Below are 123,741 nucleotides of genomic sequence, written 5' to 3'. Positions count from 1 at the left end.
TAAAGAAGAATCTAGTTAGCGGCTCTCTACTATGTAGAGATGGTTTTAGACTTGTGTTTGAATCCAATAAATGTGTCGTATCTAAATATGGAACTTTTATTGGAAAAGGTTATGACAGCGAAGGTCTGTTCCGTTTTTCTTTGGATGACATGTGTAATAATAATAATAATAATAATAATAATAATAATAATAATAATAATAATAATGTTGTGAACCATATTAGCGAGAATGATGAGTCCAATGTGTGGCATTCGCGACTTTGTCATGTGAATTTCAGTTGTATGACGCGCTTGGCTAACATGAGTTTAATTCCAAAATTCACTTTGGTCAAAGGTTCCAAGTGCCATACTTGTGTTCAATCGAAACAACCTCGCAAGCCTCACAAGGCATCTGAGGCGAGAAATTTGGCACCACTAGAACTAGTTCATTCCGATCTGTGCGAAATGAACGGCGTGTTGACTAAAGGGGGAAAGAAATATTTCATGACACTGATAGATGATTGCACTAGATATTGCTATGTGTACCTATTGAAAACAAAGGATGAGGCATTGCATTACTTTAAGATCTATAAAGCTGAGGTAGAAAACCAACTTGAAAGGAAAATCAAACGGTTGAGGTCTGATAGGGGTAGAGAGTATTTTTCCAATGAGTTTACGTCCTTTTGCGAAGAGTTTGGAATTATTCATGAGAGAACGCCTCCCTATTCACCCCAATCAAAGGGGTAGCCGAAAAAAAGAACCGCACTCTAACTGAGATGGTGAATGCCATGTTAGACACTGCGGGACTTTCCAAGGAATGGTGGGGTGAGGCAATTTTTACTGCTTGTCATGTCCTAAATAAAATTCCAGTGAAGCATAAGGAAGTAACACTATTCAAAGAATGGGAAAGGAAGAAATTAAATCTCTCATACCTACGCACATGGGGCTGCTTGGCCAAGGTAAATGTACCTATAGCCAAAAAGCGTAAAATTGGACCAAAGACCGTAGACTGTGTGTTCCTTGGTTATGCTATCCACAGTATGGGCTATAGGTTCTTAATAGTAAACTCTGGAGTACCCGACATGCGTGTTGGTACAATTACTGAGTCCAGAGATGCCACATTTTTTTAGAATGAATTTCCCATGAAAAATACACCTAGCACATCTAGTCAAGAACCTGTTTTACCCCATGAGCACCTTGCACCGATAAAACACAATGATCAAACGCCTGAGGAAAATCCTGAGGAGGTTAACATTGTAGCAACTCGAAAGAGTAAGAGACAAAGGACTGCAAAGTCTTTTGGAGATGACTACATTGTATACCTCGTGGATGACACTCCAAGAACCATAGAAGAGGCATATTCATCTCCTGACGCTGACTATTGGAAGGAAGCGGTACGCAGTGAGATGGACTCAATTATGTCTAATGGTACTTGGGAAGTCGTTGAGCGTCCATATGGGTGCAAACCTGTAGGATGCAAATGGGTTTTCAAGAAAAAACTTAGGCCTGATGGTACAATTGAAAAGTATAAGGCAAGGCTTGTGGCCAAGGGTTATACCCAAAAAGAAGGCGAGGATTTTTTTCGACACCTACTCACCAGTTGCCCGCTTGACCACGATTCGAGTACTACTTGCTCTAGCAGTCTCTCATGGTCTTCTCGTCCATCAGATGGATGTTAAGACAGCTTTCCTAAACAAAGAGCTAGAAGAGGAGATCTACATGGATCAACCAGACGGATATGTACTAGAAGGTCAGGAGGGAATGGTGTGTAAACTGTTGAAATCCTTATATGGCCTTAAGCAAGCACCTAAGCAATGGCATGAGAAGTTTGACACAACACTTACATCTGCTGGCTTTGTTGTGAACGAAGCTGACAAATGTGTGTACTATCGCTATGGTGGGGGAGATGGAGTGATCTTGTGTTTATATGTCGATGACATTGATTTTTGGAACCAGCCTCAATGTGATTGAGGAGGTTAAGGACTTTTTGTCCAAAAGCTTTGAAATAAAGGATTTGGAAGTGGCTGATGTTATTCTTAACATTAAGCTACTGAGAGGAGATGAGGGTGGGATTACACTCGTGCAATCTCACTATGTGGACAAGGTTTTGAGTCGCTTTGGTTATAGTGACTGCAAGCCAGCTCCAACTCCTTATGACTCCAATGTGCTATTAAGGAAAAATGGAAGAATAGCAAGGGATCAATTGAGATACTCCCAAATCATTGGTTCATTGATGTACTTGGCTAGTGCAACGAGGCCTGACATCTCATTTGCTGTGAGCAAGCTGAGCCGGTTTGTTTCAAATCCGGGAGATGATCATTGTCAAGCTCTGGAAAGGGTCATGCGCTATCTAAAGGGTACAATAAGCTATGGAATTCACTATACTGGTTACCCAAAAATATTGGAAGGGTATAGTGACTCAAACTGGATATCTGATGCTGATGAGATAAAGGCCACAAGTGGATATGTGTTCACACTTGGAGGTGGCGCTGTTTCCTGGAAGTCTTGCAAGCAGACCATCTTAACGAGGTCAACAATGGAAGCAGAACTGACAGCACTAGATACTGCCACAGTAAAGGCCGAGTGGCTTCGTGAACTCCTAATGGATTTGCCGGTGGTTGAAAAACCAGTGCCAGCTATACTAATGAACTGTGATAATCAAACAGTGATTATTAAGGTGAACAGTTCGAAGGACAACATGAAGTCATCTAGGCATGTAAAGAGAAGACTGAAATCTGTCAGAAAGCAGAAAAACTCCGGAGTGATAGCACTGGACTATGTCCAGACAGCTAAAAATCTGGCAGATCAGTTTACCAAGGGGCTACCACGTAATGTGATAGACAGTGCATCGAGGGAAATGGGCTTGAGACCCACTTAGAGTTGCACAATAGTGGAAACCTGTCCATTGTGATCGGAGATCCCGTGAATTTGGATGGCGAAATAAACTATTGTGTAACCGAGAGAAGAGACCCTTAAATGGGCTCATTTTCATGATGTACTTCTCTTCTATTCTGTATGGTAGCATGGCTTTATGCCTCAATGTGTTCCGAGTGGCTTTCATTAAGCAGAGATGTTGACCTGCAGAACATCTTAGAAGGAACACACCTATATGAGTTCGACTGCTAGTCACAGTCTATGAGATTTGGATGATCTCTAGATACTCATGAAAGGCCTGGAGTATGACTTATAAGCTCCAACCCGAGGGAATACTAACGGTTGCCTAGTATCAGTTATGGAATTGAGTGAAACCTAACTGCACAAGACTGACAATTCAAGGCATAGTCCATTGTTCAGTTGTGGTCAGGTGTAGCTCCTTTTCTAGGTGAAAGTTCAACTTAACAGTCTTCACCGAAACACTGGTATATAAAAGCTGCTATGGAATAGAGAGCATTCTCATGAGCCTTGAAATTTGGTGGGGATTGTTAGATTTAATTGGGTAATTGATCCATTTAAATCAATTAAATCAAATAAATTCCAAGGCTCATTATGCTAGTAATTCATGTGTATTCATTCTTTTATGGGATATCAATGGGATGAAGAGTTTTGAGAATTAATCCATTTGATTAGGGAATTGATAACTTATATCAATTAGTCCTAATTGATGGATGGTTGATGGTTGTGTAGTGGAGGATGGTTCATGGCTAGTTGATGATAATTAGTTGCTCTATTCCTCTTCCTATTCCATTGGTAACTTACATCAATTACTCCTAATTGATTATTGGTTGATGGTTGTGTAGTGGAGGATGGTTCATGGCTAGTTGATGACAATTAGTTGCTCTATTCCTCTTCCTATTCCATTGGTAACTTACATCAATTACTCCTAATTGATTATTGGTTGATGGTTGTGTAGTGGAGGATGATTCATGGCTAGTTGATGACAATTAGTTGCTCTATTCCTCTTCCTATTCCATGACTCTTACTTTTCATCTTCCATTCCTCTTATAAAATGAGAATGGATTTGATCTCCCGCGAGAACAGTGAGACACACTTTCATCCATTTTCCAACGCTGTTGCTGCTACGGTAATCCCATCCCGACGAGTGTGTGCACACGCTTTGGGAGAGTAGGCCTCCGAAACCACGCGCTGCTGCGACGTTTGCACGGACGGGCGGGCGATCAGGTTTTTGGGGAGTGCAAGGCGCGACTACTCACTGTTCGTCAACATCTACTTCACCTTCACCAATATGTCGAACACTGGAGACAACGGCAACACTGGATACAAGGAGAAGGAGGCTCCCGTCAACACCAACGGAGGCAATACTGCCTCAAACTCCAGCGGAGGACAATTCTTGGGGTATAACATTCTTACAATATTTCAATTAGAAGTTTTACTGTTAATGTTCATCCCAATGTCAACATTATGTTATTATGTGATTGTTGATGCTTATTCTACATTAAGCATGCTCATGTTGATTACATTCACCACTATCACTGGATCAAATCCCATTGTAAATATCATATTTATTATCTTGTTATTTTGAATTAAAATATGTCGAATTATGACCAAATTTCCAACAGCTCGCCCATCAGGCCCGGCCTGCTTCCCATCCGAAAGAAGGCAGCCAGCCTAGTGGTAGGGCCATCCAAAAACCCTACCTTTCGAACCCACCCGTTCATTATATTTAAGGATGTTGTTGCCCTTGAAGCCGGTATCACACATGAAATGTGCCTGGCAACATCAGCCGGATTCACAGCTCGTCCAAGATCTCTTCGATTACAATGCCTCCGACCGGCCGTTCGTCACGCGCACCATTTTTCCATGGCAATACCCCAATTAAGCGACCTCTATCGGGGTCTTGTTGACGCCATCAAAGATCCTAGCGTCGTCAACACACAAGCAATTCTTTGGAATCCTTTTGGTATAGCAGCGCGTGTCTGACCCGGTTGATTTCAGTACTCTCTTTTTGTAAAAGAAAAGTTGATATAAACATATATAGAAAATGAAGGCGATGATTAAGCTTTGAAACCCTGAAATGAAAACGTATAGAGTTTGCTTGCCTTGATTCATTTGATCATTTCTTCAAGGGAAAAGAGACATTTGCGCCTTTGTTTCCTCGTACCGCTACTGTAAGTCTCTACACGCTGTTGACTAGAGAGTACGTACGTATCTTCATGTTGCCATTGATGGGCGCAGAGAGGCTTTGTTACTGCCAATTTGTTTGGTTCTTGTACGGCCAATTAATGTTGTTTCAAGCCAGCTTACGAAGCCATATATACTGGCATACTGCTGTTGTACATGTGGGAAATTTCACATGGACTAATTTCTCACCATAGGGGCTGTTTAGTTCCCCAAACTTTTCCCAAAAACATTACATCGAATCTTTGGACACATGTATAGAGCATTAAATATAGATAAAAAGAAAAACTAATTGGACAGTTTGCATATAAATCGCGAGACGGATCTTTTGAGCCTAATTAATTCATGATTAGCCATAAGTACTGCTACAGTAACCCACATATGCTAATTACTGTTTAATTAGGCTTAAAAGATTCATCTCGCGGTTTCTAGGCAAGTTATGAAATTAGTTTTTTCATTCGTGTCCAAAAATCCCTTCCGACATCCGAACAAACGTCCGATGTAACACCTAAAAATTTTTATTTCATCAACTAAACAGGCCCATATAGAGTTTCACCAACTAAACAGGACCATACAGAGGGAATTAAAGGAGACGACATGACCCACTCGCTGAAAAGCAAAAGCAGCAAGCTGCATGCCGAGACACTGCGTGATACACGATGCATACGCACCCAAGTATAATTAACAAATTTATATTTCCTTTATATCATCATTATACTATATATTATCTGAGACCTCCGTGTAGAATGGAACGTATATATGATTGTCATTGACTGACGACACAATCCATTCATCTTACTACATACTAGTAGTTAATTTCGTTAGTTAGGCACGGCCGCACGATAGGGACTACTTCAGTCGTCTAGAGTACATCTGTATATATAGTTAGTTACACCGGAGATTAATTACAAACCAGAGATTAATTACAAACCAGCAAATCCATATCAGGATCAGCATTGATAGAACGTTCGATACATAATCTGTTGCGATAAAACATACTCCCTCCGTTTCAAAATATTTGACACCGTTGACTTTTTAACACATGTTTAACCGTTCGTCTTATTAAAAAAAACTTGTGAGATACGTAAAACTATATATGTACATGAAACTATATTTAACAATGAATCAAATGATATTAAAAGAATAAATAATTACTTAAATTTTTTGAATAAGACGAATGGTCAAACGCGTACTAAAAAGTCAACGGTGTCAACCATTTTAAAATGGAGGGAGTATATACAGAGATGGTCAGGGTGGTAGTGGGCAGCAGGAGAGTGCATGTTCAGTTGCTGATTCTGCAGCTGCTGGCCGCGATGGTGGCTGCGGCGGAAGAACCCGCGGTGCCAACCGCGAAGAAAATCAAGAGCTGCACCACCAGCTGCGGTAACATCAGCATCGAGTACCCGTTCGGGGTGGAGCCCGGCTGCTACCACACAGTCGGCTTCAACCTCACCTGCGACCACTCATACCACCCGCCCAGGCTGTTCCTCGGTGATGGCACGGTGCAGGTGCTCGACATCTCCATCCCCAATGGAACCGTGCGCATCAACAGCGGCCGAATCAATCTGGAGTACGATGGCCGTGGAAGCGCAAACGGGACATGGGGCGGTGGCCTCCCAGATGGCGGGCCGTTCTTCCTGTCGGAGTCGGGGAGTAGCCTAGTGTTGATGGGCCACGATAGCCAGGTCGACGTCTGGGGGCTGGGAGGGGACAACCCGATCGCCTCCTGCAGTGTCATCTGCCCAAGGATCCCATCAGCAATTTTCGGGATAAGTGCGTGCTCGGGCATTTGTTGTTGTCAAACAAACATCATTTTAGGCTACTCATCCTATCTCATCCAGATTCACGGTGATGCAAACTTTTTAAATATCTACATGGTGGACCAGGGATTCAACTATACCAATTTCATTAATTCCAATGTCGATCTCATTATTTTTGATTCCGACAGAGATCCGCAAGCGCTCCCAGCCTTGCTGGAATGGGTAATCAGTAATTCGACAAGTTATTGTCCTAGAAATTCATCTGCCCCCGAGTGTCGCAGTGCCCATAGCTCTTGCCAAGACACTGATGCTTGGGCAAACAACGGGTATCGGTGCAAGTACTCTTATGGTTATCAAGGCAATCCATACATCATTGATGGATGCAAAGGTATACGTTATGAACACGGGTCCTTAAACTTTGCATTCACATGGATCATTGTTTATATAAAGAATCATATTAAAAATCATGTGCAATCAACCATCAAATGATTTTATTTTTCATATATACTCTTACACAAATGAACTATAAGATTTATAATTACCAACGTACAAAAGAAATTCCTAATAGTGACCGATGATGCTAGAAGTGGCCCCATATATGTGGATATTGTCCCTTTTTGAAAAGGGTAGATTTGTGCATTTCCTTATATGTTTTCTTCCAAGTATGGTTTTGTGGTCGTTTTGCAAAGATAACTTTAGTTCTAATCACAATTAATTTTCCAACCTAGACTTTTCCTTCTTCATTATCTAAAACGATCAGACTTTTCCCTCTCCTGACCAATACAATTTTGCATATCTAGACATCGATGAGTGTCATTCTCCCGATATATATCCATGTTTTGGCGATTGCACTAACACGCAAGGAGGATATAACTGTCGGTGCCGAGATGGCTTAAAGGGCAACGCTACTCAACCAAACGGATGCGAAGGTATGTAGATAAATACGAGTGTTTCAACATAACGACATATGTATAACAAAACAAGTTACTTCCTTAGATTGATACATAATTGAGTACAATAATTGGTAACCCCCATATATTCGCACAAGCAATTTACATTACATACTTTTGCACCATTTTTTAGTTAAAAGTTATATAAATTTGTTTTAAGCACTCAAGAACAAAAACAATTTAATTTATTAATAGTCTAAAAAACTGAAATTAATAGCTTCAAAATTTTATATATAATCCACACTACCAGAGAAACGCACAACTAGCTAATATATCTCTTGATTTCTCAACATTGTTTTAGATCTCCTTTCTAGGTGTGTACTTTCAGTAAGTTGTATTGTTTATGTAGACATTGATGAGTGTGCAGACCGGCGCATTCATGCTATGGAATCTGCATAAATACGCATGGGTCATTTCATTGTCGATGTCAAAATGGATATGGGGATCCCTTTAAAAAGGGGGGATGCATCACATCCAAGAATTCTTTGACAGGTGACAATTCACTAAAGAGCATACTCCCTCCGTCCCATAAGAAACCAATGTACTGGATGTGACACATTTATCCAAATTCATTGTACTAGAATGTGTCACATCCAGTCCTAGATTCGGTTTTTTTTTTAGACGGATGAAGTATATCTTACCAAATTTATGTATCCTTATCTTTGCATGATAATACAAACTCGGTTTATATAGCGAGTCTATGGTAGTTTGATAATCATTCCAAAATTTATAGCTTAGATCTTTCTTAGTCCAACATATCTCAAAAATTTATTCACTAGATTTGCCTCTTCATGGATCTTCCTTTTCAGGGCTAAGCATAGCTCTAATAGTTTCTGGTGGATCAATTGTTCTTATTCTGGTACTTGCTACTCCCCTAGTAGCACGTGTGGTCAAGCAACGCAGGGAGAAAAAACTGAAAGAAAAGTTCTTTAAGCAAAATCATGGATTGCTACTGCAGCAGTTAATATCAAGAAACACAGATTTTGGTGAGCGAATGATAATTACCTTAGAGGAGCTCCAAAAGGCCACAAACAATTTTGATAGATCTTGCCAAGTCGGAGATGGAGGGCATGGAGTCGTGTTCAAGGGGATTCTAGACCTGAATGTTGTGGCCATAAAAAAATCAAAGATTATAGTTCAAAGAGAAATAGGTGAATTCATAAATGAGGTCGCAATACTTTCTCAAATTAACCATAGAAATGTGGTGAAGCTCCTAGGATGTTGCCTTGAGACAGAAGTTCCATTGTTGGTTATGAATTCATTTCACATGGGGCCCTTTATCATCATCTTCATGTCGATGGTCCAATCTCACTGTCATGGGATGATCGATTAAGGATTTCACTTGAGGTTGCTAGAGCTTTGTCCTATCTACACTCAGCTTCTTCAATGCCAATTTATCATAGAGATATTAAGTCCTCCAATATACTTCTTGATGATAGTTTAACAGCGAAGGTATCAGATTTTGGGGCTTCAAAGTACACCCCGATAGATCGATCTGAAATAACTACAACTGTTCAAGGAACAATTGGCTACTTAGATCCCATGTACTATTATATTGGTCGACTAACTGACAAGAGCGATGTTTTTAGTTTTGGAGTTCTTCTTGTGGAGTTGCTTACTCGAAAGAAACCTGTTGTTGACACGTTCGATGGTGATGGCCTTGTTTCACATTTTATTTTGCTGCTCTCAGAAGGAAACCTTATTAACATAATAGATCCTCAAGTCAAGGAGGAGGAAGATGGAGAAGTCCATGAAGTAGCTGCACTGTGTACTAAATTGAAAGGAGGAGAACGGCCTTCAATGAGAGAAGTAGAGATGGCACTGGAAAACATATTATCAAAAAAGGGCCCCTTCCATAAGGGAAATAGGGAATCAAGTAGACCCAGTAAAAATCAAATTTCAGCACTATACATGTCAATTGAAGGAGTTGCCACAGAAGCAAGTAGTCAATCCATGGAAGAGGAAATGCTATCGTTTCCTCGATAATTATGATCTAGCAGTCTAGCGTTAGCTAGGACACTAGCAAGCTTGCCAAGGACCCAATAATTTATGTATGGACGTATATTGCTAATGTTCTGTGCTAAGTAATTCCTAAGATATTTTGCTTTGAGACAATAATGCATAATAAAATTGCAAGTCATAACTCAAGTACTTGCAATCCGGTTTGGGTTGATTGAGTTTGCTTTACATAAGCGACTAGTTAGCTTCTTCCTGTTTCATTATCTAATGAGTGTGATTGATTTACTCAATCATGGTGTTGAGGGATATTAGGAACTGCAGCTGAGCATCACAGTGTCGCTGTTCTACTGCAATAATGAAACTGCATTGTTCTCTCTAGTCATGGACCTCATGGTTGCGTATATTCACGCATGGTGACTCTAAAATATAGTCGTCTTAAGTCGGGAACTCTAAAAATGTAGGTTTCCACAACCGCAATCTGCATATATATGAAAGAAACGCAGCTTGACGGTATATTAACCACCTGCCCATCTTCCTCAGAACATAGAGCAAATTGAGAGGGGAGATCAACACAAGAAACAACCTTAATTGCTTCAAGAATCATCTAACCCAAACTCAATACAAAAATGTAGTACCTAAAAACAAAATGGAGGAAGAGTTGGCAGGAACCTTTCTGTCGGAGAGGGTTCTCTAAGAATGGCTGTCATTTGCACCATCCCCTTCTTCTATCCCTCTCGCATACTGAAATTTGCAAGAGAACTTTTAAAATCTCAAAGAAAACTTCAGTTGGGTTAAATATTAACACCTTCAGACCAAACAAGGATGGAACATATGGGAAGCATGGTAATCAGATTACACATTGAAAACCTGTGTGATCTGACCAGTTTTTACTCCCTCTTTGATCGACTTGACTTCAGCCGATTACAACAATTCCAAGACTAAAGGGTACAATGGACCCCCTCCCCCCCCCCCCACCCCGCTCTGTCACACACACAAAAAAAAAAAAAACTTGGTGCATGCAGCAACCAGTATGCTTCCGCAAGTCACACCAGCAAACACTGAGGTTTCTAAGTATCGGCCTATGCGCATGTCATTGTTGGAGCAAAGTCACACAACAAGCGGTGAGTTGAACGGCACAAGATATTTTGTTTCAGTAACAGCACCAGACAAGTTATTTATCTCAATTAGTACGAGTGACCTTCATGCCTTGGGAAAAAACAATGCAGGCATTCTAGAAGCCTCATTACGTGCATGCTGCGCAGCAATCCTTGAGGTAGTACTATGAGTTAAGTGTACTCGTCAGGGTTTGTATGACTTCTAATAAGTGGAACACCATCTTCTCTCCACACAATTCGGTCATCACATAGGGCAGCAACTGCCTCAACATAAACCTGATGTTCCTGAAAAATAAGGTTAATAAATGAGCAAAAGAACGTGTATCATCAATTTCAGTTGCAGCTAAGTGAATATGTCATAGCCATGTATCATCAAAGAAATCTTAGCGGAGCATAAGATATGTTACCTCATGAAGGACTCTTGCAGCCAATTGCTCTGGAGTATCATTGGCTAGCACAGGTACAACCCTTTGGGCTAGAGTCCTTCCTGTGTCATAGTGCTCATCCACAAAGTGCACAGTTGGACCCGAATACCTGTGTATAGTTGACACTTAACAGTTAGAGTACAAACAAAGATCATTCTCCAATTAAGTTAATAATCAAGATTTAATTTTCTTCTACAATGTGAGGTATCAGCTCAAATTGATTGCCAAGATATTGCTTTCCATGGAAATAGCATTGAGTAGATATGCAAACTGCACAGCAGTTGCTTGTGATGGGTGATAGAGAGATTGTGAAGTACCTGGCCCCTGATGCGATGACTGCTTTATGCACCTTCAAACCATAATAACCTTTGCCTCCAAATGCTGGGAGTAGTGAAGGGTGAATATTCAAAATGGATTTTGGATATTCCTGAACTAGCTCAACAGGTATAAGTTTCAGGTAACCAGCAAGTAGAATGAAGTCTACCCTGAGTTCCCTGTTTCACATAAGAAATTAAGGATAGATTGAGAATCTTGAGACCTATTGCAAGTGACCAAAACAAATATCCGCAGTAGGCAAGCCAGTCTTGTAGAAGAGGATATAAGTGAAGTGGGAACTACAAACACCGTAAAACATGCAGTGGCTATTCGTGAAAAAATCAACAGTGGTACATTACAGTATATCAGCTAGGCAATAACAAAATGGAAGCTAATCTGACTGACTGTGTGGGCACACTGTACAACTGATGAAGAACACACTCCAACAGGTTCCGGACTAAACGTCAACCCAGAGCATAAAACTGATATCAAAGTTCATCTGGCAAAACAAGGTAGTGGCACACATTCAATAAGTAAACACTAAAATCATTTAAATAGTTACCAATTCATCTTCGTTTAAAATCATTTAAACGCTACTCGCACACATAAGACAGATAAATGGATTAGAAAACTTTTATCAGCACACAGCAATGTATCATGTATGCATTTTGCAAACAAGACTAAAGGCAAGTGTGAAAAATCTCATATCGACCATTTTTTTCTACAAATCCACTTATCTAAAACCTAACAGATGAACTACTAAAGCTAGAACATCGAATGTCAAAGCCTGAAGGTGAGATCAAAGCAACCAACCCAACCTCAGAGCATTCAACAACTCATCAATAGAAACCCCCTCTGGAGCAGACTTCGACTTCGGGAACACAACCACCGGTATCCCATTACCCCTCGCATGCTCCGCTCCTCCACAGCCTGCAAGCCACATCAAAAATCCCCAATAAATCCCAACAATTCCACCCACATCGCCACCCAAAGAGCTCAAGGAAGCAAAGCATCGTCGTCATCGTCACCTGGTTTATCGGTAACCAACGCAACCACATCACCATTCACCTCCCCACCCAGAGCGGCGTCGTGGATCGCCCGGAAGTTGGATCCCCCACCGGAAACGAACACCGCGAGCCTCCTTCTCTCCACCCCGACGCCCCCAACCTCACGCCCCTTCGCCACCACCCCCACCGCCACCGCCGCGTAGGCTCGAGCATCCGGATGGGGCGACCGCTCGCAGCGGACAGCGCGAGGTCGCGGCTGGGAGACGAAGCCCACCCGAGCACTTCGCCGCTCGTGCTGCTGCTTAGGCATCGGATTGGGCGAGCAGCGCAGGCCGGAGCCGGTGGAAGCGACGGCCGCCTCCATCGCGAGATTCCCCCGCGCCTCGCCTACGCAGTTTGTCCTGCGTAACCCGATGAACCCTAGCGCCGCCGATGGCCGCCGGCGACGATCGGAAGGGAGAGAGTGTGTGTTACTGCCGCTACGCGTCGAAAGCGAGCGGCCGATGGGATATTGCGATGGGACGCATGTGGGCCTTCTGCTGTTGTTAGACACCAAGCCCACCGAATTTACAGCCCGGAATTTGTTGGGATCGAGGTTGGAAAGGCCCAATACAGAACAAAAAGGGCAAAGATTTAAGATTTGATTTTTTAAAAAAAAATCAGTTCCCAAACATTAGACCTTTGGTGATTAAATTTGGTTTTATATACTTCAGTTCCAAAATTAACATCTTTGTGATGATAATGGAATACACCGTCTAGTCGAGACTTTATTCGTGGATACGGTTGGCTGGCATTTGTGAGCATCTGGAATCAATTTCTATCAGAGTCCACACAAAAGGGAAGATGTGTCCATTTTGCCAGGTAATTTATCTATAGTTTGTATATTTGATGAGAAATCATGAAGTGTGTTGACAGACAGTATAGACCATTTTGGTGTTTCCATATACAAACAATCATCGTGTAGGAAGACCATACTACATCATTTGCCTAAGAGCAGCATATGAGCATCCCCACAACAGTAATGAAAATGATTTACAGGTATACAGAAGCAATAGGAGATTGCTTGGTGAAACAATTCAGGCCATGGAAACTTCAAGAGAGGCCTTTGCAAGCCACAGCAAGCCAGGATCGTTCCTTTTCAATACCAAGTAAGTCTCTGCACGACCAATCTCATCCGAGACGACATCCTCACAGAAACCAATCAGTTCAAGGACCTCCATTGCAGCTGTTTTCAGGGAGGCGAAAAAAATGAGGAAGTTAGTTACAGTTGATTTTTGAAGACCTGAAGAAAAAAAAAGAGGGGAGTCTATAAAGCAAATAGATACCTTTGTAGTTCGCCACACTCCTTTGGAACTGTGGATTGGACTGCATATTTGAAAAATGAGGATTAGTAAGTAAGAATTTTTTTAGTGGACCAATTGAACCTAATAAAAGAGCATAAGAACAGCCAAGCATACCTTACGCAGTCTCCTGTACTTGATATCATGTGGGTGCTCTATCACATTCTTGATGATCTTAAAGAGTGTTTGAAGAGCAGAAGTTGCCTCTGTAGGTGTTGCTTGTGAGCGAAGCATTTCAATGGCCTTCTGAAGGCGTGCACAGAGGGCTGCCACTGGTTCTTCGATCCTCTGGAGCTCACTGATGTTTGAATTAGCAGCATGATCATCAGGATCAGGCTCAGATTTTGACATTGTCGAGTTTCTGCTCTGTTCAGTCTCCACTTCCATCTTGTTTACACATTCTTCTACAACAGCTTCGCATGTAGTTTCATCAGACCTGTCAGTTCCCAGCTTCTTATTCAGAATAGCATTTGAGGAATCATCAGGATCAGGTTCAGAATTCTGAACTGCGAAGTTACTTCCCAATTCAGTCTCTACTTCCATCTTGTTTACAGGTTCGGGAATAAATTTGCTAGTACCATTATCGTCAGGATCAGGTTCTCCATTCTGCTTCCCATCAATCGTCAACTCCTGGCTAAGAATATCAACATTTGAGGAATCATCAGGGTCAGGTTCTAGGCAACCAGCAGTGCTTTGCTGGTGAATATCATCAGGGTCAGGCTCTGAGTGACTGATGGTATCTTGTTCTGTAAATGATCTAGAAACTGAGGACCAAGATGCCCCAGTCCCTACATCCACGTTCATGTCATCATTATCATCTGGGTCTGGCTCCACCTTAGTGTTGTCCTGAGAAAAATCTTGACCAACATCATCTGGATCAGGCTCAAATTTTGTGTTAGGCACAAGAATTTCATTTCCAGGTATAGTAACGCTGTCTTTAGAACTCTCTAAATCCGCTGATGCATTCAAAAAACGCTTATAAGCAGCAGACCCAGACAACACACGAGCACTTGCCAGTGAACTGGATCCTCCTCCAAGTTTGTGGCCAACAACAACACTGTCTGGCTCCAGAACAAATTCGTCTTCATAGGAATCGAAGATTTTGCGACCACTCAGCACATGACCTCTTGACTTGGTCCAGTCCAAGGAAGCTGCTTCATCATTCAACTGAAATTGACATTGTATTAAAGAACAGATTAACTCAAAAACATAAAGAGACAGTAGCCAATCATGAAAGGATTGTCTAGGAAAAAAAATCACCTGCTTATTAAGAGCAAAAAAATTTGCATCATGCTCGGAGTGCACCATGTGTGCCTGAAATCACCAAGTGCAAGTTTAATATACAATAGGCATGATTACAGAGGACAAACGGAAGATCTGCATAAGAAATCTCCATTTCATGAAAGCAGAAAACCAAGGAGGCATACAAGTTCATGGAGTAGAGTTCTCTTGATACTTTCATATTTCCTAAATCCTTTCAAGTCATCAGTTCGTAGGCGAAGGGATATTTCCTCTCCCATGTTCTGTATTAACAATGAGGAAGACATGATGATATAACCTCAGAAATTGTTGTGTGACAAGTATCCATATGTGCAGTAGTAAAAAGCTTATACAGTTATACTAACCTTATTGAAGCCTAGAATGCATTTTGGACTGACGCCTACATACCCTACTGGTGCCATTTCAGTCATGATTCCCACTCGCCATCTATGCTGAAAAGGCCAACAGGATAACTGTAAAATAACGAATGTACACAAACATAAAAAACAGAAACACCACTTGAAAATATTGCTACCTTGTTCATGATCGCAATTATGCCTGGGTCACATGCTAGCATGTGCATTCTTTTCAGAGCTTCTGAAGGTGGGGGATTCAACTGGCATCAAACAAAAGGCACGTAAGCAAAACTCGATAGTTCAAGATGTTGTGATTGGCCTATTTGTTATCATACAAATCAGGTATATCTGTTTTTCTACTAGCATGCATGTATTTTTTTTACGAAAGAATGAGGTATATATGAAAATAATGTCTAGTGTTCAAATCTAATGTACTATATATAATCTATAGCAAGTTACAGGAATCATATACTGATTTCATTACAATTGTCATAGTGAACCCATTCATTTCATACATATACTGATTTCATTATAATTATTATAGTGAAGTCATGTCATGAAATGAGAAGGTGTTAACTATGATAAATAAAATGAGCACACCACATTGTTTAACGTTGTCTTTTCACAAAGTTTTGGACAGAAACCAGTGCAAACTGCACAATGGTCCAATTCCTTCAAACTATTTAATCCACAATTTATAGTGTGCATACTGTTCAAATGGAACACTTCGTGCGCTGCTTGCATCCTAATTCAAGCAGGAAATTGCAAGAGTTCAGACTTCAGAGGAAAATGTGCGCGCTAAGGTTTATGATAATCCGTGAGGAGACAAATGATATGTGGAGTATGGAAGGGGCGGATTGACATGCCTACATGAACTGTTTCTTATAGATTTCAGAAAGCACGTAGGGAGTAGAGGCTAACTAACCTCAATCCCAGGTAAGTGAAGTGTCCGAAAATCACAGAAGATGTATTGGCCCTGTGGAAGTTTGAGTGGAACTTGGGGCCTGCCTGATGTTCGTTGCCTCAGCCGTTGTTCTTCCTCCTCAAATCCAATTATCCGTAGATCTGTTCTTTTGCCATTGTCCGATACTTCCTCGATTTCATCATTAAAAACACCCATCATTCTAATAGGCTTCCCCTGTAGCAAACAATGATTGAATATAAATTATTCCATTCTCCATTATAATATCCATAACGTAGCAACATATTGCTGAGCAAGTACAACTCTTGTGCATCTTACATCACTAATAGCAGCTTCTTTCAATGTCAAAACTGAATGAGGGTCGGAAAACGGTGTGATCAGCTTGGAGCCTTTGTTTGTAGACTGCGGAACAATAAGCTTCAATGTCTCTGGGTTAACACTAGTCAAATCCTGCAAAAGTTGCCCGAATTCCTTCACCGTACAGCTCGGGTCTGCATCGACATCGAGCTGTCTGCCTCTCCAAGTGACCGAAATCCGAGCTATTCTCTTCTCTTCCATCTTATTCCTGATAAGAAAAAAAAACACGTTATGCCATCAAACTAATTTCATAGTATGATGATGTTATAACAGAAGATCATAGTGGCACCTACCAAGAAGTTATCAACAAGACAGGGAAGAAAAAAAATTACTACCCTATCTTGCTATATCAATATGAAAGTATAAGGCCACTGCATCTAATGAGCAGGGGGCGGCTAAACCCTCAATTTTATTTTGGGACACAAGTTGCTACTCCAGTAGTACTACACCACGCGCCAAAAAAAAATCCAGAATAAAACTGGATGCTTAATATGAGTCAAATATGAATCAATCAGAGCCCCGTATGGCTCAGCCAAGCAGGAGGGGATGGGAATACCTTTCGATTCGATTCCCAACCGAGATTGGGGCAGGTGGAATTGAAGGAGGTCAGCGGCGTCGCACCACTCGCCCCCCTCCCTCAAAAAAATCCTTCTCGTCGGCCGCCGCTCCGCGATCACACCGGTCGCACCGCAGATCGGGAGGCAGAGAAGCGCACGGCGATGGCGGCTGCGCACTCGCGCACGCGCGGCGGTGGAGGAGGAAGGAAGACGAGCGAGGCGGCTGCGCCCCACTCGAGGGGAGAGGGGAGGAGGGATTTTTTTTTTTTTTTTTTGGCGGAGGCAAGCGAATGTTCCAGAAGGCGGCAGCGGCCGTACGGCACTCGGAGGGAAGGGACGACGATTCTATGCACGGAGGAAGGTTTATAAACGCCGTCCGTCTCCTGGTGATTGCGTAATAGCTGACGGCTGGACGTTTTAGACTTGGGAAATATAGCTGACGCCGTCCATCTTACCCTTCTTTTACCGCAATTTGTTTTCTCTAATAAATTCTAATACTACGATGAGTCGATGATAAGGGTGCCCATCGGCATATCTGCAAAGAAAAAGTCATTTGTGAATAAAACTTTTATATGCGTGTTTTTAACGAATTAAAAGTAAATGCTAAAAATAAACTTTGATAAAAAAAAACTTTAAAATCAATTTCAAATTTAAAATTGAAAATTTAAATTTTGACTAATAAGTACTCCCTCCATCTCATAATATAAGGGATTTTGAGTTTTTGCTTTCAATGTTTAACCACTCGTTTTATTAAAAAAATTTAAAATTATTATTTATTTTATTTGTGACTTACTTTATTATCTACAGTACTTTAAGCATAACTTTTTGTTTTTTATATTTGTAAAATAAATTTAAATAAGACGAATGGTCAAGCATTGTAAGTAAAAACTCAAAATATATAAGCTTAAAATGAAGCCGCACATTTGGTTTCTGTGTAGTATTCCAAAAGTTTCATATGTGTACAGCATCTTTGCTCATATACTAGTATTTGATGGTTGAGAGTGTTATTGTTTCTTTTATTGGATAATGCAGCCTAGTTGTGGCCTACGAATATAAATATATGATTTGATGTTCAGTGTTAAATTTATCGCATGAAAAATTACCTTTGTAGCAAAATGTCACATATGCTCACCAAATAACGATTTCCACAATTGTAGGTTGTGACTGCTGTGATTATTAACTTGCAATACCAGGTGAATTTTGATGGAGTAATATGGGTAACATATACTCCCTTCGTCCTATAATATAAGAGATTTTAAGTTTTTGCTTACACTGTTTGACCACTCGTCTTATTCAAAAAATTTGTGCAAATATAAAAAATGAAAAGTTGCGCTTAAAGTACTTTGGATAATAAAGTAAGTCAAAAAAAATAAATAATAATTCCAAATTTTTTTAAATAAGACGAGTGGTCAAACAGTGCAAGTAAAAACTCAAAATCTTATATTATGGGACGGAGGGAGTAGTATAGAACAGCATAGCGAGGAAGGCACTTCTACTGCAAACAGATTCAAGTTGAAACTGGGAGACATCCAGAGAAGATATATTATTACCGAGGACTTTAATTTGTACCCCAAGTATCATCTTTGTTCTGGATATGTTTAGTTGATACCCTCAAAATTTTGGACACCAAACGGTCCTATCCACATCATTAAACCATACTTAATTCCATGCTTTGTAATCCCTTGTTTTCTTGATTAATCTTGCAGCACTCCCTCCTTCACCACACATTGGACAGAAACTACCATTTTTCACATCCCAAAGTGGTGACACTGATGATCATCAGGATTCTAGTAAGTTTGGGCTGACTGAATCTGAATGCAAAGCAGATGAAGGACCAAACAAATCTAACGACTTGCGAGACTTGCAGAGCCATGGACTGGAGAGATGAAGTGACCAGCTTCATTTCGAAGGAATTACACACCACAGTTCCCATATTACTAGGTCAACGCCCGAGCTGACCGATGACACTAACAAAGTACAACAGAAAATTTCACCATTTTACTCCCTCCATTTTAGAATAAGGCCCTGTTTAAATCCTACACAAAAATTTTACACCATATCACATCAAACATTTGAACACCTACATAAAGTATTAAACATAGTCTTAGAAAAATAACTAATTGCATAGATTGTAACTAATTTACGAGACGAATCTTTTAAGCCTAATTGCTCCATTATTTGATAATGTGGTGCTACAGTAAACATTTGTTAATGACATATTAATTATGCTTAATAAATTCATCTCGTGGTTTGCTAACGGATTCTGTAATTAGTTTTTTATTAGTGTCCAAATACCACATGCGACACCCTATATAACATCCGATATGACACGCTAAAGTTTTACACCTCTGGATCTAAACACCCTCATAAATTAACCTTTTCACACGAATCTACACATGCTATGTTTAATTTTATGTATAAAAATTAGCTTATTTTAGAACAGGCAGAGTATGTGCTGTATATACCTCATAGATCCATGTGTACATGATAGGCGTATATACTTCCATTTTGTTGTACGAAGTTCCTCTCGGAAGTCGGAACAAGCTTGACATCTTGTGCCCTCTTTTCTGGCCCTTCAGCCTATGGTCCCCGGGATTGATTCCGTCGCCTTGCCAATTGCCAAGCAGTGAAGCAAAGCACAATTCCTTGCCCCTTTTTTTGTTTCCTTTTGCGTTTGTGCAATTCTGCAAGTCCATACATTGAAATATAAGTTTTTGTTCATGAATTTGAATTGATATATTACCACGTCTGCATTCTGATCTCGTTTGGTTGTCTGTGTCCCCGTGTGTTGCAATTGGCTAAATTATTTTGTTGATATGCCAAAACATGTCCTACCAAAATACTTTTAGTAGTTGAATAGTGCACATGTGGTTTTGGTTTGCAACCAAATCATTGGCATTGCCAATTTCCAATTTGATAGTTTCTAGATTGTACTAAATGTTTGGTTCCAAATTAGTTTTGCTGACCAACGAACCTAGGCCGTGTTCTTTGCAATACTATTCCAACTTCAATAACTCATTTGTCACACGCACATTTCTCAAACTATCAAACGTAATTTGTTTCTATGAAGTTTTATAAAAATATTGTTTTAAAAATCATATTAATATGTATATATATATATATATATAAGTTTTTTAATTGATACTTAATTAATCGTGTCAATAGGTTGTTTTGTTTTGCGTGTTACGAGGAAAGGCTTCCAACCTTAACCAAATAACATAACCCTAAAGATAAAGACCACAAGTCTTCATTCGCTTCCAGAACCTTCTTGCATCTAATCTGCGATGTGCAGTTGAACCTTCCAAAATTCATCCTGTAATTAAGTTGAACCTTCTTGCATCTAATTTGCGATTTTTTCTATTTTGCAAAGATGCTATTCGAATGACAGTTTTAGTGATATTTTTGTAATTTTTCAGTGGCAGTTTTACAATAACGATTTAAAGCAGTGGTAAATTTATAATTGCCCCTTACAAGAATTATAGTATTCACTATTCCCATACAGTACTAGACCATAGAGATGATGGTTTTCTTAATTTAAACCGACTCCAAGCCTCTCCACTCCTCCAGAACCTTCCAAAATATAAAAACCATAACCAACCGACTGACATGTGGGCCCGACGACTCGTCAAGTCGTCCATCTCCCAACTCCCCCGCTGGTTCGAGCCCCTGGTAGAACGTTCGAGAACCCCCATCTCCCCCTTATATATCGCCCCCTTCTTCCCCATCTTTCTCCAATCGAATCGCACACGCCACGCGAGCTCCCTCTCCTAAAGCCCTAACCCTAGCCTCCAAGTCGTCGTCCTCCGGAAGCTTCCGGCCTCCGCCGCCGCCGCAGCGCCATGGCCTCGGAGACGGAGACGTTCGCCTTCCAGGCGGAGATCAACCAGCTGCTGTCGCTCATCATCAACACGTTCTACTCCAACAAGGAGATCTTCCTCCGCGAGCTCATCTCCAACTCCTCCGATGTAAGTGCCCTCGGTTTACTGGTTCAGATCTGCACGCGCGCGCGTTAGAAGGGCTTTTTTTTGGTCCGATTGGTAGATCGGTTTGTTCACCCAATCTGGTTCGAGCTGACTCGTGTGTGTTGTTATGTGTGTGGGTGTGTGAGGGAGTTTGCACTGCAGCACTGGTTACTGGTTACTGAGACATCATCCCAACATAAATCTGCGATGTGGTGTTTCACTCCCCATTTTTTAAGATTATGTTTCGATTCCGACGTTAATTACGTTTCTCAGTGTATCAATCTGTGGATCATGCTCGCAGTACTTAATTTTGTTAGTGTAATAATCTGTGGATCATGCGGTCCTTAATTTTGTTAAGAGTCCTGAATTTTGCTGCTGATTAGAATGTTATAAACATAACTGCAGGCATAGGCAGCATTATCTGTCGTTGTTCTGCTAATTAATCTCGTAGCATTATTTACGATTGCTCTGATAAAGTCGCATCTGAAAAGTCTCACATGCTTTGAGTGTTGATGTTTAAATGTTGTAAAACATATCCCCTATAAACATAGAGGGTTGTTATTTTGCTAGTTATCATTTATTTGTCATTTATTTTGCTAGTTATGTCACATTCTAAATTGATAGGAGGGTTTGACCATATATAAGACAAAAACACCCGACTAGTGCTTTATTTTGCTGATTCATTGTTAAAATTGCCTCTATGAAACAAAAACACCCAACCAGTGCTTTACTTTGCTGATTCATTGTTAAAATTGACCCTATGGAACAAAAACACCCAACCAGTGCTTTACTCTGCTGATTCATTGTTAAAATTGCCCCTATGAACTGAGGATTGGTCTGGTTCTCTATCCTGCCAAAAATGTGGTAAATCCTGAAATCTTTGGAGTTGCTAAATTTGGGCAGGGTAGAGATGTCCCATTTGGTGTCAAGATTGAGCTGTGAGAATAGATGGGGATAGCTGAACTTTTGGTGTGGAAACATTATTAAATTATTGTCGGATAGTGAATTGGAATTGCTAGCTGCTTTCATACAAAACCGGCCACTTATCTTATGCTTTTGTGTTCTGCAGGCGTTGGACAAGATCAGGTTCGAGAGCTTGACGGACAAGAGCAAGCTGGATGCTCAGCCAGAGCTGTTCATCCATATTGTTCCTGACAAGGCCTCCAACACACTGTCGATCATTGACAGTGGTATTGGTATGACCAAGTCAGATCTTGTGAACAACCTGGGTACCATTGCCAGGTCAGGGACTAAGGAGTTTATGGAGGCACTGGCTGCTGGTGCTGATGTGTCCATGATTGGTCAGTTCGGTGTTGGATTCTACTCTGCCTACCTTGTTGCCGAGAGAGTAGTTGTGACCACCAAGCACAACGATGACGAGCAGTATGTGTGGGAGTCTCAGGCTGGTGGGTCCTTCACTGTCACACGTGACACATCTGGGGAGCAGCTTGGGAGGGGTACTAAGATCACCCTCTACCTCAAGGATGATCAGGTACTAACAGAATTTCATTGAATTCTTGTTCAATTTGTGCTGCTTGTATTGCTGAATGCCCTTATAGTTCATGAATGTGGCTTGCTATTGATAAATGCATCAACTAGTAATTCTGTCCTCGTAGGATTATTACGAATATTGTTGGTACTTGATTTTATAGCCACTTTTAGAAAGAACATGTTGATGTGCCTCAAGTTTTCACCATAGGCATGCTTGAGCCAGGTGCTTAATCGGTCTGTTTAAGACATAAAAAATGTCTCTATGTAGGGGCATTTGGTGAATTGATTGAACAGAATGAACATATTTCACACACTGTTGACATTGTGATAATCTAGATAGATGCCTTAACATTTCGAACTCCTGCTGTGAAAATTATGTTAGTATGTTTCTGCCTTGGATGTTATGAGTAATCATGTTACACATGTACTTAGGATCTATAAGCTTATTGTTGAGCTCATAAACTGATTGTGTATGCATTTTTTTTCTTTGGGTCTGGTTTTGTGTCAGTTTGATTGCGTGTGGTTGTCTAATACTTCCTCCGTTTCACAATGTAAGTCATTCTAGCATTTCCCATATTCATAGTGATATTAATGAGTTTAGACATATCTCTCTATCTAGATTCATTAACATTAATATGAATATAGGAAATGTTAAAATGACTTACATTGTGAAACGGAGGGAGTACTATGAATTAATTAGTAACAAGTATTACTGTTCTACTGTTGTGAATTTTTAGAATCACCTGAACTCCTAAGTTGAACTGTGAAATGTGCTATAAGGTGTCCTGGCTCTAATGTGTTCATTTGTTATTGACAACTTGCTCATGCTTCCTGCAGTTGGAATACCTTGAAGAGCGCCGCCTCAAGGACCTGATCAAGAAGCACTCTGAGTTTATCAGCTACCCTATCTCTCTATGGACTGAGAAGACCACTGAGAAGGAAATTTCTGATGATGAAGATGAGGAAGAGAAGAAGGATGCTGAGGAGGGCAAGGTTGAGGATGTTGATGAAGAGAAGGAAGAAAAGGAGAAGAAAAAGAAGAAGATCAAGGAGGTTTCTCATGAGTGGTCCCTGGTCAACAAACAGAAGCCTATCTGGATGAGGAAGCCTGAGGAGATCACTAAGGAGGAGTATGCTGCTTTCTACAAGTCCCTGACAAACGACTGGGAGGAGCATCTTGCTGTCAAGCACTTCTCTGTGGAGGGTCAGCTGGAATTCAAAGCTGTTCTCTTTGTTCCCAAGAGGGCACCATTCGACCTCTTTGATACGAGGAAGAAGCTCAACAACATCAAGCTCTACGTCCGCCGAGTCTTCATCATGGACAACTGTGAGGAGCTGATCCCTGAGTGGCTGAGCTTTGTCAAGGGCATTGTTGACTCCGAGGATCTTCCCCTCAACATCTCCCGTGAGATGCTGCAGCAGAACAAGATTCTCAAGGTCATCAGGAAGAACCTTGTCAAGAAGTGCGTTGAGCTCTTCTTCGAGATTGCTGAGAACAAGGAAGACTACAACAAGTTCTATGAAGCCTTCTCCAAGAACCTCAAGCTCGGTATCCACGAGGACTCCACCAACAGAAACAAGATTGCCGAGCTCCTGAGGTACCACTCCACCAAGAGCGGCGATGAGCTGACCAGCCTCAAGGATTACGTGACGAGGATGAAGGAAGGCCAGAACGACATATACTACATCACCGGCGAGAGCAAGAAGGCCGTGGAGAACTCCCCCTTCTTGGAGAAGCTGAAGAAGAAGGGTTACGAGGTCCTCTACATGGTTGATGCCATCGACGAGTATGCTGTTGGCCAGCTCAAGGAGTTTGAGGGCAAGAAGCTCGTCTCTGCCACCAAGGAGGGACTCAAGCTTGATGAGAGCGAGGACGAGAAGAAGCGGAAGGAGGAGCTCAAGGAGAAATTCGAGGGTCTCTGCAAGGTCATCAAGGAGGTGCTCGGAGACAAGGTCGAGAAGGTGGTGGTCTCGGACCGTGTGGTGGACTCCCCGTGCTGCCTCGTCACCGGCGAGTATGGCTGGACGGCCAACATGGAGAGGATCATGAAGGCCCAGGCGCTGAGGGACTCGAGCATGGCCGGGTACATGTCGAGCAAGAAGACGATGGAGATCAACCCGGAGAACGCCATCATGGAGGAGCTCCGCAAGCGCGCCGACGCCGACAAGAACGACAAGTCCGTCAAGGACCTCGTCTTGCTCCTCTTCGAGACGGCCCTCCTCACCTCCGGCTTCAGCCTCGACGACCCCAACACCTTCGGCAGCAGGATCCACCGCATGCTCAAGCTCGGCCTGAGCATCGACGAGGACGAGACGGCGGAGGCCGACACCGACATGCCGCCGCTCGAGGACGACGCCGGCGAGAGCAAGATGGAGGAGGTCGACTAAGCGGGTTTCCTTTTTTTTCCCCTCGTCAAATCCTTCGCAGCGAAAGTACACCATGGAGCATTGGAGCTAGCTTATCTGTTTTACCTTTTGAACATCGCGTTGTTGGGTCGGTTCGGTTTATTTTGTGCGATTTGCTTTACCTTTACCTAGCCTGCAATGCATGGGGCTAGATTGTGCTATGGGTTCTCGAACTGCGTACGTTAATTATATTGCTAAATATGAGTATTATATTAGTGTCCTCATGAGTTGTCTATTTTTTCCTCTGCAAGTTAGATGTATCAATTAATTTTGCGAATATTCTTCTGCCTCAATTCCACCTTCGAGCACCAGCTTTGCAATTTACAGTTACAGAAACATATGATTGCGTAGTGTGAATGGGAGATCTTGTCACGCTGATCAAATTGATCAACAGCAACGGGAGGAGTTCCTTGCAGCGAATGCCCTTGGCAATTTATACTGTGCTTTGTTGGTGGTTTGCTCGCTCTGGTGTTTGTTGGCGATTGCCCGTTGGCGTCCAATCCTTGCAGCTGATTTCTTTGGTATCCTTGGAGCACCTGATGAAAATTTCTTCAGCTCACGATAACAATTAAATATATCTGTTTTCTGTTAGCAATAACAATCAACTTTTTCTTCAGAGCAAACAATCGACTGTTTCTTCAGAGCAGCTCACTCCGGATTACCTGACAAAAACACAATTAGGACTAGTAGGTACCTGACAAAAACCAAAAAACAACATAACACTCGGTCCTCGTTCATATTCACATCAGCTAAATTTTATACTTCCTCTTCATCATATTATAAATCACATAGTAGAAAAAACATAGTAGCATCTATAACACAAAATAAACATATCATTACAATTATTCAATGTTAGATTTAATGAAACTATTTTTCCATAAAATTGGTTAAATTTAAAAAGCTTGACTAGAAAAAAAATCAAAACAAATTACAATATGAAACAGAGAGTAACAAACACTGCTAACAGACGAGTCTCGAAGACCATGAAGTGGGATTATGTCTACGCTTATGCACGTATAGCATATTGTCATTGGATCTTCTATAAGGGTCAAGGAAACACGACCGCTGAAAAAATTCTGATGATTTAAATAAGTTTTGCCTATGTTTTGATGCTCAAGGAAATTGATGGTCAAGGAAACAAGACCAACTGAATAAATTCTGATGAATTTTAAGTTTTGGCCTGTAAAGACAGATGCTGTGACATAATCCATCTTTGGCGTTATGGCAATTTCAATCAGCTCTGAAGCATAACGAGCATAGTATTTTGCTATCTGGGGCTTATGAGTTGTGATGTTCTAACCACATTTCCGATAACTTGTAAGCATTAAGCAATATACCCACCAGTGCCACCACTTCCATTGCTCAAAAGCGTAAAGTCAATATCAGGCTTCTGCAAGAATCTTAAACCTATCGTGTCCATTTCCTGATGCCAGACCTCTGCACAACTTGCCTCGCCTCCAGAACATCGAACCATTTACCAGCAGCAGCATAAATGTCAGAAATCAAAACATGGCAGCCAGACTGCTGGGCGTTGAGATTGAGGCTATGGATCTCACTCTGAACTCTTTCAGCCACATCAAATCTCTTGTGCATTCGACAGGCACCCAGTAGAGCGCCGAAAACCATGACATCGGGTGCCATCGGCATGCTCCGGATCAACTCCTCTGCCTCTTCAAGAAGCCCTGCTCGGCCTAACATGTCAACCATGCAACCATAGTGCTTCACCTCCGGCTGCACTCCGCAGGTAGACGCCATGCTCTGGAAGCACCGTCGACCTTCATCCACCAGCCCACCGTGGGAACAAGCTGTGAGCACACCGACAAACGTTATGTCGTTCGGCTTTTCACCCGTTCTCTTCATCTGTTCGAATGCGTCTACGGAATCCCGAGCATTGCCGTTCATTGCCAACCTGGTGATGAGCGCGTTCCAGGCCGAGACGTTCTTTCGGTCCAGGGAGTTGAAAATTTTGACAGCAATGTCAGTTCTCCCGCACTTGGCATACATGTCAATAAGAGCAGCACCAAGATTGTACTCGTTGTTGAGCACCATTTTGTGCTTGTCGATGAAGGCATGGACCCATCTTCCTTCTTCCAGTGCTGTTAAATTTGCGCATGCTGAAAGCACACTCACCATGGTCACCTCATTCGGCTGTACATTGCTCTCAGTCTGCATTGCGCGAAACAGCTCAAGGGTATCCTGATAGCGTCCAGCCTGAGCATACCCTGAAATCATGCATGTCCAGGAAACCACATCCTTCTCTGGCATGACATCGAACAACTCCCTCGCGCCATCCATGTCGCTGTTCACTGAATAACCCCGGAGCATTGCATTCCATGACACCAGATTCCTGACTGGCATCTCATCGAACATCTTCCTCGCTAACGGCAGCAGCCCGTGGCGCGCGAATCCTGTCACCATGGAGTTCCATGTCACGACATTCCTCCCAATAGCTGGCATCCGATCGAACATCTCCCTTGCCACATCCAGCTCCCCGGCCGCGGCATAGCCCCCCACCATGGTGCTCCAGGACACCCCATTCCTCCGTGGCATTTCGTCGAACACCCTCTTGGCACTCTCCATCTCCCCGCACTTCACGTAGCCACCGATCACCGTGTTCCACGACACCACGTCCGCGACCCCGGCGCACGACCCGAACACCTCCCGCATCGACGCCGCGTCCCGGAGCGCGCCGTACATCGCGAGGAGCGCGTTGACGACGAAGACATCCGCCAAGAACCCGCGCCGGACGGCCTGCGCGTGCACCTGCGCGCCCGTGCGCGGGAAGGCCGGGAGCTTACCCGCCGAACCGAGGAGGGGCGGCAAGGTGAACCTGTCAGGGACGAGCCCGCACCGGAGGAGGGAGGAGAAGGCGGCGAAGGAGAGGCGCGGGGACGCGGAGGAGGCGGAGGCGCGGATGAGGATGTTGTGGAGGAAGGTGGCGGAGGAGGAGGGGAAGAGCGGGAAATGGACGGCGCACAGGGCGGCGGCGAGGTGGGGGTGGGAAGGGAGGAGCGGGACGATGCGGCGGAGGTGGGCGGGGCTCCGGCGGAGGTCGCCGGAGACGACGAGGCGGCCGAGGAGGAGCGGGAGGAGGTGAGGCGGCGGCGCCATTTTTATCTTCTTTTTTTTTTTCTCGCCGCGTGGAGGGGAGAAGGCTTTATTTGAATATTTGAAAGCTTGTGATTAACGTGAGCCGTTGGATGCGCATCGGATGGCTGAGATCAGATAAAGCTGGAGAAAAAGAAACATTTATCACTAGCTACTGGTTTTTCTATACTACTGTATGAGTGGAAAATTGTACACATTTTATGTGCAGAACTTTCATTAGTACAGAGTTAGGCTTATCCTAAGTCAAACCTATTTAAATTTGATCATGTTTATATGAAAATATGGTAACATCTACAATATCAAATTAGTTTCATTAAATCATCAATATATATATATATATATATATATATATATATATATATATATATATATATATATATATATATAAATTTGATCATGTTTATATGAAAATATGGTAACATCTACAATATCAAATTAGTTTCATTAAATCATCATTATATATATATATATATAGTAAATTTGTTTGGTGCTCCATGGTGCCCGGGCACCATTGTTGAAATTGAGTATATACCTAATTCAAATGGGTATATATATAGGGTTTTTTTAAATGATGCTATATTTTTCTATAAACATGATCAATCTTGAAAATATTTGACTTGGTACAAAGCTAAAATGGCTTTTTAGTATGATGAAACGGAGGAAGTACATTGCAAGTCAACAGCACTATTTTAAAAGAAAAACATTAACACAATGTATATATCTAAGTAAACTGCGGCTCATCTGGAAGACGAGGTATTCAGGGAGGGATGTGCATGATAGAAAGCAGAGAATCTGAATGCTTTGCACTAGAGATTCATGTCATTTTGTCTACTATCAAATTTAACAATGAATGCACTCCACCTGACTTCGAACCAGAACCCAAAACAAAAGAGAACATTTTATTTACTATGTTAGCTAGATGTTCATAAGCCATGCTCCAATTTCTATGTTCAGCTATCCTTGTTCTCAGCTGCCAATCTTCAAAGCTTGATTGCCTTTGATTTTTACATTTGCCACGCTAGCCAGTGCGCTCAGAGGCTCTGAATCCACCATAGTTGATTTCTTGACAGGATCAACAAGGTCAAGCCTCTTCTGCAGCTTCCTCCTTTTGTATGTGAAAGGGTACCTATGACCTTCTTCAACTTCTGTAACTGACTGGCTGGCAGGAGTCTTCAGCTTCAATCCTTCTGGGTAACGCATTGTTTCAGACTGCTCCAATAGGTGTTTGTAAGGGCCAGCGGTGTCTGTACCAAGGGTCAACACCTCAGAAATACTTTCAGCAGTTTTCAGACCATGCGTCATGTATCCATTTGTTTGATGACAATCAGTATTCCTTGTAAATGGATCAGGAGAACTTTCAGGAATTACGGCATTTTGTTGACCAAAGTTCTTCAAAAGGTTCTTCTCGTGGGGTGCTTCATTGCAATATTCCGGACTATGTTTGGTTGTTGACTGATGGAAGGAATTCGGCATTCGAGAATAGTAACCCCTTTTAAGCTCCTCTGGAACCATAATTTGCACTCCAAACGGACTTTCAACTGAGTGAGGGTAAGTATCAAGTGTGCCTTCTCTTTGGTAGGGACGCACATGTAGATTTCTCAAAGTACTCTTGCTTGTGTTTATGTGGTAGTAATAAGCTGAATTCATCGCAAAACCATGAACATCCAGTGCAGAAGCGCAAGGTAAGCTGGAGACCTGTATTCCCAGTTGGTCTGCTAGCATCGGTTCTGGTGTACGATGAATTCCTTCATTGTGATCAATGAGGGAAGCACAATCGGTCTTTATTTTCAGCACACCTTTGGGCAATCTAATACATGTAGTAAGCTCACCAGGAACATGAAAGACAGGACTCTTCAATGAGCTCATTTCCATTGATTTGTCTCTGTAGACTATTCCCTTGCGCTTGGCTGAACAATGAGTGGTTACTGTCCCATCCATACGTTTGGTTCGCTTCAAAGGTGGAAGGGTTGCATCTTTAACCTCATTGGCAATTGATAGACTTCTATTGAAAGGAGAACCGCTTATGTCAACACCTGTGAGGGGATCTTCATGTCTTCTGTCATTCCAACTGTTAACCTTACCCTGAAGACCAGTACTCGCCCCACATCGTCCTCCTACCTTGTCCATGGATGCAAACTTGAAAATCATGCCATCATGATGGGACTTCAGAAAATGATAATATCTTCGTCTTTCAAAGATCATCAGTAATTCTCTAGCCTGGGAAACTTCTGGAGAATAAAACCCACCATTCAATCTGTGGAAGAAGCTCTTCACTGGACTCCCAAAGAACAGGTCACTGCCACTAAACAGCTCCTTCATTGTTACAAAGAAATCATGTTGGTCCATGTCTGGGAGATAGGCTGCTAGACGGAATCTATCATCTTCTGTTAGACATAAGTTCCATGTCTCCAAAGAAAGAATATCATTCAATTCAGGCAAATCATAAAGCCCATAAGGGACACTACAGATCTGATCTCCAGACTTTGCAAGCTCACAATTGACCTCTTCATGTTCATAGTCATCGGATTCATGAATAGGAAATCTCTGAAGCAGCATTTTCTCCTCTTGTGTAATGTCCTCGTCTCCACAGCTGTAAGCCCGCTCTTCTGTAGGCGCACAACTTGCTACCTTCACAATGCCCATTGATCGAAGGAAGAGGTGCAATGCTCCGATCGGTATCAGAGATAATCATAGAGACGAAAGTCAACAGTGTGTCCAGCACAATACCATACTATCCGACGGAAGATCCCTGTGAAGAAAAAGGAAAAGAAAAACAAGGAATATCAGCATCACAATTCATCTATAATTCAATTTGAAGACCATATTTCATGACCTCATGCACCAAGTAGGCTGGAAGGAAATACATTGCAGAGCCAAGCCTAAATAATTCCTGGAAATAGAATGCTATACTGGCCTTTATTTGTTTAAAACATTGGGTGTCATCTCAATTTCCATTTAGCAGCACAGAGATATACTGGTTGTTGGTAAGCACTAGTATGTTACAACTTATAACTGGGAGGGCAGCATTGTCTAGTCCAGTAACCAAACTGATTACACATAAATCAGAAATGCTTCCGCTTGCGAATAGCACCACCATATAGACATCATGTCTGACAGTCTGAGACAAGCTAAAAATGCTAGGCATTCTCAAAGCAAGGGTTTTTCAACAGTAAAACACACCGCAAATTTATCAACAAATTCTCACGATCACGGATCACCACAAAAACTCGCCCATTTCTTACCCAGGAGCGGCTACTCCGCGAGAATCACACACCTATTCGCCCCAATTTCACGCCAAACCAAACCCCCAAAACAAAAACAAAAAAACTCAAAATCCCCATACAAACCACACCACCCCACCGAATCGGGGGGCATCGCGATTCACCGAAAGTCAGCGCCGCCGCTCCACGCGCCGGAGCCAAGCACGAGGTAAACCACGGGTACCACCACCACCAACATACATGTACCCCAACCAATCCGCAACCCCTCGGCGCTGACCCCAACCCTAGTACCCAGTACCCACCCAACCACCGATCGATCCGTCGATCGAATCGTCCCACGGCGCGGAATTCGGTAAGGCAACAGAGGAAGGAAAGGGGATCACTCACCGGCTGCGGCGGCGGCGGCGGATCGGCGGCGAGGAGAGGGAGGAGGAGGGGAAAGGCGAGGAGGAATTTGTCGCGGGGGGGAGGGGGGGGGGGGGGAACACGCACCGACGCGTGCGTGCGTGGTGGCTACTGCTACTGTGGCGCCGCGCTGTTTGCTTGGCAGTGGCAGTGGCAGTGGCAGCGAGAGGGGTGTGCTTGCTTCCATTTTGGCAGCGACTGCGAGTGCGAGAGGTCTTCCCTTGCTTGCCATCTCCAGCAGCGGAGAACACGCGGGCGACACGACCTGAAAAAAAAAAAAGCGCCTCTTTTGTTTCAGTCCTCTCCTCACCATCTCTTTTTTTTTTTTGCTCAGTGCTCTCACAAGTCAAAGTTACGGCCTCAGTCCTCTCCTCACCATCTCTCTCTCTCTCTCTCTCTTTTTTTGCTCAGTGCTCTCACAAGTCAAGGTTACGGCCGCTTTTTTTTTTCTAGCTAGTTGTGGGCAGTTCTCAGGACTGTTAAATTTCTTTTTGGCCCGTGGATCCCGTGCTAAGATTTGTGCTGAGATATTTTGCTATTGGATCTAAACCATTTTTTCACAAACTAGTGGCACTAGCCAGTTTCACCATTGCATGTTTATGGTAGATTTATTTAAGTTTTTAGGAAAAAAGGGTTCTTACCCAGTTTACCCAAAAAACTGTCCAAAAATTGATTAAACCAATGACTTTCGGTCAACGCCAAGCTAAAATAATTGATCTGTTTTCACAAACCGTTCGCCGGCGATTTCATAAAAAAACGAGCGGTTTTCGCAAAAAAACAATTGATATTGTGAGCCCTGGCCCGGTCAATGATAGTTCTTTTTTTTTACCTCATAATATTCGTTTTGAAAAATACGATGGCCTATATTAAATCTAGGACTTTGGCTCAGATAGATGGGTTCCACCATAAAGAAACAAATCGGTCGAACTTTAAATTTTGAGAGTTTGAACTAGTGGTACCAATATAGTTAGCACATGATTACAAACTTTGCATGTAAAATTCGGTTTTACCATGTGCAGCTGTGGCGTGAAACTCATTTTTGTAAGAAATGCATATCTTTGTTTCTCTTGGCCATTCCACGTGATCCCATGTGTTTTCGATTGTTTTTCTACATCAAGGGTAACCTTTGTTCAGTAACATGTAATATATTGGATCTTGGAGAGCAAAATCAATTTACTCTAAGAGCTAATTGAAGCAATCCAAGATAACTTCGTAGCAAATCAAAGTTATTTAAGAAAGAAGTGGAGACAATTTTATAGCAAATAGAAGTTATTTCAAGAGCAAATCTTAGAACTGATTGTTATTTCTCGATGAAAAACTAAACATGGAAAGATATATGCACTAGTAATTCAAATAAGAGCATGTACATTAACCGACAGTAGTACAATCACCTCTCCTTTAGTGATAAGTTAGAGAACGGAGATTAAGAAAATAAGTAGAAATGATTAGTCACTAGTTATACACGTGCTCAATAGAAAAAAGAATGCAAGGTAACAATGCAGCTAACAGGTATGCTTTAAAGATAGTTGCTTACTCTTCTCAAGGCCGTACATCCATATGTATAAAGCGTAAATCTAAAAGACGTGAATATTAGAGAAGGACCTAATATCAAATAATTAGAAGGGGTGAGGCTTCGAACCTAGGTTGTCTAGTTCATCACCTTGTGGAGCTAGCCGGAAGACCCTGGACGTTTTTCGTGTAAAGCGTAAATCTGTTCAAGGTCTTCAAAATTTAGGGCTCCCAAATCTATAAGTACTAGTACTAATTAGTTATCCAATCTAATAAACACTATTGCAAGTATGAAAAAGCCCAACAAGCTATTCTAGCATCCATGATAAAGTCCAAACAACAAGCTAAATTCTCTCATTACCTCGTTTGATCAAACCAACATGCACCGCACACTGCACTTACTCGCCTTCTTGGCTCCTCTGATTCCCATCACCACTACAAATTTACCCCTTTTTTCAAACAATTAACGCTACATAAGGCTAGGCAATGGGCACGAACAGACGTCACAAATGAACATGCTCCCAACCGCCGCCACACTTGCTGGTTTTTGTTTGGGGCATTTGCAAATTTGCCACTGGTTTTTTCAATTTTGCAAGGATGCCACTCGAATGGCAGTTCCAGTGGCATTTTTTCAATTATCTAGTGACAGTTTTGCAATAACGATTCAAAACAGTGGTAAATTTGCAATTGCCCCTTTTTGTTTCTGACTTCTATGTGCCTACGACTATATGCCGCCAGCCATGACAGTGTGCACCGTGCATGATTATGACTACCCGCCATCGGCCACCATGGCTTTCAAATTTTAGGACCCAATATGTATATTCGCACCGGGGGCCTCTGATTTCTAGTTATGGCCCTGACTCTTCTATTGACCTTGCCCTGACCCAATTCTTCATTGTTGGAGAGTGGTTTTACATACTTGCCTTTCTATCCTATTAATGACCACATGTGTTTCCCTATTCACTCATTTATCTCGCTTCTTTTGTTGCTTGTCCAGCTCTCAAGGCATGATCAATGCCACACAGTTGCCAAGTCAGTTGGAGACACCTTTTTTAGCATGGTGCTTGACATTGGCATAGGCCTTTAGGAGACTAGCAAGAGAATGGTGGTGGATAGCAAATGGTGCAAATGCATATTGGGCATCGATTGGGTTGGATAAAAAGGTAAAAGCAAACATTATCGCAAGGTGGTTCTTTACTAAAATTCCACTATAAAATTAGCCACCATTAGACCAGGATTCACATGATTTAGATAGTCAAATATGCAAGAAAGCATTATATATGTACTGAGCTGAATGCCTGAATGGGCTAATGCCCAATGGTTAGTAGATACGAAAGTCACATATTGATATTGATTTGATACGAAACCTACTTTTACACTAATGTTATGATTTTACTAAAGCTTGCTAATACTGACACAAAATAGTGGGAAAAAATATGTTTTAAATACCATACCAACGTCTAAATTAAATTGATTGGGCCTTTTTATAACCAGAGAGAGTTTCACTTTATTTCCACAAGTTGTTATTTGGCTGATATCTAAACATTGAAATTTAAAACTGTATAAACAACCGAACACTCCAAGATTGAGCTGCAAAGTGCAAACATCGGTACACATATAGGATTGAGAAGCCGAGCTAATGCGGAAGTAGCTATGCCTTGAGAAGTAGGGAGTTCAGCCAAATGGCTATGCAAATATGTAGTGGGCTGAATGGGCTAGCGTGCATGACTGGTTTGTAGTTGGTTGCAATCATGGAGAATGAATGGGATCGTTGCCTCCCAAAAAAAACGTTTTAAAAAAACTTCGAGTATTATTTTTTAAAATATTTACATTTGATGCACAAAGGTCATACATATTGATTTGACTCCAAACCAAGCTCAATTCAAAACAAATATTGAGCTGACTATTACTAAAGATTATTTATTTAGTTATGGAGATAAATTAAATATTTTGGTAAATAAACAATAATTAATTTAAATACAAGTGGTCTAAATAATATAACAGAAGACTTTTTTTTTATTTTTTCCCAAAACATGGAGCAAATAATCCGTTTTAGCAATCTACTCGATAATTTGTATTTTGGTTGAAACTTAATAGTAATGCGGTGTGATATGGATCAGTGACGAAAACATCTTCGCAACATTAAAAGGGCACAATTTTTTTGTGACCAGAGAGATCAGTATCCTTTATTTCGACATGTTATTCTTTGAAACAGTTTGAAGCTTGTGGTTGAGACAGTGAAAATTCAGAGCCGTATAATAAACGGCCAAACACTCCATGATTGAGCTGTAAACGTCTCTGAACCTGAACATATACAAACACATCTGATCAGTAAAGCAAATTAAATCTGGTTTGCTGCTCAAGGCTCTGCTCGATGTGAATGGGGAGTGGTTGAGTTAATTCTTGTCGCCATCAGCTAAAATTCAGCAAGCCAGCGATCTTGGCGGTGGTGACGACTGGCCGGCAAGTTCGTCGTCTTATTAACTACAGACAGGTGAGTTCGGTACGTCTGGTGGCCTGTGATGAACACCCCTTGGAGACGCCTAACCAGCAACAAAAGAAAAAAAAAGTAGTTAGGCTATAAGCCATAATATTTATTAGCGATCGAAAAATAATTTTGCAGGTATAGATTTTAAAGAGTAAATTTCAGACTGCAACTTTAGTGACAAAACTATCAATTTGCTGCAACATTATCGTGAAAAATTATCACAAAACTGCAACTTTTACGTTATATGCTGCTACAGTACATATATGTGACAACTGTAGCAGCATATAACGTAAAAGTTGCAGTTTTGTGATAATTTCCCGTGCTATTGTTGCAGCAAACTGAAACATGTCGCTAAAGTTGCAGCAAACTGATACATTTGTCACTAAAGTTGTAGTTTTCTGAAATTTACTCAATTTTAAATTTTATATATGTTCTTAGCGAATTCAAAACGTAAAAACAGTCATGTTTATTAGTGATTACAAAATAATTTATAAGTAAGACTTTTATTTATCCCATTTTAGCGGCTTACTGTAGGAAAAAAGAATGTAGTTATTGTAGGAATAAAGAACTATGATGAGAAAATAATAAAATTAACTCTAAAATTAAGTTTTGAAATTTAAGTTTTGGTTGCGGTTGATAAGCTGAAGATGAAATGACGGAGGTGTGAAGTCTCCGTTTTCACTGCAATTCTGGCTTTGAAATGCAGCAATATGTGGTCATGACTCATGATAAGCTTGTTCTTGGCTGGATCCTCAAGTGTCCACATCTTCTCTATTGTGCAGGGAACAGGGAAGTAGCCAAGGTTGGGTGGTTGATCTGTGCCTGATTTAAGTAAAGTACGCATGTGCTGAATCTCTGGGATTAGGAGAAGAGTTTCAGGATGGACAAAAAATTCAGATTCAGAAGATAAAAGAAACCGTCATTAAGTAGTTGGATTAATTACTCAGTACAGTATTTAATAACCGACCGGTTACAGACGGCAAGCACCAGAACCCTGAACACAAGGGAAGAAAAGCTGCAAAACTGTATACCCCAGGCAGCAATGACCTGCCATGGATGCAACCATGCAATGCTGATGATATATATGCCATTACTGCTCAAGGTGTGGTGAGCCTAATTGTTAGGCCATCTGCATGATGGATGATAGTGGGTTTATGGCAATTATTCGAGGGCATTATGAATAAATTGAATGTTACAAAGTTGAAAAGGTGTACTAAAAAGTACTCCCTCCATCTATTTTGATAGTCATATTTTCAAATTTGAAAAATTTATTTTTGATAGGCATATTTCAATTCACACATTTAATGCATGACTATCTATTCTTCCACATATGGTTGGCTACATGAGTATTGAGAAATATAAATATTAATGAATCGTTTGTTTACGAGAAATGACTAGTAGCATGTTTAAATAGATGATAAATAGAATTATTTATCCTTAGTCTGTGTGTCAAGATAAAATATGACTATTAAAAGTAGATGGAGAAAGTATTATATAACAAAAAGATGATGAAAAAAATGTTTATCGAAAAATCGTACCATTTAAGAGCTCGGGAAACGTGCACGGGATAATTCATAATCCATCGGCCATACCGAACTTGCTCTTAATTGTACCCCCAATACCATCAATCCCTGATTGTAGGGGACCCTCCTGAACAGATTTTAATTTGGCCAACATTCATGTGCAAAGATGAGATGGGGAAGAGGCCGGTGAGAAATGGACGCCGGCAAGGACAATCTGGGACAGCATTGCATCCAATCCATTCATCTACCTCACCATGATTATGCTCCTTGGAGATCATGTTCTTGCCTCCAGCATACATAGCTCCTGCTCTTTCTTTCTTTCTTTTTTTTTCTCTTTTATTTTCATGCAACTTGGCTGCCACATGTGTGTGGCCACAATGTCTCATCTACTAGCTCAGGTAGATCTGCAGGGAGAGAGAGAGAGACATGGAAAGTTCCATGCTGGAAACCTTGTCATAAGTCCGCACACTGTACAACAGTGGTCACAAAATATGGTTTGTTTGGAACGCAGGAATTTCATGGTAATTTTACAGAGGTATATGTATTTTTATAAGTTTAACCTGAAATTACCGTTGTTCCAATTTCCAAATGGCACCGAAAATGTTTGATGGAGATAATTGAGTGTAACTTTGTGAATTGGGTCTCAACTAGAAGCTAGGATGGTCCAAGTCCAATTACTTGAAATGTCTCCAGTAGAAACTGTGATTTTTTTCATGTGAACTGTGAAGCTTTGCGGGATCAGAAAAATGTTTATTAAGGATGAGAGGATCTTCTTGGCCAACAAGATTTCAACTTTGTTGTTACTATCGTCGTTACTGTCATGTAACGTACTAATACTTTGAGTGGTTTAGTCAACTCAAATCACCACCACTTGTTCTAAGTTTGACAGTCTCAAGTCTGAAAGTTTGTATGAACGTTGGACGTGCCCACAGATTCATCACTTGCTTTTCTGACTAAAATAGCACAGTTTTTCCCTTTCAAAAAAAAAGCACAGTTTACTATTGACTTGGTTTCAGTTTCAGACTTCCAGGAGCCAAATAAATAAATAGATACATAAAAGTAAGAAAGAAAGAAAGAAAAAAACAAAGAAGAATAAAGAAAATACAGATGGACACATATGACTGTTGCTATCAATAGAAGTGTAGCCATCTTGTCATCATTATTGTCCATGTAATCAAGATTAGACGACAGTAGGGTGGTGTTTATCAGCTTAATTAATCCTTAAGAGGAGCAGTGTGAGTAATCTTGTCTGTACCTGAGCTAATGAGGACAAAGAGCAGCATATAAGTTAAATCACCTTTTGACAAAAAGGCTATGCCAGAGGAGGACATTGTATATGTATAATGGGAAAAAAAATTCACAATCCAGAATCCAAGAAAAGATATACCAAAAGGTCTCTCCCTTGCTGAAAGAAGTTTGAAAAGTGGATGAAGACTGAAGGGATGATAGTTCTAGTGGTTGTTCAATATAAAACTTGAAATTTTTGTTTTTAGAAAAATGAAACTTGGTCAATATAGAGAAATAATTTCTTGATGACACTTCAATTTTTTTTTACAAAAATGACCCCAAACTGTGCTGGATATACACCGTTGCTCCGTATCCAGTAAAGGGACTTCAGCCTACCAAAAAAAAAACATATATATTCATGTGGCCTGTTGGGTTAGTATTGTCAACCGGATCTGATTAACTAAACAATATTTATTCCAGTTTTAAGATTCTTTGGCACTTGCAGATACAAAAGAGAGACAATTTTGTACTGTTGTACCACATGCATCTTGTGCCCTCATCTCACTCTTTGTTCATGCTCTGTCAATATAGGTATTTAGAGCCATAGTGCCTCTCAATTCAACTTTATAAATTAAAGCACAAAACAACTAATTAGAAACAAAAAATGCTACTCATTTATCCAAATCCCTTAGAATATGGAAATATATGACTCTTGGATTAATCATCATTTATCTCATTCCGTTGTTAAAACCAAATCACATAATCTTTTTTAGAAAATACTGGTGGTAGCTGTGAATCTGCCACCCCACCGCCCACCTACTCCTAATCCCATTGTATTATTTACAAATTAATCCTTAAAATTCTTAATATAAAAGACAATCAAATTCAAAATGAATGAATAGCTGCATACAAAATCATATGTATTATTTATTTATTTATTTTACACGGTATTATAATACTTTTTATTCATTAATTATAAAGCTCAGTAGTACATAGAAGAATATACACTCTTATTTTTTTTAACCTTGAGTAATTTCCCCTATCATAGGATTCCATTATCCAAAAGAAGAAACACCATGATAGCAATCAGTTAGACTAACACCCCAACCAAACCCCACTTTGGCACTTTATAAAATACTAAAACAAATACTTTTTTTCTTCATTTTCAACCCCAAATCTCCAAGTTAACAAGACCATACAAATCATATGATACTCCACTCAACAAGTGAGAAGAGACCTCAAGGAGTAGTAGGAGTAGCCTACAAGTCTACAAGACGAGGAAACATCAAAAAACACATCAAAAACCCTATACAATCCGCACTTTTGCGAAGCGGTTGCCCAACTCTGTGCTCCGCCGTGTTGCCGCCGCCGCCATGGGCTCCTGCCTCTCCTCCGACCTGCCTCCCCGCGCCGGCGCCGGCGCGGGAGCGTCACCCGGGTGGCCGCAGCGGTGGCGGAGGAGGAGGCAGCGGGGGGTGGAGCGGGGCGGGGCTGTTTCCGGCGGCGGCGGCGGCGTCTTCTCCATCGGCGTCGGCGGCAAGAAGCTGCACCACGGCGGCGGAGGAGGAGGGGAGATGACGGAGGAGGAGCTCGCGAAGGTCGAGGGGAGGGTGTGCGTCAACGGCGCGAGCGCGGCGGCGTGCCTGCACACGCAGCAGGGGCGGAAGGGCACCAACCAGGACGCCATGGTCGTGTGGGAGGTGAGCCAGGCAGCCATGGTGGATGGCTTCTGAGTCCTCCTGATCATTGGTACTAGTAGCGTTTTCCTTCGCGTGTTGGTTCTGAAAATCTCGCCCGCCTTTTTCCTCGCCGTGTTGCTCGGTTCAGAACTTGGTGCTTGCGTTTACTCGATCTTTCCGAAGTCTTCTTTGAACTTTTTTTTTCTTCACGGTATTGGCTTTGGATCAATAGCGGATTTGAATTCGGAGTGTGTGTATATTCGATTCACAGGGAGGAGCGTTTTAGTGGAGTGCTTGATTCGAAATGTGGGATTTGACTTTATAACAGAATAAGCAAAACCTCTTCTATTTTTCTAGTTTGTTCTTCGAAACAGTTCGAGCATTTCTTGATTTGGTCTCACTGGGAGCGTCTTCTTGCTTTGTTGGATGACTTAATTCGAAATGGGAAGGATTCAGCTTTAGATTGTTTTGAGATTTAATCTGAAAACGAGGAGTTTACTGGTTCTTTTTGTATGTGAAAATTGTGGGGGGGGAAAGCTCACTTTTTCTGTATTATTGTAATGTTTCCTGAATCCTGATAATTTTAAAAGAAAATCTGATAAATGGGACGTGTTAGTTGGAATATTGGAGACTTGGAGTCGTCTGCTCGTGCTTGCGTTGATTCAAAACTTTCTGTATAGTCCAAGCGAGATCCTTTCCTGTGACCCTTGGCAAAAGCTTCTACCTTTCTTTGTATTCTTCTGTTAGTTTAAAGAAGAGTATGATTTTGGCTGTTTCTTCAACTAGATGCTCTTGACAGGTCAAGCGATTAGTCTGGTCTAGTAATAGCTGGCTTGGTATATTTAGCTTATATCCTAATCAACTAATCGACTCCCTTCATTTTCATGATATGTAAGCAAGTAGTTATGTTGACTCCATCACACAATTGGTGGAGTTTACCTAAAGGGAGTGGTGAAGTACAATCATGGATAATTTTCACTTTTGTTTTGGACCTACAACTAGGCAGCTAGCTAAACTTATCTAGCTACATAGGAATATCTTGTGAGCTTGTTTTAGGAAGTCAAACAAGTAAAAGCAGCCACTTTATGATATGCATGGTGATCATGCTCTTCAGAGGACAGTAAAGAGAATTTATGCCTAAAGATTCTCAGTATAATGCTATTGATTGCTAATATTCAACGAAAATAGGTAAGTACTTCTTTATTGGAGTGAGGAGGTACTTCCTTGACAAATAGTTTCCATCTGTTGGAATTGAGTTTTTATTTTCTTCCTTTTGGCTTGGGATTTATATTTTTTATATTTTTTCTTGTTTTGCCTCGCCTTCTGTTTTGAAATGTGAGTTATAACAGAAATCATATTTCTAGTCAACTTTCAACATGAATATGAAATACCCTTATAGGGACTGTTCGATGTCTTGCTAATAGAACCTCTTAGCATAGGAGTATCCTCATTTACTAAGGGTCAGTTGCAACAATTGCTAATCGCATGGAACAATGCCTTGTGAGGGTTCCATCATGGGTGATTGGATGCTAATTTGATACCTTTTCCTTGCCTAGTTGCTGACTTTATCCATCTCATTTGTGCTATTTGAGGTCTGATTATCTGATTCTATCCTATGTGCATTTCTCACATTGTTCACCCAACTACCTGTGTCTACCGTTCTTTGTGTAGGGAATACTCCATTGTGAAAATATGAGCATACTGAATAGAATCCCACAAATACAGTTTGTTAGAACCCATCTATACCCTTCAGTTTATTTTCCTGAAAAGTAATGTGCATTGTCGATTTGCTTTTAAACAAATTAATTATAGACATTACCAGCTTATCACATCACTGGTACTAGGAGCGCAAACAATTATCTGACCTAGCCCTTCCATTCTTGCAGAACTTTAATACAAGTGATAGTGTCTTCTGTGGTGTGTTTGATGGTCATGGTCCATATGGTCATTTTGTTGCCAAGAAGGTCAGAGATTCTCTTCCTGTCAAAATACGCACACTATGGAAAACCAGTGCCAACGAGGACACTAGTTCCCACCAAAATGGAAGCATTTCTGGAAGTGTTAATTCAGAAGAGTCACCTGTTGTTGATGATGAATGGGGTGAATATGCTGATGACAGCGAGAAGCTTCCTGAGATGTTTCTTCCACTTAAGCAGTCTTATTTTAAGGCTTTCAAATTGATGGACAAGGAACTCAAAATGCACCCTACAGTTGATTGCTTTTGCAGTGGATCAACAGCAGTCACGTTAGTAAAACAGGTGAGGGATGCTTCTAAACTTGTTCTAGTATTCGTAGATAACTGACCAGCATTTGGAACAAAAAAAATAGTGGTAGATATTGAAATCAAAATGACAGAAGAACTGGACATGGCTTATTTTCCAGGGATTGGATCTTGTGGTTGGGAACCTTGGGGACTCGAGAGCAATAATGGGGACACGAGATGCTGCCAATAATCTAACTGCTGTACAACTCACAGTTGATTTGAAGCCTAACCTTCCAAGTATGTTCATTTCTCACTTATCATTTCAGTGGGTACCCTTGTGTTTTCAAAACTGAACTTTCTCTTTAACTGCGCATTTAGGATTTTCTTCTTTTCCTCCTAGATATGGCTTCAGTCAAACTTATTAACGCACTAAGTATAGTTACTTGTCTGGATTGGTCACTCTTTTTGGTTAATCGCTAATCTTCATATTTCTTATTTAGGGGAAGCTGCGAGGATCCAGCAGTGTAGGGGAAGAGTTTTTGCTCTTCAGGATGAACCAGAAGTTGCCAGAGTATGGTTGCCAAATAATGACTCTCCTGGATTGGCAATGGCAAGAGCTTTTGGAGACTTCTGCCTTAAAGATTATGGTTTAATATCTGTTCCACAGATATCCTATCGTCGTCTTACTGAAAAGGATGAGTTCATAATACTGGCCACTGATGGGGTATTTTTCTTATCATCTTATTACTTTCTTACTACTACTTAATATGGTGTTGAAAGTTACTAATTCCTTTTGTGAATAGAAATGCATCATGTTCTCCAATCCCTACTTAATCCATGGGGATTGGGGAATAGTTTGATTTAACATACAAAGATGTTACAGCCTTCACTCCTTCAGCTGCTTCAACTTGTAATATTGGTAAACTCAATGCATGTAGGTTTGGGACGTCCTCTCAAACAAGGAGGCTGTTGACATAGTAGCCGCAGCTCCATCTCGTGCAACGGCTGCCAGGGCTCTTGTCGACTGTGCTGTCAGATCATGGAGATTGAAGTTCCCAACATCCAAGAGCGATGACTGCGCTGTTGTGTGCCTATTCTTAGACCATGCAAAGTCACCTGACTTGATTCAAGAGAACGAGAGCGAGGAAGAAACTACAGAGGATGTTGCAATCCCAGACACCGTTGCTAAGGTTGACCAAGACATTGCACAAGGAGATGCACATATCTCCAGTGAAGAGCAAATCACCGAGCCAGCATTGCAGCACTCCTACACATTAAGGGATGTTGATGAGATTGTACCGGTAGAGGAGCCTCCAGTCTCAAAGGAACCTGAAAGATGTGGATCTGCCCGCAGCCTTGCTGATTGTATATCCACAAACGAGGAGGAGGAATGGTCAGCACTCGAAGGTGTGACGCGGGTCAATTCCCTCTTGAACCTTCCCAGAATACTTTCAGGCGAGAAGAGATCAACCAGCTGGAGGAAGCGGCGATGAACGATTCCCCCGCTTAAGTCAGGCTGAGAGCGCATTTCAGTCGAAACCGGCAATTTCAGCCAGGAGTGTGCAAATCTCTTCGGTCCCTGGGATTTTATTAGAGCCGATTTTTAGGTTTCTTCACCCAGATTGTTTCATACCCTGTACACTCCAGATCGATCTGTTCTTCCTTTTGTTCTCTTGTCAGGAGGTGTTTCATGCTTGGGCTTCTTTACTTGTTTTTTTGTGTATAAGAAAGTTTTTGTTCTGTGAGAAGCCTTCTGTAAAATCATGTAATACCTCCTCCCTTCTCCTCTCTTGGTGGATGGATGTTCAGTTCACCTGCTGTTTCTATGCTGGAACAAGAACTCAATTCTATATGTATTAGCTCATGAATTTTCAGCTGCAAGTATAAAAGCTTCCTAATTTTGCACCTTGTCTGCCAACTTGGTTGATCATCCTTACAACCGAACACCTTTTCTTCAGAATCTTTGTAGATGGCCAAGATGTCAAATAATCGAAGCCCAATTTAAGAAGTGTTAAATTATCAAATCTCTCTCTTTTGAATCACCCTTGAATTATGCTTCTGTCAAACTATGTAAATTTCATATCAGTTCTTCTATTCAAACCGTCTTTATGTCTTCTCATCATCCTTTCGATTGTTAATTGCAATCGGATGTATTGTAAACCTTGTAGCTGGTTACCTATTATCTCTATCTCTACTATTATAAAAATTGAAGATATTTTTGCTAAAATTTTAGTGCGTCGTCTGTGTTTGAGTCGTTTTTTAAGTTCATGGATCATATTTTGTATGGAATCGGACACAGACATTTTGTTAAAACGGACAAGGGCTTTTTAAAACTGTGAGACTCTACCAACGATGGAAACCATGCAAGGCACCGGTGTGAAACCCAATCGTAATCAAACTCATGGATGGACATAGCATCCACATCAGTGATCGATTTAGAACAAGTGAAGTTCGTAATAGTGATTATAAGGATATTAAAATAAAAATCAATGTAAAACTGAGCACATGGTTAACTAAAATTTGCAATCTCTATTTCTATCTTTATCTTCTTTACTATTATAAAAATAAATTGAAAATGTTTTCATCGATACTACGTCGTCCGTATTTTGAGTCGGTTTTTAAGTTTATTTTTTTAAATACATAAAGAGTCGTATAAGAAATCATTTTAATATGCTAACTTGATATGTGAGTCGGACTCCTAATTGCTTGAGAATTCTTGCCACGTTATAAGAAAGTAAGATACATGATATGGCCATCATCCCAATAAGGATTTCAAATTAAATATCAATACTATCAAAATAAAAAAACACATACTTTTTAGACAAAACAATCTAACAATAATACGATTAAAATAACCTTTCACCCGTTGCAACGTACGGGTATTTTTTAAGTTAAAAAAAAGGAAAATTTAATTGTCTTGTATATGAAACCTGCGCGGATCGCAAATACGACCAGCGAAATCGGTCAAAAAAAAAAAAACCAAACATCCCCCTGTTTCCCTTCAAATGCGCTTTCATCCCTGGAAAACGTATTAAAATCCAACATAATACGCTTTCCTTCTATGAAAGCGCATATACTTCATCTACTGCCACTGACGTGGTGGGCCCCACCCTACATCTCGTCCCACAAATCAACCAACCCCTGGTCGTCGTCTCCTCGAGGGCTCGAGGCGGCGGCTATCTCCCTCCTTTCTTCTCTTCTCTCTCGTTTCGAAGCCGACGCGTCGCGGAGGAGGAGGAGGAAGAGGGCAAAGCCGCCGCGGGGATTTCTAGGGTTAGGGTTTCGAGGTTGAGAGGGAAGGAGGGAGAGAAGAGCGGGTATCAGCCATGGGGATGAAATTTCTGAACAAGAAGGGGTGGCACACGGGGAGCCTTCGGAACATCGAGCGCGTGTGGGTGGCCGAGGAGAAGGAGAAGGAGGAGCAGCGGAAGATCCAGGAGCTGAAGAAGCAGCAGGACGAGGAGCGGGAGAAGGCCGCCTTCCGCAAGCTCCAGGAGGACGCCGGCCTCAAGCCGTAAGCATCTTTGTTTGCTGCTTCGATTTCGATTTTTTGTTTCCCCCTTTTGCTTCGATCGCGTTTGGGGGGAGGAGGCTAGGGTTTCAGGAGAAATTGACGCTGGCGGGAGCGCAGGGTGGGGGGGGGGGGGAGTTCAGGAGAAATCGGTGTTGGCGGTGGCCGGATCGGTGGGCTTTTGGGCGGCGTTCTAGGGTTTCGTAGTTGTAGCCTTCTAGGCCGCTTATGTTTTGTTTTGGGACGCAGGTATCCGCGGTTTTAGTTAGATTCTGCTAATTGGTTGAGGTAATTTGGTGTAAGATTACTGCTTGCGATGAGAGTTTCATGAAGCTTTAGCTAGGAGTTAGTGTTTGGATCTGTTCGTCCAACTATTTTGGAATTTTTCTGTGCCTGATTGGTGGGGAGATAATAATGTGCATGGTGTTATTTTTTTTCTGCAGGAGGCAAGAGAGATTGGACTTCCTCTACGAGTCAGGGTTGGCTGTTGGCAAGGGGAGCTCCGAGGGATTCCAAGCGCTGCAACCATCTGCCCCAGCAGCTGCTGCCGCCGCCTCTTCTTCTGCCCAAGCGAGTGCCGGCTCTTCCAAGGTATCGCGACCGTTTCTTCTCGGCCATGTGATTGTACTTATGTTAGTTTGCAGTTCTAAAATATTTTTTTTGGTTGTGCATCTAATTCCACTGATATTATCAAAGAAATTCGTATAGTAGGAAGATACTTGGTTGATGTGACAGGGCAAAGGTTTTTCTTAGTAGGAAGATACTTGGTTGATTCTTAGTAGGATGCGATGCTTGGTTGATTCTTAGTAGGATGCGATGCTCAAATGTTTAGCTGATTGTTACAATTCTTCCATTATAGCAAATGGGCTGAGGTTGCTAGATTATGTGCTGCTGTTGTAAACTTGTAATATGATTTCTCATCTTTGAACTTGCAGAAAAACGATAAAATATTTGCCTTCTTACTTGTATGCAAAAGCAAAGTGCCTCCTACTGTCTAGTTGTGGATCATTGAATAAGTTGGAAACTGTTGTTTGTGGTATGGATATAAGAAGTTAATTAATCTTTCCTTGCTTCCATGGCATTTTACATTTTTATGTTGTCTTTTGAATTGTTTTGTGTTTTAGACTTTTAGTCAAGGGAGTATAAAAGTGTAAAATATCAGTTATTTCATGCGCACTATATCACCCATTGGTTGTAATAAAATATCTATTCATCACTAGCTATTAGAAGATAATTGCTTATTTTCTTTTGTTTGGAATAATTTCAGGCAGCTGCTCCAGGTGCATTATTTGAGGATAAGCCCCAATCTGCAAATGATGCATGGAGAAAACTCCACACTGATCCTCTTCTACTAATAAGGCAGCGGGAGCAGGATGCCATTGCAAGAATAAAAAATAATCCAATCAAGATGGCTGAGATAAAGAAATCAGTAAGCTATATCCTTCTTTTGATATGGAATTATACCTTCTGAGCATCTTAACTACTGTCAAACTCTTGTAATGTCAAACATATTGGAAGGTTTATAATCAATCTTCCCCTGAACATATTCCCTGACATAACTTCGTCTTGTGTAGGTGGAAGCTGAGAAAAAGCAAAAGGAAGAAAAGAAAGAGAAGAGAAAGCACAAGAAGCGCCATCATCACAAATCAAAGAGTAAGAGGCATCACTCAAGTGAGAACTCAGATTCAGAGGAAAGTGATGGCAGGGATGAGAGAAGAAAGAGTGTTCAGGCCTCAGAGCATAAGAGAGAAGAGAAAAGGTCAAGACATGATAAGAAGGATCACGGACAAGATTCAGAAGACGATGAACGAAGGAAAAGACGGCATGCAACGTCAGAAGATGATGAGCCAAGGAAGTCACAGAAGGAGAAGAAAGGACAGAGGGAAGATTCAGAAGATGACAAGCCAAAGAAGTCAAGGAAAGACCGCAGAAGACATGATTCAGAAGATGAAGAACCAAGGAGAAAACACCAGAGGTCAGAAGATGATGAACCAAAAAGAAGACAATCTGAGGTTTCCGGAGATGATGAACCAAGGAGAAGAAGGCAGGAGATGCCAAAGCATGACGAATATTCACGACGGGGTCGTTCGGATGCTGATGATAGGAGAGGGAGACACTATACTCCGTCAGATGATAGGAGAGGGAGACACTATACTCCGTCAGACCACAACAGTGCTTATCCAAAGCACGACAGTTCAGATTCAAGGCATAGGCGACCGGAATATGGACGCGGCAATTCCACTTCTGAACTAGGTTCAGAAGGCCAACGAAGGCAGGAAAGCCAGCAGGGCAGGAACGGCCCTACATTCAACCGTCGACGGGGTGTCCAGCACATGTCAGAGGAAGAAAGGGAAGCTCGACTTCGTCAAATGCAGGCTGACGCAGAGGTCCACGAAGAACAAAGATGGAGCAGGCTCAAGAAAGCTGCAGACGACGATGCCAAGGAGGCGGCATCTGTGAACGCAAACCAATTCAGAGGGAAGAACTTCTTGGAAGAAGAAAAGAAGAGCATATTTGGAACCGAGAAGGGCGGAAGCGCCACGATCGAAGAGAGCATCCGGCGCCGTGCGTATTATTCGCAGCGTAATGCCCATGAGAGCAATGCATTCAGGCGGTGAAATCCCTGAAGCAGAGCAGCAGCTCAGGCGGCCTGACCTCGTTGATGTCAGTGTTCTGCATTTGCTTTAGCTTCTTTTGCCTTTCTGGTGTATTGTTCCTTGTTTAGTATGGAAGAATTTTTGAATGTTGTACAACGCATTGTCCAGATGTTTTGAATCCATATGTTTTAGTAACAATTTTTGCCAAAATGAAAATCCTACATGTGTATTATAGAGGGTTTGCTAACACAAAGGTATGATTTATAAGGGCTTTGTACGCTACTTGGGCCTATTTATTAGGGGTAGGACTAGGCCTGTGGGCTGTTTAGCTAACTAATGGGCCGGACTTGCTGTGCCTTCTTGTCAGCCCCACTTCCTCCTCCGCCTTTTCTTCTTCTAGTCATTGTACCGTGCCTTTGTCACTAGGTCCGGAGACATCAGATCCATATGTCAGTGACAAAAGCACTGATCCAGCGGCTGTGGGAGATTGGGAGGGCCAGCGGTGTGGCTATAGGGGGGGGGGGGGGGGGGGAAAGATGGGGATGTATATCACGCGGCGATCGCCGAGTTCGTGGCAGCGGTGGCGCTGCTGTTTCTGTAGGAGACGGTGGCCACGGTGATCGGATCGGGCACAAGAGCCAGGACGCTAGCATCGATGGCGAGGAATGCGACGGCATCAGCCTCCTCGCGTCGCCTGGGCCTTCACCTCGGTAGCATCATCCGAGACCACCACCCGACATCAGCAGCAACACTCGCTTCACTCCCTGCGTCTCCAGCCGCATCCGCATGATATTGTAACCGAAACAAGAGAGTATCTCCTTTTTTCCAATAAGAGTTAGATAAATATTAAGATTTATGTGGTACGCTTTTCAAATTATTAAACGGTACGTTTCGTCCGAAAACTTTTTATATAAAAGTTGCTCTAAAATATCATATTAATATATTTTTTAAATTTATAATAATTAAAACTCAATCAATCATACGTTAATATCACCTCATTTTTTTAATCTTCATCTTCATGAAAAAAAAAAACACCACGTAAGAGACCACACAACACCACCAACCAGGCCGCCTCTTCCCGCCCGGGAACGGCGCCGCGGACCGGGAGACGAGGAGGGGCATCGGCGGCGTCGCCGGCCCATGCTTCGACGTCGTGATGGATTACGTCGACGGACGGGCCGAGCCTTGCGCGTGTCGTGTGGGAGGAGCTGGCGCGGGGAGGCCGTTCCCGGAGGCCAAGACTGATGTGGCAACTCCTCGATGGCGATGCACGTGGCGGGGGTCATCATCTTTGATCCGGTCTGCAACTTCTATATCTACCCATTAACTATTTAATGACATTGTAATACAACGCTGAAATTCCATCACCGTTTTCATTCCCGTAATAATCCACATCAAGAAAAAACAATCCGCAATACGTATAATTTTTTTTTAAAAAAAACTGAGAGTAATACCCGCAGACATGCTGAAACAGTGAAACCTGCTACCACTTTATTTTCTGTAGAAAATTACAAGAACGTGTTGCCTCCTTTTGACATATTCGTTCGATATTCTTTTATTCTTTCCCTCTCTGTGTACAGAATTACATGTGACAACTGCCTTCTGCTTTGCGTTTCCCACACCTACGGAAGAATGGGTGCCCATCTTGAATTTTATATACATGTCGCGCCTTGTTAAAATGAACAATTCGTATACACGAACCGAAAACCACAACACAACGGCCACTGCCATTTTGCACTTTCATCATTCCAAAATGTGCAGCCCCCATTTCGCTAGTTCTCTACTTCCTTGTACCCTTTATCATGGGGGCGGGCCTGAGGAGCAAGTGCAATGCCTAGAATGTTTGGACTCACAGGGGAAACTCTTTCTGAAGAACGTCAAGGTTGCGTGAATCACATGCAGCGATCATGTCAGCTCGTGAAGCGTTACTGGTTTTTAAAAGAGAAAAATGTTAGTCAATTAAATCAGCGTTGAATTTAGGTAGACAAAGAAATGATTTAACGTGCTTGGAAAGTTCTAGATGTACTCAAATTGGAATATCAACTGGTTGCAATGTTTCTTGAGTACTTGCAAGTTATGAGTACTTAAAAGTGAGCGACAATTGATGTTCTTTTGAAATAAATGTATCTCTAGTATCCTCCAAGGAACTTCAAATATCTCATAGATAATTAACAAGACATACCTAAGAGAAATCCGCAAGTACTGCCAGGCATTGTCAGCTTTTGGATTCATAGCAACCGCCCGTACATAGTATCGAATAGAGTCTTCATACAATCCCTGCATAACACGGAAAGCTGGGGTATTACATCTCTGTTGCCACTTTGAATAAAAGATATTTGAGCTAGGCCGTGGCATCATTGGATATATAATATATATTTGTACTCATCCTTTATTATGCTCTGTAAATCAACAGTTAACATTAATATTACCGAGGCTTTGAATGGATGGTAGTATTTAGGTGGATATCCAATGCACAAAAACTTGAAGATCTTTTCAGAATCGAGTGGAAACCATGATAGCCAACATCTTATTATGAAAAGCAAACAAGTGGAAGCATACAAGCTCACTCATAAAAATGATGGTTTGCAAGTTAGTTGAGTAAATGAATAATGCTGACAGACAATGATAAACAACATTGAGATATGGTTTTGTACTTGCATGCAAGGAAATTGTTGAAACTGCAATTATTTTGTTAAAAATACAATTACCGAACTAATGGTGTTATCAAGTGGTAGCATCATGTTAGAGAAGAATTACCTGGTTGGCATAGCTAATCCCCATATTAGCCCATGCACGCACATAATTGGGCTTTAAGTCCAGAGCCTGAAACCAGCAGCAATTGATTATATTAGTTCCAGATTTACATACCATAAAGTGCTAGGATACTTGTATTACACAATTTTCTCTAAATTGGAGATTCATCAACAAGTTCTACACTTGCAGGACTGCAGTAGACCAAGCCGTAAAAGGATAGTTGTACCAGCAAAATAAGTGAAGGTTCCTCCCTAATGGTATTACAACACTAATGCTAGGTGAAGATGTGTCTGTACTCAGCAGGATTGGACACCAAACCAATGGTATTACAACACTAATGCTACCTAAGCAAACAGTTTGATTAGAATTGATTGGTTTTACTGTAATGCTAGAAGTACAGGGATGCGGCACATAGCTTGAACTGAATGCACTCTTACTATGAATTATACTGAAATTGGGTACCCATAGAGGAATGGACAGACCGCCAGAGGGTAAAGGTCATATTTTTTTTCCAAATAAAAATCCAAAAGGTCCAGATACACATCATATATGGATTATTGCCAGCCACGAATTATATCCTGTTAGATTTGCAGTTCACACACAAGTGAATGCAACTGCCATAAACATCGTCCGAAAGGAATAACCAGAGCCCAATGAAAGAGTGGATGAAGTAGCTATTCTACACAGCATGATCGAGACAAAGCACTGTACTTCTTCAACCAGACTAGTTCCCATGAGTTACAATGGGATTGGAAGGAATACAGACTTTTCAGTTTTTTCTATCTGGTTTTTCTGGTGGATAATGTAAGTGGGGTTTTTTAAGGCAGGGTGTTTCTTTTTTATGTGGGATGTACAATGGTGGGATAGGAGGACGGCTCTGCTTTTACAGTAGTAGAGATATGTAAATACGCTATAGCACTTATAGCGAAACATTCACCAAAGCTGAAAAATAAAATATCTTACAATAACTAATTACCTGTTGATAGGCCAATATTGCATCAGCACTCTGGATGCTGTTTGCTTGGGTCGCACCTAGCTTATTCCAGAGAGAATAGTCTTGTGGTTTCAGCTGCAGCGCTGTCTTGAAAGCAGCTATAGCTTTATCATATTCTCTTGATAGGTTGTACAAGACTCCTAGAACTATATGGACATCAGCATCCTCAGGTGACATTTGGGCAGCCTCATTAAACAATCTAATAACCTGATCAGAGGTAAACTGCTTAGTGACAAAACGAAATGACTTTTTTAGAAATATCAGAAAACATATCATACATGACAAACAGTATGGGGTGACAGGAAAAAAAAACTTGAAGAAAAATAAAAGGACCGCAGACCAACAGAACTCTAGAGCATACATCTAGAACATCTGTGCAGGATACCATTTGGAAGGTGAAGATGCCATTATTATTTATTTACATTATGGAACAGATGGGATGCACTTACATCAGGACCATAAGGTGAATCAGTTGGCTGTGGAGGGGCGATACCCCCATATTTGGGGTGATTCTGAAGCCACCTATGAAGATATCTTAATGCTTCTCCCTGCTCCAACTCTGCATCAATTATATAGAACCCTCAAATGTATACAAAAAGCATCAAGGCATAGAACCTGTTAGAACTAAATTTTAGAATATTAAGTTAATGCTAGAAGGAAATAGACCTTTGCCCCCTCAAAGATAAATTAGCTTTATCTAGTTGTTTAAAACTTAAAAGCTTGTATCAATGAGGAAACCTCGTTACTTCTAACCATAATTTATGCCGCTTCATTTCTTTCAGGAGCATCTTAGTAGATTATGCCGGACACTGAATTACCATGCACTCACCATTCGTGTGACTGACACCAAGTGCAAGAAGAACTTCCAGGTTTGTTGGATCAGCTTCTTGTGCACGCATCATTGCTGCGATTGCCTGAAAGCAAAGTAATAGCATCTCCTTGTGTTAAACATAAGCATGGAACTCATAGATCATAATGCCATATCACATGGTGCTTAAAATTTAGCTAAAAATAAACCATAATTTCATGACAGACAATAGTATGGGTTCGTCCGTTCAAATTCCATATATATCAGTTTATGAAGTTCTTGCAAGGGTATGCAAAAACTTGATAGAGCATAATTCACGTAATTTCTATTGAGATCCAGCACACTGCATGCTCCTACCGAAAAAAGATTCATAAAAAAAATATTCTAATAAAACATGTGATGAAAACAAGTGATGCACACAAGCATGCAGTGCACCTGTGCTGAAAAACTAATAATGAAAAGTTGAAAATAATCAGCACATGGTAATTTACATCTACATATATCCTCAGTGGGAGAGACACAATCACCTGTTGGTCATCATCATTTTCAGCATGTGTTACTCCAAGTAGTCTCCAACCTTCAGCATTATCAGGATTCTTCAAAACTTCAGCCTCTAAAGCAAGAACAGCTTCACTTAGGAGGCCTTTGCGGAACAGTTCCTGGCCTTCCTGCATTGGATTAGGGTGACCAACGTATGGGTTCATGTCTGAAAAAACATAAACTCCTCGAGATGCACCAGAATTCTGTTTGGAAGCTGATAATTGGTTCTGGAACCTAAAAGGCACAAACAGAGCATGTGTAAGTGTAACTGATGAAGAAAAAAAAAAGGCTTCTGTCAAATAGAACATGGTACATGATTGATAAAAAGGGAACTTTATGGTTGCCTATAATTAACCCAAAAAGACAAGATATTGGATCAAAGAAGATTTGATATTCTTATGGTATTCTGTCTGGTCTAATGATTGGTGTGGAAACATATCAGAAGCAACACATTTCAACCTTGAAGAGATAGCCATGACAAAACAAGGAAAAGAGATTTGTACTTACTCATCTACCCATGGATCAGCAGAGCTTTCACCAAATGTTCCTCCACTGAACTCTTCTGCCCATTCATCGTCAACACGCATTTTGGAGAACTCATCAATCCAGTTCTCGTTGAGGCCACCCTGATTATACTCAGTAGAGAACTCACTAGCCCACTTATCTGCTCCTTGTGACATCTGGAGAATAAAAGTAAGTGATGCCACATCATCAGTGCACAAGCAGCAGTATCAGTGTAATATTTATACAGTCAAACATGGTGTAGCACCGGAAGAATTGTATTAATGGCAATATTATCCAATCAGAAACTCCAGTAACTGGACTGCAAGTATGAACAGAATGAACATATTCCAACAATTTTATTGTATATTTATATTACTCATTTATCAGAACATAAACTTACAAAGCAAGGTTCCATGTTATAAACACCACAATTTACCAGTACTTCTATAGTTTTATCAGTTTTTGTTTATGTTGACCAAAGAAAACCACATCCCCATCAAGCATGTATTTACACACATCCAGCTCTCTGCATTACCTCTTCATGAACAAACTGATCCGCCCAAGAGTTTGCATTAGCATTGTACTGGGTTTGAAATTCATCAGCCCAGCCACTGGATTGGGATGCTGAACCTTGTTTTACTTGATTATCTTCTATAATAAGTTCACCACGGCTCATCTTTGAAACAAACTGGAAGAACTTAGAGTTCTTCCAGAAAAAAGTAAAACAAAAGAATAAGTTCACCACGGCGAATCTTTGAAACAAACTGGAAGAATTTAGAGTTCTTCCAAAAAAGAAACAAAAGGTATCATCAGGTGCTTGAGAGTTGAGACAGGCTGATCCAAATGACCCTATAGCATAACAAAGTTGCTAGCAGTATAGCCAGCTGAGATGAGGTTCAGAATCAACTAAAGTTGGTATTAAACCACAGATGTGCAGAACTGCAGAATGGCACAACATATCAATGTGGTGTCCTAGGACGCATTAGCAAATAATATAGCAACAATGCCCACTACACCATCTCATCTCAGCACGTCTAGTAGAGTCTCCCCTTTCACTCTTATTTTATGCTGACAGAAATAGCATTGAGAAAAGGAAAAAACTTTGTCAAACAGAAACCTCTTCCATTGAGTGTTCTATATTGAGTGGTATTCTACAGACCTGCATGCACACAAGTTTTTAAACTAATGAGTCTTCACAACCTATCGGGGTTAACAAATGACGAGTTGTTTGTAAAAAGTAAAATGCCAGAAGCTTCCTAAAGTACACTGGATGACATAGAAAAAGTTATTTCAAGTGAGATGTGCATAAAATAAGATATCAATGGACCCAATTCATTAGCAAAGTGGTATATCAATATATTCACACTATTAAACCTGTTATGTGCAATTCCACAATCGTGGGGCACATAAATTGGTTGGAATTCGTAGTAATAAAATAAGTAGCGTGGAAACTCTAGATTATATGTCAATTTATGGTGATTTAGGTAACAAGATCAGTAAACTTAATCCTAATGGATTCATATCGATATTGAGCCCAACAAGACACATTTAGGTTTATCCTAGTAAAGTTTACATTGGTCACCCCAACCAAGTTGCAACTACATACAACTGTAGATAAGATCATAAGCAGAAAATATCAAAGGGAAGTTATACCCTTCACTGTTGAAAATAATTAGGATGAGTTGTTGCTCAAGCAGATTTTTTTCTCACCAGCTAAAATATTTAAAATTTACCCATTCAAAATGAAAGTATACAGACCTAATAGAGTTAAATAAACAAATCAAATCATCATACATACCTGAAATTTTGGGTCATTATTACTAGCTAATGTCTGTGCAAGCATACGAGATTGTTCCATGGCTGCCAGGTTTGCCATATTCATTCCTCCTGTCATGGCCATCTGAGATTGATGCTGCAACAAGACAAAAATAGATAACTTAAATCACAAATCCTAGAAGGCTTATCACAAAATTATATAGCTTTGTTTTACACCCATTGTAAATATGCTGCACATGCTAGGGAAAGGATGATATCTAAACATGATAACGGACATAGCTTATCACAAAATTATATAACTTTGTTTTACACCCATTGTAAATATAAAATAAAATTAGACAATTAGTTAATATCCATGAAGTTAACCAAATGGTACATGTGAAAATATCAAATAGCCCATGCATAAGGCTCTGACCTGTTCAAACTCAGAGGCCCAACCATTGGAACCATATTGCTGCTCAAAAGAATGAGCCCACTCTTCAGGGTTATTATTTTGCTTGCCAAACTCAGTTATCCATTTGTCTGCAGCATTGTGCATTGGACCAGATCTCATGGCGCTTTGGGACTGATTCCAATACTCCTCCATCTCTGGGTATGGTCCGTGCATGGGTCCTTTCATTCGATAATTACTGTCGATATCAAGTGAATGCAGCAATGTGTTTACCTGGTACAGGTGAGAAGTGTCAAATTAGGTCACAGCAGAGAAGATAAAAACGAAGCCACTGCAACAATCTAATGAAATGAAACACAAATGCAAGTGCTTTAGCATATTCACTGAGGTAACAAAAATTATAAGTTAACCTGTGCTTGGATATATTCTTCAGGCTGGTCAGCCAAAATGTGGCGTGCCATAATGCAACTACGATCACGTATACATTGCTTGTCACTTTCAGACAAACCAAGCGCTGGTACTGGAACAGGTTGAAATGGCACACCAGCTTGACCACTTGCTAGGAAAGAACGTAGGACACCAGATAAGACCCTTTGTGGTGGACCTGAACCAATTTTGGGAGTCAGTATAATGTGCTTCAGTATGTTATCAAGTGATGAATATATAAACAACAATAAAATAAATTGGAAAGAACAAAAACTACAAATCTACCATCCATGACTGGTGGTCCAAAGGTTGGCCCTGTGCTGTTAAAAATTTGCTCAAATTCTTTAAGCTGTGCATCTGGCACAGCAAATTCTGGGAGTCCTGGAGGCCGAAAAGATTCAACCCAATCATGAGAAGGACCCCCACGGATGAAATCAGCGCCCTAGAGGTGTTCAATTATAGTTAGAAATGCTCAAAAGGGCACCAAAAGCAGCAAACCGAATGACCATTACCCGTGCAAGTGGCAGTTGATCTTGCTTGAACTCATTCTCTGAACCAGGGATGGTCGATAAGGGAGCAGCTGTCCCTAATTCAGATGTTGTTGGAACATTAACTGCAGACCCTGGAAGTTCCTTTATTGACTGCACAAAGAAAAGGGCACATACAAAGTTAGCTTGATTATTAATGCAATCTGGATGTTAATCACCCCAACTTTCTACTTTATTACATTAGAACAGCGTAATCCCAAATTTCCGCTTCATTGTATTATAGACCCATAAGCATTATTGTCTGGAGGATTTAACTTTTAACTTTTTAAGGTACACCACTTATATTTGGAACATCCATTTGCAATTATATAGTGGCTAGAATTGAAAATGACCTATTACTACCTAGGAGGTAAATTAGTCACCTATGGTTATTACTACCTTGGAGTAGGTAAGTTTCTCCTCAACATACATCTAAGAAAAGGAATCAGTATGAAATTTCTTGTGGTGTTTTAAGATGTATTTTTCTGTCGATGATGACAATCTTTTAGTTCAAATGAAAGAATAAAACAAATCTGTCTTTCACACTTTAGCATGAAATCTCTTGTGATGTTTTAAGATGCATTTTTCTGCTAATGATGACAATTTTTTAGTTCGAATGAAAGAATAAAACAAATGTATCTTTCCTACTTCCTTGGAAGTTGAATTGGAATCATCCAGAAACAGTCTAATTTCTTGTGATGTTTTAACCATAAAAAGCGTTGAAAATATTGTACAATATTCATGGACAATCTCCATTGCATATATTTGCAATCCGGCTGATAATGGAATAAATACATATATCAGTTGTGTCTAGGGTGTCAATGTGTAATGCAAATGTTGGCTTAAGGGAAGTGATTAATCACATTTAGAGCGTTGCAAGTGCATCCCTTTTGTTCCATGAAGGGCTAACTGTTTCCAGTTGGTTAGTAGTATTTATGCCAAAATTGACCTTCAGAGATGAATGGCCATGATTACCATATGGTTCTTACAGCTACAGGAATCATAGGTGCACCATAAAAGAGCTCTTATTAAGACTTGTAAAAGAGGTAAAGATAAACTAGGGGTTGACGCGGGCCAACCATGCACAATCCTTGTCCCACACTAGTTTAACTAAATGGACTAAGTTTCACTATTTAGAGACACCTCATGATCTACTTACATGGATCATGGAAAGCACTGAATTGTACCAACACTTTAGGAACAGGCATGTACTTTTCAGCTACTTCACCAGAATTGCTCAGGCAACTTCAGTTCCAATCTAGGCCAAAACCCCACAGAATCATAGGTAGGCGACATGACGAAACACAGATAAATAAACTAGCCAAAAATCAGGGAAATCTATACTACCACTCGCTGTCGTGAATTATGATAGGCCATCTGTCACCCACCAATTCACTTACTGCACAATTTTATCAGATGAAGCAGCATGATCACCAACCTAAACATCACAGGATCGAACTAAGTAGTAACTAAATACATCCAGACCAAACCAACAGTACACAAACATACATCGAATTACTTCCGTTTTAACTTTTAAGACCAGTCAAACGAAATTGCGTCGTTTCCACCAAACAATCACATCGCGGAGGAGAGGAAAGGGGAGCGACCTAAACGGCGCCGGAATTGATCCATCCCCAACCATCAACCAGCCACAGCCAAGCCTCCGAACCGCGAGCAAAAGGCCAGTAGTAGTAGAGAGCAAGTGACTAGGGCTAGGGCTAAGCTTTACCTGCGCCTTGGACGACTGGCCGAAGATGGCGTTGGCGAGGTTCCCGAAGGGGTTGGACGACGACGCCCCGTCCGGCGCGCAGTTGCCCTGCCCGGTGATGAGGTGCCGCATCGCCATCTCCGCCGCCGCCGCCGGCGAGAGGCGTTCCGGTCGAGGTCGAGGTCGAGGAGAGAGAGAGGAGTCGTGCAGCGTCGCGGTGGCTTTGTGGGAGGGGAGTAGTAGCGGTAAGCAGTTGGACCCCGATAAGACCAGGACACGTGAAAGATCGTGCTACTCCATATACGTATGGCTGGTTTGGTTGGTTGAGAATACCTTTTCTTTTTCCTTCAAATAATTTTAATTTTAATTTAATTTTATCTTTGTTTGTTTTTTTCTCGCGGTGAAAACTTTTGTTTTTTAAATTTAGTTTCTATACGATGCGAGAAGGGTGGAGACAATCGATTAGTTTTAAATTCGTTTCGTTAAGTTCCACGAAATTGTGACCGAATTTTCTGAGAGTCTCCTACCACTGAATAGGAGACTTTGTACTGTGTCTCACAGAAATAAATTTTGTCCGGTTAAGTTCCACGAACTTCCCGTAGAATATCAGAGATTCGATATTGGGTGATCTTTTTATATTGTAGATTGTAAATTTGTCCTCATGAATTTTGACATTTTGTTTATTCTATTTGATCACTCATCTTATTCAAAACATTTTTACAAATATAAAAAACGAAAAAATATGCTTAAAATACATTGAATAATAAAGTAAGTCAAAAATAAAATAAATAAATAATAATAATTATTTTTTAAAATAAGACGAATAGTTAAATAGTAAGATATGGGTACGAAATTTCCGAGGGAGTGAGCGGAATACACTGTACCAGCACAAGGATTTCCTCTAAGCCCATGGGGGCCCAAGTAAGCCCAATTGGCCCAACACGAGACGCATACGTACAACAAAGCCCGAGAAGGAAACCTAAGCACAACCCAAAACCCTCCCCTCTCTCTCTCGCCTCACCACCGCCGTCGTCGTCGCCGCCGCCGCAACCCTCGCCGCCGGCGCTAGGCTCGCGACTCCGACGATGTCGGCGCCATCCGACCCCGCCGTGGCCACCCACCCGCAGGCGGGCGCCGCCGCGGCGGCGTCCTCCAGCAGCGGCCTCACCTTCAAGCTCCACCCCCTCGTCATCGTGAACGTCTCCGACCACCACACCCGCGTGAAGGCCCAGGCGGCGTGCTCCGGCGACGGGGCCTCGTCTGCGGCGGCGGGGGGGCAGCCGCCGAGGGTGTTCGGGTGCGTGATCGGGGTGCAGCGCGGGCGGACGGTGGAGATCTTCAACAGCTTCGAGCTCGTCCTCGACCCTGTCTCCGGGACCCTCGACCGCGCCTTCCTCGAGAAAAAGCAGGAGCTCTGTGAGTGAAATTCCGGCGAATCTTCTGCGCTTTTTGTTAGGGTTTCGGCGAAATCTAGTGGTACGAGGGTTTGATTCGTGATTGCGGTTGTGGCCGTGCAGATAAGAAGGTTTTCCCCGACTTCTATGTGCTGGGTTGGTACTCCACTGGAAGCGATGTGCGGGACACTGATATGCAAATCCACAAGGCTGTAAGTTCTTGTTCTGTTCTTAGGGCAAGCTAGCAGAAAGAAGTAATCTATCTGGTCAGCAAGTGCCCAACCTGTCTCATTATGACAATGTGCTTGGTTGTTTGCTCTTTTTACAGAAATAGAATATGGGGGCTTGGTGTAATGTTGTTTAGTTGGCATGGTTGGCAGTGCTAGCATCTAATATCTGTGGGGTTTCTGGTTGAATTCTGAAAGGGATGGTAGAAGAGGACATGGTTTTCCTAGTTTTGTGGCTACACCAAATTATATTGTTATGAACATATACTGTTTATTGTTATGTTATAGCATCATATTGGGTGGTGGAGCAGATGGTAGGCGCATACCGTGCTATTTATGGACCAAAGAATGTTACTATGTATTCAAATATTCAAATTGTGCGATGCAATTATTCTGGCCATATAAATTGATGCTACAATTTTCTAAAATATCTGCTGTAGTCATGTGTCATGTATTCCAAAATGTTTTATGCCTTCTTTCATTGCCAATTTGCCAGCAGTAGCAGATAGTAGTGCTTATGTTGACATTGCGTACATATATTCTCTATGTTGTGTTTTTACTCAAGTTTCTGTTAGCAAATGAAATAGGCATGACTGTTAACTCTTTTATAACCTCATTGCTTATAAACATATATATTCTTTTGAGATCTGCTCTGTACATTGTTTTTGTTCCTCTTTGTGTTACTTACTTCTTTTTTTTATTATCCAGCTGATGGACATTAACGAAAGTCCCGTTTATCTTCTTTTGAATCCTGCAATCAACCTCTCCCAGAAGGATCTCCCTGTAACAATTTATGAGAGTGGTAAGTGAATCTGACTTCAGCTTGTATCATTATAAAATATATTGCAATTGATTTCACAGTTTTTATATGGTTTGGGTTTTTGTTTTACTTTTAGGTGTACGTCAATTATGCATGTACCTGAGATGTACTCCACCTTTTACATATTGCCCACTACTCCTAGAAGTCTTTTTTCCCCCAAATGCCACCTTTTAGCATCACGTATATAGCATGTGTGACCCCTTGATTTCTCAGATAATTGACTCAAACCAGTTCGGTGTTCTTTCATGGTGCTACTGTTATTTTATTGTTCCATTTCTCCGTCTGTTTATTATTCTAATTTCCTCTTTACCATTTTCTGTTATTTCTTTTTTTTTGACATGATTTTCTGTAATTTCAAGAGTTGCATGTTATCGATGGGAGTCCGCAGCTCATCTTTGTCAGAGCTAATTATACAATTGAGGTTAGTTTTTTTCTTGTGTGTGTTGCTTTTTCCATAAATAATTTTTGTTAAGACTTAACGTTAGTACGTTTGATTTAAAGACTGTAGAGGCAGAGAGGATATCTGTTGATCATGTTGCCCATCTCAAACCATCTGATGGTGGCTCTGCGGCGACTCAATGTGAGGGTTCTTCTTATCATCAGTTTATGTCTTACAGATATTGAGTTGTACTACCCAATATATTGTTTTTGGAAAAATGATACTGACAGATATATTTGAGCAGTGGCTGCTCATCTGACAGGAATACACAGTGCCATCAAGATGCTCAATAGCAGGGTCCGTGTTATCCATCAATATCTTGTTTCCATGCAGAAAGGTATTTTTTGTTGCTGTTGAGCCCTCAAAATATGTCTGCTATTCGATGTGCTTGAAATATAGTTCAAAATATGTTTGCCACCTGTTACTTCAAATAGGTATCAACTGTAAATCCCTTTACCATCACTGCAGGTGATATGCCACTGGACAATTCGCTGCTTAGGCAAGTCTCAAGCCTAGTAAGAAGGCTACCAGCAATGGAGTCAGAAAAATTCCAAGATGACTTCCTAATGGTCTGCTAACTTGATAATATTCTCTTTATTTTTGTTTATCAACCGTTGTCCTTCATGCAGTGATGATCTTCTCTGAATTTTCAGGAATACAATGACACCCTCCTCATGACTTACCTTGCTATGTTCACTAACTGTTCAAGGTATGCCCCCACTTATTATGCAAACTACAAAGCCTTTTGATATGAAAGAATGTCACAACATCAACAAGATAAGATTAAAAAAATACTTTATAGGGAACTCAAATCAGCTTGTGATTTGTACACTTCAATGTATTATCAGCAAATTTAATAGATTCACTAATGTTAGTAAATCCGTACTTGCAAATGAAGTTATCTGCCAAGAGATGAAGAGAAGTTGAATCATAATGGTTGTTTACTCGTTTGGCATTGCACCCATGTCAGTGTATTAATACTCTTGTAACTTGCAGCACAATGAATGAGCTGGTCGAGAAGTTTAACGCGACATACGAGAGGTCGACTGCCAGGAGAGGAGGCCGAGGTGCTTTCATGTAGATTTTCCCCCTTCTGCATCTGCAGCTGGTTCTCTGCTGAGATTTTGGAAATAGTTACCCATATGGCCAGGAAGTTTTTGCGTATAATCTGTTAGGAACTATATCTGGCAGCCATCAAGTTTCTTCCAAACTCATGCTCCCTCGTTCAGGATTGACACGGCAAACATGTTGATATTCTTGATTCTGTGCCTAGATCGTTGTTTATTCCTCATTCGCCAAGATTGACATGTAAAGTTTATCCCCATCACCCCCATGGTAGTTACACTATTTGACTCCCTAAATGGATATGGATGCAGGTTTCCTGAGTTATGCTTGTAAATTTCTTTAGGTTAACTGTATGTATGGCTGTTGGTGTTCACGCAGCTTGAGGTGATGTGATGCGTTATGTATGGCTGTTGGTGTCAACGTAGCTCGAGCTGATTTGATGCGTGATTGACTGATGGTCATGGCAAAATTAAACGGGACTGTCTATACATCATTTAATAGAAAACCCCCATAAAAATCTTGCAAATTGCAGACCACCCGATTACTTTAAGATCCGTGCAAAGAAACACAACCCTAAAAACCTCCTCATCCTCCTTTCTCCCTATACCGTGCTGCCGCTCCCTAGCGTGATCCGCGCCTTTGTTGCCGCCGCTCGGCCTCGCTAGTTGGCCAGAAGGCGTCAACGGCGCCGGCGAGCACCCCCCCCCTTCGGCCAGCCTCTTCCCCCTCCCCTCCCTCCTCAAGCCACCGGCGGCGAGATGCCCCCGCCGCCAATGCCGGCCCACCGCCATTCTCCATCACCATGGCTTCGGCTCCGGCGCCTCGCCGGCCGCTCGTTCCACCACCTCCCATACCCATCCCTCTAAACCCGGCAACCACCCTCTTCTTCCTACTCCCACCCCCACCCCACCCCACCCCGGGACCTTAATTAGTCGGTCCTCTGCTGGAGTTTAGGTTGTCGCTGGCGCCGGAGAAGAAGAGGAGATCACCGGAGTTGGAAAAGAAACCTAGAGCACGAATCGCGAAGCACATCCAATGATACAAAATTTGCAAGATTTGTGTATGCGTTTTCTGTCAACAGAAGCTTAACAATTCCGTTTACGGTGGCGAAATGACCTTTCATGTTTCAAGCTAATGTAGATCATGAAGCTGAGCCCGAAAAAAATTCCAAGCTACTAGAAAACAAAGACGATGAAAACCAATAAATTTCCAATAAGAATTCATTACTTTATTACAGGACACAAGCAGCCGACCAATCCTAAGAACAGCTCCTTGTTTACAATCTACAAGTGCAAAGAAAACCAACCAATCCTAAGAGCTGTTCCTTGTTTACAATCTACAAGTGCAGAGCAAACCAACAAATCCTAAAGAACAGCCCCTTCTAACCTACAAACGCAAGAGATGTTCCACAGTTATGTTACAGAACGGATGAAGGAATTACAGAATCAAACCCGAACGACAATCTTCGGTTTATTGCCTTCGAATGTCAGGATGGCACTGATTCCTGCAGCCCATCTCGCAGGCGTTGCCACAGACTGTTAATCCAGGCTTTCGCTCCAGGAGCTCCGCGACAGTTGGACTGCAGCCACGGCGTTCCAACATGTTCTTCCCAACACCAAGCCACCTCAGGCCCCTAAAAAATGGCGGCTCAAATAGTCCCAGGAAATTACGTGACAGCCTAGAACAATAGGAGAGATCCAGCATTCTTAGGGAACTTTTACCCAAATTGTGACGCATAGAACCTAGAGTTTCAAGAGAAGAATCATTGATGAGGAGGCAGTTCCGGAGGCAGAGGCTGCTGATCTGCTCGCAGTTCTTGGCAATCAACGTGACAGCTCTGCCTGATATTCTAGGTACATTCCCGATATCCAGTGAGATTAGAGTTTTGTTGATGGTGCCACTCCCGCACAACAAAGAAGCTATGCCATTGTTGCTGATCCTTTTGCAACCTCTCAAACATAATGAAGACATTGGGCACCGCCCATTACCGAGTGCAGATAATCCTGCATCGGTAATGTCAGCTCCAGCAAGATCCAATAGTGTTAGCTTCGAAAGCTGCGAAATAGAAGCCAACCCAGAGTCTGCGATGCTCCTGCAACCTGATAGGTCTAGAACTTCCAACTTGGTGCAGGATGAGAGTGAGATGGCTGTTTCACTGGTTAATAGACTACAGCACAGCAACCTCACTTCCGTAATCTTTGGAGCTGCCTCATCAAGATCAAGACATGTCAAATCTGACAAGTATCCAGTACTGACCTCAAATTTCTTCAGGTCCTTGCAAGACTGAAGAAGGGCTGCATACCCAGCATCCCTCACTTTAGAAAACCCAGCAAGTCTAATGGTTTTCAGTTGCTTGCATCCGTCAGCAAGCATCATTATCCCAAAGTCAGTTACCCTTCTGAAGGTGGACGAACAATTCTGCTTACCACGTGTCAGAGATAAATGTGCCAGGTTGTGGCATAACCCAAGTGCTTGGAGCCCAACGTTTGTCAGGTCATTGTGCAAATCTGGTTCTTTCATTGGGTTATCTTCTAGGCACAACTCAACTAAGTTATGGAGACTCCCAGTGATGAACGCAACAAGTTCATCAGTTATTATGTCAAGAACTAAAGAGAGTGATTCTAGAGTGTTGCTAATAGATGTCTTCAGACTTGTGCTTATAGGAAATAGCCTCTTTGCCTGCCAATTCGACACAGGCTGTAGCAATAGTACCTTGATGGTACTAGGAATGGGTACCAATGACTCAAAATCAACGGAGCCTGGACCTAGCAGAGGAAAGAACTTGAGTGAAAGATTCTGCATGGAGAGAAAAGAACGTCAGATTAGATTATCCGACCAGATTAACTTTTCAAAGAGTTCCATGTCATTGTTAAAATAATATGGCTAATATTATGTTATCTATACTTTAGTATTCACACATTCTCAGCCTAAAATATTATTTACAAAATACTATATTGCTATGAACTGACCATATATGTACGCGAAGAACAGTATTGGGGTTCATCTGCAACAAAGATTCCTCACCTCCAGGTAACCGCATCCTTTGACGATGTGTGCTATGGACTTTCGGCAGATCCCGAAATGTTCATCATCATCTGAAGCTGCCATCTCCAGCACAAATGATCTGGATATAAAGAGAAGAATTCAACATGCTTCAATCGACATCATTTGGGCCAATATACAACCTATGGAATGTACAAATCAATTTCCCCTAATGTTTGTCACACAAAAACAAAGTTTAAAAATCAATTTCCCCTAATGTTTGTCACACAAAAACAAGGATAAACCGAGCAGTGTGCACAATATCATGCAACAAATTCATCAATTCGATTCCCCTGATAGAATACAATTTCGTGGGCAATCGTGCACACAGAAACAAAGCCAACGCTGAAGGAAGAAACCACACCTCAAATTTTTGCATCTCTCACCAACTGCCACAAAGAGGTACGAGGAGAAGGACGAGCACTTGAGCAGCGAGAGCTCGCGGAGGCTTCCCTTCGCGATGGCGCCCACCGCGGAGTCATCGAGGAGGCTGCAGTTGACGGCGAGGCAGCGGAGCGCGCCATTGCCCGCGAGAATCCTATTCAGGATGGCATTCGTCGGCGGGAACATCTGCCAACACCAACACCAAGCGCGTTTAGGGGGGGAAATCGATTTGGGGCGCGGGGGGGAAAGGGGAAGCGAGAGGAGAGGATGGGGGGAGGGATTGAGAGATGAGCCCCCTCACCGATAGGTCGAGGGAGGTGACGGCGGAGAAGGCGGCGGCGGCGGCGGCGCGGAGGGCGCGGCAGGACGACGCGGCCGAGCACGCGGCCTCCAGCTCCAGCCTGACGACCACCTCCACGAGGAGCGCCTCCGGGAGGCTCTCCACCAGGCCGCGCGCGGCGCTGCCGGAGGCCTCGCCGCCGTCCCCCTCGCCGTCGCCGGCGACGACGAGCCGGCGTCTCTTCTCCATTGCTGCTCCCCGTTTGCTTCCGGGCCAGGGGAGACTGGAGAAGCGTATAGATGTGAACACGGGCCCCGGGATATACCACCAGACATCTGGGGCCCACGAGAGGGTTGGTGTATGACATGTGGGCCCGCCCAAATGAGAACTTTTCTTCTTCTTCATTTGGGTCGTTTATGACAAACGATTTTATTCACAAATTGTCGCATGAGTTGAGTTAATCATGTACTCCATAAATTGTCGCATGAGTTGAGTTAATTATCTACTCCATTTGTTTAGAAATATAGTAGTTTGTGTCATTCAAGTTTTATTTTTTTAAGAATAATGCTACTCGTGCGTGTCAACAAATTAAACCATCCTCATTTGGTTTCTCCGTCCACATCCTTATGTTAACCAATCATAATTACCTCTCTTTTTAATTTCTTTAAATTCTCCAATTAAAAAACTCTAGAAGCGATTATATTTTATGAGAGGGAGTAAATGATTCAAAACATGTTGAGAATATGTATGCCATTTTTTTTTCTTAGAAATATACTTGAGCTAAATTCTTTTACAACAATTCTTAGAAGATAAAATCCCATCCATAGCAAAAAAAAAAAATCCCTCTAATATGACATTTGACATTTGTTTAGTCTACAGATGCATCTTTGACCATATTTTAAAATAAGTTTATGATATTGAGTAAATTTTGAGATAAATTTACGCATACCACTTTCACGTTCTTAAACTAAATATTTAAAAATTCATAGATATTCAAATTTTAAAAATTCATATTGTCTAAAATATCGTATATTTATATCCTATAAGGGAGTAAATATGAACGTTGAGTAGCATTGCCAAGAGTACAACAAAATGTAAATGATCCAACATTCAACAAAGGCCAAAGTTAATACAAGGAAAAACTGGAGCACTGAGCTACATTTATTAGTATAATTAATGAATGTAAACAAAGAACAAAAGACTGAAAGTTATAATGTACATTTACTTGTGTAGTGAAATGAACTTGAAAAAGGTGTAGTCAAATGAACATACTAGTAATACACAAGTATCACTGGGTTAACTAATGGCTATACTACTAGTCAATGGTAGATTCCTAGGCTTGGACAAAGCTTTCTTCAGTCAATGTTATTTCAATATTACGTTTTTTTCTCTCTCGGGCATGTTCAATCTCAGGCCTCAAAACCAAACAAACAATGTCAGGCATTCCTGGTTAGGAAAAATGCATCGAGATTTCAGGGGATCTTCAGGCACCAGTCTTCCTCAGGCACCAACCAAACACACCCCTGGTCCATCTGAAAATCTGAGAACAAATTTGCTTTGTAGTGATTGATCCATATGCTAGGCTATGCTTGTACATGCTACAAAACGTTGAGGTACAAAATGTTTATCTGCCACCAATCCGAGAAAAATTTACTTCCCGGAGATTGATCTATACGTTTTTTTTTTCCCTTCAGTGCTCCAAGCCAACAGAACAAATGGAACTGTCAACAAAATGCCTGCCTGTAGACAAGGGGAAATGATAAGTGATTAAGTTTGTAATCCTAGAGAAAAAGTTGCAATGCTGCACAATGACAATATGAGCGATGGTGAATTGATGATTAAGAATAAGCAAAGGGAACCATTGATTCAATTATTCGATTTGTCCACGAAGTTCTAAAAAATAAACAACAAAGATATCCACGTGAATGAGCAATAGCTGGAGAAGCTTTCCAACATTATTTTGATTGATAATTATTCGATTGCTTGGTTTGAAGAATAACAGAAGAGATGGGCAATAGATGAAAAGATGATAATATTTGCCAAGACTTCAGTAACTGGATTACTGAATATCTCAATTTGACCTGGTTATCAGTAATACGATTCTGTCTTACCTTGTGTCATCAATTGATTCTGAGAACAATGCTGCTTGAATAACCACAAGTCCAAAATTTCATTCCCCATAGTTTCCGCTGTCCTGTATTCCCAACATTATTTCCTCACTGTTCTCCCATTCAGTCAGGCATAAAATGAGTGCCAACCAAGTGTTAACTGCAAACAAGAGCACCATTATGAAAGGGACCACTAGTATCGATCACATTGAACTCAAAGAATCTGTGAAAGGGACATAGTTATCGAAATTGCCATATCTAACCTTCCAGCAACCATGTATCTCAAAGTTTGTTTGTAGATGATGAATCATTTGGAATTTCGAAAGGTACACTTGGCTTATGTTTTAAGATCATTTATGTTCAAATTGTGTAAGTCAGTACTTTTATCTCAATTGAATAGCTTCAACAATTCATTTACATTACATAATCCAACTTAATACAGAACTATGTCCTGAGATTACTCGTGGGAAGCTTTGTAAAGCAATCAAAATAAAACAAAAGCAGCAGTTATAGAACTTAAAAGCCATGGAAATTATCAACAGGTGTCAGGGGCACAGAACTTTCCCTTAAAAAGGCATAATCTGAGTTCATACAACTAATGTAACTCCTATCGCTTGTCAAAAATAACTCATAGGATTTCACTACTCCAGTTTTTTATGCCTACTCATCAATATCAAAATAATCATCAATCTGGAGTGAGAAGCACTTCTACAGAAAGTAACAACTAAAGAATATGTTTCCCGTGAAATAAATAAAGTATTATATGAATTCTTGCCTAAGCTTTTTTGAAGATGACCGTATAGCTTGAAATTCTACACATGATATTTCTTTATTCTAGCAATATTAATCACAAGAATTTCTAGAACTTTTCCGTGTTAGAAGGTTTTGAAGTAAAACAAATTCTCCTTAAGAGCCTACCTGATTCTTGATTTTTTTTTTCTATTAGATATTAATGTTCTTATCTTAGTTAGATGAACTACTGTTAAACAGCTGAACATTGCTATCTAAGCATTGCAATTTGGCTGCAAAAATAAAATGAATGAATGAATGCCAACAACAGCCTTACAATTACATGTGGTGGACATACAGCAAAAAATTCCATCCAGCAGTCAAATACTCAAATTATCTTCTGGTGTTCCCAAGAGACAATATGTCCTGGAAGGTTTTCACTTCATCATTTGAATAGGAAGGTTTTCTTCCTATTACCAATTTCATTATCTCTCTTGCATTCCTGTCCTTTGAAATTGATATGAGGCCTTTTAGCAGTTGGTTAATAGTATCAACACTTGGAAACCAGTTTTTCTCCATGCTGTCTTTGCACAGCCTGAATGCCAAATCAAACTCCCTTCTCTCACAGAGGTAATGCACCATTGTCTGGTAAACCTTAGCATTTGGCTTGCATCCCCTCCCATGCATCGCACCAAATACTGTCTTAGCCATCTCATGCTCGCCCATCATGAAGAAACCCTTAATAACTAGATTATACGTGATCTCATCTGGCCTTAAGCCTGATGCATACATTTTCCTCACCAAATCATTCGCTTGCCAGCCCCTTCTCCTGTTAACCAAGAACTGGATTCTCACATTGTAACTGGCAAGTGTTGGCATGCAACCTCTCAACCTCATGAGATTCCACAGACCATCCCCGACCTCACGCTGGCCACACTTATAGAATGCATCCATGAGTGTTGTGTATGTGATGACATCCGGTCTCACCCCCGCCTTCTCCATTTCCTGCATAACCCGAAATGCCGCTCGAAGTTCCCCCAAGTCACACATCATTTTCACCACTGTATTGTACGAAATGTCATCCAACTCAACCCCATATGTCTCTGAACTCTCGAACAACTGAAGGACCTCATCAAACAGCCGCGCTCGCAGTAGCACCTTCATCGTGGCATTGAGTGACTTGGCCGTGCGCGGGCATCCATACAATCCCATCTCGCGAAAAGTGCTCAGCGCGTGGTCCGGCATCCTTGCCTTGCCGTACAGACCTATGATCCTGACCACGAACCCTTCCCGCCTCCCCTGAGGCAACGCCTTGTGCTGCTCGAGTATCTCCTCCACTAGGTCATTCCGTCGAGCACCTGCCAGGCGCGCCACCGCGTCCTCGAACGCGAACCGGTTCTCAATCAAGAGGCGGTTGTGCGCGTTGGCCCTGAACAGCTCGTACAGCCGCACCGGGTCCCTCTCGTTCTTGATCCTGACCAGAACGGGGGGCTCGGCAGGCTCGACGCCGGCGGACTCCTTGGTGGTGGAGGGGTGGCGGCGCCGCCACTTGGAGCTGGCGACGGCGGCGCGGCAGGAGGCGATGGTGGGGAAGTCCGGCTGGGAGTAGTGCGCGTGCGCGGAGAACGGGTGGTGCGAGGTCCGGGAGAGCCCCGCCGCGATGACGGTGAGCGCGATGGCGTCGAACGCGGCGCAGAGCTTGCGGATGGCGCCGAGGGAGAGCATCTGATCCGCCCCGATCCCGAGGCCGCCGCCCGCGCCGGAGTGGTAGCGTCCTCGGCGTGAGCTAGGTCTCTCGGGGGTGGGCTCAGCACGGCGGCGTGGAGGCGGCGGCGGCGGCGGCGGCCATGGGCGCGGGATGCGTAGGTGAGGAGGAGAGGGAGGAGAGAGTTCCACGGCTGCGTGCGTGCGTGGAGGCGCAACCCACCGCGAAGTGTCATGAACTAGCGGGCCTTCTTCGTCTACGGCCCATCAAGGCCCAAGTTGATCGCTGTGCTTAGTTATTTTGGGCGCTTTGCCCAACTTGCAATTTATGTATCGCTGGTGGTCAAATTAGTTGTTAGGGCATCGATGCAAATTGGTATTTTCTAGCAGATTGCGGTTACTACACTATAGCCATCATTTAAGGGTTTTTTCTATGTAAGGCCTAGATCCTAAAAAAATTTTGGCCAAAAACGTTACATTAAATGTTTGGACACATGTATGGGGAATTAAATGTGGGAACAAAACAATTACACAGTTTAAATGTAAATTGCGAAACAAATCTTTTGAGCCTAATTACGTCATGATTGGACAGTGTGATGCTACAGTAAATATTTGTTAATGACGGATTAATTAGGCTTAATAAATTCGTATCGCAGTTTACAGACGGAATCTGTAATTTGTTTTGTTATTAGTCTACGTTTAATACTTCAAACGTGTGTCCGTATACTTTTAAAACTTTACGCCCAAAGAACTAAACACACCCTAACTCATCTCTCCTGTATTTCTTGTTCTTTGCACACAATTTGGCATACAGTACTATGATAGCACCTCGATTGACATCATGATTTGTGAAAAAGATTGTGATGTATTAAGTATTAACCACTCATGTTTGTTGCTGTGAATCTCAGCATGTGACATCATGACATTAATCAAAGGCATATGCTGAGATTTGAAAAATGAGTAGGTTGTTCTTCGCTCTGCAAGTTTAGTCTATATGTTTAGAAGAGCCATTGGCATTAATCAAAGGCCAGTCACCATTATTGCTTTCTAGGAAACCATCTTCGCACCTGATCATCGACGCCACATCCGATTATGGCAAGGACCAGATATCCTGGTCCAAAGACATGAAAAGTAAGCTCGAGAAACTGGATGAGTCCAGTTCACAGATTGAGAGCCTGGTTGTCTGCTGCTGAGGATGGCAAGGTTGAGCTCATCCCTGGCCTGCAATCTTGGCTTTGACAGCTTCGTTATGCTGTCGAAGCTGCTGACAAGACAGCGTGTTTGATGAGATCGAGTACCGATGTAATCCCTGATGAGGTGACTAATTGAGAGAAGGTTTCCAGTGCCATGAGGAAAGTGTTCAGTTTTTTTTTGGGAGAGTGGTGAAAGCTGATCCTGTAATGCAGAGCCTGCAAGAGCTTTTTTTTTTGCCAGTGAAGGAGTTGGAGGATATCCTCAGGTGGATCCTGAAGGATGCACTTGCACAACATGTATTCAATAAGAAAGAACTGGAAGGGAAGTTTCATCAAGAATTCAAGATATGGATCCATGCCTCTAGTAGACTTGAGACGATAAGCATTGCCAAAAAAGATGGTAAAGTCAGTGACAGGTGTGAATTATGACGTCAACACCCTTGATAAAGCTCACAAGAGACTGATGGACATTGATGTATAAAGAGATTTCTGTTGGTGCTGGATGATGTTTGGAATGAAGCTGATCAGGAAAGTTGGAGTAAAGCCATTGCTCCGCTAAGATGTGCAGGCCATGGGAGCAAGATGCTGATAACTACCCGGTTGGGTTCAGTTGCTGATATGATTGGAAAAGTTGTTGGGCAGCACATAAGAATCATTTTGGAGGGCTTATAAAAAGATGACTACTTATTACTATTCAACCAGCATGCATTTGCAGATGTTACAGGCATCGATGAGCATGGAAGGTTGCTCTCAATTGGTATGAAGATATCAGAGAAGCTTAATGGAATACCGCTTGCCGCGAAGACAATTGGTGCAATGCTGAATTCTTGCTTAGGTGGTAAGTATTGGACCAGAATACTGGAAACAAGAACTTTCGATATAGAAAACAACGACGTTGACCTGATTACAAAAGGTTACAGTGGCCTCATGACAACTCTGAGATTGAGTTACAAGCACCTACCTGAAAACTTGCAGTTTTGCGGCATTTTCCCATTAAGTTGCAGTGGCCTGACCAGACTTGAACCAATTTTTTCATGAGTGATCACCTTTCGGATCATTGAATTGTGAGAAAGGAACACTTGGTCGGCGGTTCAAAGGCGGCAAAGGGTGAATATGAGAACCTTCCGGTTGGAAGGCGGCAAAGTGTAATCACAACAATAGCACAAGCATACACAAGTAAGAGTATGACTCTATGATGATGATGAGCCGTTGAGGAGCTGTCCAATATCATGGATTAGCTGTGCCCTCAAGTTGTCCACGCTGTCCATGGTAACACCTCGGGCCACAACTCCAAGCCAATGCGACTCTGATCCTCCAGCAGCGTGGTTTCGCCACCAACCACAGATCACCTCAGCACATTTAATCATGTAAAGGGCACATTCGGTTCCATTGTTTTGCTTAGGTGTCGGAGCTTTAGTGCATTTCGTCTCAGGAGGTAGGTAAGGAAGCAGTGATGCCGCAAGACGGCGTGCAGCTCTCAAATTAGCATCACCAGGACTGCTGTCATGGTGGGCTAAGCATGGTCTGCCTCCAAGGTTGCGGTCAAACACTAGGAGGCTCCAGTGTGTACCTTCACCCAACAGATGGGGATCCTGACTGTTCACTGGAAAAAAGGACTAGTTTTCGAGAGGGGAGTCCTAGACTCTGTAGCTGGGTTGACACAACAGTAGCATCTGAGTTTCCTAGTAGATGTGACATTGCAGGATTCACAAGCAACACATCTTCGCTGTCAATTCTATCTGATAACCTGTTGAAAGCATGGACCACAACTGGGTCAGTGAAAAACTCCTGAGAGCAAAGAGAGCGTAGGTCATCTATCGTCACTCCTGCCGCTGATTCACTGCTTGTTGGGAGAGCCTGGGGTGATAGATTTTCTGTGTTGCTGCTTATCAGAGAACTGCTAGCGGGGAGAGCCTGCAGTGTTTCATCTACTGAACAGCCGCCAATCTGAGAACCAACACTTGTGGGAAGAGCTTGTGGTGCTTCATTAATTGTATCACCGTCTATCTGAGCTTGTGCTGATAAATTTTGGTCAGGCAGCTTAGGATGATTCTCCACAAGTTGATTGGTACAATCAAGATCAGTAGCATCTGAGGAGTTTCCTAGCAGATGTGGCATTGCAGGATTCACAAGCAAGACATATTCGCTGTCAATTCTATCTGATAACCTGTTCACTGGGTCAGTGATAAACTCCTGAGAGCAAAAAGAGTGTAGATCATCTATCGTCACTCCTGCCGCTGATTCACTGCTTGTTGGGAGAGCCTGGAGTGATAGACCTTCTGTGTTGTTGCTTATCGGAGAACTGCTAGTGGGGAGAGCCTGCGGTGCTTCATCTACTGAACAGCTGACAATCTGAGAACTAATGTTTGTGGGAAGAGCTTGTGGTGATTCATTTATTGTATCACTGTCTATCTGAGCTTGTGCTGATAAATTTCGGTCAGGCAGCATAGGATGATGCTTCACAAGATGATTGGTACAATCAAGATCAAAACGTCTTGCTTTATGCATTTTCAACCCAAGCTCCTCCTCGAGGTATGAAACCAGCTCATCATAGTATTTCTCCTGGTCCTGTCATATGTAAATGAAATAAGTTGACAGTTGAATTGATAAGCCAAATACTATCTGCCTAATAATATGCAAAGGAATCGATACTTACATCACTCAAACTCCATCTTAAGAAAATTTCTGGAGCAACTGGAGGACCTCCAAGTTTGCCTCCAGATAGACCCTTCTTTTTTGTCAACTGTTGCTGACCTCTCCTGTGCACTGCACTGCGTGGCGTGGGCTGTGGCTCTCGAGGCAGTGGAATATCCTCCTCCCCATCACCGCCAAGATCTACATACAGGACACCAGCTCAGGTCTCGTGGTGGGGGTGGTAATGCAGTATGTTTGAAAATTCCCTCCAAATAAGCATCGACATGAAGATAAAATGTGCTTTTCAGAAGATCATCAAAAGTAAGCAATTCTCTTATGCCACAATCGTGGGGATTGTATCTTTGATTGCTAAGAGACCTCATAACCTGTTGGCTGATTGAACTCCAATTGACGATTAGCCTCTTGACCCATTCAAAACCATCACCTAACCGTGACCCCGTACCATGCTCCATGGCATGGCATATCCTTTTTATGCACCATTTTGAATTTTGATTCCAAAAACATTACGACCATCATGCCCAATGAAATCTTGAACCCAATTGGGACTCTTCTGTTGCTAGGCTGATAAGAGGAAAGATAACGAAAACATTTTTTGAACAGTTGCAGATTCAGCCATGTATTTTCTGTCCCATGTGGGGATATTTCCTTATGATTTCCATTGAACGGAAGCTTATGACATTGTGACGAATTCATATAACTCCCAAGATTATCATCAGACCGCATCTCATAAATGCCTCTGTTGTTGAAGAACCCAACAAGCCAGCCAGTTCTAGCATCAATCACTAGTACAACGTATTCTGCTTCATACCTAAGGACATAATAGAATGTCCCGTGGACTGGTGTTGTATATAGCATCATTCGGCTATATGTTACCCTGAAAGCAGAATTCCACAGGAGCCAGAATCTGTAGTGCCCCTGGCAATGTATGAAGTTCTCAACAAATTCATGTTCTGTTCCATCAAGATATAGAGTTACTGTGTTCTGCCAAAGGAGGATGAAGGTAAAATAGAAAGATCAGTTCAGTTGCATTCACAGGTTGAAAATGGGTAGATCAATTCGTTAGCAGACCGTAAATTACAGGAGATAGAAAAAAAGTGATCGACGATCATACCCTCGGTGTGAGAGCTGGTGTTTTCTTTTTGCGCCTGCCCATTATCAACACTAAGATACTTCCTCCAACAGCAACAAGGTCAGCAAATTATCCTCTGCAGCCACAGGGAAGGCGTAGTAAAATCAAAATAATAATTAAGAACTAAACTACATCCTAAGAATCAAAACAAATCGTGCTATGGTAAGAATCAAAATTAACTGTGCTCCCTCCAGCCGCAGCAGAAACCAGCCCCAAACAATAAAAAGAAATTGATTTTTTTTACAAGAAACAAGCCCATTGTGGTGTTCTCTCCAGCCGCAGCAGATTTTTTTTTTGTTTTGGAATGCGCAAAAGAATTAAGCATCAATCAGCCGCAGCAGCAATGCACCGGCAGCAGCAGAACAATTTCCAGGAGACCGACAAGAAAAACTGGAAACAAAACCAAATAATCGAAACAAACCGAGTTTCAAAATAAAAGGAATCCCCGGCCATTCTATGCAGGATAACATACAAGAATGGACCTCGAACATCTGCTCCTCCTCAAACAAGGCACAAGCAAGAAGAAGTATGGGAGCCCTAGTTACGACTTGGTGACACATTTGGCTAATGCGAAATGAGAAAATTTTTAAAGGCCATCCCCCGAATACCCACCAAATCGACCAAACGGTAGCTGCCATCCTAGAGGATATTAACGATAGAGAGTTCACCTTTAAGCCGCCTTAATTTTCTTCCCTTTAGCTTTGTTCGCCACTCTGTTGGTTTTTTTCCTAGTTGTTTGTATTTGCTGCTACTATCCTATGTGATGTAAAACTCTTCTCTATCCTTCTAATATAGCCGGCAATTCTCTTGCCGTTTACTGTTAAAAAAAGAAACAAACCGAGTTTTCTGATTCCAGTGATTCCTCAAGATCACCGGCAGAACAATATCTCCCGCGACGAGGACCATACAGAATAGAAAGGACAATGCAGAAGAGAAAATGCTGCAGAGAGGAGTCCGACCCCAACAAAATCAATAACTGATACAAAGAAAAACAAAATCAAAACAAGTCCTAATTTTTTCATCAGAATCAGCTAGTTCAGAGATTTCTTGAGCTAACAGTTGGATTATTCTCTATCAACAACACGATCTTGCGACACAATGTCCCCAAGAACTTGCGGCACAACGCCCCCAGGCGATCCAGAGCAAAACAAGAAGAAGAAATGGGAGATCAACCCCAAGAACTATAGAACTAAAGGTGCAGAACGGCCCGAACTGATGCAGCAGAAAGGAGAAGACCAACCCCAAGAACAGAGCAAAACATCCAAGAAACAAGAATTGTCGATGTTCTTTCGAGGCTCACCGGCGGAATAGTATCCTCCAGAAACTAGATGGCGGGTGCGGGCAGGATAGGCTGATTCTTCCAAAGTACTGGACACCGTGATCGTCGATGAGTCGAGCTCCCTCGGCTTGGTTCCGCTGCCGCGCTGAGCGGGAACCCGAAGCTTGAAGACGATTGTTTTTTTTTTCCTTTCCTTTTTTTTTCCTTGGGAAAAATGGTTGTCTTGGGATTGGGCGCATCTGGTGCCCCTCTTCTTGATAACTGGGCCGGGCTAAACGAGCATGTTGGGCTCGCTCAGCCGATCCACACACCCACACCCTCTCTGTCCCCCACCGCGTCGGCCGCCGCCGCCGCCGCCACCACCGCCGCCGCCGTCGCCGTCGATGCTTGTTCATCCCCAGGCGCCGCCATCTTCATCGACAGGTGGAACATCCGCCGCTCTGACCCCGAACGATAGCAGCTTGAACTTGAAGTGATAGCGGCGCATGCCGCCGAGTGGCGGCTGGCGAGAGGACGCATGGTCGAGCGCGCCCGTGGGGACGTCGTAGCCGGCGGCGACCACCGTGTGCTGCCTGGCGTGGAGCGGCCACGAACGCGACGCCGCCCCGTCGATGTAGGTGAGGTGGGTGGGGGTTGGGGGGCAGGTCGCGCTCCGCCACCCAAGCGCGCTTTGGTCGAGCTCGTCGGTGGCGGCGGAGATGGCGTCGGGGCCATCGCCCCACTCCATGTTCACCGCCGCACTATCCAATCATCCGTGCCGCGGGAGATGATCTCCCGGACGATGTCGCGCGCGTGAGCCTTGCCCTCCGAGTCCACGGCGCGGTCCAGCCATGCTCGCCTCATGCTCGATCGGGTGCCCAGCCGCTTCAAACTCCGCCGACATCCCTGCACGTCGAGCCACCCCCAGGCGCCGATGTTGTCCACCGCGCTGGTCACCTCGAACGCCTCGTCAAGCGAGCGGCCAGCCACCGCCAATCCGGCCATGATGCGCAGTGAGACGCGAGAGCGGATTGGGATTGGGGGAAGGGAGGTGGAGAGGCTCTAACCCTCATCGAGCGAAGGTGCGGGTGGCGGCGTGAAAGCGGAGCGGGCGAGACCGATCGAGGCGAGGCAACGGTTCACGCGCGCGGTGGCCGTGCAGAGCAGCACCGGCGCGGCGGCGCATTGGCCGAGGTGGCGGCGGCTGGTGGGGAAAATTGGGATTTCGCGTCGTGGTCCTCAAAATTGGATTTCACCCGAATGCAACTGTACAGGAGGATTCAATAAAATATCACTCTTAATTAAAGGCTACCTTACATAAAAGTTACGGGCCAGTTTAAATTGCTACCCTACCAAAATTTGCTCTGGTAGAATAGCAAACTAAACACCTCTATTAAAACACTACCTATGCTATAAATTTAGCTTTGCCCATGAACTTGTCTCTTATGGACATATTTTGGCTTCAATCCAAATAAACATTTTCAACTTTACCCTACCAAAATTTTAGTAGTACCAAAACTTGCTCAAAATTTGGCACTACCAAAAATCTGGTAAGGCATGAATCCTAACATGCCCTGCATCTATTACTTTTACCATCAATATCAAAGAGAATTTAATTTATCTTGTGTGTAACAAATATCAAAGAGTATATACACTCATGGAACCAATGAGTATCCTTCTTTCATTCATCACTCAACGGTCCAGATTGTCTCGGTGAAATCTCAACGATTGAGATCGCTCCCACCTCCCACCTCCCTCGATTGCGCGCTCCTCTTCGCCCCCTCTCTATCGCTCTCACGCGCCGCCGCCCCTCCCCAACCCCGACTCACGCGGCGCCACCGCCCTCGACTGTCGCTGCTCCGCCGTCTTCGCATCCGTCGTCACCGCCACCGATCCCCGCGCCACCGCTGTAGCCGCCGCCCTCGACTGCCGCCGCTCCGCCGTCATCGCATCCGTCGTCCCACCGCCACCGATTCACGTCGCCGCCGACGCCTTCCTCGCCTGGTCGCTGCCGAGACCTTCCTCACCCCCGCGATTCCCAACCCTAACCGCCGTCACTGCCACCGCTAGCCCCCGTCGACCGTCGCACCGTGCCGCGCCGCACCGTCTCGCCCTTCCACCAAGCCCCCGGACTCCAACGTCGCCGCTCCACGCCGCCACTCCAGCCCCGATCCACGCCGCCGCAGCCGCATCACCGTTTGTTTCCGCCATGGGGGCGTGATTCCGCGCGACGGCTGGAGGAGGCGAGGTCGGGCCTGCCCTCCATCGATGGCGGACTCCGCGTGACGGCTGGAGGAGGCGAGGTCGGGCCTGCCCTCCATCGACGCTCCACGCCGCCGCAGCCCGCAGCCCCGTCGGCGCCGTTGCTGCGTCGCTTCATCGCCGTCCCGACCTCGAAGGAGAACCGGCTTCGAGTCCCTCGCGCCGCCACTGATCCAGGGCTCCTCAACCCTGCAAGCCGTCGATCCCGCCTGTGAACAAGGTAAGAGTGCTTCTCGATCCCGTTCCTGTACATGAGGAGGCGACGCACAGCGCGTGGGAGGGCAGGCGGAGGCGAGGAGAGGCATGGCTGCCGTCTGCCGGGCTCCCGGGCGCAGCCTCACAGAGCTGCGGCATCCACGCCGGACGGCGCCGCGGCGTGGCGGGGCGCAGCCGCGCAGGCGTGCAGCACAGGCGCCAAGCAGGGCAGGGGCAGGGCGGATGGCGCAGCAGCACCAAGCAGCAAGCAAGGCAAGCAGAAGCAGTAGCAGCCATCAGGCCATCACGCCCAATCTCCCATCAGCAGAAAATGGACAGAAAGAGAAAAGGGAAGGCACTGGCATCACAAAGAGGTTGTACTTTTTTTTTATTTGACAATTTCAGAACATTGCAATTTCAAAGTGTACAAATTTATTACTGAAATTGCAATTAAATATTTTATTTTTAGGATGCTTGTACATTTTGTTTCACTCATTGCTTTTTATCTTATCAAACTAATCAATCTTTGCTATTTGTTTTTCAGATTCTACATATGTATCTATCCTCATTAGTTCATATATGTGATGTACGGCTGAAAGCTTGAATCAGTGAATCTTGAGGTATTTTTGAGTACCTACTTTTATATTTACACTTATTTGCAAATGGATGATGAATTGTGAACTTGTGATTAAGTGCTTGTACTATGACTTGCTGATATAATGTTACATTGTACAATATTGTGCATTGAATTTTTTTTCTTAATTCTTGTTCTGTGTTAACTCTCGCGTGTGGTAGTTTATTGGCCACACCTAAATTTTTTTTCTGTCCTCCGCCACTGTTCATAGAGATGCATAATGGCTTTAGGAATCCCCTTTGTTGACTAAATCCCCATTGTTCATTATTAAACATTGTTCACTGTGCATGGATATCTGTGATGCAAAACTCTAATCCAAAGCCTATTTTGCATTTCAACTAAATTTCACGTGTTAATCTCATTCGTGTGGTAGGATTTTTTTTTGGGGTTTCATTGTTGTCATTGGATGAGATACTTCACATCTTGTTAACATTTATCGTCAATCTTTCATTGTAAAATTGTGGGGAAGAAATGGCCTATCTCAGATAATTCTATTGTGTCAATTTTTCTATGTGATTGCTTATATCTAGCAAACTGACTTAACCTTTCATTTCAAATGATTTAATCTATAGGACGAAAATTCAGATTGCCGAAGAAAAATTCAGGCTGACAGGACACCATGTCAACTGCTATTGTTTGCTGCACAATCAACGAAATTTTTGGCTGATTCTACTAAATTTCTGTTTGGTATAGGTAATTTCTTCCATAATGATTACCCCTTACAAATAGTGCAAATGTATACTTCGTGGGTCAATCTTCGCACTGTTGTAGAATCTGATGTTTAAAATTGCCTGCATCCGGTTTACAAATCAAGAAAAAAAATTGCCCTGATTACTGTGCCAACCATATTTTCTTTGAGGGATTGACCAATCTTTTTCTTGGAAAAGCTTAACCCTGTTCCAAACGTAATACTGCAAAATTTTGCTCAATTTCACATGCACACCACAGTGTAGTCATGCATTAATGATTTTGATTTCACGGTGTGACATGCACATCACATTGTGGACAAGTACATTGACAGACCAGCATTTTGATTTCACATATATTCTTCCCTGTTAAAGCCCGGTCATCCTAATCGATCTGGGATCTAAGAATTAGATGGTATATGCAGTACCTTTAGTTTTTCTTGCAATTGACTCTAAATTCTTATGACGTTCAGTTCATATAAATAACTATATCCTACAGAATAGATGAACCTATTTTTCTTTCTCTAGGGCAAATAACTGAAGAGTGTTGGTATTTGAGTTAACCACTTTTTACGAACCTAACCTGCTGCAGTTCCACAACCATGGATTTAAATAGATTGTTCATGTAGTTCCTATTTTTTCTTGTATCCTACGTTCACAGATCATTTATTAAATTTTCCTTGTATCCTACGTTTACAGTGTTGCATGAATCAGGAAAAATCTGATTGAAGGATCTAATATTTGAGGACTCCTGCTCTGCTGTTGACTACTTCACTCCAGTTATTCAAGGTATCAAAGTTACTCTAAAACAGTATTAAACATTATGTTTTGCATTGTTGAAAATAAACAAATGTTCACTGTGCATTATTAAAAAGTATGTTTTGCATTGTGTCTTTGCTTTAATTTGAATAAAGAAATGTTCACCATGTACCGAGCTGGACTGAAATTACTTGAATGGATCATCACCACCCTTGTCTGAAGTAAACAGTACCTACAACAGATAATGCTAATTGCGAATCATTCTTGGCAATTGACTGCATTTGTAATTGATTGTTAATTAATTTTAGGCGCACTATACTGCAAATCATGTCAGCTTTCCTGAGCATTTGTAATGATCAATGATTAAAACAAATTATTATTATTATTTATCTTCGTAGCAGCAAGCTTGAGATATTATTGGCAAATCATATCCAAATCTCTGTCAATTACGCTTTCATGCAGCAGATCAGAGTAAAGGTTAGCAAATCATATCCAAATCTCTGTCAGATGCTATTTTGGCAATATTTCCATGTATTACATGCCCATACATGTCAACTCACAAGACATACAAGGCAATATTGTTATGTCTTTCCATAGATATCATGATAGCAACAATGGTAACATTATCCTCCTTAGCCTATATATATGTGGGTGAAGGAGTGTGATCCAAAAAAAAATTACTGATCCTCCTTAGCCGGCTGCATACGACTGCTCAACTTCAACTCATCATCTTGGTATCGTTCTCCAAGCTATCTCTTATGTGTTGGAAATTATTATATACTTTAGTTTGCACCTATTGATCTCCTATTTCTTATGTATTGTAATAAGGCATGGCATCCATGGATGATGTGGATTTTTCACCACATCAAGCCACACCTAAGGAGTCAATGAACTCCAAGGATGATGCGAAGGTGCAGCCTTCGTCAGGGCAAACACCAAACAAGGGGAATTATTACATGGGGCACGCGAATGCCATCATGATGATGTTTCAATACATACGTGATGGTTGCCGGCGTGTTGAGAGTTCCATGGAAGACTAGAAGTGCAAGAAGGTAGAAAAAGGACACGGTGAGAAAAGGAAGGTGGGAGAAGGGTATGATCCTCGCTGGTCTTCTCCCATCGAGATAACAATGAAGATCTGCAATGACGACGTCTCCGATGAAGCAACCGAGAAGGAAACATGATTTAGTATTGTCACTACTGTGTTTTGGCTTTAGAATAAAATAACATTTCTTGTGAATTACACAAGAAAATTCAGTAAACAATGTCGTTCAGGCCTATTCAGTACTGCTTGTGAAATGCACAACCAAATTCGATGAAACTTTGTTGTTATGATGCCTATTCAGTATTGCTTGTGATTGAGTTGATTTCTGGGACCTATACAAATGTGCTCTACCTCCTGTTGAACTACTATGTATTTGTTTGGCACGGTTGGATGCATAGCAATGTTCCTTTATATTTGTTTTCCATGTCTTTTTATATAAGGAGACATCACACACCAATTGTGGTTTAGATCTCACATAAATAAATTAGGTCGGCCAATTTTCTGACGTTGTGTAGCACTATTGATTTCTGTAACTCTTTTGCTTTAGATCAAACACATGTAATTCTTTTGCTTTAGATCGAACACATTTTATTTGCTTCAGGGCTCCATTAATTTAAAGAGCTGACCAATCACATGAATATTGATTTATGAACATGAAAGCGTATAAAAAAAAAGCAAATATAATTAACATAAGAAACCAGTATCGCTAATTTGCTATTATGTTGCCTATTCAGTCATGATAAAGGAGTAAAGGACTGCTAGATGTCAAACTTATGTGTATGGTCCAAATCCTGTAATGGCCCATTAACAACTAAAATACCCATTATAAATACTTATATGCAATACTCAACCTAAGTGCCTTTGATCTGTCACGTTTATCATATATCTTAAGGCACAGATATATGCATTATCATATATCTTTAATATCATATTATTATGCATTATGACATGGGGCACAAATATATTGGTATATCCTATTCTAATATTTTACTTGCAATATATTTGATGTATGATATAAATTGAATTAAAGCTCAAATGCACAGTTAATATAATAATATTTTTTGCTAAACATGAAAATTTTAAAAATTATTAAAGACAAATAGAGTTGCACCGTAGCGTTTAGCACGGGTATATTACTAGTTAAAATAACTCATCGAGTTATGATCAAGCATTTAATTTACCTCTTCATTTAAATCTTAAATTCATAAAGACTACAAATAAAAATAACTTATTTGAAAAAACTCAAATATGAAATAAATCTAACTCTTGTGGATGGAGGGAATATTTCGAATAAAATTGCCGCTGACTCTCCTTTTCAAGCTTATCTCCTAACTCCGGCTTGCTCATTGGTGATGAGCTGATGATGGGCTCGAGTGTGGGAAGGTAGCAACCTTCACCTCCTTTGTTGCCTCGGTTTTGTCGCTCTGGCGCAACCCCCATGGCCGATGTCTACCTAGCACCATGGCCGTTGCACACCGCATAGAAAAGTCACATCATCTTTATCTTTTTGTCCTCGTAGCTTGACCAGTCCATGGCCGTTGGCAAGCCCAAGGACTTTCCATAACGGCCGCTGCATCCGCAAGCTCCTTTGCGTCCCCCTCCCACCTCCACCATAAAAGTCTTGGACGCCACGCGGTAGCTCATCCATACCTAGGGCATGGGGGATGCTTATGTTCGAGTGTCCCGAGGAGTGCGTGGAAGCTGCTGGGATGGTGGGTGCCATCGTGCAGCTCACGAAGGCACTGAGGTCGTTATCACCATTGCTATTGGCTACCTCATTGCCACCGAGAGGAGAAGGGGGCACCAAAGAGTGGTGTGTAGCTCACGTGACGCGGCTAGAGAGGAGCTCCGCCACCTCATGGTTGTGGTGCAGCTTGATGTGAGCGGGCTCTTCAGCTCGGCGCCATGGCATTTAGTGGTAGTTGATAAGGGCATCCATCACCGGAGCGAGAAAGAAGAGATGGCCTATAGAGAACCCATGTTGTTGAAAGTGTTATTTTATCGAATCCTTTTTGCACAGTGGTATTTAGGCGAAACCTATTTTTGAGGGTGGCATAATCCCAAATTTCTCATGCATAGGGGAACAGAAGTTTGCCTATGAGAATATTGACTACTGTGATGTCCCTCCATTGTGATATCTTAAAATTACTTGTAATTTTATATTGTTTGGCATGATATTCAGCTTAAAATCACTTGAGACTTCTTTGGTTCCATAAAAATATTGAATGGGATTTAGTATGAAACTAATCTCCTCAATTCTCTCCGACCTGTCTCCTGTAATGAACATTGTTTATGCTTTTTTAGTAAAAAGGCTGGCGCAGAGCCTTTGATTTATAAAATTCTCTCCAATCTCTCCCTAAGCCTATTGGCCCATAAGGATATTGAAAGGGACTTGATGTGGATTTAATCCCCCCACAATCCTCTCCGGTCCTTTTTCTTGGGAATTGAAAATATTTTTGACGAGTATTTATTAAACTGGTGATCCTTGTATAAATATTACTGATTGAACCAGCAACCGTAGTTTTATTTTAAATTGTTGATTTAATTCGTGTGCCATGTCCATTTTCCAGATATGGTGAGTTAAAGATTTTCCTTTTTAAGTATATAGTGATTTAGTGGCATGGAATGGGGATTGGGGAAGAAAATGTCTTTGCTCAGAAAGGTCCGCACTTCCACAAGATTAACTCCTTCATGCTAGCATGATATGTTTTATGCTAGCATGATGTGTTGATGTTTTTTTGGTTAGCATGATGTTATTGAACAAAACTGTATGAGTTCATTAACTTCTCATGCCTCTTTCTAGCTTGTAGACATTGACGATTAATGAGAAACGTCCAGGGGTCTTCCGGCTAGCTCCATAAGGTGGTGGGCTAGATGATCTGGGTTCGAAGCCTCACCTCTTCTAATTATTTGATATTAGGTTCTTCCCTAATATTCGCGTTTTTGACATTGGCGATTAATTTGCAACGTTGAAAAGCATGAGTGAACGCGTGCTACTTATCTCTGATGTGGCGTACTTTAAAAGAGACAGCGTTGGAGCTAGGGAAGAAGCGGAGGGGGAGATGCCGGGGATGGAAGAGGAGTATGGCGGAGGAGGAAGGAGTGGAAGATGCAGATATTTTCAACAACTGACTACCAACTAATTGTTTCCTACTATCTTAAGCTTCCTAAATGGGTCTCAATAACATATGTTTCTTTTACCAAATTGATTAACAAAGTAAAGGGGAAAAAACACCAATAGGCTACTGTGACATCAAATCTGACCAAACAACATGCACATCTATATTGGCGAAATAATGTTGGATCCGTTGAATAGAACCTGCATGAGTGGTAGCCTTGAAGGCACAATAGCGATGGATTTGATTGGATCCATTTTCGCCGGCGGCCGCTACCACAGGCGTAATCTTGAAATCAAGAATCAACACAGTGCGCAGCTGCACAGCAACCACGAAGTTTCTGAGTTTTGATGGATTAACAATGGTGCCATCGAAGAGCTTGATTTCCTCAGGTATTTGACTGACAAAGCAAGAGATGGATAAGTGTATGCCGCCATGAATTAGCTTCGGAATCTTAATTTGTATGGTGCTTTCCTTCCCATTGCGAAGAAGGGCTAAGCTGATATCCACGGCGCCATGGATGCCATGGATCCGCCGACTATACACCCCATGAAATGGTGTAAGGTCGCTGAAGGCGGCCACCCCGTCGATGAGCTGCAAGTCGTCCTTTTCGTCCTCTCCTTTCTTGATCTTGAGGTCGTACTCGATCACAGCAGGATTTTCCAGCGAGATGCCTCGCTTAGGACCTGACAATCTTATAAGCGAGTTGGGATCAGAGTAGTGGCCAGGCAAGACGAAAGGATCATCCCGGCCGCGGTTGAAGATGTAGTTGCGCAGGGGGTCAAAGAGATCCCGGGCAGCCATGAAGCCATAGATCTGGACCGGGGCGTCGGCGGCGGCGTTGGACAGAGCTGCTATCTTGATGGAGAAGATTTGCATCATGCGGCAGCCATGGTGGACGATGCAAGCCGTCCAGCATGGCTGGCAATGGTCGGTCCGAGCCGACAGCCTCATCGGCAGCAGGCTAGTCTCGCGGGTGTCGTCGAGGCAGTAGAGGCTGTGGAACGGGTGGGAGTCGGGGTCGTAGATGGATCCGTCGCTGTGCTTGACGCCGATGAGCTCGGAGGCTTCCATCATGTCGTCGTCTTCGTCGATGTCGTACAAGAATTCCTCCTCTTCCTCATCATACTCCCAATTGTTCTCCTCCTCCTCCTGCTGCTGGTCATACTTCTTCCCCGTTTTGATTGGAGCGAGGGAACAAGGAATAACCAACGCGTTCTTCTCTTCGTTCTCATGTGATGACGACTCCGGCGGCTGGCAATCGCCGGCGCCGCCTCCCTTGTCCATGGATCGATCGATCGATCGACTGAATCACCCTCCGGCTGGGACGCTGGGTGCGTGGTTTGTTTGGGGGTCATGGGATTAGCTTGTTGCTGCCTTTTATCTGATCTGATGGGAAACAAACCGTGTCCGATTCCGACCGGTGAACCGTCTCCGAGTCTAGCGACTCCGTCGTCCCTTTCCCGGTTTTACCGTCGTCACGTCCTGTGCCCTGGTGTTTGGAGTGGCGGCTGCGTCACGGATCATCCGACTGGTAAAAAAAGAGGAAAGTCAGGGCTGCCTTAATCCGCAAAGCTGCCGAGGGACCGACCCGTGGAATTTGCTATATATTTGTCGCGTGATTTTTTTTCTACGTATTTTGTCGTTTTTTCGACCGTATGATCTGCGCCGCGATTTGTGCTGATTTCAAAGGTTGCTAAATGCAACTGGGCCACCATTTCCTTCCGGCCCAATTATCCTTCCTCCCTCCTGGCCCGACATTTCCTCCTCTTTCTTTCCTCACCCCAGCCCAGCCCATCTCTACAAGCCGCCTCCATCCTTCCCCTTAGCAAGGCCGGCCCATCCTCCCATCCTCTCTCCGGCCAGCCAAAGCACCACCACCTTCCTTTTTTCTCCCCGGAATAAGTCCACTTTCGATCACCCACGCGAGTTTGAATCACGTCCTTTGAACCGTAATAATAGAAATCATAACCACATCTTTCATAACTAAGAAAAAAAATCTTTCATAACTAGGTTAAATAAGGTCCTGAGACAGTACAAGTGATTGTTTTGATTGATGTGGCATCCTAGTCGACAAATAGAAAATCAAAAAAAAATGTGAAGCCCATATGTAAAGTGGACTCCACCTCTCCCTACTTATCCCCTCTCTTCCCCAACAACTCGTCGGCGACGAGAGGAGAGGCGACCAGCGAGCCCGTTTGCGTGAGGTGGCAGTTGCGGTTAGAGGTTGGCGATGCCACTGGTGTGTAGCTCAAGCTCGCCGTCCACGGGAAGGTGGCGGTGGTGGTGGGCAACCGGAGAGGATGGGGCCGCAGCTGTTTGCAAGTGACCAAGTCATCGTTCCGCCCATTTCAACACTACTGTCAAATTTAAAGTTAGCATATCTCTGGACTATAGAATAGAGTAAACACAAATTTTGTTTCTGGTCCTGCTGATTCAACAATATCATTCCATATTTCCATTTAAACTTTGCAGCCAAAATAAAACCTCAACTACTACTATTTACCCTCTCAACCTCCACACTAAAGTTGTTCTACCAGCAGCGCGCACACTTTATTCTCTCCTCTTTATGTCAGCATTGACGAAGCACTGTCTGTCATAGTGGCATATCTTAAGCTGTGGTACTTGCTATCTTTCTTCCCTGATGTTTGTTCAGTTGAGCAGCATGTGCATGCTTCACTTCAGCATCAGTTTGACATCTCTGAAAAGGCCTCACACCTGCCGGATTCCTATGACAAAAAAAAAAAAAAGGATCAACAATGGCTGAAGGATAATCTGCTCCAGGCTTCATCTTTCACGCAAAAAATAACTATTTTTCAATCAAGTTTTTATTTTTTTAAAAAAATGTTTTCCCATTCATCAACATCAGTTCGTTTCATTGCCGTTTATTAACTTCAGTGCTGGAGTGATTTTATAGTCTTTAAGGGTACCATATTTCCACCGTACATTTGATATCTCACGGTACTAAGAGATATATATATCATATTTGCACTAAATGTTTTGGTATCTCTTGGTACCTTTTAATAACTGTAAAATTTCTCTCAGCACTGTACGTAGGTTTGCATGTATGTTTTGATTTGGCCTGTTTCAGATTGTAGTTTGTACGAATTTGATGAGAAACAGTTTCGAATTACTACAAATCTGATGAAATCGCCGCGAACCGTACAGAAACTTAAGTAAAGTATTAGTGGTACCTGATGAAATCTGCAAGAACAAGAACATCCCTGTCAGAGGGAGTAAGACAGGAGTGTACTGGAGTACAGTGTACTCAACATCATATTTAAAGCAAACACTGTAAAAACATTGCCTGCTCCAAAATCCAAATCAGTGTCTTCACAGTACAGAAGTGCCTGACAAAGCTGACAGATTCTTGTGTTCTGCATGTGTAGATTCGATCAGGAATGCCATAATGGCATGGATCGCGTTTCTTTATCATCAGATCATCACTTCTACTCTAAACAACAGTACGATTGGTCCTGCTCCTACACATCACCAGCTAGTAGATCACAAAACTGAAATAAAAACAGCTTGAATTTGCATCAGTTAATGTTCGATAGGTTGTAAAATGCAATAAGATGTCCTTCCATTCTGCGCATTTCTCAAAAAACAGATAATTTTCTCAGCTTACAGCATTAGTTTTTCTTTAAAAGAACATTACCGGCCGTATATATTTTTTTCAACAAACCAAATTAAACCCATCATCTCTTTGAAATTGCCAATTTTTTTGGCATGATCGAATTAAATCCCCCCCCCCCCCCCCCCAAAAAAAACAACTAAAGCAATGAAATTGATGAAAACCATAAACTTCAGATGCTACGAAACCATTTTGCCTAATCCAATATGAATGTGGTGCGATTTGGAGCAATAGACATCATCGTTGTTCATGAAATGTACCGTAGACAATAACATGATATAACCTAGAAAATGAGGAGATCCTTTCTTGCTTCCAAAACTCTCTTTCCTATTTGCAAATTATCACATCATTGATCTCACACCAATACAAGTAGATTATCTAGTTCATCAGTTCTAATCCCAATCTGCCGGCCAGAAAAAGCTGAGGATCCTATGCCACGTACAGACAGCAGAGGTAAAACAAGCAACCCAATCAAGAAGCTGGACAAAGCTGTTTGCCACAAAGCTCAGCTTTGGCCTCTTGTAATCATGTACGCAAGTACGGAGGTTAAGAAAAAAAATTCTTTGTGCTAATCATGCTGTTATAAACTCGTTCCGTCACAAGCTAGCACACCTATATGAGATAAACATCCCGTGTGAAAGTATATCCTGCGCCAAAATTCCTTACCACATTCCGGTGTTTCAAGTGTATAATCATTACCTTCCAATTTCCCAATTATACTTACAAGACACGCACATATATTACACATGCTAAAAAGACATAATCCAACCACAAATATTCTGATGTATGATCTCACCACATTACTACGAAAGCATTATCATCCGGAGTATTATGTTTGGTATCGAAGGTATCAAATCTGGTACTTATGATGATATCGTGCAATGGTATACCATTCGTACTCGCTCTAGTAAGTCTGAGAAAAGAAGATCGAGTTCCTTCACAAAAATAGAGTTGAGACATTAGGCGTGCTGTTTCAGTTTATTATCCCTGCATCTGCGTATTTGGATACATGAATAAATTGCATTCAGAATTAGACCGTGAAACGACCGACCCGGCGAGATTATCTTCTTGGTTAACTTTGGTACGTAATGAGAGAAACATGGATTGTACGACTTTTAATGCGTAGGTATGGTGTGAGATGATGATTTGCTGCCGTAGTGAAGTTTACTCCCATAATCTCCACCACGTGTACGCCCTTGACTGGACCGACCTGAAGAGAGTTTATCTAATTTACTGACAAATTTGGTTTAAGCAAGCAATCACAAATGAATCACACCGTGCTGTTCTAAGATGTTTATGTCCTCAACGTCGTCAAGTCATATATAGTAATAGCTAAATGCTGTGGATAGATATAAATTAATGTGTACTCCCTCCGTCCAATAAAAAACGAATCTAGAATGATGTGACATATTTCAGTACTATCCAGATTCGTACTAATAGAATGAGTCATATCTAGTATTATGTTGGTTTTTTATGAGACCGAGAGAGTACTTGATGTTTAGAACATTAAGGGCTTGTTTAGTTGGTAAAAGAATTTGCCCTTACATGTCACATCGGATATAAGGACAGACATTTAAAGTATTAAACGTGGTCTAATAACAAAACAAATTACAGATTCCACCAGGAAACTGCGAGATGAATTTATTAAGACTAATTAATCTGTCATTAGCAAATGTTTAATGTAGCACCACATTATCAAATCATGGCGCAATTAGACTTAAAAGATTTGTCTCGCAATTTCCTGGCGAACTGTGTAATTGGTTTTTTTTCTACATTTAATAATCCATACATGTGTCTAAACATTTAATGTGACAGTGTAAAAAAATTGTTTGGAAACTAAATAGGTCCTGATTGTGAGGTTTTCACAACAATGTGTCCATGTGGATGCTTTTTGTATGATGACCTTGTATTTTAGAGATGAAGTAAGATAGGACCAATATGTACAAGGACTAGTTTAAAATAATTGAACTAATAGCTGGTATAAAAATATCCAATAGAGTTAGTTAAAGTGATAGATTATTTATTATCACCATTATTGTCTGAAGTATAGATACAACCGTTGGATGCATCATCACGAAAACATTTTTCCCCTTCTCCATACAACTCCAATTGTTCCTTCAAATCATTAATGATTTATATCTATTTTCTTTTATTGGTCATCCAATACATTTATCTAGATGCTGCCAATGCAACCTGGCTTGCATAGGTCCCTTTTAATGCAACAGGAGACTCCACACTAATACTGTTCCTAATTCCTGCATCTGTTTTTACAAAAGATGATCGAGCAGCTCTGAAGAAGATTTGTTAATAGTTCATGGATCACAAAGCAAGGCATCTCAGGCATCTGGTGCCATGCATGCATTTCATCTGGGCTATGTGGTTGAAGCCCTGCACAAGTATGCATGTTCAGATGTTTCAGTTTCTGTACATGTTCAGGCAGAAAGCTAGCCAGTCCCAAGTTATATTCAGACATTCAGTGCCCAGTTCAGTTGCTGTTGCCCAAACTCCATTGTAGCAGTGTGCAGGTTTACATGGAGCTTGGCAGGCAGACCACATGCATCCATGCATGGATCAGGAACTCATGGTGCAGTGCATATAAACATGGAGACAAAAGCAGCAATCAGGTCGAGAAGAGAAGATAAGCCTTCGCTTCTCTGTTGGATCATACATGATGTGGACATAGATTTTCATCCTTTCGAAGGGTTCTCTTACATATCACTTAAATATTTTTTTAAAAAAAATAAAAAAACTAAGATATACACGTACAATTTAACTATTACAAGTTGTAACAAAAATAACAAATTTCAGGTATTTGTTACTCTCTCCGTCCTAAAATATAAGAACCTAGAACTGGATGGAACATTTCCTAGTACTACTATCCAGATTCGTAGTACTAGCAAATATCCCATCCAGTCCTAGGTTCTTATATTTTGGGACGGAATGAGTATTTGAGAAAAATACAAAAAAGATATTGACAAAACACCAAAATCTAAAAAAAATACCATCGATAAGTGTGATTCTATAAAACATCATTGTACAAATGACTTTGTCTTAAAAATATCATCGTATCCTATAGCACTTAAGGATGGTTAATAATGTAACCCTAACGAAGATGTCATTTTTAAGTCAAAGCCACTTGTCCGATGACATTTTTTTTTGCAACTCGCACTTGTCAATGTCATTTTTTAAGAATTGGACGTTTGTTAATGATATTTTTTGGATTTTCTCTTGTTGTTTTTATCACAGGTCGAAATCTATAGAGCGATATATCTCATATTGATTTATTTTAATTTTTTTAAAAAAATAATGACTATTTAAGTGATATGAACTAGTGTCTCTTTATGGATGGAAACATTTTTCCCTGCGTGATACACCAGTTCTACGCTCAGTGCTACTAGGAGGCTAGCAGCCACTTGCTGCTGCTAGAGCCCAAAGAACAGTACTGTCAGTTCAGATCAGTTGCAACTTGCAAGGTCTCCATCTTAGTGGAGTACTTTAGTTATTCGATCCTATAAAGGTACTCCCTCCGTACCCTAATATAAGAGGTTTTTGTGATTTTACTTGCACTTGCACTTTAACTATTCATCTTATTTTAAAAAATTAGAATTATTATTTATTTTATTTGTGACTTACTTTATTATCCAAAATATTTTAAACGCAATTTTTTGTTTTTTATATTTGCATAAATTTTTTGAATAAGATGAGTGGTCCAAGTAAAATATCAAAATCGATTATATTAGGGGACGGAGGAAGTAATTACAAAGTCTAAAGGAATGAAATCTCCAGCTAGATAATAAAAAAAGTGTGTTCTTTTGTTTTAAGCAGGTTTGGTCTGAGGTGACAAAGACTGTCTGTTAGAAGTTTGCAATGCCCATACTTTTACAAACCCCTTCATGATTAGCGATTTTAATCCACAAGTCTGAATAAATTCCAGCATGTCTGATGTAGCTCATAGAAGCATTTCAGCTTGTCTTAATTTTTTTCTGTCCTCATTTTTTTAATCAAATGACTATTTCATTGTACAGTCGTAAAGCCATTTCAACCACAGTAATCTGCTGGTAATTTTTTTAATGTCATATAAATTTCATAGGTAGTGATATTACTGCTGATTTCCCACCATTCAACTTTCTTAAATTAATGCCTAATATATCATGATTATTTTTGCTGGCATTGGTCTCTTTAAGCATGTGGGATGTATATTTGTGGGTGTGAGTGTGGTGAGCGTGCGTGTGTCTTATCAATAATGTAATTTTAAATTTTTTTATATAAACTATTTTATAATTTTTTAAGTAAATTTCATGAAACCTCACATGTTATGATTTAAGTTGCACAAAATCACAACGGCTCTGGTACATGGCATATAACCATAGATATTACGGTCATAAGATTTCACCAATAAAAATAGTTAACTTACCTACAATATTTAAATGATGGATTAAAAGAATTCATATATTTCGGAACTTGTATGCATGTATGGTAGATCAAAGAAAATTTAGTTAATGGTGTATATAAAACTAAATGTCATAGTACCAGCATTACGTGCAAGTGTGCAACATGCCAAAACTCCAATAGTTTTATGCAAATTGGATCATAACATCGTGGTTACGTGAAATTTACTACTATCTCTGTCTTAAAATATAACAACTTAATACTCGGATGTTATATATCTTAGCAATGTAAATCTTGACATGAGACATATATCCATAATAAGTAGCAGTACATATTGTGGGATAGGGCGAGTAGTTTTTTTAAAAAAAAAAACGAAACGGTTTAAAAACTAATCCATAGTTAGCAAGTGGTTAAGTGAGCAACCGTTTCCATCAAAGACGGGGCAAAAGTGAGCGGGGAAGACGACACCTCCGCAGCTCGGCGCACAAAGCCTGCAGGAAACCCATCACCTGTAACCAATCCTTCCATCTTCTCTGCCTTCTCCTTCGCTTCACCACCTCGCCAAAACCGCCTTCCCTTCCCTTCTCTTCCCTTCCAACCTCTCGTTGCGGTTTGCGCTAGAAAAAAAAGAGAGGAGAGATTTCAAGAAACCGTGGGGGAGAAAGAAGCAGGCAAGAAGTAGCAGCAGCAGCGAGTGAGGCTAATCTGGTCAGTTTCAGAACAGATTCTTTGTTCGGTCTCTATCCATTGCAAGAACAGGTTTTGTTTTTTCTTTTCCCTTTTTTTGGGATCAGAGTCTCTCCATTTCTGATGCTGCTGCTGCTGCTGATGATGATGATGATGCAAGGCTTGTGGCAACTTGTTTGGTGAAAGAACAACGAGAGGGATACTGGGATAGGGATCAAAGGCAAAGGTTTTTGTTTTTACCCCGTGGTAATTGTTCGTTCGGTTTGTGATGGGATAGTTGCTGGGACTGTGAATCATTTTGCCCCTTCTTATCATACAGACAGGCGCGTGATTTGACCAGCTTGTCGTCTCTGCTCTGCCTCTATCCATCCATCCATTCATACATCCAACCTTGGGGGTTCTTGATTCTTTTTCTCATTTCTTGGGGAGGCTTAATTGTTGCTATCGCCCTCCGCTTCAGGTGTCCATTTGAATTCTTCGTCGTTTCTTTCGTATTTAATTGCCATTTGCTGATTTGCCTCTTTATTTCGGTGGGTTTTATGGTAATAAAGGTGTGGTTCCTTTATCATCAAATTTGAGGTGTTCTGGGTTTTCTTTGGTTCTTTTTTGGAGCACTGGATTTGTGTGCTCTTGTAAATCAAATAGAGTTTGTGGTTTGGTTCGTATTTTACACAATCGAGTTGTGTTTTTATTTTAGTTTGTATCGAAATATTTGCATACTTGTTTCTAGTTCCTTCAGGCTTCAGTTCTCTTCATTATTATAAAAAAAAATTTGGTCCTTTCGTCCATAATTTTTTTCACAATTCCATTTTTGAATGTATGAGCTTGAATTATGTGACTTTTCAGTTTGAGCTTGGGATTGTCACCTTTTCATGGACGGGACCAACAACCATGGAGCACTGATGGACGATTGGATGCTTCCCTCACCCAGTCCAAGAACACTCATGTCGAGTTTCTTGAACGAAGAATTCAGCTCCGGTCCCTTTTCAGACATTTTCTGTGATAATGGCAGTAACAAACATCAGGATGGACTTGGGAAGAGCAAAGCTTTCATCGATTCAAGCCGGGAAGAAACTGCTCAGCTAGCAAAAAAGTTTGAATCAAACCTTTTTGGTGCCAACCAGAAATCAAGCTCAAATGGCTGTCTGTCAGAGAGGATGGCTGCAAGGACAGGTTTTGGTGTCCTGAAAATTGATACATCTCGTGTCGGTTATTCTACACCGATTCGGTCTCCGGTGACGATCCCGCCCGGTGTGAGTCCAAGGGAACTTCTTGAGTCGCCGGTTTTTCTTCCGAACGCCATTGTAAGTGACTTCCTCACCTCAATCAGTATTTGCTCTGTGTAATGTTCAGTTACTCTACTCATGTGGTTTATATGGAGGATATATTTGTCAGTAAATGGTGAAATCTAAACCAAGATACCTATTATAAAAAATATTCTAACGCAAGATACAGCATCTTTAATTTCTCTTATGTCTCTGCAGCTTCGTATAATTAGTGGAATTTTGGAGAAGAAAGTGACTATATATGTTGATGACTGATTAATCTTAATGTCATGGTTTTGATTTATGCAGGCACAACCTTCTCCTACCACTGGCAAACTGCCATTTTTGATGCATAGTAATGTTAAACCATCGATCCCTAAAAAAACTGAAGATGAAACACGCCATGATCGTGTATTCTTCTTTCAACCCATTTTGGGATCTAAGCCACCAACTTGTCCAGTTGCAGAGAAGGTAGTTTTCTCAAACAATGTTGTTCTATTCCCTATTTACTGCAAATCTGTAATCACTGCTCGCCTGCTCGGCGCAGTTTGTTTTACTGTTCCAGCAAATCTGACGAGCAAAATCAAATTATCAGTGTTTTTTATGCATTGGTCTGATGATATTTATACTTTTCAGGGTTTCAGTGTTAATCATCAAAACCAGCCTTCAGTGACGGATAATCACCAGGAGCTCAGTCTTCAGTCTAGCTCAACTGCAGCCAAGGATTTCACTTCAGCAACTATTGTTAAACCTAAGACATCTGATTCCATGTTAGACAATGATGATCACCCTTCCCCTGCAAATGATCAAGAAGAGAATGCAACAAACAAAAATGAAGAGTATTCTTCAGACCTGATCATTACCCCTGCTGAGGATGGATATAACTGGAGGAAATATGGACAGAAGCAAGTTAAGAACAGTGAGCATCCCAGAAGCTACTACAAATGCACTTTCACGAATTGCGCTGTCAAGAAGGTGGAGCGTTCTCAAGATGGCCAAATAACAGAGATAGTCTACAAAGGTTCTCACAATCACCCTTTGCCGCCTTCCAACCGCCGACCAAATGTTCCTTTCTCACACTTCAATGATCTGAGAGATGATCACTCTGAGAAATTTGGTTCCAAGTCTGGTCAGGCCACAGCAACTTCATGGGAGAATGCCGCAAATGGACACCTCCAAGATGTCGGTAGTGAAGTTCTGACAAAACTGTCTGCTTCTCTTACGACAACAGAACATGCTGAAAAATCTGTTATGGACAAACAAGAAGCTGTGGATATCTCATCGACGCTCTCCAATGAAGAGGATGATAGGGTAACGCATCGTGCCCCGCTTTCTCTGGGCTTTGATGCGAACGATGACTATGTTGAACACAAGAGAAGGTTGGCTAGCCTTAGTCACTAATCACTCAATGAACCAATCTTCACTTTGAGTAGCTGATTGTTTTCCTTCAATTTTATTCATTTCAGAAAGATGGATGTTTATGCCGCTACTAGCACTAGCACCAACGCCATCGACATAGGAGCTGTGGCGTCAAGAGCTATCCGGGAGCCTCGCGTTGTTGTTCAGACCACAAGTGAGGTTGACATCCTTGATGATGGTTACCGTTGGCGCAAGTATGGGCAGAAAGTTGTCAAAGGAAACCCAAATCCAAGGTCAATTCTAATGCCATTTTTCTCTTTTGGAACAAATTCTTTGCAGTTCCTCTAATCCTTCACTACAAAAGTAAATGTTTAGCTTCACAATATGACACTGTCATCGAAGGAACATTTCTCTGTCCATATGTGTGCATCCATAGTTGGTACAAAGACCGGAAATTACTCGCATTATCTAAAAAACTCCATTTTGTATTTGCAGGAGCTACTACAAGTGCACTCATCCGGGTTGCTCGGTGCGCAAGCATGTGGAGCGATCATCGCATGATCTGAAATCCGTCATCACGACGTATGAAGGAAAGCACAACCATGAAGTTCCAGCTGCCAGGAACAGTGGCCACCCAAGCTCAGGCTCAGCCGCTGCACCACAGGCTACCAATGGTCTTCTTCACCGGAGACCTGAACCGGCACAAGGTGGTGGTGGTGGTAGCCTTGCTCAGTTTGGCTATGGCTCAGCTGGTCACAGACCAGCAGAGCAGTTTGGTGCAGCAGCAGCTGGTTTCTCCTTTGGAATGCTGCCTCGTAGCATTGCAACTCCGGCGCCGTCTCCGGCGATCGCCGTGCCGGCGATGCAGGGGTACCCAGGGCTTGTGCTGCCGAGAGGTGAGATGAAGGTGAACTTGCTGCCACAGTCTGGGAATGCTGGTGCAGCAGCTAGCCAGCAGCTGATGGGCAGGTTGCCAAAGCAGCATCCTCAGATGTAAAAATGGCAGGAACATGAGACAAATGGTGTTTGCTGCTTATGTATATGAAACATTTTTGGTGCTTTTGTTAGGAGAATGGAGTGTTATTGTAGCTCAATTTACTTTCGGGGGAAAAAAAAGCAGATAGTTCAGGCAATTGTAGGTAGTAGAGGTTCTAGAAAAGATAAATGGCTTTGGCTGAGTTCTAAATAACTTCCTCCTTTTTCATTAGCATGTTTACTGGATTGCTAAACTATATATTTTCTGTAAAAAAGATTATATAGTATTTTTAAAATTTATAATACATACTTTAATTATGCGCTAATGATCCCCCTTGTTTTCCAAGGCGTCTACAGCTACAGCCGAACTCAGCCTCAGCCTTAATAAGATCAGAACTTCTGCGTTGACATCTTAGGCTGACTGGTTTTACAATCAACAAATTCAATCTTGAATTCTGGGAGCAAAAAACTGCAGCAAAAAAAAAGGTATTTTATAACTTTACAGGAGTAACTGGTCCGCAGATTTGCATTATCCAGTAATTGACGTGCAGCAGAAGATCGGACAGAAACAATAAACAGTCACCATTTGCAATGCTTTTTTGCGGGACAGACCAAAGTGTACCCAGTATACTGTCATGTCAGAACTTCGAAACAGTCAACGCTAACAAAAGCGAATCACACCATCACCGCTTATATATTTTCTCTGCACAAAAATGTGCATATGTGGCAACTCCAAGAAACTTTACATTTGACGAGGATATTTTTTGAGTGAGGAGGTTTTAAGTTAACCCTAATCATGTTGAAATGTCACTTTATAAATTTGGTATTTCTCTTCACTAAAACGTACAACCAAAACTTCAGCACTTCTTTTTGCTCAGTGGCCATTAACAGCTGACTGCTGGAAATTCTCTCTTTGATAAATGGCTTTCCACCGCTCAAGCTCTTCCCTGCGAAATAATATAAACACCAGAAGTTAGAAATGGGAGGAGAAATTGACCCCTTTCTTTGGGAGGAGGGCCAGTTGCAGACAATTGCTTATACTGTTGTACAATATCAGGTTCTCTAATGCACTGTTATATAGTCGACTGCGTTAGTGCTATATTATCTTATGATGTATGATACAAAAGATAATTGCCAATCTTGTAGGATACAATTGTTTAGCTGATTATTGTGTTTCTAATGAAGCAATTAATATATGATCACTTATACAAGGCTACTTTGTTTAAGTAATTATTTTTGTAGACCACTGTCTACACCTGAACAGAATGTACAGATGGGACAAGTGCACTGACATTGAGTATGGGAGCCAAAGGAGACAAAAAAGATCAATTAATCTGCTTGGGCATGTTTTTAGATTGTTTAGATCTGGGAAATATGTGCATAGATACAGATCATTGTTTATGTCTAAGCTCTACTGAAATTAGCTAGTCCCGATCACTTATTTGAGTTTGACCTTAAGGAACTTGATCCCAACACAGTTATTAAAGAAATCATTAAGTATCGGAAAGAACAAAAGTTGTGTATATATAGTCCACATCGTATAATGGATAAGCTAAGTCTTGTGTACCGAGGTGGTAAATTCAAGTGCCATTGGGCAGTTGGGGCCAATTGAGTTATCTAGTTTCCCCAAGGCAATTAGCTGTTCCAATTATTGGTTCACATCCAAAAAGAAGCAGCCACTGCAATTCAATAAATGAAAGAAAAAAATACAAGAAGGATTACCTTAAGCACCACCCTATTGAATCATAATGAAGAAGGCCAAGGACCTTACGTCTTCCATCATTCCTACGGCCAGCCCTCCGTTTTACCACTGGAAGTTGCTTGATACCTTTCACTTCCATGAGCACCTTAGCAGTGCTCAGATCTGTATCTGGAAAGCAGGTCACTAGTCCTCTTTCATTGCCGTGGTACTGAAACCCTCTAGTGAGGCATGATGAAACAAGAGAAGAATTTGCCTGAAACAATTAAAGCATGTAAGTATGTGCATCGCTAATTTCGATATTACTATAAGGGCCTGTTTGGATAGGGGTGTTCAAATTTAAATACTTTGGTTATAAGTTTAACTGCACGTCTGCATCCTATAAAATTCCAGATCCAAAGCATCCCTTAAAACGGCAATTGCTAAATTAAATTATAGGCTTTAAAGGTGTGAGATTTTGCATACATCCAAAGTAGATGAATTTGCCCCATTCCGTGGAGTATCTTCACTTAATTCAGATTCAAATCCTTTACGGCGAATGTCACCAATCGTAACAATTCCTTCAAGAAAATCTTCACTGTCTACTACAAGAACACAATTTTGCTGCTTATCATGCATAAGCCTTGTTGCCTCCTTGATAGTCACTGTAGGTGTAACCTTAATAAATTGCTTTGACATTGCTTGTGATACCTGGAACACTCGTTGTTAGAAAGCTGAATGACCACAAAAATATATCAAATTTACTAAGGATGAACTTGACAAAATAATAAAGAGAATGTAGAAAAGAGGCATGGAACCTTTAAATCATCAAGAAGCATATCCTCATTGTTAATACCATAGCGGTAGGGATCATCGTCTAGAATTGCAAGTTCAACGTCATCTCTGTCTGGTCGTCTCCGGTCTGTCTCATTCCTATCTGTAGGAGGTAATAGTGAAGAATAACCATGCCGAGGAGATGTAGCCTCAAACGCCTCTTTGTTGCCAGACATTACAACAGATGGCACCCATATTGCTAAACCAACAGCTCCCTGTAAATTAAAAATAAGGGTGAGCTTATGTCACAAGGAGTGTGCAAACTTTCATGCTTAGAAGCAAAATAGCAAATATATGGGATGAGACATCACCATCAGAGGCAGTAAAATTCTGTAATCTTTTGTTAGTTCGAATAGTAGTAGTACTGAAGTCAATGGAACTGAGCAGACTGATGCTAGTGTGGCAGCCATTCCCACCTGAATTAAGCAGACAGTCAGTATACTTCGTTTCTATCAAACTTTAGGCTACCTTCCTAGCTCAAAAAAGGAAACTTACTAGTGCATAAGCTTGAGGGTGTGCAACAGCAGTGTTACCCGGGATGGCAGAGTTTATTAGTTCTGCTGCTGAGCCTCCAAATACAGCACCAACAGCAGCACCAATCATCAAGCTTGGAGCATAAAGGCCACCAACAAGACCAGAACCCTTGCAGAGTGCAGTTGCTACAACTTTTGCAGCAGCCAACTGAGCTAAGAGCCAGATTCCAGGGGCTGAGGCACTTTTTCCAGTATGTAAAATTTCATCAACATTGGTGAAGCCCCAGTACAGTATTCCAGGGTACCTTAGAGCTATTAAACCTGCTCCAAGACCCCCTAACGCAGGGCATACTACAGCAGGGAGGCTGAATTTCTTCCTTATCAAGTCAAAAGTCTTTGTGAACCAAACCACCAACTGTCTGAATGCCACACTCACTACCCCACAAAGCATGCCTAGGATAAGGTAGAGTGGTAACTCTGCAGAATATAACATTAGTGATTTAGTTGGTTGCATATTTACCAGTTAGACATATCAACATGAAAACAGTAATAGATACACAGTTCGGCGTTCACGTCACAGATATACCAGAACTTCAAACTATTCAATTGTGAATGGCAAGAAAACAAGATCGGAACAATAAGAAGCTGCTAAAACTAACGTGTTGATGGTAAGGGAACCAACCACAAAACTTCAAAACCATGAGCATATACAAGTGTATAAATGCGTGATGCATATATAAAATAGATTATAAAGGCAGGATATCACGAGTCCTCTGCTATAGTAGTAAGAACAAAAAAAAATCTACTCAAGTTCAATACCTAACTAAGCAAAATCCACCTTCAGTAATACCAGGTTTGATCAGAATAAGATAAAATACCAGCAGCAGATTTTAGTTCATACGTCGGGACAATAAAAGCTGCCTTCTCCCCTAGCAAAACATTGGACACAGTTGATGATATAACTGATGCCAATATAATCATAGCAGTGGTAAATGGCGGTGAATTCTCTGCTCGAAGTGGCCTCAGTACTGTTTCAATAGCAAAAAAACATCCAGCAACCGCAGCATTAAAACCTAAAGACAAAGCAACACAAGTGTCAGGAGAGAATAAAGAAAAAAGCATTGGCCTGAAGATACTGGATGTTAAAGAGATGAAATTGCAAAGATACGTGGTACAACAAAGATCTATAGTATTGTATTTGTAGTTCCAGTTGCTTGCAGAATTAGTTTATCTTCCTTTTCTTGTTAACTTGTACTAACATCTTATAATGCTAAAAGGCAGTGGGAAACGATTCCAATCTGTTGCAATTCCCAGATGAATGTAAAAAAATCAAACAGATGATGATTATTTAAAATTACCTGAAGCAATCCCAGCAGCTGATCCGGCAGCAACAAGAGCAATTCTCCGTTCCCTATTGTTCTCCATCATTTCAGCACATCCATATGCACAAGATTTACCAATATCAACGCTTGGCCCTTCTGGCCCCAATGAACATCCCGTCCCTAGAGTAATTGCAGCTTGTATTGCTTTGATTGTAGGAAAAATCGCAGCCATGAAATCAACACCTTCCCTTTGAGATGATAATGATTGTTTTATCTGCTCAAATATCTCCAGTAATCCGTGCATCATACCAACAACAACTCCACCAGTCACTGGAATTAACAATATCCTATGCCATGTATCAGCAAGTCTCTGGAGGCGAAGCCAAGCAGCTCCCTCTGTGGGTGTGCCTGCCCATGCCCATTCATGTATGATATGCACCTGAAAAGAATAGTTAGCCACTATTGAACCAGCAGATTGGTATATGAGAAAAGTACAAACAGGAAACTTTTGGTTTAGAAATGATCATCTAAACTTGATTGGATAGCTCCCGCTTAACAGATCTAAGTTATTTCAAGGAAAGAGCCTTTTCTAGTAACTTTAAGAAATGGGGGTTCGATTAATTGCAGTTCAGTCAAAGTAAAATAGGCACATACTGTATTAACCCGGTAGGACTTTTCTGAGTTTCTATCTGATCAATTCAGATCTATGAAGTATTCAGAGAACACAAACAATGCACCAAAATTGCCAGCAAGTAGACATAATCTAGTAAACCTCAGCAGATTATAATACCACGCAAGATTCGTTTTCACCTAAACCCATGCCATAAGAGGAAGACTTTAACTAGCAAAGACCTCATGTTTGTATCAACTATCCCCGTGGCATCAAATTTCACATGAAGAAAATACATTATCATCTCCACGAAACACCCTAAACGGCAGGATAAAGTAAATGTACAGTCCATATTCTCACACGAGAAAATGGACATTTAGCCACGTTCAAAACATGGCTTCGCTAGAATGCCATCCCGAAAACGCGTTTCGCTAAAATGCCAATATGAAACGCGTGCTCACTGCCACTTTGCCATTTTAGCCCTTTTGTGCATTTTCGAAATCATTTTTGCTCCTCCACCGGGCGATGAGACAAAATTGCCCTTCATGTCCTCCGTCGCCGCTGTTGAGGAAGAGGAGCTCGTCCTCGCTGGCCAATCTCCATGTCCACCACAAGCAGCTCACCGTCTTCCTCCCAGACGGCGAGGTGGCCGGCGAGTCTTCCGACATCTTCCTCTCCCTCGACCTCGCCACCTCCGCCGACTACCTCGCCGCGGTCGACGACGGTCTCCGACGAGGTCGCTTCACTGCGGTTGACGACGGCGGCTAGGGTTTCGAGGCGGCCCCATGTTCTCGCCGGTGACGGAGGCGAAGGGGCGGCCCATGGCCTTGCCAGTGACGAAGGCGAAGGGGGATGCGGTGGAGAGGCAGCAGCAGCTGCTGGTGAGCCTCGCCGGCAACAGAGGCGGAGGGGGACGCGGTGGAAAGGCAGCAGCAGTTGCTGGCGAGCCTCGCCGGCGATGGAGGCGGAGGGGGACGCGGTGGAGAGGCAGCAGCAGTTGCTGGTGAGATGGAGCGCAAGCCTCCGCCGCCGCGAGGCCTCCTTGACGACCTCGCCTCCGCCTCCGCCTCCGCCTTGTTGGTGCTGTCCGGCGGCGGCGGCCAGGGGCAGCCGCCGGTGGTTCCATCACTCCGCGCACCCGCACACCCAAATGCCCTCGTCGGCAGTGGCGGTGGGCTCATCCAGCGGCGTTGCCGGCCATCCCGCCCTCGTCGACGGCGGCTACGGAAGGGGAAGGATGGTGGATGGAAGGGCATTTTCGTCTCATTACCCACTGAAGAAGCGAAAATGATTTCGAAAATACACAAAAGGGCCAAAATGGCAAAGTGGCGGTGAGCACACGCTTTATATTGGTATTTTAGCGAAACACGTTTTCAAGATTGCATTCTAGCGAAACCCTGTTTTGAACGTGGCTAAATGTCCATTTTCTCATTCTCACACAAATCAGACAAGAAATTCCTCCAAAACAAAGTGTACCTACATATTGAAGGGTGCTATATACAGCATTGCGTTTATTCATTGCAACCTAAACTGTCCAGTAGAAATCCCCTGCTCATATATCCCATCCCAAGCAATCACCTTAAAGATATAGATCTCGCAAGAATACCAGACTTTTCCTAGTCTAAGGTAATTAACGTTTTTTTTTTCCCGCAACTTTCCCCACGCAGATCTCTCACTTACCCCGCGGTTGAACGCAGCGACGCAGATGCCGGTGGCGAGGCCGAGGAGGCAGCCGACGAGCAGCAGCGCCCACTCGGGCGGCGCGCCGTCCCCGAGCTCGTCGCTGTCCTCGGACCCGGGCTCCCCGCCGCCGCCGCCCCTGGGGGACGCCGCCGCGCCCTCCGCTGCGTGGCGGTGGTGCCGCCCCCGGCTGGACAGCCGGCGGTCCAGGCTCCGCAGCAGCTCGCGCACGCGGCTCCTCCTCGGCGTCGACGGCGAGTCCGGGTCCGCCGACGACGGCAGCGCCCCCGCCCCCGACCGCAGCGGCTCCAGGTCGCTCGCCTGCGCCATCATGCCCCGCCGCGTGCGAGCGAGGGGGATCTAGAACCGAGGCGATCGCATCGGAGTAGGGGAAGGGGAGGATCTCGCGGCGGATCTCGCCGGTGGCCTCGATCTCGTCGGCGGTTGGGGGTGGCGATGGCGAGAGGTGAGGTAGGAGAAGGGGAAGGCACGTTCGCGCGTGGCGGTTTTTGCAGATTAGCCCTCGAGAGAGTTTGTAGTTGCAATTGGTGGGTGGGAGGTTTGGTTGGGCCGGGTTGCACTTGGGCCTAGTGGACACCTGCCAGGTCCATTCACTATGGTTGGCTTAGGTTGGCATAAAACCACTTGAACATGTTCTTTTTTTTTCAAACCATTAATCACTTGAAGTTTGATATTCACCTCACAAGCTATTTTGTCGCAAATACCCACTACCCTACTTAGTTTTTTTTTTCAAAACTCACCCTAGTATGCACATGCTTAAATCCAATCAACATTTCGTAAATTGTGAGTTATCAATGTGGTCGCTACCAAATTAAATACTTCTACAAGTATAGTCTCGATGTATTTTTGGAGATTCCACGAGTAGAATTGCCAATGAAAATTTAAATGTCGCACTGAGTTTCTCTATATAAAAAGAAAATCAATGAAACATGAAAAGTAAGTCTAATACAAGTACTTGGATAAGATGACTAAGGTAGTTTAGCCTATGGGTGGCTCTACATTAGTGAAAATAAGATGAGGTTAAGCATGTGCCAATGGGGTGGTCTTTGCAATAAAACTAAATAGGGGTGGGCATTTGCAACAAACTTACCTATGTGGTGGAATGTAAAACTTCAGACAACTTATGGGTGTTTTTTTTATGGCTTTGGAAATTGGATTGCAGAGGGAAAATATCGATATTGTGCTTGGATTAGCTTCCTATAAAATTTTTTTAAATGAAATTTAGTTTTTACGAATAATTTTGTGCTTGTTTACTTACCTTCTTAGCAATCATGAAAATAAACCTATGCACTAAAGTGGCGAAGAAATCATAAAATCGAATTTCAAATTTTAAATCAACGATGGTATTTGTTTCCTGTGTCATGACGAAACAGTTTGGATGTTTTGCAATATTTTCTGTTTTACCTGTCCCACATTATTGCTTGGAGTATTTGCTTAGCACGTCATAATTTCAGTGGAGAATCCACATAAACATTGGTGGTCATTGTTGCGATAAAAAGGCGTAATATTTCACTATTTCAGCATGTCGTCCTGTCACTATTCACTAGACGCATTAAGCTAGAAAGGAGCTTTTTTTTTCTTTCTGTGGTTGCAAACCAAGCGTGAAGCAAAAACTGAAGTATTTTGACCAAGAAAAAGATGTTTCACTGCTTTCAGTGATCAGTCAAAGCATTGCTTTCCCAGGAAAAAGGATGAATTGTTCGGTGAAATGTCACTGAAAAAGATCCCTGGGGTGCTCATCAGACGTTACCATTTTTCCTGACAATCTTGCCTCAAAAGATGAATCAGGAAGCAAGGTTGTTCATTTGATGTAATTGTAGCCATACATACAAGGAAAATCTACTCAAACATGGAATTTATGGACTTATATTTCAGGCCCAGATTAGACCATGAATGCAGGATTATGTACATATCTTTCATCCAACAGATGAGATTAGTCTTCACTCACCTGGACAGGTTACTGGACACTGTTCTATGCTGAATCTTGAAAGCTTGAAAATATTAGTATATACTGCTGCATCAAGCGTATGACTGATAATAAGTATACTCATATGGAGAATCCTGACAAACAAAAAACATTTACCAATCATGCAGATTAGATTAGTCAATAGGTGCAGGTTCTCAGAAAGCATGAACAGCTTGAGAACATCTTCTGCTTATCAGCTAGAGACAATGCTTCGTCTAAATGAACTGATTCAGTGAACATTCTTCACCAAAGTTACTATCTTGATGAAATAAAGCCATTTCCCTTTCTGAAAGTTGAATCCAGAAAACTCAACAGTAAAGAGATTAAAAGTTTTATGAAATAGTAACTGAACTGTACTGTACATAGCGACTCAAGTTACATTCATATGGCACCGTGAAGCTTTTGGCTATCATATGACCATCACTAACAAAACTTGTTGGCGTCACAGATTCAGAAATGCCGAGACATGAAAACTTCTGATCACCCTCTATAAGACAGTAACAAAGGAATACACATCAGTACATTGCAGCAACTCACAAGGGTTTCAGATATGATCTCAAATCTTACTCCTGTATCTGACCAGCTTTGCCAATGTCTCTTGAGCAGCCAGTGTATGGGCATGACCATGGCCAAGCATAACAGTCCGGATGCTAATGCAAGTCCTGCACAATTCTTCGCCGGTGTCAAACAGCCCACCTCGGAGCAACAGCTTCGCCCTCGTCTCGAGCAGTGTCGCTTTGAGCAGCGTCACTTCCTGCCAGACAAACTCATCGACACGGTGATTCGGTTGCAGCTTCTTCCTCCAGCAAAGCGACCCACGGTTCAGGTCCTGGATCCGCGATGCGTAAGACTTCTCCACCTCCTCAAGGACATTGGTGCACACCTTGAGCAGTTCTAAAGCCGAGCCGCACCGTGAGAATGTCATGAAGGAGTCAATTGCCAAGGGAAGTGCCGTCTTCCTTATGAAATGCACCATGTCGACTGCCTTGAGCTGAACAGAAGGTGGTTCAGACTTGAAACCAAACACAAGGAATGCACTAGCCCATAAGTGGTCCGAGTACACTGAGGGGTTACCAGCCCTCATTACGCCGTTCACTGCTGCAGTTGTTGGTGCCAAACCTCCCCTAATCTTGCCAAAGAGCTGTGTTATTGGGTGGAACTGGATCCAGCAGCCAGGATGACGAGTTGCCTTTCTTGCCAGCCCAAGCTTGACAAGTAAGAGTGCTGACTCCACCTCAGCTTTTCGACCATGTGGAGCTAGAAAGCAATGTGTGCCGCATAGAAATGCAGTCTTCAGGGATTCACCCAACAGGTGCATACTGCCTTTCATTGGTAGCTTGCTCGCTGTTGCAGCTAATAGCGTAGACGACACAGGAGCAGGAGCTAACCAAGAACCAGCGATAATCATCTTTGAGGTAAGGCTTCCTCCTTTTGCTCGGTCCATCAATGCAAAACAAAAGACCAGGACCTTTATTAGGAAAGAATTGTTACGACAGAAGCCATCGTCATTGGCACCAAGTGGGAACAAACTCTCATTCAGTGATATTCTCTCGACAGCCTCAAACAGAGTGGAAGGTGTAATCATGAGCTCAGACAGCAGTGAACCAACGATCCACAGGCCAAAGCTCAACCGACCTAACCGCTCGTCAAGCTTCCTAAGAACTTCCATTTCCTCAGGCGGATAGTCATTCTTCTGCTTCCCCTTTATCAATATCATGGCATCATTGTATGAGAGCTGTGGCAGTTGCATCGGTTCAAGGTTAATCACACGTGGTAAACGTGTGGTCACAATGACATGTGTCGCTCCAGTGTTCCTAGGGATGAAGTCATGGAGATCCTTACCTTCCCACCAATCCCTCTCACTCTCAAGGTTATCAATGACAAGCAAGTACGGCACGTCGCGGAACAGCTCCCGCTTCACCCTCTGAAAAGCATCAAACTCCTGCTCCTCAAAGCTCCTGATCCTACCTCTCTCCTTCTCAGCCTCTGCACTGATGTCCAATCCCAAATTCATGGATAAATTGAGTATGTTTTGCCTCAAATACCGAGCTTCACCTCCAATCCACAGGACCATCTTGTACCGCTGTGAATACCGGTAAGCAAATTCCAATGCCAGTTCAGTCTTGCCAATTCCTGAAGAACCAGTGATGCAGAGCACACTGGCACTGCCATATCCTTTGCTGTTGCACCGAAACCTTGACCTCCTGTGCTTTGATCTCTGCTTCTGAAGATTTCTCCCTTTACCCGATGATAACTCTATAACTGGATCAATCCAGGCCTCCAATGTCGGCTCCTTGCACTTGCGCATCTCCAAACTGATATACCTGGCATTCGATGTCCTCACTGTGTCACTCTCCTCATCAGCAAACCCATCAGACACACCACTCGATCTGTCATTCGCAGCGGAACCCCTCGGGCAATCAACCTCTTGGATATCCACCGTGGAACCGAAGAACATTCCTTCAATTTCACTTAGCTCCTTCTCCCTTCCAACGAAATGCCGGTTCCGCGGAAAAGGCATTCCTTCAGGCCCTTCACTCTCCTTCTCAGCAATGCTCTTCCTGCCAAGCTTGGACCGCAGCAAGGTGACCGTCTTGGACACGCAGCTTCTCCAATTGGTCTCATTCGCCTCAAGCTTAAACTCATGGCACCGCATCAATCCTTCGAACGCTTCCTTCCCCTCCTTATCCTCCAATTTGCCGTCGAAAAGCCCCGCGATCTCCGGTGGCTCGGTGTCGAACAGTATGGGCACCAGGTTCTTCTTCTGAGCAAAGAACCTGATCTCCTCGAGGCTGAACGGATTGAGGAAACTTGACATGGTGACGACTATGACGCCGAATGCGACGGAGCAGATGATCCGGTCGGCGATCTCATGGCTCTGCGTGTCGGAGTACTTGGCCCGGTCGGCGACGAAGGAGGCGATGCCCTGCAGCTCGAGCTCCGACTTGAGCCACTTGCAGAACCGGCCGAGGCTGCCATTGCCGTGGTAGCCGATGTACACGTCGCAGCTCCGGAGCTTGGCGTTCGACGACGGCGACGCCACGGAGCCGCGGGTGAAGGACACCCGCGGCACGGGGAACGAGAACGACACGCGCGGCTGCACGCCGCCGCCGCAGTCGGAGACCTTGGTGGCCGGGTCGATGCCGCCGGAGTCGTAGCGCTCGGACGGCGGCGTCCGCGACGCGCTCGGCGCATCGGTGTCCTCCGAGTTGGAGTAGGACGCCGGCGGCGACGGCGCCGCCGCTTCCTGCGGTGGCGGCGGCGCCGCAGCGGGAGTCGGGGGCTCGAGGACTCGAGGCGAGATGTACGGCGACTGCAGCGCCGACACGAACGCGGAGGACGGCGGCGACGGCGAGTAGAGGTGCGGGGTGATGGAGATGGCCGGCGAGATGGGGTTTGACCGGTCGGAGCTGCTGCTGAATCCGCCATTGGTGCGGATGGTGAGCGACTTGGTGGCGGCAATGGGGATATCCTTGGGCACATCAAGAAAGCTCCCAGCCTCCTTCTCTTCCTCCATGGCTACCACCAAATCACAAACCTTGGCAAGCAATCTCCAATGCACTGCATGATCTTGTGCTCCTCATGTTCCTATCAAAAGATTTGGGGGAGAAAGGGAAACAAAACAACAGATTTTTGTCACAAAATCGATGAAAGAGAGCAAATGGAGACATGGAGTAATCACATCTGATTAAAAAAAAACAAAGAACACAAAGAACTGTTCTAATAACCTGCAGATTCTCTGATTGATTCTCAACTTGATTCCATTTGCATCCAAAAAAATGTGTAAAGAAAGAAGTTTCAAGAGAGAAAAAAAAACTTACTGGTAAGGTATCCTTCAGGAATCCAATGCCACAGAAAAACCACTGATAATATCAATTGTTTTCTGCAGAAATGCAGAACCACTTGCTGATGAGGGGCTTTAGCTTCAAGAACCAAGAAAAAAAATGGCAAGGAGAGACTGGAGCCGGATTTGGAATTTAAAAAAGAGGCCAGCTTTTCCCACTCAAGCCATTGAATGGGACGGGTATAACTATAACTATCCCACCTCCTGTGATCTTTGTCCTAGGAGGAGGAAATGAAGGGTGGAGGCCCCTTCATGACAAGCAAAGTACAGGTTCAGTTTAAGGGCCCTCTTCCTCCCTTCATATGACCACCACAAACCCTAAAAATAAATAAATGTGTGAGTGTGGCATCAAAAGGAGCAAGTGAATGTGGAGCTACTACTAGTGCTAGTGCTAGTGGCACACAACTGCAAGGTGAAGTGATGAAGAAGACCAGCACCATTTCCAATGGTGAGATGCAAGCCAAGGCCAAAAACCAACCCACCAAAACAGTACAGCTCAACTGCAGCAGCAATGCCAAAGCAGGTGGAAAAAAATAAACTATATAAAACACTTTTATTAGGAAAATTTTTATATATGTGTTCTTACCTGTTTAAAGGTTATAGCTGAAAAAATAAACTATAATAGAAAACCTTAAAATTAACTCTAAATGTAAGTTTAAAATTTAAATTTTGATCGTGGCTGATAAGACAACGTGAAGACAATAAGAGTTTTTCTTCATGTCCATTTGAGTCCAATATTCCGTTTAAGTCTCATCTTAAGATGTACCTCCTTTGTCCAAAATGATTTAAATTCTAAAGATAAATCTAGACAATTTAAATCTTTTTGGACGGGAGAAGTATGCACATTATACTTTGTGCACATCCTGATAGGAGTGTTGTTGCATGCCACTACAATTGATGCATGCTCCCTATATTAGGAGTATTCACCATGTAGGAGTAGATTCAGCAAAGCAAAGGGTGATTCACATCTGAAACAGTGCTTTCAAAGTGGGGGTTTGGTGATAAAATAGGCTAGTAAGACCTTGTTTTATGTGCATTGGAGGGTGATGACCACACACTGTGTAACTATTTTACAGTGCCCCAAGCTTAGGTAGCAACTTAAATAATGGTGGCAATGCATTAGCCTTTGGGTAAAAACCCTAAGCACCAGTGGGACAGCATCACTGCATGCAATGTGCAGGGATTAGGGATAGGAAGAGGATGATAGGGAAGGAGATCTTGATCTTGCAGAAGAGGACATGGAATAGTGCTACTGTGCTAGTGAGAGAGAGGGGCAGCCATGGCATGGCCTCACCTTGTTTTGGCCTAGAAATCTGGACCCAAGGGAGAGAAACCAAAGACCAGTCCAACTGCTGCTGCAGTAAGCTCTGCACTTGCCATCAAATGCTACTATCGCTCCACACAGTTCAGCAGTTCATCCCCACAAACACAAAAGCCTTGTTGGTTTGTCTAATAAGCTAAAGTAAATATTAAAATTTGATTTTTGGAACTTAATATTAAAATTGATTTTAATATATTTTAAACATAGTTTCTTTCAGTATTAACTTTCAAATTACTAAGAACAAATATATAAAAGTTTTATTTATAAATTAATGTTTATACTCTAATAAGTCGTTTTGGTTTATTAGGTAATAGGAGTAACCGATGAGGCTTAGGCCCTGTTTAGTTCCTAAAAACATATGCATGGAGCATTAAAATATAGATTAAAAAACTAATTGCACCATTAGGGAGGAAATCACGAGACGAATCTTTTGAGCCTAATTAGTCCATGATTAGCCATAAATGCTATAGTAACCCACATATACTAATGATAGATTAATTAGGCCCAAAAGATTCATCTCACGGTTTATAGACGAGTTATGAAATTAGTTTTTTCATTCGTATCCGAAAATAATTTTCGATATCCAGTCAAACGTTTGATATGACATCTAAAATTTTTTTATTTCACCGACTAAACAAACCCTAAACTCTCTCTCTAGCACATGTTGCATAGCAGACGTGGCAGAGCGGCAGGTGATGGGGTTGAGACATTTATGATTTGATTCTATCCTGCCCTTTCCTGTTGACCAAATGGGTGATACCCTAAAGGTCATGGATCCGGTCCTAAAGGTTTTCTCTTTCTTTCGGTGGCACAGTAGATTGTTGCAATTAGCGGGAATGTTTTTAGTCATTTGAAACTTTGGGGAAAACATTTTGAGCTTTTCGTTTTTCAAATTTCCTAGTACTAGTAGTACCATGTAGTAGTACCATGGGACGGAGGAAGTGCTACATATCTGCTATATGCTATTCGTCCCAAAAACCAGCGTAGTACCGGATATAAGATATTCCAGTACTACCAATTTAAACATACATATGTCCAGATTCATCGTACTATAATATGTTACATCTAGTTTTAGATTCGTTTTTTATGAGACGGTGGAGTATACCTCTTATTTGTCTCTCCACAGACATCGTTAATTCCTTTTTCTTTTTTTTTCGAGGACATCATTAACTCTAACTAGCTGTTAGTGTGTCCCAATCCTCCATGTCAGCTATTATCCATAGCATTAAATATATTGTCACATAAATAAAAATATAATGTAGTAAGAGAGTTAATAAAGAGAGATAAAAAAATAAAAAAAATCATTTCTCGTGCAAGAAACCATCTCTACACCAGAACCAAAAATGAAAACATGAGAATAGGTGGATAAAATGAGAGAGTAGGGAGATGATTGGATGAAAATTTAATTTGAAGAAACCATTCATTGTATATATAGTTCTATGTATAGTGTCTGTATGACTAGCAAATATGAAGACTATTTTGATAATTTCTGGGTTAGGAATGGCCTTAGTTTGCAGTGGTACAAAACGAGTACAAAACACTTTGGTTCTATCATCCACGTAAAGGCACTGGACCCATCAATTATCCACCAAATATCAAAAACCAATTATCTTATATACCAATTGTTAATTACAAATTAACAACCAAAACACACTAATGTCCAATTTTCACATGCTTGGCTTTATAAATTAGTAAGAATGCAAGATGTAATTAGCAATAAGAATAATAATTAAGATTGATTTAACGAATGATGCCATACGTCGGCCCCGAACGACCACTAGTGTCCAACTAACATCAGAACCATTCTTGAGCATGATGATTTAAATGAAGACTGTAATTTAAACTTTTGCTAGTCTTATGCTATACCTCCGTTTCAATATATAAGACGGATCTTATCTTTTGGATATTACGTTTCGTCATTCATTTTATTTTAAAAAATATGTAATTGTTGTTTATTTTGTTGTGGCTTATTTTATTATTAAAGGCATTTTAAGTATAATTTATATTTATATATTTACACTATTTTTTTAATAAGACGAATGATAAAACGTTAGGTTCAAAAGCCAATAACATCTTTTTTTTAACAACGGAGTAATTACATTAGCGACTTCGATATAATTAAATCCATCGTTCGCCTCTTTATTCCTCAAATAATGTACCATTCATGCTGCCATGCACAAACACTCAAATCTGTACGTATAGACCACAGGTTTTTGAATTTTGGTGTACTTTGTTTCTTCTTGAAACATACGGAAGGATCGTTAATCCATCTTTTGATCAGTAAACAGTACAAACGGTACAGCCAACCAAGCACAGCCAGGAAATTAAACTGCCTGTTAACTGGATGAATTCATGGAGATGTTTCTGTACGTCTTGCAGTATAAATGATCATTCAATTCTAAAGTGTTTTGAAATTATAGGCCCTGTTTGGAAGATTAGCCCAGGGCTAATTTTAAGAGCTAATGTTTAGTCATGAATTGGTAGGCTAAACATTAGTCTAAGGTGGCATGTTTGGATCCATGGGCTAATTCAAGACTAAAATGTGGAGAGAGAGAGAGAGTAGAAAGAGAGGAGAGAGAAGGAGAGAGGGCTACCTTTTTATGGTACCTGTGCAAAATTAGTCCCATTAGCACCCCTTGGAGGGGCTAATGTTTTGAGGGGGGCTAATTCACTGTAGCCAAAAATTAGTATACATGTTTGGATTCTTGAGGGCTAATTCATGACTTAAAAGTGGGGGCTAATGTTTAGCCCATGAAACCAAACAGGGCCATAGTTAGCAGGAGCACTTTTTAAGCTCTTGGGAAAGAAAAACAACGGCTCACAACTCACCAGCTCCAATGATAGCTGAGATGGCATGCACTTTATCCCAAAACACGGTGATTAGTTGGGTGCTCCTCTTTAATATTTTTCATGTGAACAGTGCGTCCGGCCGTTCCAAGTTTCCAACTGGTTAATTATATTAAATTTCGGCCAGATCATATCAAGCAAGAGCATTTTTCTAGGATAATATATATGCAAAATGAAATTCTGCTAGCCTCTTCTGCATCAAGCAAGAGTTGAAAGGATAAAACTGCATTTTTTTTCATCGGTAAAGTGAACAATATGTCGATGAATACCAAGCTTATATGCGCCTGATTGTTGAAACGAAGCATTTGCTACATGCTTCGAAAAATATATTCTCTAAAAAAATGTCCTAATGCATTGCTTAGACCACTTGTTTTAAATTATTTATTAAGTTTATTTATCAAAATATTTAATTTATTTTTCTGGGTCGATAAAAATAACATCCAAAATCTTATTAAGAAAGAGGTGAAAATTTAATTCATCCATATAATTAAATAGATATTTCACCGCAAAAATCAATTCACGCCGTGTTTAGTTACAAAGTTTTTCTTCAAACTTCCAACTTTTCCATCACATCAAAACTTTCCTACACACACAAACTTCCAACTTTTCCGTCAGATCGTTCCAATTTCAACCAAACTTTTAATTTTGATGTGAACTAAACACAGCCTCAATAATCCATTTCAAAACAGAGCCTCTGAACCAAAAAAAAAACATCCATTTCAAAACAGAGCCTCTGAACCAAAAACCAGATATACCATAATTGCAGTTTTCAGATGTCACGGCTGGTTAGCTGTTGCTAGAAGAGTATGGGAGCACACACACACCAGGTGTATGGGCCCATGCCGTCATTAGGAGAAGGTATATGGAATCTGCTACATGGACCAATTATATGTTCAGTCCAAGAGAGTAGGCACTGGCTAGTTGGTATATAATTTTGAGGATCAGAATCCAGACATGATGGCCATAGAAATCAGGATCTGGGTCTCCTGCTTTCAATGTGTGATCCAATTGGCCCTCCCTGCACAAGTTGAAGAGAGTGTCAATTCTAATTGGAGCTGTGGGAATTGATTCATAATTGCAAAGGAAAAGAGCTCCTGATTAGCAGAGTTATTATAAAGACTCTCATATGGCTGGCTTAACATACATATTTAGACATATATAACTTGAAAGTATGTAGTACGGAGTAGTACCTGTATCTAATTAAAATGTAGAAAGTGTGTAAACTTGTGTATGGTGATGCTAATTTGTGCAAAACAAATAGTACTGGTATGTGGTATCACAGGTTCAGGAGCTACTCTAGATTTACCTCAAAACTGTTTAGATTTACCATTCTTCAACTGACAATGCATTCTGAAGTTTAACAAACTAAAAAGCCATTGGATTTACTCCTGTGAAACATACCAGATGGCAGCTAGCGGAAGCATTACAAAATTTCAGCAAATATAATCTGCTTCCATGTTCCCCATCACACTGGAGAAAGAGCACCTCTTGTGTCCAATGGAAGGTCCAATCAATCCAATCCATCCATCATGCCATTTGAGAAACACACTCAGGTGACACCCTGATCCAACACTAGTCTACCACCTACTCCATGGAATGCCTCTCCTAATCCAACACTGGTCTATCCATATAAAAACACCCCTACCACCAACAACAAAAGCCAACTCAAGCAAAAATGAAGTAGAGGTAGTAGTACTAGCATAGGAACTACTAAAGGCAAGTTCAGCTCTTGCCTTTTGCTTTGCATGAGTAACCTGAAAGCCTGAAACTTTGTTTCAGGTCCAGTCACTTGGATTGGTTCCAACTCCCCATCTATCAACCCATCACTTTCTTTATGCACACTATGACCACTGATCTGCATTTAGCACAGTCTTAACTCCTCCTAACATCAACTATCTCAGGTTAACAACAAAAAGTATTTAACATAGTACTACCATGGACATTTCGGGTGCAAAGAGCAGTGTAAGGTGATGATGATGATGATGATGATGCAGAGAACAGGCTGTGCGGTATTGCAGAATTACCAACTGACAACAGCTTTGCTTCAGCATTGCAACCAACTGAGAGCAGCATCGCAGAATTACCGGGGATCATGGCGTCTGAATGTGCGGTGCCTCGCCTGAATCATGCTGTAGAAAGAGAGCAAGAGAGAGCAGTGATGTCCTGGACCGTAGCATCATCATCATCAGTACCCATTGCCATCCCATGTCGTGTGGTTTGTTTTTCGTTTCTTTGTCGGGTGATAGTTTGTAAAGTTGCTGTCACAATGTCACTCTTCTTCAATCTTAATACAAAAGATGCACAATACTTCTGTGCATTCTCAAAAAAATCCCATGTCGTGTACTCGTGTGGTTTGGCATCGCGCTGCTTCTGAAACTGTTGCAGATGTGGATAATGGATGTGGAGCCCAATCAATTGGCAAAGAGCTGATTATGTGTTAAATGGCTTAGTAACGAATTATTATTATTATTATTATTATTATTATTATTATTATGTATAAAATATTTATATATGTGTCCTTGGCAACTTACAAATTAATACTGAAAAAACTACAGGCCTATTTAGATTGACGACGTTTTCAATCATACAATTATTTGGTAAAATTGATAATTATGTGGCTACGTTTAGTTTGTTAGGCAATGTGTATAGAATTTTGACAACATTATTAAGCCAATCCTACCAAAATTTTGACAATGCTATCAATTTATCAAAATTTTGGCATCATCAAATTTTGATAATGCTCATTTTGGTACCAATCCGAACAGATCCTACATTGAAAATAATTTAGCTTGAAAATTAATTTTTGAAATTTAAATTTTGACAGTCGTAGGACAAACAATAAGGCTACACTGGACGGGTTTCATTTCCATCTTCTCGCCCCTCGCATCGAACTGCCGTTTTCTCAATTATACGGAAGACGCGCACATGCCACCACGCATGCACAAAAGCATGTACCGCGATTTTGATGGGAGCGCTAGCCATGGATTCCAATTTCATACCCACACAAACAGTTTTTTTTTCAGCTGAGATCCAAAGAGGATAATTGTACTGTACTACTCTCTATTTGCATCCGTAGACCGTAGTAGTCTTTCAAACTCAAAAGTTCCCACATGAAAGTGGGGTTTATGATGGGAGGTGCATCAGGCAAGATGATCGGTGCATCGGGCTGGAGATTTGAAGTCCTCTTGTACTGTTTGTACTCTTGTATGCACGGATCGGTGTACACTGCTCGCGGATTCAATTCTTGCGCGGGCGGCGCGGGGGGGGGGGGGGGGGGGGGGAATTGTACAGCATTCGCCTCTCGTTCCATTGATTGCTCTTCTTCCTAGCCATTGTTGGGCTGCAGCCTTATGGGCCTGACCTGACTGATGCAACAATCTCAGTATATGGGCTGAAAGTTATACTGAAAGTTCAAGAAAGATGTTGTGACCTAATCCTCACAAAAAACAGATCCAATACTAAGGATAAATTTGTATTGTATGACTTCAGAATCATCCCTGGAATTATGTTTATTTTAAGATAAAGGGAGTATCTATCGCTTATATAGCAACTGGAATTCATCTCAAAATCAATATGAAAGGAAGAAAATAGAAAATTACTAGAAAACAGCAAGTGAAAAAAAAGGCACTTTTAGAATTCCAGCCTCTCCTCTAATTAAACACGCATCAAGCTCTAATATAGTAGTACTAGAGTTTAAAATTTTGGTTTGGCCCTTTCTATCGCGGGGTACTAATAGAACTGTAATTTTGGAATATTTTGGTCCAACATAATTTGGATTCAAACAAAATTTGGTCTAGCAATTTCAGGTCAAATAGTTTAACCACGGGAGCAGGGCGGGCTGAAATTCCATTCCGGAATTTTGAACCCTGAGTAGTACAATTGATGCTATACTGACCTTTTCAGAAAATGGAATGAGCATCCCTACTGCAACTAGTACATTCGTATAGATATATAAACTCAAATCATTCAAACGATCCATGCATTACTAGCACAGCACATTCAAACAATCATTTGCAGTAATTGAGAAGTGGATTAGGAAGCATCTTGAACAACTAAATTTGCCTCGGAATGCGCTAAAGAGAGGCTGCTCTATTTGAGGAGGCTGTTGTCTCGGATGTTAATTTACTTCTGGTTGTCCATACATCCGTGGCCAGCAAAATGGCTCTGTAATTTAGGATATTGCTTAGGCAATGGATTGCAAAATTATAATCTCCGAGTGTTGCCTGCTTTTGTCATCTCCTGCTTAGAACCTCGAGCTGCTTGTCACGGCATTTCGTGAACCGTGGGATTTGTCGTCGTTTTGACGAGCAAATCAAAAACTTGGTGCAATCTTTTGTGATTAGTTCACTGCACAGCAGCAGCAGAAGAATTCCTAGCCTATCGATTAGGCCTGTTCTGAAATTGTGATGGATGGAATTCAGAAATTCTGAACGTATTGTGAGAGAAGTACAGGGTACAAACGTTATAAAAGTCTAAAAACTGCTACGCCAAATTGACTTGTGCGAGCACACCTTTAAAATACATTTACCTTCTAATTAAAAAGGCTGTCCAGTATTGAACTGGGACGATAACTTATTCTTCTCATACCAAAACCAAAACTCCTATCAATACTGAAAATTTCTTGTGTGTTTTTTAAATTTTTGCTTTATTCTTTCTATGTCTCTGAGTTTTGACTTATTCCATAGATATCCACGAGTCTGTGTTTTTCCTCTATATGCATTTGGTGGACAGTTAGACTTTTTTTTAAAAAAAAATGACCATATTATCCCTCGCCAGTACATAAGCTCTAGCTTCTTATTAGAGATACCATTATTAAGTTTATTTAAAAACTTCAATTATAACAATTGAAGGGGGCAATTGTTTGATCCAAAAATTGAAAACTAAAATTTTAAATGAATTGCAATAAGATTTGATTAAATTTCAATGGAGGGGAAATTACACGGAGAACCAATTTCTTTTGATTTTGTCCTCTTCCTATATATACCAAAATTTGATTATTTTTTTACCTACTTTAGCCAGGTTTGATGAAATTACCCATAGAAATTTCGTCAGGTTTGGTTGAAATTCATTTCAAATTTTGATTTCCAAATTTAGAGTCAAATAATTCTCCCATTCTACCTTTTAGAACCAGATCGTATTCAACTTCAGAATTATATTTTTTTAAGCTAACACTTAATGTGCAAGCGAGGGGCAACAAAGTTAATCTATAAATATAAATATATATTTTTTTGTAGGGATATAAATATAAATATATGATGACCAATTCACTCACAACTAATAGAAAATACATAAAGAGGATAAAAAAAACTCAGGAGTATATAAAGAATAAGATAGAACTAAGGCATAGAAGGGTAGAGTTTTTTCTTCCTCAATATAGAGAAGATGACAAAGAAAGAACTCCAAAATGGACTGCAATATATTTTTTTGAACGATTATAGACTGCAAATTACGGGTCCTAATTAATCAACATCACATCACTTCACTTACCAACATACGTGGGAACTTGACCGGGACTTGTTGCCGACGGAGGCCGTAAAGCTGACCACCAACGACGACGCGAGATCGCTGGCCGTCCGATGAGCATCGGACGGCGGAGATGAAGCCCGTCGACACGGCGGAGTGAGCCTCCCGCCACACGGTCGACTTTTCCCGTCTTGCCCGTTCTCTCGCGGCGCTGCCTGCCTTCTCTTTTTTTCCACCGATGACTCAGCAGCCTATGGAGTATGGACCCGTACACTGCAAAATACCCATGGTTTGGGCATAAACACCGGTAATGCCACTGCCAATAGCACACAGAAAACTGGAGCTTTACCAATACTTGTGCCGTCTCTTTTGGAACAAATGATTTTTTTTATGGAATTTCTGAGAAATCCGATTCTACAGAAAATTTTCCTACGTGATTGTTTGAATCATAGGAATAGCTATAATAAATATCCTATAAACTTTCTTTGAATTGACTCGAAACATAGAAATTTTGGGAAAAATTCTAACATGGGCTTTAATCTCTTAGAAAAATCCTGTCTTATATATTCCTTATGATTCATGTGTTTTTCCTATGCTCTATCCAAACGATTATTCCTACCGTTTTTATGTGTTTTCTTACCGGTTACCAAGGTTCACAACTTTGGTAAGGAATTAAAAGCTGCTCACAAGCAGTATCTTCAGGTTTTTTTTTAAAAAAAACGTTGATAAATTGACAAAAACCAATGAAACCTTTATAAAGCTTGTCAAAATTTAAATCTCAGTATTTTTATAATGGTTTGTTTATATTTTCGACCCTATCTGAAAAGATCAGATTTGATGAAATCCAAACCGATTTTCAACGGGATTGTAAGTCTGCTACTACTGCAAAGCTTTCAGTTTCAGGTTTTGTGTCAAACATCGCAACTTTGGAGTAGACATACGTATTATGTGCACGATTTTTTCCAGCATGGAACCCAAAACCGACACATTTATGAGGCTCACAAGTCACAATCTAGGACGAAGAGAGCCTTCTAATAGAAGGTGTAGAAAGCCATAGAATTTTATGGCAAAGATGCAATTAACCACCAAAACCGAGGACTACTGGATGTTCAAACAGGGGTTGGTGTGGTGTGCATCTCACAGTCAGTCAGTCCCAAATTCTTGATCTATCTTAAATTAAAAACCATTTGTTGACTCTATAACCACGATCTCTCTTCTGCTTGGAATTCTCTATCCTATTTTTCATCTCATATTCTAACCATTGATTATGCCATGATTGGATCTTGGCACAGTGCTCTGCATGTGTTCTTGTGTTAATCAGCTGCCCCTAATCCCCTAGGAGACCAATCTACTGCTGCTTAGCTCCTGATACAAATTTGCACATTGCCCGGTGAAAATTCAGCAACTGAGCAAGCCAACAAGAGCCTGGGTTTCTGAACTCTGACTAGCAGTTTCATCAGGTACCAAAAAAAAAAAAACTCATCTTATTCCCTAGTTGAGATCATCAGTTTGTTTCTGAACATTTTTTTTTTTACATTTTGCGGCGTTGATCAGATTGGTTTGAGCTTGGGAGAGATCGATGGGGTGCGTGTCGTCCAAGATCCTGAGCAAATCAGGGAGCTTCCAGGAGAAGGTGGTGAGCCATGGATTCAAGGGGAGCAACCTGATCGAGGAGATCATCCTGTCCACCCCCAAGAAGAGCAACGGCGATCAGTTCTTGGCCCTCCTCCGCACGTCCACCTCGTCGGCGTCGGCGGCGGCGAGCAGGGCCAAGGACGCCGCCGATCAGAGCACCACGGCGGCGGCGGTGGCCGCCGAGGAGTTTGTCAAGATCGAGACGATCAACGTGTCCGAGCTGCTCGCCGGGCTGGAGGAGGAAGAGGAGGAAGAAGAACGCGACGACGGCGAGAGGTGTTCGGCTCAGGCGTGCGTGCTCGATGGCGCGGTGGCGACGCCGGCGAGGGCGACGAGCTTTCGCACCGTGGAGGAGTTCGACGCGCTGGTGACGCGGAGCGGCTCGTCGGAGGTGGCGGAGGCAGCCTCCTCCGCCGATCAAGACGCGACGGGCGCCAAACCGTCGGAGCAAGAGGAGGCCGCCACCGCCGCCGCCGGGAACAAGAGGCGGGCGAGGGCGAGGCAGCTCGGCGAGCTGAAGGTGCCACTGCCACCGGCGTTCGACTTCTCCAAGTCCGGCAGCCTGCGCGACTGGCTCCTCCAGGGCGGACAGATATTCTCCCCGGGCTCCTACGTCACCCCCAAGTTCGGGACGACCTCACCGGCGCCTTCGCCGCCGCCGCCGCAAGAACGTGGAGGAGTACTCCACAACGCCGGCGAGCCGCAGCCGCAGCACACCGTGTTTGATCCCGAGCTGGTCGCGCAGTTCGAGCAAGCCATGGAGCGGCTGTCCGAGGACGAGGAGCGCGTCTTGGAGAAGATCCTGGAAGCCATGGGAGCGGCGGCGGAGGAGGAGGAGGAGGAGGAAGCGACGGCGACGGCGACGGCGAGGCTGGAGATGCCAAGCCATCGGCCGGTGATGGTGGTGCAGGAGTAGGCGACGGTTTTGGTAGGTTTTTGCAGCCGCGCGTGTGTGATGTGATCTGTAATTTTAAACCCTGTGCTTGCAAAATGTAAATATGAATGTGTTCAGTGATGATTTCTGTCGTGTCTCGGCAAATTCCAATTCAGTTCAAATTCAGTCTGCCAAGAGGACGATGACGAACACATCAAATGCGAAAACGCTAATCCGCGACCAGATTTATATTAGGGAACCATCGATGCATGTAGCAGAATCTGAGGAAGATCTTGGGCCAAAGAAGCATCTGGATGCGAATGGGTTTATAGTTGAGGGACACAAAGTGCACCTCTTCCCTCTCCATTGGGTGATTTAGCTGCAGAAAGTTTACTTGAGGTCCCTCAAAAAATAGGGGTCAGAATCACTTCCCACAACCGCAAAACAGATATATAGTACCCTCAACTTCTAAAACTAGTGTAAGGCTGTGTTTCAAAGTGAGTGTTGGGAACCCATCTCCCATACACGAAAAACGGAGTGGTCCATTAGTACGTGATTAATTAAGTATTAGCTTTTTTTTCAAAAATAGATCAATATGATTTTTT

At 42.1% G+C, this 123,741-nt stretch overlaps 17 protein-coding genes, 1 long non-coding RNA gene and 1 pseudogene across 30 annotated transcripts; 8 read left to right on the top strand and 11 right to left on the bottom strand.

Annotated features, from left to right (window-relative positions):
• Nucleotides 1-6,367: 6,367 nt before the first annotated feature.
• LOC4345954 (wall-associated receptor kinase 3-like) lies at nucleotides 6,368-10,224 on the top strand (annotated as a pseudogene).
• Nucleotides 10,225-10,845: 621 nt separating this feature from the next.
• On the bottom strand, nucleotides 10,846-13,068 carry LOC4345953 (phosphoribosylglycinamide formyltransferase, chloroplastic). The gene is made up of 5 exons (XM_015794195.3): nucleotides 12,607-13,068; nucleotides 12,397-12,508; nucleotides 11,581-11,757; nucleotides 11,246-11,372; nucleotides 10,846-11,123 (listed from the first exon to the last, which is right to left on the bottom strand). Exons 1-5 carry the CDS (start codon nucleotides 12,947-12,949, stop codon nucleotides 11,010-11,012), a joined length of 873 nt encoding a protein of 290 aa, XP_015649681.1. The 5' UTR covers nucleotides 12,950-13,068; the 3' UTR covers nucleotides 10,846-11,009.
• Nucleotides 13,069-13,437: 369 nt separating this feature from the next.
• On the bottom strand, nucleotides 13,438-17,715 carry LOC4345952 (uncharacterized). The gene is made up of 10 exons (XM_015794194.3): nucleotides 17,377-17,715; nucleotides 16,782-17,028; nucleotides 16,467-16,679; nucleotides 15,721-15,801; nucleotides 15,551-15,637; nucleotides 15,353-15,448; nucleotides 15,186-15,239; nucleotides 14,043-15,092; nucleotides 13,911-13,950; nucleotides 13,438-13,810 (listed from the first exon to the last, which is right to left on the bottom strand). The coding sequence occupies exons 2-10, from the start codon at nucleotides 17,019-17,021 to the stop codon at nucleotides 13,662-13,664; spliced, it is 2,010 nt and encodes a 669-aa protein (XP_015649680.1). The 5' UTR covers nucleotides 17,022-17,028; nucleotides 17,377-17,715; the 3' UTR covers nucleotides 13,438-13,661.
• Nucleotides 17,716-21,106: 3,391 nt separating this feature from the next.
• Nucleotides 21,107-25,556, top strand: LOC4345951 (heat shock protein 81-1). Its single transcript, NM_001422617.1, has 3 exons — nucleotides 21,107-21,342; nucleotides 22,409-22,831; nucleotides 23,668-25,556. The coding sequence occupies exons 1-3, from the start codon at nucleotides 21,217-21,219 to the stop codon at nucleotides 25,216-25,218; spliced, it is 2,100 nt and encodes a 699-aa protein (NP_001409546.1). The 5' UTR covers nucleotides 21,107-21,216; the 3' UTR covers nucleotides 25,219-25,556.
• Nucleotides 25,557-25,973: 417 nt separating this feature from the next.
• On the bottom strand, nucleotides 25,974-28,448 carry LOC4345950 (pentatricopeptide repeat-containing protein At2g29760, chloroplastic). The gene has a single exon (XM_015794193.3). The coding sequence runs from the start codon at nucleotides 28,345-28,347 to the stop codon at nucleotides 26,644-26,646; it is 1,704 nt and encodes a 567-aa protein (XP_015649679.1). The 5' UTR covers nucleotides 28,348-28,448; the 3' UTR covers nucleotides 25,974-26,643.
• A 670-nt stretch (nucleotides 28,449-29,118) lies between these two features.
• On the bottom strand, nucleotides 29,119-32,172 carry LOC4345949 (uncharacterized). The gene is made up of 2 exons (XM_015792726.2): nucleotides 31,953-32,172; nucleotides 29,119-31,093 (listed from the first exon to the last, which is right to left on the bottom strand). Exon 2 carries the CDS (start codon nucleotides 30,985-30,987, stop codon nucleotides 29,311-29,313), a length of 1,677 nt encoding a protein of 558 aa, XP_015648212.1. The 5' UTR covers nucleotides 30,988-31,093; nucleotides 31,953-32,172; the 3' UTR covers nucleotides 29,119-29,310.
• A 7,555-nt stretch (nucleotides 32,173-39,727) lies between these two features.
• LOC4345947 (probable protein phosphatase 2C 66) lies at nucleotides 39,728-44,515 on the top strand. Its single transcript, NM_001422615.1, has 5 exons — nucleotides 39,728-40,417; nucleotides 42,283-42,654; nucleotides 42,779-42,896; nucleotides 43,100-43,323; nucleotides 43,538-44,515. The coding sequence occupies exons 1-5, from the start codon at nucleotides 40,091-40,093 to the stop codon at nucleotides 44,090-44,092; spliced, it is 1,596 nt and encodes a 531-aa protein (NP_001409544.1). The 5' UTR covers nucleotides 39,728-40,090; the 3' UTR covers nucleotides 44,093-44,515.
• A 1,242-nt stretch (nucleotides 44,516-45,757) lies between these two features.
• LOC4345946 (pre-mRNA-splicing factor CWC25 homolog) lies at nucleotides 45,758-48,969 on the top strand. Its single transcript, NM_001422616.1, has 4 exons — nucleotides 45,758-46,113; nucleotides 46,554-46,701; nucleotides 47,378-47,539; nucleotides 47,685-48,969. The coding sequence occupies exons 1-4, from the start codon at nucleotides 45,926-45,928 to the stop codon at nucleotides 48,726-48,728; spliced, it is 1,542 nt and encodes a 513-aa protein (NP_001409545.1). The 5' UTR covers nucleotides 45,758-45,925; the 3' UTR covers nucleotides 48,729-48,969.
• A 1,201-nt stretch (nucleotides 48,970-50,170) lies between these two features.
• LOC4345945 (peroxisome biogenesis protein 5) lies at nucleotides 50,171-59,411 on the bottom strand. Of its 3 annotated transcripts, XM_015794953.3 has the most exons (16): nucleotides 59,157-59,411; nucleotides 57,413-57,541; nucleotides 57,186-57,342; nucleotides 56,885-57,078; nucleotides 56,499-56,747; nucleotides 56,106-56,219; nucleotides 55,425-55,466; nucleotides 54,843-55,013; nucleotides 54,311-54,483; nucleotides 53,791-54,037; nucleotides 53,285-53,369; nucleotides 52,905-53,014; nucleotides 52,438-52,662; nucleotides 51,465-51,530; nucleotides 50,890-50,984; nucleotides 50,171-50,635 (listed from the first exon to the last, which is right to left on the bottom strand). In XM_015794953.3, exons 1-16 carry the CDS (start codon nucleotides 59,271-59,273, stop codon nucleotides 50,557-50,559), a joined length of 2,253 nt encoding a protein of 750 aa, XP_015650439.1. In that variant the 5' UTR covers nucleotides 59,274-59,411; the 3' UTR covers nucleotides 50,171-50,556. The 3 variants fall into 3 exon arrangements, with proteins under 3 accessions (XP_015650439.1, XP_015650440.1, XP_015650441.1); XM_015794954.3 differs by lacking the exon at nucleotides 55,425-55,466; XM_015794955.2 differs by lacking the exons at nucleotides 54,843-55,013; nucleotides 55,425-55,466.
• Nucleotides 59,412-60,085: 674 nt separating this feature from the next.
• Nucleotides 60,086-63,400, top strand: LOC4345944 (COP9 signalosome complex subunit 6-like). Its single transcript, XM_015793055.3, has 9 exons — nucleotides 60,086-60,551; nucleotides 60,653-60,741; nucleotides 61,465-61,558; nucleotides 61,936-61,997; nucleotides 62,078-62,156; nucleotides 62,260-62,352; nucleotides 62,484-62,584; nucleotides 62,669-62,724; nucleotides 63,012-63,400. Exons 1-9 carry the CDS (start codon nucleotides 60,221-60,223, stop codon nucleotides 63,094-63,096), a joined length of 990 nt encoding a protein of 329 aa, XP_015648541.1. The 5' UTR covers nucleotides 60,086-60,220; the 3' UTR covers nucleotides 63,097-63,400.
• Nucleotides 63,401-64,286: 886 nt separating this feature from the next.
• On the bottom strand, nucleotides 64,287-67,081 carry LOC4345943 (F-box protein At-B). The gene is made up of 4 exons (XM_015792956.3): nucleotides 66,808-67,081; nucleotides 66,487-66,692; nucleotides 66,105-66,204; nucleotides 64,287-65,876 (listed from the first exon to the last, which is right to left on the bottom strand). Exons 1-4 carry the CDS (start codon nucleotides 67,033-67,035, stop codon nucleotides 64,551-64,553), a joined length of 1,860 nt encoding a protein of 619 aa, XP_015648442.1. The 5' UTR covers nucleotides 67,036-67,081; the 3' UTR covers nucleotides 64,287-64,550.
• Nucleotides 67,082-67,912: 831 nt separating this feature from the next.
• On the bottom strand, nucleotides 67,913-71,547 carry LOC4345942 (pentatricopeptide repeat-containing protein At1g80150, mitochondrial). Of its 2 annotated transcripts, none has more exons than XM_015792903.3 (3): nucleotides 69,961-71,547; nucleotides 68,898-69,054; nucleotides 67,913-68,526 (listed from the first exon to the last, which is right to left on the bottom strand). In XM_015792903.3, the coding sequence occupies exon 1, from the start codon at nucleotides 71,346-71,348 to the stop codon at nucleotides 70,017-70,019; it is 1,332 nt and encodes a 443-aa protein (XP_015648389.1). In that variant the 5' UTR covers nucleotides 71,349-71,547; the 3' UTR covers nucleotides 67,913-68,526; nucleotides 68,898-69,054; nucleotides 69,961-70,016. The 2 variants fall into 2 exon arrangements, with proteins under 2 accessions (XP_015648389.1, XP_015648390.1); XM_015792904.3 differs by having other exon boundaries at nucleotides 69,982-71,521.
• A 1,754-nt stretch (nucleotides 71,548-73,301) lies between these two features.
• On the bottom strand, nucleotides 73,302-75,364 carry LOC4345941 (uncharacterized). The gene is made up of 2 exons (XM_015793345.3): nucleotides 75,177-75,364; nucleotides 73,302-75,088 (listed from the first exon to the last, which is right to left on the bottom strand). The coding sequence occupies exon 2, from the start codon at nucleotides 75,026-75,028 to the stop codon at nucleotides 74,093-74,095; it is 936 nt and encodes a 311-aa protein (XP_015648831.1). The 5' UTR covers nucleotides 75,029-75,088; nucleotides 75,177-75,364; the 3' UTR covers nucleotides 73,302-74,092.
• A 4,001-nt stretch (nucleotides 75,365-79,365) lies between these two features.
• LOC9270415 (uncharacterized) lies at nucleotides 79,366-83,465 on the top strand. 2 transcript variants are annotated; one of them, XR_010734562.1, is made up of 7 exons: nucleotides 79,366-80,393; nucleotides 80,564-80,639; nucleotides 81,226-81,346; nucleotides 82,039-82,128; nucleotides 82,500-82,575; nucleotides 82,735-82,832; nucleotides 82,927-83,465. It is a non-coding gene; the product is annotated as an uncharacterized lncRNA (long non-coding RNA). The 2 variants fall into 2 exon arrangements; XR_010734561.1 differs by having other exon boundaries at nucleotides 82,497-82,575.
• Nucleotides 83,466-86,315: 2,850 nt separating this feature from the next.
• LOC9267843 (uncharacterized) lies at nucleotides 86,316-87,608 on the bottom strand. Its single transcript, XM_015793910.3, has one exon. It carries the CDS (start codon nucleotides 87,544-87,546, stop codon nucleotides 86,386-86,388), a length of 1,161 nt encoding a protein of 386 aa, XP_015649396.1. The 5' UTR covers nucleotides 87,547-87,608; the 3' UTR covers nucleotides 86,316-86,385.
• Nucleotides 87,609-94,737: 7,129 nt separating this feature from the next.
• Nucleotides 94,738-98,726, top strand: LOC4345940 (probable WRKY transcription factor 2). 7 transcript variants are annotated; one of them, XM_066303417.1, is made up of 8 exons: nucleotides 94,738-94,990; nucleotides 95,130-95,215; nucleotides 95,289-95,429; nucleotides 95,816-96,273; nucleotides 96,544-96,705; nucleotides 96,871-97,613; nucleotides 97,701-97,886; nucleotides 98,089-98,726. In XM_066303417.1, exons 4-8 carry the CDS (start codon nucleotides 95,842-95,844, stop codon nucleotides 98,588-98,590), a joined length of 2,025 nt encoding a protein of 674 aa, XP_066159514.1. In that variant the 5' UTR covers nucleotides 94,738-94,990; nucleotides 95,130-95,215; nucleotides 95,289-95,429; nucleotides 95,816-95,841; the 3' UTR covers nucleotides 98,591-98,726. The 7 variants fall into 7 exon arrangements, with proteins under 7 accessions (XP_066159514.1, XP_015650165.1, XP_015650164.1 ...); XM_015794673.3 differs by having other exon boundaries at nucleotides 94,827-94,990; nucleotides 95,130-95,195; XM_015794678.3 differs by lacking the exon at nucleotides 95,289-95,429 and having other exon boundaries at nucleotides 94,815-94,990.
• A 504-nt stretch (nucleotides 98,727-99,230) lies between these two features.
• On the bottom strand, nucleotides 99,231-105,669 carry LOC4345939 (chloride channel protein CLC-f). Of its 3 annotated transcripts, XM_015794671.3 has the most exons (9): nucleotides 105,166-105,669; nucleotides 102,912-103,314; nucleotides 102,432-102,626; nucleotides 101,576-102,030; nucleotides 101,392-101,496; nucleotides 101,065-101,295; nucleotides 100,733-100,957; nucleotides 100,291-100,523; nucleotides 99,231-99,515 (listed from the first exon to the last, which is right to left on the bottom strand). In XM_015794671.3, the coding sequence occupies exons 1-9, from the start codon at nucleotides 105,496-105,498 to the stop codon at nucleotides 99,443-99,445; spliced, it is 2,253 nt and encodes a 750-aa protein (XP_015650157.1). In that variant the 5' UTR covers nucleotides 105,499-105,669; the 3' UTR covers nucleotides 99,231-99,442. The 3 variants fall into 3 exon arrangements, with proteins under 3 accessions (XP_015650157.1, XP_025883128.1, XP_025883129.1); XM_026027343.2 differs by lacking the exon at nucleotides 105,166-105,669 and having other exon boundaries at nucleotides 102,455-102,626; nucleotides 102,912-103,312; XM_026027344.2 differs by lacking the exon at nucleotides 105,166-105,669 and having other exon boundaries at nucleotides 102,373-102,626; nucleotides 102,912-103,114.
• A 1,791-nt stretch (nucleotides 105,670-107,460) lies between these two features.
• LOC4345938 (uncharacterized) lies at nucleotides 107,461-111,264 on the bottom strand. Its single transcript, XM_015793294.3, has 2 exons — nucleotides 110,974-111,264; nucleotides 107,461-110,740 (listed from the first exon to the last, which is right to left on the bottom strand). The coding sequence occupies exon 2, from the start codon at nucleotides 110,667-110,669 to the stop codon at nucleotides 107,709-107,711; it is 2,961 nt and encodes a 986-aa protein (XP_015648780.1). The 5' UTR covers nucleotides 110,670-110,740; nucleotides 110,974-111,264; the 3' UTR covers nucleotides 107,461-107,708.
• Nucleotides 111,265-121,644: 10,380 nt separating this feature from the next.
• Nucleotides 121,645-123,280, top strand: LOC4345937 (uncharacterized). Its single transcript, XM_015794276.3, has 3 exons — nucleotides 121,645-121,773; nucleotides 121,920-122,087; nucleotides 122,182-123,280. Exon 3 carries the CDS (start codon nucleotides 122,207-122,209, stop codon nucleotides 123,176-123,178), a length of 972 nt encoding a protein of 323 aa, XP_015649762.1. The 5' UTR covers nucleotides 121,645-121,773; nucleotides 121,920-122,087; nucleotides 122,182-122,206; the 3' UTR covers nucleotides 123,179-123,280.
• Nucleotides 123,281-123,741: the final 461 nt, after the last annotated feature.

This window comes from Oryza sativa, chromosome 8 (assembly GCF_034140825.1).
Source record: "Oryza sativa Japonica Group chromosome 8, ASM3414082v1".
Lineage (NCBI taxonomy): Eukaryota > Viridiplantae > Streptophyta > Magnoliopsida > Poales > Poaceae > Oryza > Oryza sativa.
This window is presented reverse-complemented; position numbering and strand designations above follow the sequence as displayed.

Excerpts from the sequence above, each read along its gene's own strand:
- LOC4345953 (XM_015794195.3), bottom strand. The coding sequence starts at position 12,949 with ATGGAGGCGGCCGTCGCTTCCACCGGCTCCGGCCTGCGCTGCTCGCCC. Across the intron at positions 11,373-11,580 it reads GTCATCGCATCAGGGGCCAG|GTATTCGGGTCCAACTGTGC; the intron begins GTACTTCACAAT and ends AACTATACACAG. Across the intron at positions 11,124-11,245 it reads CTGCAAGAGTCCTTCATGAG|GAACATCAGGTTTATGTTGA; the intron begins GTAACATATCTT and ends CTTATTTTTCAG.
- LOC4345952 (XM_015794194.3), bottom strand. The coding sequence starts at position 17,021 with ATGGAAGAGAAGAGAATAGCTCGGATTTCGGTCACTTGGAGAGGCAGA. Across the intron at positions 15,638-15,720 it reads TAATTGCGATCATGAACAAG|CATAGATGGCGAGTGGGAAT; the intron begins GTAGCAATATTT and ends TGGCCTTTTCAG. Across the intron at positions 13,951-14,042 it reads AGTACAGGAGACTGCGTAAG|TCCAATCCACAGTTCCAAAG; the intron begins GTATGCTTGGCT and ends TCAAATATGCAG.
- LOC4345951 (NM_001422617.1), top strand. The coding sequence starts at position 21,217 with ATGGCCTCGGAGACGGAGACGTTCGCCTTCCAGGCGGAGATCAACCAG. Across the intron at positions 21,343-22,408 it reads TCATCTCCAACTCCTCCGAT|GCGTTGGACAAGATCAGGTT; the intron begins GTAAGTGCCCTC and ends TGTGTTCTGCAG. Across the intron at positions 22,832-23,667 it reads TCTACCTCAAGGATGATCAG|TTGGAATACCTTGAAGAGCG; the intron begins GTACTAACAGAA and ends TGCTTCCTGCAG.
- LOC4345950 (XM_015794193.3), bottom strand. The coding sequence starts at position 28,347 with ATGGCGCCGCCGCCTCACCTCCTCCCGCTCCTCCTCGGCCGCCTCGTC.
- LOC4345949 (XM_015792726.2), bottom strand. The coding sequence starts at position 30,987 with ATGGGCATTGTGAAGGTAGCAAGTTGTGCGCCTACAGAAGAGCGGGCT.
- LOC4345947 (NM_001422615.1), top strand. The coding sequence starts at position 40,091 with ATGGGCTCCTGCCTCTCCTCCGACCTGCCTCCCCGCGCCGGCGCCGGC. Across the intron at positions 40,418-42,282 it reads ACGCCATGGTCGTGTGGGAG|AACTTTAATACAAGTGATAG; the intron begins GTGAGCCAGGCA and ends CCATTCTTGCAG. Across the intron at positions 42,897-43,099 it reads TTTGAAGCCTAACCTTCCAA|GGGAAGCTGCGAGGATCCAG; the intron begins GTATGTTCATTT and ends TTTCTTATTTAG.
- LOC4345946 (NM_001422616.1), top strand. The coding sequence starts at position 45,926 with ATGGGGATGAAATTTCTGAACAAGAAGGGGTGGCACACGGGGAGCCTT. Across the intron at positions 46,114-46,553 it reads GAGGACGCCGGCCTCAAGCC|GAGGCAAGAGAGATTGGACT; the intron begins GTAAGCATCTTT and ends TTTTTTCTGCAG. Across the intron at positions 46,702-47,377 it reads CGAGTGCCGGCTCTTCCAAG|GCAGCTGCTCCAGGTGCATT; the intron begins GTATCGCGACCG and ends GAATAATTTCAG.
- LOC4345945 (XM_015794953.3), bottom strand. The coding sequence starts at position 59,273 with ATGGCGATGCGGCACCTCATCACCGGGCAGGGCAACTGCGCGCCGGAC. Across the intron at positions 51,531-52,437 it reads CAATATTGGCCTATCAACAG|GCTCTGGACTTAAAGCCCAA; the intron begins GTAATTAGTTAT and ends TGCTGGTTTCAG. Across the intron at positions 50,636-50,889 it reads TACTTGCGGATTTCTCTTAG|TAACGCTTCACGAGCTGACA; the intron begins GTATGTCTTGTT and ends TTTAAAAACCAG.
- LOC4345944 (XM_015793055.3), top strand. The coding sequence starts at position 60,221 with ATGTCGGCGCCATCCGACCCCGCCGTGGCCACCCACCCGCAGGCGGGC. Across the intron at positions 60,742-61,464 it reads ATATGCAAATCCACAAGGCT|CTGATGGACATTAACGAAAG; the intron begins GTAAGTTCTTGT and ends TTTATTATCCAG. Across the intron at positions 61,559-61,935 it reads TGTAACAATTTATGAGAGTG|AGTTGCATGTTATCGATGGG; the intron begins GTAAGTGAATCT and ends TGTAATTTCAAG.
- LOC4345943 (XM_015792956.3), bottom strand. The coding sequence starts at position 67,035 with ATGGAGAAGAGACGCCGGCTCGTCGTCGCCGGCGACGGCGAGGGGGAC. Across the intron at positions 66,205-66,486 it reads GAGAGATGCAAAAATTTGAG|ATCATTTGTGCTGGAGATGG; the intron begins GTGTGGTTTCTT and ends CTTTATATCCAG. Across the intron at positions 65,877-66,104 it reads AAGGATGCGGTTACCTGGAG|AATCTTTCACTCAAGTTCTT; the intron begins GTGAGGAATCTT and ends CTCTCCATGCAG.
- LOC4345942 (XM_015792903.3), bottom strand. The coding sequence starts at position 71,348 with ATGCTCTCCCTCGGCGCCATCCGCAAGCTCTGCGCCGCGTTCGACGCC.
- LOC4345941 (XM_015793345.3), bottom strand. The coding sequence starts at position 75,028 with ATGCATAAAGCAAGACGTTTTGATCTTGATTGTACCAATCATCTTGTG.
- LOC9267843 (XM_015793910.3), bottom strand. The coding sequence starts at position 87,546 with ATGGACAAGGGAGGCGGCGCCGGCGATTGCCAGCCGCCGGAGTCGTCA.
- LOC4345940 (XM_066303417.1), top strand. The coding sequence starts at position 95,842 with ATGGACGGGACCAACAACCATGGAGCACTGATGGACGATTGGATGCTT. Across the intron at positions 96,274-96,543 it reads TTTTTCTTCCGAACGCCATT|GCACAACCTTCTCCTACCAC; the intron begins GTAAGTGACTTC and ends TGATTTATGCAG. Across the intron at positions 96,706-96,870 it reads CTTGTCCAGTTGCAGAGAAG|GGTTTCAGTGTTAATCATCA; the intron begins GTAGTTTTCTCA and ends TATACTTTTCAG.
- LOC4345939 (XM_015794671.3), bottom strand. The coding sequence starts at position 105,498 with ATGATGGCGCAGGCGAGCGACCTGGAGCCGCTGCGGTCGGGGGCGGGG. Across the intron at positions 103,315-105,165 it reads TCGCTGCGTTCAACCGCGGG|GTGCATATCATACATGAATG; the intron begins GTAAGTGAGAGA and ends TATTCTTTTCAG. Across the intron at positions 101,497-101,575 it reads ACCCTCAAGCTTATGCACTA|GTGGGAATGGCTGCCACACT; the intron begins GTAAGTTTCCTT and ends TGCTTAATTCAG.
- LOC4345938 (XM_015793294.3), bottom strand. The coding sequence starts at position 110,669 with ATGGAGGAAGAGAAGGAGGCTGGGAGCTTTCTTGATGTGCCCAAGGAT.
- LOC4345937 (XM_015794276.3), top strand. The coding sequence starts at position 122,207 with ATGGGGTGCGTGTCGTCCAAGATCCTGAGCAAATCAGGGAGCTTCCAG.